The 107,657-nt window shown below is 45.5% G+C and overlaps 2 protein-coding genes across 7 annotated transcripts; one reads left to right on the top strand and one right to left on the bottom strand.

Moving 5' to 3' along the window:
• The first annotated feature begins 5,323 nt into the window (after positions 1 to 5,323).
• CAPN7 (calpain 7) lies at positions 5,324 to 85,508 on the top strand. Of its 6 annotated transcripts, none has more exons than XM_077916367.1 (21): positions 5,324 to 5,541; positions 8,002 to 8,110; positions 8,364 to 8,515; positions 9,202 to 9,269; positions 12,044 to 12,238; positions 14,244 to 14,330; positions 16,793 to 16,919; positions 18,356 to 18,441; positions 20,823 to 20,916; positions 22,178 to 22,324; positions 23,054 to 23,160; positions 29,389 to 29,509; positions 29,772 to 29,916; positions 34,304 to 34,403; positions 38,067 to 38,202; positions 38,613 to 38,688; positions 39,945 to 40,090; positions 42,550 to 42,612; positions 43,717 to 43,847; positions 44,752 to 44,835; positions 85,105 to 85,508. In XM_077916367.1, the coding sequence occupies exons 1-21, from the start codon at positions 5,440 to 5,442 to the stop codon at positions 85,331 to 85,333; spliced, it is 2,505 nt and encodes an 834-aa protein (XP_077772493.1). In that variant the 5' UTR covers positions 5,324 to 5,439; the 3' UTR covers positions 85,334 to 85,508. The 6 variants fall into 6 exon arrangements, 5 of the variants coding, with proteins under 5 accessions (XP_077772493.1, XP_077772497.1, XP_077772496.1 ...); XM_077916370.1 differs by lacking the exon at positions 85,105 to 85,508 and adding an exon at positions 61,566 to 61,687 and having other exon boundaries at positions 5,325 to 5,541; XM_077916369.1 differs by lacking the exon at positions 85,105 to 85,508 and adding an exon at positions 47,969 to 48,091 and having other exon boundaries at positions 5,325 to 5,541.
• SH3BP5 (SH3 domain binding protein 5) lies at positions 48,207 to 99,919 on the bottom strand. Its single transcript, XM_028751441.2, has 9 exons — positions 99,527 to 99,919; positions 93,474 to 93,536; positions 79,698 to 79,826; positions 60,468 to 60,632; positions 58,865 to 58,995; positions 56,138 to 56,180; positions 54,575 to 54,794; positions 52,761 to 53,018; positions 48,207 to 49,834 (listed from the first exon to the last, which is right to left on the bottom strand). The coding sequence occupies exons 1-9, from the start codon at positions 99,617 to 99,619 to the stop codon at positions 49,659 to 49,661; spliced, it is 1,278 nt and encodes a 425-aa protein (XP_028607274.2). The 5' UTR covers positions 99,620 to 99,919; the 3' UTR covers positions 48,207 to 49,658.
• Positions 99,920 to 107,657: the final 7,738 nt, after the last annotated feature.

Below are 107,657 nucleotides of genomic sequence, written 5' to 3'. Positions count from 1 at the left end.
CCCAGAGTCAGCCACGACTGGACCTAATGGTCAGGGATCCCTTTACCTTTACCTAAGTTGCTTTTGGGTTGCCCTGGGCAAAATAAAGCGACTGACAAATTTAATAAATATTAAACATTAAACAAATAAATAAACAGTTCTCTTTATGCAAGCAGCTTACCCAAGAACTGATGCCGAAGATACCCTTGTGCAAGGAAAAGAAATTTGCGCCCCATTGTATTCTGCACGCAGAACAGTTCATTATGCCTGCACTATTTGAATCCGCTTGCAGAACTTCATGAGCAGCATTTGATTTGATTTGATATCTAGTAGTCCCAGTCCTTTGGATACTGACCATGATATTTCAGAGTCAGCTTGAGATCCCAGTACGCATGTACCTGCTCAGCCTGCTGCCCAGGTGTCAACCGTTGTTGATGGGTAACTTCCAGGCCCCTCCTGCTCTCTCTCTTTCAGATTTTTTAAAATCTTTAAACCAGACTTCAACCAAAAAAACCCTCAAACAGAGGACTGGGTAACGCAGAGCATACTGCCGCACTAAAGAGAAGATTAACCATTTGGATTCCCATAGCTCATCTTCAATCTTTCATTATAATATACAATTCCCATCCTGTAGTAAGTGTAGAATGAGCTTGATTCACACATAAAATGGCACACACACCCCAGGGAAGAAGGGGTGAATGAAGATCTACATCAGGAACAAGAATGAGGGGAGAACAGTGATATAAGTAATAAATCTGCTCCTTTCCCCTTTTGGGGTACCCAAGAGCCCATATAGAGGCCTTTTGTAGGTTCCCTATCGGTAGGAGAAAACAACAGAGACCAACCAGAGAATATTGAGAAGCAAAGCAGCTAGTAAGCCTGATCTTTATTAACTGTTGCAACAGGCTGCTCCCCCACACGCAGGAGGGAGGAGGAGGAGGACCCAGAGCCTCATATAGTCATTTTAAATTGCCCGCCCTAGAGTCCAAGACCACCCCCAGAAACATCATACATTCATCACAGAAGGGGTGTAGCCCAAGACCACTACCCCAGATACATCATACCTACGTCACAGAAAAGGCAGTCTACAACAGAAATCTGAGTGCATTGTATTTCTCATGTCTGCCAGGATAATGGATCACTGATTGCATTACCTGGGCCATTTGGCCACTCTTTTGATGATAACTACTTTATTCCTGGAAGTGAGAGCTGGACCATAAAGAAGGCTGATCGCCGAAGAATTTATACTTTTGAATTATGGTGCTGGAGAGACTCTTGAGAGTCCCATGGACTGCAAGAAGATCAAACCTGTCCATTCTGAAGGAAATCAGCCCTGAGTGCTCACTGGAAGGACAGATCCTGAAGCTGAGACTCCAATACTTTGGCCACCTCATGAGAAGAGAAGACTCCCTGGAAAAGACCCTGATGTTGCGAAAGATGGAGGGCACAAGGAGAAGTGGACGACAGAGGACAAGATGGTTGGACAGTGTTCTCGAAGCTACCAGCATGAGTTTGAGTAAACTGCGGGAGGCAGTGGAAGACAGAAGTGCCTGGCGTGCTCTGGTCCATGGGGTCACGAAGAGTCGGACACGACTAAACGACTAAACAACAACAACTTTATTCCTGAATCCAGGTCACAGGCTCACCCTATTCATACACAGACACACCTGGATTTGTGAACGAAAAGACAATGGGGAGGCTTTTCCATTTTCCTTCGACCTTCCAGAGAAATAATTGAGGTCAATTTGGGAGGGACAAAATGGTTTCAGGACTTTTTCTGTGAGCTTCAGACATGTGGTTTCTATATGTGGGTGTGTTTGCTTGGTACATTTATGAACATTTATTTTATATATGTAGTACCTTAAAATTCTTATAACAACAGCATCTCCTATGTGCCAAGAGATCGCTAGAGAGGCAGCAAATTCAGCCTCCAAGGAACACGTCCAAGGGAGAGCTGTTTCTGCCACCGCTACAGCGGCAGCAGTGGGCAGTGTATTCATTGGAGGTCGAATCTGCTGCCCTTGTGGATCATGCCGCCCGAGGCAGTTGCTTCATCTTGTCTCATGAGTGAGCCGGCCCCAAGCAGATGGAGGAACTGAACAGCGATGCAACGATCCTAGCAGCCAAACTGGTGGGAGGATTTGCTGGGAGGGCTAAACCAGATTGTGATGGTGGAATGAACAGCTGCGACCTTCTGTCCCCACAGAAATTCCACCCATAGTGGAAAGACCCTTGTAGACACCGGTTGAAGAGAAATTCCAGCCGGGATCACAACAATTGTTGGTCCTTCTACCTACGGAAGATGCAATGGATACAATGAGGGGACCAAAACTAAAACCTGAGCTTTAGGGAAAACTCCAAGTGTGAACAATCTTCTTCCAAAGACTATCCCAAGTCTGGTTAAAACTGACCTACTCCATGTTCCTTAGCTATAAATTTAAGTACGTTTGAATAGTCCAGTGCCTCTAGCTTGGCAATAGCAGACATTTGGCTATCCTACATAAACAGTAGCTTTTCCAGAGAAGCTTGAAAAGACCAGCTTGCAGCTTTGCAACGTTTTCCTTCAGGATAAGCAATCTTTACCATCTTCCTCATTCTCCAGGAATGACACCGTGCTGGAACCAGTTCCTCAAACAGCTGCTCCTCTTTTCGGAGCCTTTGAGTAGTGGAAGCAATGACTGGGGTTCGAGGCTTCTCGTTTGATTTGCCAACTACCAGATCTCATAAAATCCAAACTGTTTATGGACATGCAGCACGTATTCAAAACACGCTCAAAAAGAACATGCACTAAAAGACTTTTTTATATATATAAAAAAGACACTCTCTGCTAAACAGAGTATCCCAATTTCCACTTCACTTCTATATAGGGTAATGGTGCTGTAGGGCTTTTTTTACTAAGTAGTGGAGAGAGTCCAATTGGCCAGTGGCCACAAGAGTAGCTAGATTGAAACTCGCCATTGTATAGCAAAAATAGAACAGATTCTGGCTTTCCCTGCTTGCTACAAACTCATATTTTCTGGTCTTTACATTTTAGAAAATAGCAGCTAAACCTCTATGGGAATCCTCAGTGAGTTGCCTTATGCAGGGGGTTGCAATATGTACTGTGGTCCCAATAACTGCACCTGTTGTTGTTGTTGTTTAGTCATTTAGTCATGTCCGACTCTTTGTGACCCCATGGACCAGAGCACTCCAGGCACCCCTGTCTTCCGTTGCCCCCTCAGTTTGGTCAAACTCATGCTGGTAGCTTCGAGAACACTGTCCAACCATCTCGTCCTCAGTCGTCCCCTTCTCCTTGTGCCCTCCATCTTTCCCAACATCAGGGTCTTTTCCAGGGAGTCTTCTCTTCTCATGAGGTGGCCAAAGTATTGGAGTCTCAGCTTCAGGATCTGTCTTTTCAGTGAGCACTCAGGGCTGATTTCCTTCAGAATAGATAGGTTTGATCTTCTTGCGGTCCATGGGACTCTCAAGAGTCTCCTCCAGCACCAGAATTCAAAAGCATCAATTCTTCAGCGATCAGCCTTCTTTATGGTCCAGCTCTCACTTCCATACATCACTACTGGGAAAACCATAGCTTTAACTATATGGACCTTTGTTGGCAAGGTGATGTCTTTGCTTTTTAAGATGCTGTCTAGGTTTGTCATTGCTCTTCTCCCAAGAAGCAGGCGTCTTTTAATTTTGTGGCTGCTGTCACCATCTGCAGTGATCATGGAGCCCAAGAAAGTAAAATCTCTCACTGCCTCAATTTCTTCCCCTTCTATTTGCCAGGAGGTGATGGAACCAGTAGCCATGATCTTCATTTTTTTGATGTTGAGCTTCAAACCATATTTTGTGCTCTCCTCTTTCACCCTCATTAAAAGGTTCTTTAATTCCTCCTCACTTTCTGAGTGAAGAGGATAGTGAACATAATAGACAGGATTTTAGCGGGACTGTGATTGGGTAGCAATTCCCCACAGAACCAAAGGAGTAACTGCGAAGGCAAGAATGTGCATGGGGTGGGGCGGGATTGCGGCATTGATAAGAGCAAGGCAGATGCATGCAAGTTTATCAATGGAAAAAGGACTTTTGCCTACAGTTGAGTTTGGGAAGCCTATTTGAATGATCTTCAACAGAAGAGGTGAATTGCATGAGTTGGCGCTGAAAATCTAAACCTGCCTCCTCGGCTCCTTCTCTAACCTGCAATATTGACAGCAGATCCTATTGAATGGCTGCAGTAAGCCACTCTTTCCAAGCCATGCTCCCCAATATGGGGATTACAGTATTGACATTTTATTATATTTATTATATTTTTACCAACAGTCAGGCAGACATAGGTTTTCACACAAAAGAAAACCAGAGTCAGAAACAGCACAAACTCTGAGGCTACATTGTGCTCACAGATGGTTGCCCTGCTACATAATAATAATAATAATAATAATAATAATAATAATAATAATAATAGTTGTTGTTGTTTTATTATTTATATCCTGCCCATCTGGCTGGGCTGCCCCAGCCACTCTGGACAGCTTCCAACGGATATGAAAACGTAGTAAGTTGATGGAATATGCGCAGCTCGAGGACGTAACATATAGAATAAGAGAACAAGAACATACCTTTAGAAAAGATTGTAAAATGTTTATTGAATATATGGGGGGGGGGAATTGTGTACACTTGAAAACATTGGCAGCATTAAGATAAATTCAACAGTGTAAATAAGTTTTGATGGATGTAATAATGGACTACTGAATGGTTTAGTTTACCGAAAATATGCAGGGATTTATGATATGCGAAAAGAACCGTGGAAAAAGAAGAAGGGAAGTCATTTTAAGGATGTTTAAGTGAGTATTCTAAATTGTAAAACAGAAAATTTAATTTTACTGTGTGTGTGTGTGTGTGTGTGTGTGTGTATACACACACACACACACACACACACACACACAGAGTAAAATTAAATTTTCTGTTTTTCTGTTTTTATTACATATATCTATGTAATAAAAAGTCAATCACAGGTACACTTTTTTAAAAAAAAGTCAAGAGCAACCTGGATTTCCCCATAGAATCTCAGAATCATTGGGTTGGGAGGTCAAATAGGAGAAAAAGGCACTTCAACTCGACCACACCTGACAGCTGCAACCAACAGATAACTCTCTTGAGCCTTTTTCCGCCCCAGATTCCCTTGAACTACAACTCCCATCGTCCCTGATCTCTGACCATTCCAGCAAAGGATGATGGGAGTTGTAGTCTAACAAGCACACCTGGGACCTAAGATTGAGCGCCTATCTCTCTCCAGCGAGAGGTGGAGGGGAGGGAGGAGCGTCCTCCCGCATTGCGCAGGCGCATCGCGACGTCGACTCCTCCCCCGCGGGGGCTGCCGGGAAGTCCCTTCCTGAGCGGGAGGCCATAGGTGGAGACGTCGGGGGGCTGCCGTGACGTCAGCGAATAAGGAAAGGAGCGCGCTGAGGCGTCTGCTGCCCGGACCCGGCCATGGAAGCGGCGGAGCTGGAGCAGGAGGCGGTGAAGTTCGCGCAGATGGCGGTGCAGCGGGACCAGCGGGGCCACTACCACGAAGCGGCCTTTTACTACAAGGTGCCAGGGGGAGCGGGGTCGCGGGGGAGGGGGGGAGGAGGAAATGGGGTGCCACCCATGGGCGTAGCCAAGGGGGGCAATAAAAATCAATTAAAATACAAACCACATGAGGTTCTGCCCCCCCCAAACTAAAGGCTTGCCCCCCTAGCAAAATGCCTGGCCCCCTAAAAAAAGGCCTGGCCCCCAGCAAAAGGCCTGCCCCACAACAAAGGCCTGCCCCCAACAAAAGGCTTGCACCCCTAGCAAAACGCCTGCCCCCTAACAAAAGGCTTGCCCCCCCCCAGCAAAACGCCTGCCCCCCAACAAAGGCCTTGCCCCACCACAAAAGGCCTGCCCCCAACAAAAGGCTTGCACCCCTAGCAAAATGCCTGCCCCCCCCCAACAAAAGACCTGCCCCACCTAACGAAAGCCTTGCCCCCCCAACAAAAGCCTTACCCCCCCAATAAAAGGCCTGCCAACCCCAACAAAAGGCCTCCCCCTCCCCAAACAAGAGGCCTGCCTATACCCATGTTGCCACCTGTCCTGTACAATACAGAAATTTTAGTGTAAAATGCTTCATCCTTTATTGATAAAGTTTTCTTCTGTATTTCAGGTTTCCTCTCTATCTCTGTGCCAAGTTAGGGATCCTCTCCAACTGGCTGTGTTTGAAAGGGTGTGTGAAAGGTTAAGGTCAATGTTAGAAACTGAGATATGAAAGCTAGCAGCTTTAATGGCACCATAAACCTTTATAAAATGTGCTAGCTGGAGTGACAAGAGTTATATCCTCTGGACTCTGATAATCTTTGGTAAGATGGCACCCCAAGCAAGGCCAAAATTGGGCGTCCCCGAATGGGTATTTTCAGGAATCTTCTCAACTTTGCACCCCCTCGGCTCCATTGCAACCAGAAGGCCACTCTGGAATTTTTCACGCACACACCTACCAGTGAATTTGAAAATTTGTTTGTGCTTTGCTACTCAGAGCTTAAATATATGACCTTTCACACAACCTGTACAGCAATACATGCAGTTCAGGGTAGTAGTAATGATGATAATAATAATAATAATAATAATAATAATAATAATAATAATAATAATAATGGGGCATATTCTGATGAGGGGACGAGCTTTGCTCCACATGTCAAATTTGGTTGTTCTTATATTGCAGGTATCAAATGCCACAAATATTTTGAAAATGCACCTGTCTTGCCGTCAAAACCATACCAAGGGTGTGGTTATAATTCTGCAAACTAATTCCAGTCATACTTGCTTTTACATTGACCGCAGTGTACAGTCGTTTCATAACCAATGATCTTCCACCTTTTTCCACGTGCCTAGATTTTTCTGTGACTAACTTTGATCATAAGCTAATTTCTTCCGTTCAATAAAAAAGACAAAAATTGTTTGTAGTGTCTGGATACTCTAGCTGTGCAGGAAAGGCCTGGTTGGCTTTGGCTGGAGCTAAAGTATTTCAGTCATACAAAGTGGAGATCTATAATTTTGGCCGCTCTCCAAGGTCTCTGTTAGAGTGATTTCCTAGTCCTCCTTCCTGAGATGCTGTGAATTGAATATGGGAGCTTCCAAGTGCAATATCTGGGCTCTACCACTCCTGCAAAATTTGAATTGTAGAGCTGGAACAGACCGCCCTGTGTTGCCCATTGTGGGGCTCAATTTAACCCACAACCCCGAGGTTAAGAGTCTCATGCTCTACTGACTGGGGCATAGTTAAAAGATATTTGTGAACGCTAGATGTTGTGGGTCAAAACGTTAGCATGAGTAACTCGGGTGCAAGCCTGTGATGACGAAAGGGCCTCTTGCATGCTTGCACTGGTGTTAAATATATGTAGAAATGGTGTTTGTTTACGGTGCCATCCACTTTTGGGAGGGGATCTTGTGGGAAAGAAAATATATAATTCCGTGAGCATGTTTAAGTATGGAGTGATTGTGAAGCTCTTGTGAAGTTAACCTAGTATGCTAGGGGAAATTTGGTAGGATGCTGTGCTCATAAAAGTACCTGAAAGAATGCTTTCTGTATAGACTTGCCCGTTCATGAAGATCTACCAGTTGGGGAGGTCCACTTGGGATACGGGTGGCACTGTGCTCTAAACCACTGAGCCTCTTGGGCTTGCCAATCAAAAGTTGGCGATTCAGATCCCCGCAACGGGGTAAGCTCCCGTTGCTCTGTCCAAGCTCCTACCAACCTAGCAGTTTGAAAGCACGCCAGTGCAAGTAGATAAATAGGTACTGAGAAGGCATTTGTGCAAATGAGGTTATGCTTTCCCTGGCTTTTGAAACCTGAAAGAAATACTTTAAAGATCCAACCTGTTCTCTTCATTGTAATTTGTTTTAATTTACTCTAATGTTGTCCTTTAATGTTGCTCTGGGGTCTTATGGTGAAGAAATCTAATAATAATATATTTGAGGGAGATAAGCTTTCTGGTTGCCTTAATTTTTAAACACTTGTGTTGTATTTTCTCTTCTCAGGAAGCTGCGCAGTCTTTGATTTATGCTGCAATGGCAGGATCCGTCTTGGAAAATATTCCAGAGAAAATAAGTGAATATTTGGAAAGAGTTCAAGCCCTGTACTCAGCAGGTTAGTAAAGACAAAACCTGAAAACTTTCTCTCTTCATTAGGAAATCAACAAGGCATGTTCTAGAAAAGATGTTACGCCCAGTGTTCTCATCCTGAGGTAAAGTTCTTAATCCGAGGTACTGCTTCCAGGTTAGCGGAGTCTGTAACCCAAGGTGTTTGTAACCCAAGGTGTTTGTAACCCGAGGTACCACTGTAACTATAATAATGGGTCAGGTTAAATAAGGGAAATGAATGGTTCTTCTTCCTACTCTAGTGCAAAGAGTCGACCCCTTGAAGTCAAAGCAGCAGCTGGACTTGGAGCGGGCCCGTTTCCTGGTTACGCAGGCTTTCGACGAAGACGAGAAAGGCAACAGCGAGGAAGCGATAGAGCTGTACACAGAAGCCGTGGAACTCTGCCTGAAAACGGTATGTTAAGCTACCAACTTAACTTGGTGGGATTATGTCATGGCAAGGAACTCTTCCGTTCCTGTAAACGATCGACACGCGATTGTGATTTTTGCCGCTGCCTGCTCTTGCAATTCACTCCCCCCCACATGAGGAAGGGGAGAGCTGAGGTGGCAAGAGTTAAAAGGGGCTGCAGGAATCGAGAGAAGCATTGGTTGGCTTCGCGGTTTTCCCCACATTGTGATTTTTGCATAACACCCACCCACCCACACCCATCCCATAATTCGCGATGTATAGCCAGGCCAAAAATTATGAAGCCGATATAACGATATGGACTTCAAACCGGTTTTTGACAATATATCAATATATTGGCCAGCCCTAGCAGAGTACTGAGGCTAAGAGGCAGTGGCTTAGCTTGAGTCTGTCTAATAGGTAGACTGAGCTCTTCTACCCAACAGGTCTTATTCTTTAAAGCTGTTGCTTCTCTAACTTCAGCTGTTTGGCTGCATCCAAGTTGCCTTCATTTTATTGAGTGTTTGAGACAAAATAGTCTTGCGGAGAGGTTTTTTGTCTGTTAGAAGGATTTGTGTCGTCATTCTGGATAGTATAAATGGAAGGAATTGACTTTTCCTACCCCCTGACCTCTTTGTCTTTCTGCATGTAGATTGCTGGTTAGGCTTCTTAAACCCCTTTTTTTCATATTAAAGGCCAATGAAACTTCAGAAACAGCTCTCCAGGCAAAACTGAAGCAGCTGGCTCGGCAGGCACTGGACAGGTGAGTTTCTTGAAGCTTTGTATGAGCGCATTGCATGAAAACCCTGTTTCCTAAGTAGTAGTAGTTGTTGTTATTTATTGAATTTATATACCGCCCTATACCCGCAGGTCTCTGTTGCATTTAAAAACAAACAAACAAACAGTTTTTCTGCCTGTCAGGTAGCTTTTAAAGGTATGGGAAGCCTTGCTGGAGCAAAAGCTTGCAACTTTATCGACACTGCGATAGCATTTCACTCCTTGAAATGTTCATTGCCTGCAGATGCTGTGTTTTGCATTCCTTTTCAAAAAAAAGTTTTTATTTATACTTTTCAAATTTATACATTTCATTAATTTTACAATCATTTTAACATTTCAAAGTTTGACTTCCTCCCCTCTTTCTGCGGTTCCTTAAATTCATTTTTTAATATCTTTTGCATATTCAAATTCATGTTTGCATTACTTGTTAATTTTAATAAAGAACTTAGTGCAAATCCATAAGAGTCTAAAGCAAAATCCACACAGCTACCTTCTGAAATGCCATTTGCTGTGCTGTTTGTATTTTTGTTTGAATATCGACAGTAAGTAGTGGTTTTTTCAATGTTTCCAAATAAAATGTTTGTTTATTAGATTTATTTCCTACCCTTCCACCCAAAGGGAGCCCAGGGCAGCAACCAACAAGCAACAAAGCAATAAAAACATATTTAAAACAATACAGATGCAAACAAAATAGTGGCTGACATCAGATAGAAAAGGGGTGAGCTGTGTCCAATATGAGTGCTGTATAAAGTCCCTTAATTCCATATGATAGATATATATAGATAGATAGATATATGAGAGAGCTATATTTTTATGAGTGTTTCTAATCGGATTTTGTTTTAATAATGTGGGCTTACATAAATGTGTTAATTGCATTCTAATCCAGAGGGCTGTCCAGCAAAGTTGAACTTGGAACAGACTTGTTGAAATGAATGAACCAACATTACTCGTGTCCATTAATTTAAGTGGGCCTGCTCTGAGGATGGCTAGCATTGGATACAACACAGTATATTTTGAAATTCCATATATCGGTCAGCTCTGCTGATATCAGCAACCATTTGTTTCTTTCATTTACGAATCGCTGCCCAGAAGGCCTCCCAAAGAGATTTACAATATAGCAATGTACAGTGGTACCTCTGGTTACATACGCTTCAGGTTACAGACTCTGCTAACCCAGAAATAGTACGTCGGGTTAAGAACTTTGCTTCAGGATGAGAACAGAAATCATGCTTCGGTGGTGTGGCGGCAGTGGGAGGCCCTATTAGCTAAAGTGGTGCTTCAGGTTAAGAACAATTTCAGGTTAAGAACAGACCTACGGAACGAATAAAGTTCTTAACCCAAGGTACTACTGTATATAAAATAGCTGCATATATTAAAACAGGTTTTAAAAGTAGATATGAGTATAAAAACAGTTTCTAAAAAACAACAGCACATACATAAAACATGTTTGTTCATATGTTTTATTAGTTATGCATCCTTCACTGTAACATCCCAGGACGGGTTGCAGCATTAAAAGCCATGTAAAACTTTATCCCAAGTGTGCTAAAGGTTTTAGAAGGTTTGTCGAAAGCGGAATATCTTTAGCAAGAAAGCTAAGGATGAGGAGGCACCTATCTGATATGCAGTGGGAGGGAGTTCCAAAGGTCAAATTCCAACATTGTTCAGAATAGACTTCCTGATAGGATGGCGTCCACAAGATGCCCTCTTTTGCAAAACACAATGATCAGTTGGATATTTAGAGAAACACAATGATCCGTTGGGTATTTAGAGTGTAGATACAGTTATTCTCTTTGGTCATCTACAGTGAATAGGAGCTGCTTCCAGGCAACTATTCAGTGATTTTTGTTTTACAAAAACCGGTTCTTCCCTCTTAGTTTAGGCCAGTGATGCCTTGCATAGATAATTGTGAGTGTGGATTTATTTGCATTGCACTAGGGTTGGTATAAGAGCTTGGACCATCAAGGATGACTGTTTAAATGAAGGAAATCCTGAAGCATATTCTGATTATCTGTGTACTGTATTTAGAATAATGGAATAGCTGTTTTCAGCTAAATTTCTGGTTGTACACAAATCTTTAGCAAGACAACACAACAAGAAGCTTGCTAATAAATTGTTGCATGATTCCTGTTAGTATGCACAAAACTTTCAGGTTTTCTTTTTAGTTGAAAGAACTGTCTTGAGTGGTTTCTATGTTAGATGGCATATGCTGTTCTTGCTGTACAGGAATCCTTGGGCTGTATGAAACGAAGGTTTTATGGACGTTTAACATGTAGAGTATATGAAAAGCCTAAGAATGCAAATACCGTATTTTTCGCTCTATAAGACGCACCAGACCATAAGACGCACCTAGTTTTTGGAGGAGGAAAACAAGAAAAAAAATATTCTGAATCTCAGAAGCCAGAACAGCAAGAGGGATCGCTGCGTAGTGAAAGCAGCAATCCCTCTTGCTGTTCTGGCTTCTGGGATAGCTGCGCAGCCTGCATTCGCTCCATAAGACGCACACACATTTCCCCTTACTTTTTAGGAGGGAAAAAGAAAGTCATAGAGCAAAAAATACGGTACGTAAGAATTATGCAGCCACTCTTGCCTTGTTTGTTTTTTAATCATTCGTTCTCACAAAAGCAATTAATATTTTTTGCATTTTTGCACAGCAAAATGAGTAGTATATGATTGGTGGCATTTATAGGAGGCGTCGCAATGTACCGCCACCAATGAAATAAAAACTCTTGATGCGTGTAAAATGCAAACACTCTATTTTAGAGCTGAAGCGCTGAAGGATTCAAAGCCGTCTCAGAAAGACAAGCCGGTCCCAGCGAAACCAAATCAGCAAGCCCGGACTTACTTTCCATTAGGGCCTGATTTTTCCTTGAACGATAAGCCACAGGCAGTCAGAGCTGTGCAGGCCAGTGAACCTCAAGGTCAGCGATACACCGCAGAGGAGATTGAGGTGCTCAGGTAAGGAAAGGGAAAGGCTTTCCAGGCTTATTGAAAGTGGGTTGCCTCATTTAGGCTGCAGTCGGGTGCACACTTAAACCGGGGAGCCCGTCCCACTGAACACAGTGAGGCTTACTTCTGAGCAAGCATGCATGGGATTGTTGAAAGCACCAAATTGTAGACCGATGTGATGATTCTGTTGGGATGCGTCTGGGGAGACGGGGGCATTTGGCAGGCCCCCAGCTGGCTCCAACCACCGGCCGGCAGCCGGGCAAACTCCATTTCTTGGAACAACATCAATCAGCGACCCAAGCCTTCAGAAGCACGCAAGCCAGCAGAGATAAGAACTCTTTGCAATAGAAGTGTCGGACAGAGACGTGTAAGCATTATTTACAGGGACGCTGGTGGCGCTGTGGGTTAAACCACAGAGCCTAGGACTTGCCGATCAGAAGGTCGGCAGTTCGAATCCCCGCAACGGGGTGAGCTTCCATTGCTCGGTCCCTGCTCCTGCCAACCTAGCAGTTCGAAAACACTTCAAAGTGCAAGTAAATAAATAGGTACCGCTCCGGCGGGAAGGTAAACGGCGTTTCCGTGCGCTTCTCTGGCTCGCCAGAAGCGGCTTAGTCATGCTGGCCACATGACCCGGAAGCTGTACGCCAGCTCCCTCGGCCATTAAAGCGAGATGAGCGCCGCAACCCCAGAGTCGGCCACGACTGGATCTAATGGTCAGGGTTCCCTTTACCTTTTTATTCAGCATAGTTCAGGAACAAAGGAAAAACATGTCTGCTTCCCTTCGTGTCCAAGCAAAACAGCAGCATAGCAATATGCAACGGACGTTCCCAGCAGACTGTGCTGGAAGTAAACAGACATGTGACTTACAACAACTCCACATATCTGTTCCTCTTAAGGCAGAATGGAACATCAGTATCCTAACAGATACAACAACAGCAAATGTTGCACGGCTCTTAAATATCAAGAAGGCGTGCCGACTTTATCGAGGAGTTTATGCCAATGATCAAGCAATGTGTAATTCTAATCCCATTTCCCTTTGGGATGCAAATGTGCTAAGGCTAACAGCAGGATATTTAGCTGATAAATGTATCCACATATTTGGGGGCGGAATAGTGGGACGCGGGTGGCGCTGTGGGTAAAACCTCAGTGCCTAAGACTTGCCGATCGTATGGTCGGTGGTTCGAATCCCCGTGGCGGGGTGAGCTCCCATCGTTCGGTCCCAGCTCCTGCCCACCTAGCAGTTCGAAAGCACCCCTAAGTGCAAGTAGATAAATAGGTACCGCTTTATAGCGGGAAGGTAAACGGCGTTTCCGTGTGTTGCACTGGTGCCGGCTCGCCAGCTGCAGCTTCGTCACGCTGGCCACGTGGCCCGGAAGTGTCTTCGGACGGCGCCGGCTCACGGCCTCTAGAGCGAGATGAGCACGCAACCTTAGAGTCGGACACGACTGGCCCGTACGGGCAGGGGTACCTTTACCTTTACCTTTAGCATTGCTGCTAGAGGAGATACAGGTTTGCCACGCTTGTTTGCCGCCGCCACCCCTGCTGCCCTTTTAAAACAAGCCAACACAAATAGGACTTTGTACAGCTTTGGAGGAAGTCAGGGGAAGGCTACAGTAGTAACTTCCTGCCTGGCAAGCAAGCTTCAAAGAGATGGAGCCCCCTGGTGGTCTGGGGAAGCAGTGTCTGTTTTAAGACGCTGTGTTTGCACCACACTGACCTCCCCACCTCTTTCTCTAACTCCACCAGCCATTTCTGCTCTGAACCCTTGGTGGCCAGAATATTCAGGGCAAATGACCGTGTGAACAAAGCTTTTAATGCAAAACTGAAGGGGGAAATTTGCTGGCTCTTTAAAACGAGACCATCCACTGCATCTTGCTCCCTCCCTATACTAAAAATGCTGAAGGTATTAAGCAGGCAAGTATACCTCACCTCTTCATTTAGAGGCTGGCAGGGTGGGAAACAAATGCATTTGAATAGCACTGTGGTCCTGACATCTTGCATCCTGCTTTCATAGGAAGACGTCAAAGATCAATGGCATTGAGTACGTCCCTTTCATGAGCGTTGACCTCAGAGAGCGTTTCGCTTTTCCGGTACCTTTCTCGTAAGTGAATATAAGTTGCCTAGCTATGGACTCGCCGAAATGCTTTCTCATTCCTTATTATTCTTAAGAATTTTCCCTTGGGAACAATGTTCAGATGCTCCCTTGAAAGGGTGGTGTGATAAGTAAGCTGTTGTCGCCTGCTCATTGTGGGTGAATTCATTCAACTATAAGCACTATAGAAACATTCTTGACATCTGCAGTATCCCTGTTAAATTTTCGAACACTGCTACTGTTAGGAAAAATGCTTACAGGCCATTCACCTTCAGATTAAGGAAATCAATTAACGGGCTTCTTGAACCCTGACTGATCAGTGCAGTGGAAGCTGGAAGAATATTTTATATACCGTATTTTTCGCCCTATAGGACGCACTTTTCCCCCTCCAAAAATGAAGGGGAAATGTGTGTGCGTCCTATGGGGCGAATGCAGGCTTCAGGAAGCTATCCGCAAGCCTTGGGAGCCCGTGGGAGTTCCCGCTGGGCTCCCAAGGCTTGCGAACAGCAGCCTGCAGCCCGAAACCTGGGGAGCGCAGCGGAGCGCACCCCGGGCTTCGGGCAGCTCTCCGCAAGCCTGGGAGCCCGGTGCGACTTCCCGCCGGGCTCCCTAGGCTTGCGGATAGCAGCCTGCATCCCGAAGCCTGGGGCGCGCTATGCAACGCGCTCCGGGCTTCGGGCAGATATTCACAAGCCTGGGGAGAACGACGAAGGTCGCGCCGGTCTTTCCAGGCTTGCGGGTAGCAGCCTGCATCCCGAAGCCTGAGGCGCACTGCACAGCGTGCCCTGGGCTTCGGGCAGATATCCACAAGCCTGGGGAGACCGACGGGAAGTCGCGCCTGGGGGGGAAATAATTTTCTTTTTCTTTTTCCCCTCCCCCCAAAAAAACCTAAGTGCGCCCTATGGGGCGAAAAATACGGTATACCTATATTCTTTATTGAAATATAATAATAATAATAATAATAATAATAATAATAATAATAATAATAATAATTGATAATAATATAAATATTTTATTTGTACCCCGCCTTTCCCAGCTGGAGCTGGGCTCAGAGCGGCTAACTTATAAATAACACAGTAATTAATTGTAATTAATTAGACCATAACCTAATACGGCATTTATAAAAGGGAAGAAAGCTTTATTTTTAACTTGTAAGACTCCAGAGATCTACACCTTCCTGTTATTAGTATCTCCCAGAGTTTTATGTGTTTCACACTGACTTAGGACTGTAGAATCATGAATGAGTTAAATGGGCAACTTTTCCAAAGACTTTTTACAAAGTGTATAGAAGTTGTCTCACCTTTGTGTTCTCTGAAGTGCATCTCTTCTTACTCTCTTACTCTGCTTGAAGTAACTCATGAGCCCTACAGCCCTAACGCTAAGGAGGCTTGAGAGGTGTTAAGATTTTAAGAAAGCGTGACAGGGAAAACACGTACACATTTGAGTCTGGAAGTCAATCTCAAAAAGTAATTGCCGATGAATATTTGCTCCATATTAAAAAGATAAAATTGCATGATCACACATTACAATCCATAAAAGCCACAATCTAAGACTGTTATAACAATATTCTGACAGCAGCAGTTGAGTGATACTGGCAAAACAAAACAGTATAAAGATATAAAAAAAGCAGCAAAGAATGAAAAATTGAAAGCAGATTGTAAAGCAACTATTGCTAAAAAAAAGAGCTATTTTATATTGTGGCTTTTTGGAACCAAAGCGGAGTAGACTCGTTTGTAAAGAGCCTAGGAAATAAACTCAAATACAGATTGATAGCCGGGATCTGCATATATTACAAGGAGATTGCTTTGGTTGTTGGTCATGAGGCCTAAGTAGTCTTCACAGCGGTAAATATTGGGGCAAACAGGGTATAATTCAGTGGGTGGCACTGTGGTCTAAATCACTGAGCCTCTTGGGCTCACCGATCAGAAGGTCGGCGGTTTGAATCCCCCCGAAGGAGCTCCCATTGCTCTGTCCCAGCTCCTGCCAACCTAGCAGTTCGAAAGCACGTCAGTGCAAGTAGATAAATAGGTACCACTGTGGCAGGAAGGTAAACAGTGTTCAGTTGCGCCAAAAGCAGTTTAGTCCTGCTGGCCCCATGACCTGGAAAGTTGTCTGTGGACAAATGCTGGCTCCCCTCTACCTGAAAGCAAGATGAATGCCACAACCCCATAGTCACCTTTGACTGGACTTAACAGTCCAGGAGTCTTTTACCTTTCACCTTAATTCAGTGTAGGACTCCAAGCACCCTGTTGCGGGGATTCGAACCGCCGACCTTCTCATCGGCAAGTCCTAGGCTCTGTGGTTTAACCCACAGCACCACCCGTGTCCCTGTGGATCTGCATAGGTGGGCAGAAAACCTTTTGGGTATTGCTTCCTGATTTGCCCTGATAAAATTAATGCGTGATAAAGTGATTTTAGCAGCCCATGGATTTCATACTTTTGGTTTGGGGTGGGGATTGCTTTGATTGCAGAGATAGATGTGGCAAGCTGCCGTTGTCTCCCAAGCAGAAAGCAATGTTTTCCCGCTGGGTGCGTCCCGACGAGATAACAAACAGCCCCACCATGATCTACACAGTGTCGAGCTTCAGCATAAAACAGGTAAGGAGGATCGTTCTGATCTGACACAGTTGGGTGTCCTCAAATAAGAGAAACAAAGCAAGACGGCAGAAGTTGACACTTTCACAGTCTGCAAAGAGAGCTTTCGCTTTTGATTTTCTTTCATACACTGTTCCTGTGAGCAACGTTCAGAACCCCCACACAACCAGAAAGTATTAATTACGTTTCAGAGCCCTAATTTGGGAATAGGAAGGGCCATTTCATTTGCAGGCTGTAACTGCTACTGCAAACCTAGCAGTTCGAAAGCACGTCAAAGTGCAAGTAGATAAATAGGTACCGCTCCGGTGGGAAGGTAAACGGCGTTTCCATGTGCTGCTCTGGTTCACCAGAAGCGGCTTAGTCATGCTGGCCACATGACCCAGAAGCTGTACGCCGGCTCCCTCAGCCAGTAAAGCAAGATGAGCGCTGCAACCCCAGAGTTGGTCACGACTGGACCTAATGGTTAGGGCTCCCTTTACTTTTACCTTTACCTTTAACACGGGTAGTATTGACCTCCAACTCCCATTAGTCCTGAGCTGCTTAGCCAGTGGTCAGCCAGGTGGGAGTTCAAGTTCAGTCACATTGGAGGGCCGCAGGTTTCCTAGCCCTGCTCTGCTGCAGTTGGAGAAGTTGTGTTTAGAGAAATGCTTTAGAGGAAAACAGAATCAGTGGCTCTTTCTCATCTGTCAAAGTGAATGGAGAATATTTTCTTCAATGCCTTTGGATCTGACGAAGAATCCAGAGGTTTGGGTGCTTTGAGGTTAGAACTGGTATATCAGAAATGGGGGCTATGTGGCCTTGCAGATATTTCTGGGCTCCCAATTCCCATCATCCCTGGCAATATGGAGGGCCTCTGGCTCCCCATCCTGGTGTGGTTACCTGACCTTTGAGGAAACCGGTGTTTACAGTTTCAAGCGTATTTATTTGCCTTGAATTGGCTCAGTTCTTCCCCCAGATTTTCGATCAGTTGAGAAATCTAATTTATTGTTGGGTCCTCTCCGCTCCCCAAATCTTTACATTGGCCTGCTTGTCAGTGGCACTTCATTCTTTATGTATTTTATTTATGATTTTCAGTTTTATACATTTCAGTAATTTTACAATCATTTTAACGTTTCAAAACTTGACTTCCTTCCCCCTCTTTCCACGGTTCCTTAAATTTATTTTTAATATTTTCTGCATATCCGAATTAACTTAATTTGCTCATTTATTCATCTACTTTAAATATATACTCTTATAAAACTGCAGGTTATTACAATGATCCTGCCAATGTTTTTATCTGTTTGCAATTTATAAGTAAATATTCAACAAACCACTTCCATTTTTTAATAAAAAGTTTATCTTGATTTCTTATTTTCCTGGTAAGTGTCGCCATTTCTGCATATTCCATAAGTTACCAGGTACGCTGGCACTCCTTGACGCTTGACTCTTTCTGTCCTCAGACAATCGTGTCAGATTGTTCCTTCGTAGCTTCTCTTGCTATCAGTGCGGCATACGAAAGACGATACAACAAGAAGCTGATTACCAGGTACGCTCTGTTCTGGCAGATGATCTGCAAAGTTTTTGTTTCCAATTTTTTTTAATATAAAAAAATGTGCTGGAAAGAACTTGACAGCTTCACTATCTATGTGCTTTCTGGCCATTTTTAAATATATATATATTTATTTAGTTTTTCAAATTATAATTTTACAATCACATATCCAACATACAACATAAAAACAAGATTCTAAAGACTCTCCTGGACTTCCCTCCTTGTGGGTCCTATTATTAATCATTTCCTCCAGCATCTTTTATAATAATCCAAATCTTTTACATCTCCATTATATCCAAAATTCACCACTAAACTACAAGTGTTACTCCAATCCTACTAACAATTTTAGCTGTTTACAATGATTTTTAAGGTAAATTATAAATTTCCCCCGTTCCTTATTAAAAATTTTGGTCGTCCTGATTTCTGATTCTTCCGGTCATTTTGGCCATTTTAACATGCTCCGGAAACCTGCAGCCAGAGTCCTGACTGGTAACTTCAAATTGGTCAATGAAGCTCAACACCACCTTTTTGGCCCATGATACCCAGGCTAGATCTAGACACATAAAAGAAGCGTTTTGGTTAAGCACGTTGTAAACTTTCTATGAGAAATCAGGTTGGCGAAAATGGAACTCCACAGTGCCATCTGGTGTCTCAGAGTTATAAAGCACAAACAATGCGTATAAAGCGCTTTTTCTTTGCCAGTGTAGCTGAGTCCTCAGTTTCCCAAGCCCTCCTGTCTGCTTGCTTATTCCCTGTCTTCACAGAATGCCTCCCTCCCTCTTCTAGGCCTTTATGGTGCGTTTGAATCAAGATGGCTGGTTCAAGATGGTTGCTGCATCTTCCACCCCTGTTGTGTTCAGATATCTCCCACTTTCAGTCCATGTATTTATAGGCACTCTTGAAATCATAAATCCTCGATTGTGAGAGGCATGGGGAATGCATTTGGGGAGGGACCATAGCTCAGCTGTGGGTCACAGGTGGCACTGTGGTCTAAACCCACTGAGCCTTTTGGGCTTGCCGATCAGAAGGTCGGTGGTTCGAATCCCCGTGACGGAGTGAGCTCCCATTGCTCTGTCCCAGCTCCTGCCAACCTGGCAGTTTGAAAGCACGCCAGTGCAAGTAGATAAGTAGGTACCACTGCGGTGAGGTACCACATGCGCTCTAGTTTCCATCAGTGTTGTTTCTCGCTACCTCAAGGGGGACGATCCTGCCCGTGGGGTGGGGTCCTGGGCATCTGCTCCAAAGTCTGGCTGGGATGGCACTGCTGATGTCACAATACTCTTGTGATGTAGTTTAGTCTGCAACCAGGCAGGATGACAACAAATGCAAGGTTGCCGCTAGTAACAGGAGCCCAGTGCTTTGTGTCCATCCCTCCCAATATCTAGGGAAATAAGTGCATGACTATATCATTCGCCAGTTCCCCATTCACTCCACCCAAAGTTTTGCCTTGGCAAGGAAGGTGCTGTCTGCATGATTCACTGGGGATCCGGAAGCTCAGTTGTGTCAGTATGATAGGAATGACTGGGCTGTTCATGACATCTAAATACGCTGCACCACTGCATGGCATAAGTGGTGAGGTTATAAAAGTTATGTACTTTGTACTATTTATTTAATTTTATTTATTTATTTATTTATTTATTTGTTTGTTTATTTATTTATTTCGGACACGTGTGGCGCTATGGTCTAAACCACTGAGCCTCTTGGGCTTGCCGATCAGAAGGTTGGCGGTTCGAATCCCCACAACCGAGTGAGCTCCCATTGCTCTGTCCCAGCTCCTGTCAACCTAGCAGTTCGAAAGCACGCCAGTGCATGTAGATAAATAGGTACCACTGCAGCGGGAAGGTGAACAGCATTTCCGTGCGCTCTGGTTTCCGTCACAGTGTTCCTTTGCGCCAGAAACGGTTTAGTCCTGCTGACCACATGACCCGGAAAGCTGTCTGCAGACAAATGCTGGCTCCCTTGGCCTGAAAGCGAGATGAACGCCGCATCCCCATAGTCGCCTTTGACTGGAATTAACTGTCCAGGGGTCCTTTACCTTTTATCTATAGCTCAGCTCTAGAGCATCTTACATGCAAAAAGTTCCAGGTTCAAACCTCTGGCATCTCTACCCTAATAATTTGTGTTTTCTGCAATTTTATATGCCTAACTCCATTGTGGTCGCTGGTGTCCTTCACTGTGTGGGACTTTCGGTTCTCTGTATAACTGAGAACCTTCCCTCTCAAGTGTGAGTTTAACACCAAATAGCATACAATACCACTCTTTCTTAAGCTTTAAGTTGACAACACGGGATTGAAATAGACTTGGCATAGTCCACAACATGCACACAGAATATATTCTAATATTTCCCCCGGTCTCTTTCCTTCCCCCCTTCAACACAGCATTATTTATCCGCAGAATAAAAAAGGAGAGCCGGAATATAATCCGTGTGGAAAATACATGGTTAAGCTGCATATCAATGGGGTCCCTCGGAAGGTAAGGTCATGATTGTTTGCTTGTTAGGTTGATGGTTAGAATTTTATGTAATTATACCCTATTAAGGTGTTGACTGAACACATGGGGGTCTCCACAAGGATGAATATACCACAAAAACAAGACCTTACCCCCCCCCCCGACACATACAATTCACAGCTTTTGCAGAGGACAACAATATTGGCAGGTGTCTGTTAGCATTTGTATTGCATTTGCATTGTAAATGTATTTTTTAAAAAAAAAAATGGTATTGGGGAAAGGAGGTGACAGTTGGGAGTTGGCTGGTTATTCTGTTAGTTGTTTCTTTGACCGAGAATGTGAGTGTGTGCTGATTTCAGGCAGACGCTGTCTGGAGGCGTTTGTGAGGAGAAGCAAGCTGTGGATTAATACCTTAGGCACTGCTATGAAGTAGTTTTGAAAACAAAAAGGACTAAGCCCTCTCTTGGGCTCAAGGGAGATAAACACATTGTGTTCATTAATATACAGTATATAGTCGTATCTTGGAAGTTGAACAGAATCCTTTCTGGAAGTCCGTTCAACTTCCAAGAGCCAGTGTGGTGTAGTGGTTAAGAGCGGTAGTCTTGCAATCTGGGGAACCGGGTTCGCTTCCCCGCTCCTCTACATGCAGCTGCTGGGTGACCTTGGGCTAGTCACATTTCTCTGAAGTCTCTCAGCCCCACTCACCTCACAGAGTCTTTGTTGTGGGGGAGGAAGGGAAAGGAGAATGTTAGCCGCTTTGAGACTCCTTCGGGTAGCGATAAAGCGGGATATCAAATCCAAACTCCTCTTCTTCTTCTTCAAAATGTTTGGAAACAAAGTGTGGCTTCTGATTGGCTGCAGGAAGCTCCTGCAGCCAATCAGAAGTCCCGTCAGACATTCGGCTTCCAAAAGAAAGTTCAAAAATCAGAGCAGTCACTTCCGGGTTTCGATCATTCAGGGGCCAAGTTCCAGGGTGTTCAGGATCCAAGGTATGACTATATGAATAATACTTGTTGTTCAACTGTTGCCAACCTGACAAGCAAAAAATTATCTTCAAGTCTTGTGTAAGGTGTCTTTTTTATCACAAATAGCTAACAGTGCCCCCATGTCCCCTGTATCTCATGTTTTAATCAACACATTGTCAGAACGCTTGTCTAGAGCCAATGTATATTCTTCGTTCTATGAGCCTGACTGTTCTGCGTGACTTATTTAATTCCACTCGAAGCTGCCACAGCTGTCTTATTTAAGCTCTTGGTTTGATCTCTCTCTGTCCTGTTTTGCCCAGGTGATAATCGATGACTTCCTACCGGTGGATCACAGCGGAGAGCTTCTCTGCTCTTACTCCAACAACAAAAGCGAACTCTGGGTTTCCTTGATAGAGAAGGCTTACATGAAGGTCATGGGAGGTTATGATTTTCCAGGATCAAATTCTGTGAGTACCGATCTGTTCTTGGCAAGGAGTAAATGTCTGTTCAGGCAGATCTTCCCATTATGAAGAGCTCTTCCATTAATCCCAAGTAGAGAATGTAAAATAGACGGATGCCATCATAAACAAAATATGATCTCTGCTTTTTGTTCATTTGTAGCATGTGTGCTTTTTTCCCAGCACAGCAAATAATCTCTGCAGGAATAAGTTATATTTGAGTTGGCCTTGTTTGGGGAATGTTCTTGGCAAATGCAAGTTAGCACGACTGAAGTCTAGTATGGGGCTTTATGGATTAAATTCTAGGGGGGGGGGTGCATTTGGGTACCACAACTTGGTCTCCAGTTTCTGAGGATTTGGCCCTTACTGATATCACATTTTCAGCTTCATCTCTGTGATGATGGAGGGAAGAAACCATTATATTGTGGCCAAAGGTAAGGAGGAAAGTAGCTGTGTTAGCCAGTGCAGTTCTGTCTCCTCTGAATCTGAAAATTTCTGATGGCTGCTTCAAAATCCATGGCGTTTTCTGTGAATTAGCCTTCTGTTACCTCCTAAAAAGTTTCACGTAGGCCAGCACCAAAAGGAAATGAAAACTGGAAGTTTCAGAACTGGAACCATACCTTTTATTAAACTTCTTGCTTTTCAAAAATAGCAATTTCCCCCCCGCATGGATGGCTTTTTCACAGTCCTGGGTTATACTGCTGTTTTTGTTACCGAGGAAATCTGCTTTTATTTCAGAATATTGATCTCCATGCGTTGACTGGCTGGATACCTGAAAGGATTGCCATGCACTCAGGCAACCAATCGTTCGACAAAGACAGTTCCTTCAGGATGCTTTACCAAAGGTAACTTAGAGCTGATATATATATATATATATATATATATATTTGCTTTCGTAGATTTTCACGGGTACAGGAATGCAGGTTTTGGTGTCCTCGGGTGTCTTCCCGTGTAAAAGATGGGGTGTCTAGGCGACGTTTCGACGAGGTCTCACTCGTCATCTTCATCTACGAAAGCAAATATCTCACCTCTACGGGGAGGAAACCTTCCAGCTTGAAGATGACGAGTGAGACCTCGTCGAAACGTCGCCTAGACACCCCATCTTTTACACGGGAAGACACCCGAGGACACCAAAACCTGCATACATATATATATATATATATATATATATATATATATATATATATGCAGGTTTTGGTGTCCTCGGGTATCTTCCCGTGTAAAAGTTGGGGTGTCTAGGCGACGTTTCGACGAGGTCTCACTCGTCATCTTCAGGCTGGTGCTTTCGGCTTCTTGTTACTGGAACAGAGCAGGATCTCAGTGTTTGAGTTCCTATAAATACTGTAGAGGAGGTATGGTGTATAGCCTCCAATGTTCTGGGCAGAGAGGAAGTTCCCAGGCTAGTGTGCCTTTTCTTCTTTTGTTCCTTAATTGCTTGAGGGATATCTTGAGTGATTTCTTGAGTGATATCCTGAGTACCACTTAGGTGGGTCATTAGGTGTGGATTAGTTGCTAAAGCCTTTGTGTCTTGACCTCTTGAACTTTGTGAAGAGTTTTTCTGAGAAGATGGGTGTACTACATTTAGTTGTGCTCTGGCTTGGCTTCGTGTATAGGGGCGAGCTGTGGTTTTGTGGCCTGTGCCAGCCAGATCTGTGTAGGGATTGCAGGGGGGTGCAGCATCCGGAGGTGCCACCATGGTTTGGCTACTGGATGGTGTCTGTAATTTATCTGTGGAGAGGGTCTGGGTTTGGGTCTGGTGTGGTTGATTGGTGATGGCGTTCTGTGTGCCTCTGGATCTGGTGTCAGTTTTTGTGGGGAGGGCTAATTTCCAGATGTCTGGCAAGCGGGATGTGTCGTCACGCTTGTTCATGTTGTGAGGGTGTTTCTCTATCTCGATGGCTTCCATGATTATTCTCTTGTGGTGATGTTCCATGTTAGAGAGCAATTTGGAGTCTGCAAAATTAATTTCGTGTCCTGTTTCTTTCATGTGTTGGAAGAGAGAGGAAGTTTTTTCTTCTTTTTTGACGGCATTCTTGTGTTCTGCGATACGTGCATTTATTCGTCTGTTTGTTTGTCCAATGTACGTGGCTGGGCAGACTTTGCAGGGTATTTCATAGACCCCTTGGTTTTCCAACTGGATTTTATCCTTGGGGTTTCTGAGGATATTGGCTATTTTTTGGTTGGCGCAAAAGGCTGTTTTGATATTGTGTTTATGGAGGATTTTGCTAATTTTATCTGTAGTGCCCTTGATATAAGGAAGGAGGGCCATGCCATTGTTTTCTTCTGTGTCTTGGTTTTTGGGGGGTGTTTCTTTTTGGATTAGCTTCGTAACCCTGTTTTGCTGGTATCCATTGGCAATTAACACATTTGAGAGATTCTGTAACTCAGTTGTCAAGTGGTCTTTGTCAGCCAGGCGTTTGGTTCTGGAGATGAGAGTCTTGGCTACGGAGTTTATTTGTGCAGGGTGGTGGTGTGATTGTGCATGTAAGTAGCGGTTGGTGTGTGTTTTTTTCCGGTAGATAGTGTGTCCTAGGGAGCCATCAGGTTTTTTGTAGATTAGGACGTCAAGAAAGGGAAGTTGGTTGTTGGCTTCTATTTCCATAGTGAATTGTATTTTGGGGTGTAGGCTGTTGAGATGTGTGAGGAAGCTGTCCAGTTTTTCCTTCCCGTGTGGCCAAATTACAAAGGTGTCGTCAACATATCTGAGCCAAAGTTTGGGTTTGTGTTCTGACTTGTCTAAAGCATTGGTTTCAAAGTGTTCCATGTACAGGTTTGCGATGACCGGTGAGAGGGGTGATCCCATAGGTGCTCCTTCTATCTGTTTGTATCTTTGTCCATTGTGGATGAAGTACGTGTTGGTTAGGCAGTGGTTGGTCAGGTCCAAGATGTATTCGGGGGGATTGTATTTGTTTTGAATGGCTGTCAAGGCTTCATTAATGGGCACTTGTGTGAAGAGAGATACAACATCGAAGCTCACAAGTAGGTCATTGGGATGTAGGTTTTGCTTCTTTATTGTTTCTATGAACTGGAAGGAGTTTGGAACGTGTGAAGAGATGGATTCTGCATAGGGCTGGAGTTGCTTGGCGAGAAATTTAGCGAGATTTTGTAGAGGTGAGCCTATGGAGCTGACTATTGGTCTGAGTGGTGTTCCTTCTTTGTGTATCTTGGGGAGGCCGTAGAGTTTGGGGCATCTGGATGATTTTTCTCTGGGGATGATTCTTAGCTGGATTTCTTCACTGATAGGAGAGGCTTTTATTTTGGATTTGGTGGTTTTTTCCAGGTAGGTGGTGGGATCTGTTTTTATAGGTTGGTAGGTAGGGTCTTGGAGTAGATTTGATAGTTTTGCTTGGTAGTCCGATGTGTTCATCACAACAGTGGCATTACCTTTGTCTGCTGGGAGAATGATTATGTTGTTGTCTTTCCTCAGGTTGGTGAGTGCTTTCTGTTCTTCTTTGTGTAAATTGCTTCTGGGTGGTTTGCTGGAGCAGAGGATGTTGGTGACTTCAAGTCTGATTTTATTGGCTTCATCTGGGTTGATTTTGGTTAGGCTAGCTTCGACTCCGCATATGATGTTTTCCGTGGGGATGCGTCTCGGGGCGACTGCAAAGTTGAAACCTTTGGAGAGTACTTTGGTTTCAGTTGAGGTGAGGATCCTGTCTGATATGTTATGTACTGTTTTTTTCATGGGTTGTTGTGGAGGGTGGCTGGGCTTCTGGCGTTTCTTTAGTTTGTGGAGTTTGTTGGTATGTGTGTCTGTCTTATGTGAGGTCTCCGTTTCAGCTCTCCAGACGGCTAGTTGTTTGCATTTGTCCCAGAGTGCAGGGTGGATTTTGTTACAGAGTTTGAGGTGAAGAGTGAGCAGATCTTTGTTGGTTTGGTTTAGTAGGTATCTTTTCTTGTGTAGTTCGTTTCTGATTAGGGATAGTTCAGTTCGTTTCAGGATCCTTTCGGTAGCTGGGGTTTTAGAGTGGAATTTAAGTTGGAAGCTTGTGGGAATTAAGTTGTTGTCTCGGCAGTTGCGTAGGAACAAGAGATCACATAAGATGGTGGCTCTTCGGATTTCTAGTTTCTCGTAGGTTCTTGTCAGCTGGAAGGTTTCCTCCCCGTAGAGGTGAGATATTTGCTTTCGTAGATTTTCACGGGTACAGGAATGCAGGTTTTGGTGTCCTCGGGTATCTTCCCGTGTAAAAGTTGGGGTGTCTAGGCGACGTTTCGACGAGGTCTCACTCGTCATCTTCAGGCTGGTGCTTTCGGCTTCTTGTTACTGGAACAGAGCAGGATCTCAGTGTTTGAGTTCCTATAAATACTGTAGAGGAGGTATGGTGTATAGCCTCCAATGTTCTGGGCAGAGAGGAAGTTCCCAGGCTAGTGTGCCTTTTCTTCTTTTGTTCCTTAATTGCTTGAGGGATATCTTGAGTGATTTCTTGAGTGATATCCTGAGTACCACTTAGGTGGGTCATTAGGTGTGGATTAGTTGCTAAAGCCTTTGTGTCTTGACCTCTTGAACTTTGTGAAGAGTTTTTCTGAGAAGATGGGTGTACTACATTTAGTTGTGCTCTGGCTTGGCTTCGTGTATAGGGGCGAGCTGTGGTTTTGTGGCCTGTGCCAGCCAGATCTGTGTAGGGATTGCAGGGGGGTGCAGCATCCGGAGGTGCCACCATGGTTTGGCTACTGGATGGTGTCTGTAATTTATCTGTGGAGAGGGTCTGGGTTTGGGTCTGGTGTGGTTGATTGGTGATGGCGTTCTGTGTGCCTCTGGATCTGGTGTCAGTTTTTGTGGGGAGGGCTAATTTCCAGATGTCTGGCAAGCGGGATGTGTCGTCACGCTTGTTCATGTTGTGAGGGTGTTTCTCTATCTCGATGGCTTCCATGATTATTCTCTTGTGGTGATGTTCCATGTTAGAGAGCAATTTGGAGTCTGCAAAATTAATTTCGTGTCCTGTTTCTTTCATGTGTTGGAAGAGACCACTTGACAACTGAGTTACAGAATCTCTCAAATGTGTTAATTGCCAATGGATACCAGCAAAACAGGGTTACGAAGCTAATCCAAAAAGAAACACCCCCCAAAAACCAAGACACAGAAGAAAACAATGGCATGGCCCTCCTTCCTTATATCAAGGGCACTACAGATAAAATTAGCAAAATCCTCCATAAACACAATATCAAAACAGCCTTTTGCGCCAACCAAAAAATAGCCAATATCCTCAGAAACCCCAAGGATAAAATCCAGTTGGAAAACCAAGGGGTCTATGAAATACCCTGCAAAGTCTGCCCAGCCACGTACATTGGACAAACAAACAGACGAATAAATGCACGTATCGCAGAACACAAGAATGCCGTCAAAAAAGAAGAAAAAACTTCCTCTCTCTTCCAACACATGAAAGAAACAGGACACGAAATTAATTTTGCAGACTCCAAATTGCTCTCTAACATGGAACATCACCACAAGAGAATAATCATGGAAGCCATCGAGATAGAGAAACACCCTCACAACATGAACAAGCGTGACGACACATCCCGCTTGCCAGACATCTGGAAATTAGCCCTCCCCACAAAAACTGACACCAGATCCAGAGGCACACAGAACGCCATCACCAATCAACCACACCAGACCCAAACCCAGACCCTCTCCACAGATAAATTACAGACACCATCCAGTAGCCAAACCATGGTGGCACCTCCGGATGCTGCACCCCCCTGCAATCCCTACACAGATCTGGCTGGCACAGGCCACAAAACCACAGCTCGCCCCTATACACGAAGCCAAGCCAGAGCACAACTAAATGTAGTACACCCATCTTCTCAGAAAAACTCTTCACAAAGTTCAAGAGGTCAAGACACAAAGGCTTTAGCAACTAATCCACACCTAATGACCCACCTAAGTGGTACTCAGGATATCACTCAAGAAATCACTCAAGATATCCCTCAAGCAATTAAGGAACAAAAGAAGAAAAGGCACACTAGCCTGGGAACTTCCTCTCTGCCCAGAACATTGGAGGCTATACACCATACCTCCTCTACAGTATTTATAGGAACTCAAACACTGAGATCCTGCTCTGTTCCAGTAACAAGAAGCCGAAAGCACCAGCCTGAAGATGACGAGTGAGACCTCGTCGAAACGTCGCCTAGACACCCCAACTTTTACACGGGAAGATACCCGAGGACACCAAAACCTGCATTCCTGTACCCGTGAAAATCTACGAAAGCAAATATATATATATATATATATATATATATAAAAAACTTGCTAGTGTCATTGCTAAGCAAATACTGGTGAGCAATTGATGAAGGTATGGTCTTTATAGTGAGAGACTATAAAAATGGCACTTTGGTGGCAGTGAGTTTCAGTCCTCTGTTAAACTTTAAACCATGGACCAGAGGATGCCAGGCACTCCTGACTTCCACTGCCTCCCGCAGTTTGGTCAAACTCATGCTGGTAACTTCGAGAACACTGTCCAACCATCTGGTCCTCTGTCATCCCCTTCTTCTTGTGCCCTCCATCTTTCCCAACATCAGGGTCTTTTCCAGGGAGTCTTCTCTTCTCATGAGGTGGCCAAAGTATTGGAGCCTCAGCTTCAGGATCTGTCCTTCCAAGTGAGCACTCAGGGCTGATTTCCTTAAGAATGGATCGGTTTGTTCTTCTTGCAGTCCATGGGACTCTCAAGAGTCTCCTCCAGCACCAGAATTCAAAAGCATCAATTCTTCGGCGATCAGCCTTCTTTATGGTCCAGCTCTCACTTCCATACATCACTACTGGGGAAAACCATGGCTTTAACTATATGGACCTTTGTTGGCAAGGTGATGTCTCTGCTTTTTAAGATGCTGTCTAGGTTTGTCATTGCTTTCCTCCCAAGAAGCAGGCATCTTTTAATTTCATGGCTGCTGTCACCATCTGCAGTGATCATGGAGCCCAAGAAAGTAAAATCTCTCACTGCCTCCATTTCTTCCCCTTCTATTTGCCTATCTATCTATCTATTTCTATCTATTTCAAATGGATAAGGATAGACTAATAAGAAGCATCAGTGCTTCTGTTACTCCATCTGTAAGCAAACTTTCTTCTTCTTTGTGACCAGATTTCGCAAAGGGGACGTGCTCATTACAACGGCGACGGGAGTGATGACTGAGGAGGAAGGAGAAAGGTGGGGTTTAGTACCAACCCATGCCTACGCTGTTTTGGATATCAGAGAATACAAGGTACCCATGGGAATAAATGCTTCAGAGCTTTTGGCAATACCTCCTTTAAATTGGCAGGTTTTTATATTTTTAAAATCTTGCGTTCTCTTGTGCTGCTTAAAAGCTAAAGAATAGGAAACCATGGAACATCTTTTCCAAATCAGCTTTATCCTGATTGTTTTAAGACTTTCAGGTCATTTGATTTCCTGTATTCGTTGGGGGTGTGGGGTGGTACAACTAATGGAAAATGCCAGATATTCCTTATTTTCTTTTCTTCGTTTAGGGGCTTCGATTCCTCCAGCTGAAAAATCCCTGGAGCCACCTCCGCTGGAAGGGAAGATACAGTGAAAATGATATGAAGAACTGGACCCCGGAACTTCAGAAATACTTGAATTTTGATCCCAGAACGGCCCAGAAAATAGACAACGGTAAAGGAGCGAAACACTTGGAGGTTTGAGCAAGCAAGATTTTAAATGGCTCATTTGCCCCAGAATCTTCCCAGTGGAACTGGACTGGAGCTTGGGGGAGTAGGGAGGTGGCCTGATTTTCACAGCTCCTAGCAGGATCAGGTCCAAGGTCAAAGACCTTGGCAGGATCTTTTAGCTTTTACAGTCGTACCTTGGAAGTCAAACGCCTTGCCAGTTTTGACTCCCGCAGGTTGCAAATCCGGAAGTGAGTGTTTTGGTTTGCGAACTGTTTTTCAAAGCTGAACGTCCGACGGGGCTTCTGCAGCTTCCGATTTTTGGAAAAAGATTAGAGGAAGTGATCTAATCCTTCTCTTCCCTGCCACAGTCTCCCCACCATTTCTTGTCTGGCCAGCTTCGCCCATCTCTCTGGCTCCCCCCACTAGGGCTGGATGATATATTGATATATCATCCCAAACTGGTTTGAAGTCCACATTGTGATACTGGTTTCATGATTTTTGACCTGGCAATATATTGCGAATCACGATGTGTGTGTGCTATGTAAAAATCGCAATGGGGGGGGGGGGGACTGTGAAGCCAGCAGGTGCCTCTACATCAGGCATAGGCAAACTCGGCCCTCCAGATGTTTTGAGACTACAATTCCCATCATCCCTGACCACTGGTCCTGTTAGCTAGGGATGATGGGAGTTGTAGTCCCAAAACATCTGGAGGGCCGAGTTTGCCTATGCCTGCTCTACGTTCCGTATTTTTCACTCTATAAGACGCACGTTTCCCCTCCTAAAAAGTAAGGGGAAATGTTTCTGCGTCTTATGGAGGCTGCACAGCTATTGCTGAAGCCAGAAGAGCAAGAGGGATCGGTGCACACTGATCCCTCTTGCTCTCCTGACTTCAGGGATAGCCACGCAAAGCTTCTTGAGCGCAGCTGGAGCACCCCTGCCTCTTTGTTCAAGAGGCTTTACGTTGCTTTCTTGTTTTCCTCTAAAAACTAGGTGCGTCTTATGGTCGGGTGCGTCTTATAGAGCGAAAAATACGGTAGCTCCATCCTTATTTCAGACATCGTGATATATAAGTATATTGTGATGTTTATCTGGTGATATATCACAGTGTTGAAAACCAGGTATCGCCTTGCTTTACTCCCCCACCCCTCTGACTGTACCAGGTGGCTCTAGCAGTCCCTGAAACATCATCATCATCATTATTACTATTATTATTATTAGCTCCAGACAGTCATTTTACTTTCTCAGAGTGCTTCTGGAGGTAAGTGGAACCCAGAGACATTTTGGAGAATTAACAGTGGCTACTGTTTGGATCTTTACCCTATTACTGTAGCAGCCTGCCATATTGGCCCTATCATTTAGCGGGGCTCAGGGCCTGTGAGCCTACCGACCCTGTGATCCGGCCCTAACAGTGTCCCTATGTAGTCAAAACATACACCACATACACACACACACACACACACACACACACACACAGTGGTACCTCTGGTTACGTACTTAATTCGTCCTGGAGGTCCGTTCTTAACCTGAAACTGTTCTTAACCTGAAGCACCACTTTTGCTAATGGGGCCTCCTGCTGCTGCCGCACCGCCAGAGCACAATTTCTGTTCTCATCCTGAAGCAAAGTTCTTAACCTGAAACACTATTTCTGGGTTAGTGGAGTTCTGTAACCTGAAGCTTATGTAACCTGAGGTACTACTGTACTCATAAGGAAGGTATTAGTAGGCTGGGGGGAAACCCAAGATTTGCAGAAGTAGAAAAATAGATGGAGGAGCTCTAAAGGGGGGAGCCCAGAAACAGCCCCATGAAGGCTGTGTTCAGTGGGCACAGAATGCTGAATTTCTGTATGACAGTATGGAACGGCTCACAGTTTTGAAGAATATTCTTCCGCTTTGCATGGTCCATGTCACCATTAAGAAAAAGAATTTTCGTCTGCTGTTATAATTGTTCTCTGTGTGAAATGGATGTTTTATATTTATGAAAAAATAACATGGTTGTGACCAAGTTGCAACAATTAAGGCTGCACAGAAAAAAGCATTTTGGTTCCCGAAATTCATTCTGATTGTGCAGATAAAATATAACTGATTAGAATTCTACAGAACATGGTAACAGTGTGTGAAAACAGTCCAGTTCCCAGGCAGGCACCTCCAGATGATGGAGATGTCTGGCCCCATCCTGGCTCCCAGGCATCTTCACTTGGTTGCCAGTGGCCAATAGCTACGTGCAAAATGCGCCTGGCGCCTGGCTAATTTCTAACACTGCTAGAGGCACATATTAGATTTTGCTTATTGCTGCCTGTGCTTTTTTTCTTTAAAAATGTTTAGGGGTACTCTCATTTTGACTCCAGAAAATCACCATTTTATAGTTCAAATCAGGGAAAATTAAATACAGCAAATGGACAAAAGTACAAATATTCACCAAATGTTTTAGGGGTATGCGTCACCCCAGAAAAAAGCACTGATTGCTGATCTCATCCCCGTCTGCAACAACCCTAGTTACTCAATTCAGAGCTAACGCTGATCAGACGTTAACTGTTGGCTTTCCTTTCTCTGTGGGATTTAAATGCCAGTTTAAGGAGGGAGCTGGTGGCGACATATCAAGGTTAGCTCACTGCGTTGCTGCCTATTAATGGCACACCGGCTAACGGGGTTTATTCTTACACATGCTGAGTGTGTTGAGGGGCCTTTGAAACACCCCCCCCCCCAGGCAGAGCCTTTTGCTCTTGGACTGAGCTTCGGCGACTGAAACGCACAAAGCAGCTCCAGCAGCTGCTCCTCCAGCATCCAGGCTTGCCCTTGACTGAGTTGCCAAGGTCAGCGGAGGCGCTTCTTGCACACACGCTGCTTCTGCCACCCTGAAGCCATCTAGCTGTTTCCTAGCACCCGAAGCCACCATCATTCTGGTGCCGCTTGTGACTTCACAATCGGCTGTGTGCACATCTGCAGCTTGTCTGCAAAGGGAGAGAGGTCTGCTGTGGGCCTTTCTGGAAGCTCAGGGTTAGGATGAGCAAAGAAAGAAGAAGATAATAAACCACAAGATTATTACCAAGTGGAGAGAGAGAGAGAGAGAGAGAGAGAGAGAGAGAGAGAGAGAGAGAGGAAGCAGCAGCAGCAACAACAACAAAAACCTGGCTTTGCTTGCTCCCATTTTCTGATCAGAGGTTTGATATGTAGCAATTGCTTGGGTCCTTTTAGACTCTGGACTTGGTGGTCTTTCAGCCTGTGGTGTTTGGTGGTCAGCCGTTCTGCTGAGTAGGTCCCTAGATCTCTTCCTCCAAGTCCTGCCCTGATGGTGAGGCTGCCACTTCTCAGTGCAAGGAGCTAAGCAGAGACTGTTCCGCTTATTGCAGGGTGCGGGGAGAGGATGATTAAAGGGACAGAGACCGAGGTCAGCCCAGTTCAACAGCTGGCAATCAATCCTATTCAGTAACCACATAACACTGGTCCTGAAAGACCTACATTGGCTCCCAGTACGTTTCCGAGCAGAATTCAAAGTGTTGGTGCTGAACTGTAAAGCCCCAAATGGCCTCAGCCCAGTATAACTGAAGGAACATCTCCACTCTCATCGTTCTGCCCGGACACTGAGCTCCAGCACTGAGGGCCTTTTGGCAGTTCCCTCACTGCAAAAGGTTACAGGGAACCAGGCAGAGGGCCTTTTCAGTGGTGGCGCCTGTCCTGTGGAACACCCTCCCATCAGATGTCAAAGACATAAACAACTATTTGACTTTTAGAAGACATCTGAAGGCAGCCCTTCTTTGGGGAAGTTTTTAATCTTTGATATTTTATGACTTTTATTATTAATAATAATATTATATGGGAGCCACACAGAGTGGCTGAGGAAACACAGCCAGATGGGCAGGGTATTAATAATAATAATAATAATAATAATAATAATAATAATAATAATAATAATAATTTCCTACAGTCATGCCTTGGTTTTCAAACAGCTTAGTTCTCGAACGTTTTGGCTCCCGAATGCCGCAAACCTGGAAATGAGTGTTCTGGTTTGTGAACTATTTTTGGAAGCCAAATGTCTGACAGGCCTTCTGTGGCTTCCAATTGGCTGCAGGAGGTTCCAAGGTCAGCCCAGTTCAACAGCTGGCAATCAATCCTATTTAGTAACCACATAACACCGGTCCTGAAAGACCTACATTGGCTCCCAGTACATTTTCGAGCACAATTCAAAGTGTTGGTATTGAACTGTAAAGCCCCAAACAGCCAATCAGAAGCCTTTTTGGTTTCCGAACATTTTGGTCGTCAAACGGACTTCCGGAACTGATTCCATTCGACTTCCAAGTTACGACTGTATTATCGTTGACTCCTATGATTATGTTAAATGGCTTTTTAAGGAAAATATAGCATGTTTTTTGACCTAGATCTTTTCCTTTGTTTTAGGGATTTTCTGGATTGCCTGGGAAGATCTCTGCAAGTATTACGATGTCATATACTTGAGCTGGAACCCGAGTCTTTTTAAAGAATCAACATGCATTCACAGGTTTGTCCAACGGAAATGGTTGCAAGTTGCAAGTTTACTTCTTTACAGCTGTCCTGGACTAATCCCAGCCCCCAACTTCCCTTGTGAGGGAACAGTACGGTATTTGAGGCTTTCTAATTTAGAAAAACGGTAAGGGGGACATGGTGAAGATGCATAAAATTATGCCCTAGTATGGACGCGGGTGGCGCTGTGGTCTAAACCACTGAGCCTCTTGGGGTTGCCAATCAAAAGGTCAGTGGTTCGAATCCCCGTGACGGGGTGAGCTCCCGTTGCTCAGTCCCTGCTCCTGCCAACCTAGCAATTCGAAAGCACATCAAAGTGCAAGTAGATAAATAGGTACCGCTCCGGCGGGAAGGTAAACGGTGTTTCTGTGCGCTGCTCTGGTTCGCCAGAAGCGGCTTAGTCATGCTGGCCACATGACCCGGAAGCTGTATGCCGGCTCCCTCGGCCAATAAAGCGAGATGAGCACCGCAACCCCAGAGTCGGCCACTACTGGACCTAACGGTCAGGGGTCCCTTTACCTTTATGGAAAAAGTAGACAGGAGAAAAACTACTTCATGAAACTAGAATCCAGGGCCATCAAAGGAAGCTGCAAGATAGGAGAATCCAGAAGAAAGCATTTCCTCATAATTTTATTTTTTATTATGGCGGTACAACTTGGGCATTGTAACTTAAATGTTTGGGAGCATTCGGCATGCAGAATTTGAATATTCTGGCACACCACGCCGCATTTCCGCTTGAGCATTCGTAAGTTTCAGGCTTGCATTTCAACATTTCAACTGTTTGCTTTGTTCCTTGAAAGGATCGCAGCAAATAATATTTTGTACTTCCTGTTGAGATCACTGCTAGCATAAAAGGAGGGATAGCCAAAATATGTCCTCTTAAAGGGTAATCAAGTTTTGTATGAATGAATTGTAATTCCTTTAAACGAAACAGTGACGTGTTTGAGAGAGGAAGCTTGTGTTTATCTCTCATGTTTGGGATTTGTTTGTTTTTTGTTGCTTGATGCTCAAGTTATCTCATATATATATATATATATATATATATATATATATATATATATGCTTTCGTAGATTTTCACGGGTACAGGAATGCAGGTTTTGGTGTCCTCGGGTGTCTTCCCGTGTAAAAGATGGGGTGTCTAGGCGACGTTTCGACGAGGTCTCACTCGTCATCTTCAGGCTGGTGCTTTCGGCTTCTTGTTACTGGAACAGAGCAGGATCTCAGTGTTTGAGTTCCTATAAATACTGTTGAGGAGGTGTGTTGTATAGCCTCCAATGTTCTGGGCAGAGAGGAAGTTCCCAGGCTAGTGTGCCTTTTCTTCTTTTGTTCCTTAATTACTTGAGGGATATCTTGAGTGATTTCTTGAGTGATATCCTGAGTACCACTTAGGTGGGTCATTAGGTGTGGATTAGTTGCTAAGGCCTTTGTGTCTTGACCTCTTGAACTTTGTGAAGAGTTTTTCTGAGAAGATGGCTGTACTGAAATTAGTTGTGCTCTGGCTTGGCTTCGTGTATAGGGGCGAGCTGTGGTTTTGTGGCCTGTGCCAGCCAGATCTGTGTAGGGATTGCAGGGGGGTGCAGCATCCGGAGGTGCCACCATGGTTTGGCTACTGGATGGTGTCTGTAATTTATCTGTGGAGAGGGTCTGGGTTTGGATCTGGTGTGGTTGATTGGTGATGGCGTTCTGTGTGCCTCTGGCTCTGGTGTCAGTTTTTGTGGGGAGGGCTAATTTCCAGATGTCTGGCAAGCGGGATGTGTCGTCACGCTTGTTCATGTTGTGAGGGTGTTTTTCTATCTCGATGGCTTCCGTGATTATTCTCTTGTGGTGATGTTCCATGTTAAAGAGCAATTTGGAATCTGCAAAATTAATTTCGTGTCCTGTTTCTTTCATGTGTTGGAAAAGAGAGGAAGTTTTTTCTTCTTTTTTGACGGCATTCTTGTGTTCTGCAATACGTGCATTTATTCGTCTGTTTGTTTGTCCAATGTACGTGGCTGGGCAGACTTTGCAGGGTATTTCATAGACCCCTTGGTTTTCCAACTGGATTTTATCCTTGGGGTTTCTGAGGATATTGGCTATTTTTTGGTTGGTGCAAAAGGCTGTTTTGATATTGTGTTTATGGAGGATTTTGCTAATTTTATCTGTAGTGCCCTTGATATAAGGAAGGAGGGCCATGCCATTGTTTTCTTCTGTGTCTTGGTTTTTGGGGGGTGTTTCTTTTTGGATTAGCTTCATAACCCTGTTTTGCTGGTATCCATTGGCAATTAACACATTTGAGAGATTCTGTAACTCAGTTGTCAGGTGGTCTTTGTCAGCCAGGCGTTTGGTTCTGGAGATGAGAGTCTTGGCTACGGAGTTTATTTGTGCAGGGTGGTGGTGTGATTGTGCATGTAAGTAGCGGTTGGTGTGTGTTTTTTTCCGGTAGATAGTGTGTCCTAGGGAGCCATCAGGTTTTTTGTAGATTAGGACGTCAAGGAAGGGAAGTTGGTTGTTGGCTTCTATTTCCATAGTGAATTGTATTTTGGGGTGTAGGCTGTTGAGATGTGTGAGGAAGCTGTCCAGTTTTTCTTTCCCGTGTGGCCAAATTACAAAGGTGTCGTCAACATATCTGAGCCAAAGTTTGGGTTTGTGTTCTGACTTGTCTAAAGCATTGGTTTCAAAGTGTTCCATGTACAGGTTTCCCCTATACACGAAGCCAAGCCAGAGCACAACTAATTTCAGTACAGCCATCTTCTCAGAAAAACTCTTCACAAAGTTCAAGAGGTCAAGACACAAAGGCCTTAGCAACTAATCCACACCTAATGACCCACCTAAGTGGTACTCAGGATATCACTCAAGAAATCACTCAAGATATCCCTCAAGTAATTAAGGAACAAAAGAAGAAAAGGCACACTAGCCTGGGAACTTCCTCTCTGCCCAGAACATTGGAGGCTATACAACACACCTCCTCAACAGTATTTATAGGAACTCAAACACTGAGATCCTGCTCTGTTCCAGTAACAAGAAGCCGAAAGCACCAGCCTGAAGATGACGAGTGAGACCTCGTCGAAACGTCGCCTAGACACCCCATCTTTTACACGGGAAGACACCCGAGGACACCAAAACCTGCATATATATATATATATATATATATATATAAAATATGTTTTCTGTTTTACAATTTAGAATATTCATTTAGACAACCTTAAAATATCAATGACTTCTCTTCTTCTCTTTCCGTGGTTAATTTTGCATAATATAAATCCCTGCATTATTACTTCCATCAAAACATTTACACTGTTGAATATATCTTAATGCTGCCAACATTTTCAAGTGTACACAATTTCCCCTCATATATTCAGTAAATGTTTTCCACTCTTCTTTGAACATATGCTCTTCCTGTTCTCTTATTCTATATGTTAGGTCCGCAAGCTGCGCATATTCCATCAGTTTAAGTTGCCATTCTTCTTTAGTTGGGACTTTGCTTGTTTTCCATTTTTGGGCTAACAAAACACGGGCAGCAGTGGTGGCATACATAAATAACCTTTTTTGACACCAGGGAATTTCCATCTGAATTATCCCCAAGAAAAAGGACTCTGGTTTTTTGGGGGGGAAAGGTGCTTTTTAAACATTTTTTCCCCAATTCATTATAAATTATAATAAAATATTTTGTTTCTTTTTTAGTACCTGGGATGCAAAGCAGGGTCCTGTGAAAGATGCATACAGCCTAGCTAACAACCCACAGTACAAACTAGAAGTTCAGTGCCCACAAGGTGGGGCTGCAGTTTGGATCCTGCTCAGCAGGCACATTACAGACAAGGTACCCTTGGCATGGGGACGCGGGTGGCGCTGTGGTCTAAACCACAGAGCCTAGGGCTTGCTGAGCAGAAGGTTGGCAGTTCGAATCCCCGCAACGGGGTGAGCTGTTAACCGGCCTGAGATCTGCCAGGTGAAGGGTGGTATAGAAATGGAATAAACAGAAACAGAATGTAGGTGGGTGGGTGGGTGACTACGGCTAACCAACAAATAACAGATGAATAATAAGAATAATACATAAACGATGACCTAGTGAACAATGCACCTTATTATTGGGTTATTTTATTTTATATATTCTGATTTTTTTGTGTGAACCACCCTGAGACCTCTGGGTGTAGGGTGGTATATTAATAATAATAATAATAATAATAATAATAATAATAATAATAATAATTTTGGTCTTTGCTTTCGCAGGATGACTTTGCCCACAACCGGGAGTTCATCACGATGGTGGTATACAAAACAGATGGGGAAAAGGTTTACTATCCTGGTAGGTGTGTGAATAACCCTCCTCTTCCAGCTCCACCCTACAACCTATGAATACAAAGCTTCCAAAATAATATTAAAAGACTTCTTTTGTCAAGGGGGACATATGATTGAGAAGCTTGTTGTGGAAGCAGGATAGATACAACCATTTCTCTGACGTTTATTGACCGAAGTCTGTGGGGGTCTCATTTGACAGCCTGAGAAGGGTCCAACGCCTCTGCAGCTGACCACTAAATTAGTTCTTGTTGCTGTCCAGCTGTGCCTCTTCTTGTTTCTGACATCTGTTACTTTGCCATTAGCAATCCTCTAGAAATGCAAAATTCTACCTAAAGAATCTCCATCTTCTCCAAAGATGGGGAACCTGAGGCCCTCCAGATCTTTTATTTTTACTACATCTTACGTCCCCCCATGATGACCAAAGATGATGGGAGTCCATTCAGCCCGGACACTGAGGTCCAACTCCAAGGGCCTTCTGATAGTTCCCTTCCTTGCAAGAAGTGAGGTTGCATAGGGCCTTCTCGGTAGTGGCGCCCACCCTGTGGAACACCCTCCCATCAGATGTCAAGGAAATAAATAACTATCTAACTTTTTAGAAGACATCTGAAGGCAGCCCTGTTTAGGGAATTTTTATATGTTTTATGTTTTATTATTCTGTTGCGAGCTGCCCAGAGTGACTGGAGAAACCCAGCCAGATTGGCAGGTTATAAATAAATATATATTTTTTAAAAATACCTAGAGAGCCAAAAGAATTCCTGTCCCTTTCAAAAATGCATATATCAAACCTAAATCTTTCTTTTTTATGGGTGGCTTATACAGTATTTTTTTTAATAATAATAATGTATTCTTTTTCCATATTGAAAGTTACATTTGTTACTCAGCAGTTATATTCCAGTTCAACAAAACTAGTGACTTCCCGCTTACCCAACATCAATGCTTATAACCCAAATTACGATTGCATTTTAAGGTTATGTCTTACCAAATTTCATCCTCTCCAACATGTTTCTTAATCTATTTCTTACACTTCAAACCCTGCTGTGGTCTCCGCATATGGGAAATAACTTTTGAAATAGACTAGAAAGGTCTTCTTTAAAGGATTCTAAATTTGTGTCTCTTATCAGTGCCGTCACCTTCTCTGTCTCGGCATATTGCAAGATTTTCACCAGCCATTCTTCCTTGGAGGGTTTCCTCTCCTCTCCTTCCATTTCTGTGCATGGAGAATCCTCGCCACTGTCGTCACGGGCATAAATCTTTCCCTTTCAGCTGACCCTCCTCCGTATATCGACGGGATTCGAATCAACAGCCCTCACTATCTCACCAAGATCAAGCTGACCTCTCCGGGAACCCATACGTTTACTCTGGTGGTTTCTCAGTACGAAAAGCAGAACACGATTCACTACACGCTCAGGGTACGTGTTTATAGGCAGCCTTGCGAAAGAAGTATTTTAAGACGCTGGTCATCCCCACCATCAGATCTTTTCAGAGTCGGGCAGGGCAGCGGGACTCGGCTCCGAGGCAATTCTTTCTACAGGGGAGCAGGCAAGTGGTGATTTTTAGCCCCGCTTACGGGGATTATACACTAGAGCGGTTTTTGTTTCATTCAAAATTGCGGGAAACGCGACAAAGATGTTAAATAGCTTTAACAAAAAGGCGTCTCATTCCTTTTAATAATGGGGTCCTTTTAATGATGATCATTGGCAGGGGCACGGAGGAAATCTCATTGCTCTGATGACAGCTGCCAAATACAGTGGCATACGCTTCAGGTTACAGACTCCGCTAACCCAGAAATAGTGCTTCAGGTTAAGAACTTTGCTTCAGGTTGAGAACAGAAATCGTGCTCCGGCAGCACGGCAGCAGCAGGAGGGCCCAGTGGCTAAAGTGGTGCTTCAGGTTAAGAACAGTTTCAGGTTAAGTACGGACCTCCGGAACAAATTAAGTACTTAACCCAAGATACCACTGTACAGTCGTACCTCGGAAGTTGAACGCCTTGCGAATCAAATGTTTTGGCTCCCGAACGCCGCAAGCCCGGAAGTGAGTGTTCCGGTTTGCAAACGTTCTTTGGAACCCAAACGTCCTCCGCAGCTTCCGAACGTTTTGGAAGTCAAACGGACTTCCTGAACAGATTCCATTCGACTTTCGAGGTACAACTGTATAGTCACCATGTGATAACTTTTATGTGTGCAGTCACCAGCCTTCCTTAGAGCAGATTAGAGTGACCAGGGGTGCCAACTAGAAAAAAAATGGGGGGGGGGGATTCAGGTAAGCCCTGCCTCGCATAATCACTCACATGACACAGCACACACACACCATTTGAATGGCAGTGTCCGTCAACTTTTTTTTGGGGGGGAGGGGGAACAGATCACACAAATATTTTATGGGGGGAAGGTGGAGAGACCTTTGTCCCTAGGACAGCGGTTCTCAACCTGTGGGTCCCCAGATGTTGTTGGACTACAACTCCCATCATCCCTGCACTCTGGCCTTGCTCGCTAGGGGTGATGGGAGTTGTAGTTCAACAACATCTGGGGACCCACAGGTTGAGAAAGGCTGCCCTGGGAGTTGGTTCCTATGAGTGTGAGCACTGGGCTTCTGCCTAAAGCAAAACCCCAAGAGAATTTGCAGGTTCTCTCTTGGGTGTGAAGACAAAAGAATTTTGAGAGAAGCCAAAAGTGTCAAACAGGAGAATATTCCGATATATCGCATCCCTAGATTATGTGTGACCCTGGGAAACTTGTGGCACATTGTTGAGGGCTCTCATCCCAGACGCAGTTCCTTCCTGTAACTGGAGACGGCCAAGTCGAGTTGTGACGACGATTGATCAAACGTAGCCGATTCTTTTCTGGATATTCTCTCTCTTGAATGTTCTGGACCAGCCAGCTCAGTTTCTCGGGGAAACGGCAAGTCTTTCTTTTCCCTCCACCAATCTACCCTGAAGCAATAACAAAAATACTTTCTGCTCCTCGCATATTGGACAAGTTGTATAATTACATTTCCCTTACATTAGGGCTGGGCGATGTCTGGTTTTCAACATCAAGATAGATCACCAGCCAAACATCGTGATATATCACGATGTCTGAAATGAGGAGGGAGCTGTGCAGAGCCATTGGCTGGCTTCACGGTTGTTCCTGCAGTGTGATTTTTGCCGGCACCTGCTCTGGTGGTTCGCTGCCCCCTGCAAGAGGCGGGGGAGAGCTGAGCCAACAGAGTTTAACAGGAGCTGCAGGAATCAAGGGAAGCATTGGCTGGCTTCATGGTTCCTCCCACATTGTGATTTTTGCATCACACACACACATCATGATTTGTGATATCTCGGCAGGTCAAAAATTATAAAACTGGTACAGTGGTGCCCCGCAAGACGAATGCCTCGCAAGACGAAAAACTCGCTAGACGAAAGGGTTTTCCGTTTTTTGAGTCGTTCCGCAAGACGAATTTCCCTATGGGCTTGCTTCGCAAGACGAAACGTCTTGCGAGTTCTTGCGAGTTTGTTTCCTTTTTCTTAAAACCGCTAAGCCGTTAATAGCCGCTAATAGCCGTGCATCGCAAGACGAAAAAACCGCAAGACGAAGAGACTCGCCGAACGGATTAATTTCGTCTTGCGAGGCACCACTGTATCACAATATGGGATTCAAACCAGTTTTGGACGATATATCACCCAGCCCTACTTCACATCTTCCAAAAATCTGCATTTACATGTGTGGGTAAGAGAAAACCATTTAGGTTCTGCTAAGAACGTAAAGAGACATCGCTGGAACAGGAGCCCAAGAGCATCTTGGCCTTGTGCATTTCCCTAGCCATTGTCTTCTGCTTCTTTTTAATTTCACAACGTGTGGATCCTTCTGTGTGAATCTTTCCCATTTCTTTGTCAACCCAGGTGTATTCAGTGTGCAAGTTTAACTTCTGCAAGATCCCGACACCGTATACCATATCCAAACGGGTAAGAAAGAATTGCAATCTCTGTGGTCATCTGCTGGGTAGATCGAAATAAGATCTACAAGTTCCTCGCTATATTCTTGCTGGGTTTAACCCTTGGATTGTGTGACAGAAAAACCAAAATTGTGCTAAACGCTCATTGTAGTGAGCCTATTTAGTGATGTATTTACTTACTGTATTTTTCGCTCCATAAGGCGCACCGGACCATAAGGCACACCTAGTTTTTAGAGGGGAAAATCAAGGAAAAAAATATTACTTCCCCAGCCCCAAAGAGCAAAGAAGCCAAGACAGTGAGCAGGATCCATCCCGCTCGCTGTCTTGGCTTCCTCTTTAGCTGTGCGCAACCTCTCCGGCCGGGAGAGGCTGCGCGCGGCTATGGCAATTCTGCCACTTTCCGCAAAAGCCCACAGGAGGCGCGCACCCTTTAAGGAGCGCGCGGCTCCTGCGGGCTTTTCTACGAGGAGGGAGAAGGGACTGACTGGCCGCGTCAGTCCCTTCTCCCTACTGGGGAAAAGCCCGCAAGAGCCGCACGGAGCTTGTGTGCGGCTCCTGGGGGCTTTTCCTGCCTTCCTCCCCCCTGCATTCGCTCCGTAAGACGCACACACGTTTCCCCTTACTTTTTAGGAGGGAAAAGGTGCGTCTTATGGAGCGAAAAATACGGTAAATGCAGCTATAACCAAACCAACTCAAATGGCTCTAAGGCATAAGGCTCCTCTTTTTGAAACATATTAAATGTGTTCCCTGCCACCAAAATCTATTGATCCTGGGCAGCCCCCATCTTAAAAGAATACAAGCAGTTGAAGGCTTGGCAAGAAACGTGCCTAAAAGGCACTTGACACTTCAGTCTGAATCCTGCAACAAAGGACGACTTTAGCAGGACCATTTTCTCATTTTCCATAAAAGGACATAGCAATTAAGTCCAGGAGCCGATGTAAAACCTTTGCCTTGTTCCAGTGTAAGCTTGAGCGACTTTGAGATTGAAGTTCTAGTAAAGCGTTGGAAGTCAAACAGAAGGAAAGTTAAATTGGAACTAGGATTAATGAATCATTTCTTTTTGTTCTCAATAGTCTGTGCTGCTTAAGAACCTCTTGAACTTTCTTTTGCTTAGGTAAATGGGCAGTGGAAAGGCCAAAGCGCTGGCGGGTGCGGGAATTTCAGAGAGACCGCCAAGAACAATCCTATTTACCAGTTCCAGTTGGACAAGGCCGGCCCCCTCCTCATTGAGCTACGAGGACCAAGGTTTGTGCAGGTTTGAAGGAGTGGAGCCGCAAAGTTAGTGCGGTGCAACGCAAACATTGTTTGTTGGCCAAACTCAGTCATTTGTCTAGTGTTATAAACTCCATTTGTTTTTGTTCCTTTATGGGGAATCTAACCAGCAAATTGCTGCTATTAAAATAATAATAATAATAATAATAATAATAATAATAATAATAATAATAATAATAATATGTATACCACCCTTCATCCAAAGATCTTAGGGTGGTTCACAGCATGAAAATACAGAATAAAACCAGAGTACATAATCAATAACCCCCCTCCTCCAGACACATTTGTAAGGACATACATTTCAGAAAATTCCTTATTTTAATTACTTTTTCTAAGGATGCTGAGTTATGTGCTTAGTTCCAAATCCTATACAGTGGTACCTCGGGTTACATACGCTTCAGGTTACAGACGCTTCAGGTTACAGGCTCTGCTAACCCAGAAATAGTGCTTCCGGTTAAGAACTTTGCTTCAGGATGAGAACAGAAATCGTGCTCCGGCAGCACGGCAGCAGCAGGAGGGCCCATTAGCTAAAGTGGTGCTTCAGGTTAAGAACAGTTTCAGGTTAAGAACGGACCTCCGGAACAAATTAAGTGCTTAACCCGAGGTACCACTGTAATTTTGGCGTCCATAAATACCCTTGCCCAGTGCTTCCCCCCCTAAAAAATGGTTTAGGGGTACTTTTATTTTGACTCAAGAAAATCACCATTTTATAGTTCAAATCAGGAAAAATAAATACAGTAAATGGACAAAACTACAAAGATTCACAAAATGTTTAGGGGTATGCGTACCCCTGCATCTCCCCCAGAAAAAAGCACTGCTCTTGCCAAAGGTCACTGTGTCTAAAAGGCAATCACAACCTCCAATTTGGTTTTTGCAGGCAATACAGTGTTGGCTTTGAAGTGGTGACCGTCTCTACAGTGGGAGAGCAAGGCTTTCAGAAGAAAAACAGCGGCGATTACAGGTAATGACGCCTTGTCTGGCGACACATCTTTCTGGGTTTGCATTGTGCTAGATCTCGTCCTAAGTTTGCCCCTTTTTTCTCTTTTCTCCCTCCCAAGGTGCGGGTTTTGCTATCTGGAACTCGAATGTGTCCCTGCTGGCATATACAATATTATCCCAAGCACTTTCCTCCCTCAGCAGGAAGGACCTTTCTTTTTGGACTTTAATAGCGTTACCCCTCTTAAGACATCGCAGCTGCAATGAAGTCACCCATCTTCTATGACTCTCTTGCAATGGATGTGGCAGACCTTAAGACTCTTTAAACGCTGGAGGGCAATCGAAAGAACCTACCTGAGTGGGGGGAAATGTTTACATGGGCTGTGCAAAACAAATCTGGACTTCCTCAAAGGGAATTGCACCCTCAAGTTGGAGCAGGTAACCAATGCTGTGGATTGATTTTGGACACCTACAAGTTTCTACCACGTATGCACTTTTATAAGGACAGGTGGTCGTTGTCCATAGGGATCTCTTAAAGCAAGAGTGGAAACCAAGTTTCTTCTCTTAGCCTAGAAGTGGCCAGCTGGAGGGCAGGCCAAGGGAATTGCTTCTTTGTCTATAATGTCCTTGCTTTTTGCATGGCTTTGCTTCTGAGAATATTTTCATCACGTTTGGGCTTTAAAATGTCTGTCTCCCACCAACTCCCCTCCTTACAGCTTTGGTTTTTCCAAATACACCAGTGAACAAGCTCAGGTCGTATCTGTCTTGAATCAGAGATGGCTGTACATGTTGAAATACTTCCTTTGGTCTTTGCTGCAAGGGTGAGAACCTGTGGCCCTCCAGATCTTTTGGAACTAATAATTAATAATAATTAATAATTAATAATAATATCCTGCCATGAGGACTGGGAGAAACCCCTGCCTGAAATAGCTGTTGGTTTAGCTCAGGGTGGATAAAAATCAATATTTTTTTTTTAAAAAAATCAAACTTTTAAAATAAAATGCTTTTGGAGGAAAAATCTTTCTAAAGATAGTTTTCTATTTAAGTTACATTATAGTCCAAAGGCTATTCATCAGGAAATAAGGATTTAAGTTTTTCATGTGTGTTAAACTCAGTCTAAGTTTTCTTTTTTTTAAAAAAATGTTTAACCACATCAGTTAACAAATACGGATACACATGCTATAATGTTATTGTTTTAGTTAAATAAATTGTTAAGGAAATGATTATTTTTCTACTTCCAATAAAGTACAGCAGAAAAGTTGTCCAAATATAAACAATTACATTTCATAATTACCTGTCTTTGTATTTCTAATAGTCTAACCAAATCAGTATAATTTTTGATATAACTGTAAAAACTGCTCTGAAAATTTATTATTCCAAAAATGAAACCTTCAGCTGGTTGTGAATATTAAGATTATACCAGCAAGAATGAGTCTTTCTGTAAAAAAAATGATTTAAATCAGGTCTTACTGACTAGTGATTTAAATCGTGATTTAAATCAATTTGATTTAAATCAGATCCACCCTGCTTTAGCTGATTTCCCCCTTAAATGTAGGGCTTTGGAGAGGTACCTATTTCTCTTTGAAGCAGGGTTGGGAACTGTGCTTCTCTATAGTGCTGGGCACCCAACACCCATCAGCCCTAGTCACCCATGTCTAACCATGTGTATACACCACCCATCTGCAGGGCTGCAGGTTCTCCATCCCATCTACAGCACAGAGGACGAGGCTATCTTTTGTTATTGGTAAGTTCAATTTGTGAAAGACACTTGGTATCCCCAATGGAGAAATAGCAGCTTCAGCCCAAAGGAAGAAGGGGCTGGAGCAAGCCTTGTTTAAAGGTGAAGTAAAGGGACCCCTGACCATTAGGTCCAGTCGCAGATGACTCTGGGGTTGCGGCGCTCATCTCACTTTATTGGCCAAGGGACCCGGCGTACAGCTTCTGGGTCATGTGGCCAGCATGACTAAGCCGCTTCTGGCAAACCAGAGCAGTGCACGGAAATGCCATTTACCTTCCCGCCAGAGCGGTGCCTATTTATCTACTTGCACTTTGATGTGCTTTCGAACTGCTAGGTTGGCAGGAGCAGGGACCGAGCAATGGGAGCTCACCCCGTCGCGGGGATTCAAACCGCTGACCTTCTGATCAGCAAGCCCTAGGCTCAGTGGTTTAGACCACAGCGCCACCCCAATTTGCTACTTAAAAATCCATTTCCCTTGTCTGTTTTCAACCAAATCTGCCTGATTTTTATTTAGTTTTTAGTTTTGCTTTTCTCAAGAAAATGAATGCCCAAATACGCAAGGCAGCTCCTTCCCCGTTATCAAGCGACTCAACAGGATGACGTTGCTTTTGCTATTATCTCAACTGGTAGCTCCCTTTGAAAAGGAAATCAAAATCGGGTGCCTTGTAATTGCTGTTCTGTGAGCGACCAGCTAGGCTAGGGGGAATTGAAACACGCTGTGCACTTATCAGTAGCTCCGCTTAACTGCTTTGCAAGGCAATTAGTAAGATGAAAGTTACAGATGTAGCCCTGACTGCAAACAAGTCAGTAATAAAAAGACAGAAGGCAACAGATTTAATTGACTCTTTAGAGGACTACATGCAATAATATTCTATGTAAGTACCAAAAAATGGATTCTATATGGAGTTTGTCGTGTGTACATATAGGTACACATATTATGGGGATTTATATCCACAGATACTTAACAAGAATTCATCCTTTGTTTATGGCGATGCATGATTTTTTGTACATGTACTGCTAGTAAGCCAGGTATTTCCCATGTTACATTTGTGCCTCTGGTTTTTCCTCCCCAAGAGTAGAACCTGACATTTGTCCCTGTTGAAATTCATTTTGTTAGTTTGGACTCAGTTCTCCAACCTGTTAAGGTCATTTTGAATTCAGATTCTGTCTTCTGCATCATTAGCTACCCTTTCCAGTTTGGTGTCCTCTGCGAATTTGATGCACGTCTCCTCAATTCCTTCATCCAAGTCATTTTTTAAGACGATGAACAATGGACGGGCCCAGGACAGAATCCTACAGCATCGCACTTGTCACTTTTTTCCATTGACAGCATTTGTGTGATGAAGCATTTGTGACTGAGCTTGTTTTTTATTTCCTCCCTCCTAACCGCTTTTCCTTTTGTGTCATCTCTTTAACATAGTGAGCCTGAGGCCAGGGAGGAAATATATTTAAATGGCTGAAATGCTTTTTAATTCTGCAATTTGGGTGCTCAAGGGAAGAGTCTACGGCGCACACAATAATATTAAATCCAGAGCTTTTGGTGGTGTTCTTTTTACTATTTATCACTGTGCCACAAATGGGACGAACAATTGTACCCCTTCGCTCTGACTTCCAAGCTTGAATCTTGCCATGTATCAGAGAAAAAAAGAAAACACGACAACTGTTTAGTTTTCGCTTTATTATTGACCGTTCCATTTGGCACTTGCAGAGTTCATTTCCTCAGTCGAAACATAAGCCAAACGCACAAATGGAAGTTGTCTGTATATTGAGGGGAACAAATTTGTAAAGGCTTCCCTAAAAGAATTTTAAGCACTTTCAACAGAACCATACTGCATATGAAAACAAAACTGAAGAGTGAAAGGAACATTCACTGTAGTGCGAAGGGTATATATATATATATTGTACATTTGTTTTCAGAATAGCTACACGAAACTGTAGTTGGGGACAAAAAAACACAACAGAACTAAGCTAAGGAACAGAAAATCTGAGGACGGGGCAGCCAAGGAAACGAGTAAGTTTTATTAGCAATGGCATATGTCAGTTTCAGAAATGCTAACTACCAAAACAAAAGTCCTATGATTTTAACTACCTCTTATTAGCATAACTACCCGACATCTCTACTGCGTAACAGCTGTCGCTGAACATGCTTTGACACCCTTCCCAATCGTACTTGACTTCTTTTCCCTTGAGGGATGCTAAATTTATAAGTCCTTTATTTACTCTACAATCCCTATAACATGACAACCTACAGCGATATTTAGAAGTACTCACTCACCCCCTTAAACCCCTAACTGGCAAATAGACCATCTGTTCATGCAGGACAACTCCCTCTTCCAGCTTGGTAGGCCCAAGGTGTAAAAATATTTTCCTGCTCCTACCTAGCAACGGACACCAGCCATACCAGAGAAAGTCGTCTGTAACAGCTCCGATGTACATTTCATTTTTCTTACTGGATCCGTAATAATTGGGACATCTCCGAAACATGGTACACTAAGAAAGGGCATGTTCATCAATATTAACAACATATTTATGTTACCCTTGAGGTATACTTTTTACTCGAATATGAGGTCTAGAGACTCAGGGAAGGTTTCTAGACTCTGTCACATGCAACAGTATCCTTTTATAATCCAAAATATAAATATAGATGTTGAAAGTAGAAGGCTAGGCCACTGGTCTAAACAGCAGCCCGGCTCAAAAAACGGGCATTGCCTACAAAATGGACACTGGCTGCTCCTCCTAAACGTTTGGTTCGGTCTTCCATTTCCCGACTGGCACAGAACTCCATATGCGGAACGCAACTAGTTATTGCTTCTGCCAAAACTGCTACCAGAGTGTCTTGCAAAGGCTGCGAAGTCCGACAAGCGCAGCGGATGTTTTGTGACCGGTTTCCGTCACGGCGAAAGATTTTGCTTGCATTTCTAAAATAAAAATGCCGAAACACATACCTCAGCCCTCAACAGTGATGGAACTCTCAGTGCAGTTTTTCCTAAAGAGTAAATGCTTAAAAGATTTGGCATGTATTAAATAGTTATTGGCACAAGGTTCTTCTGGCGTGCAGAAGAGAAGTTTGTATAAATTAATCAATAGGTTCCTCCAAGGGGACTTCGACCTCAGCCGATTTGTACTACTTTTCTGTCTGCGCAGATCCCATCTTTGACTTTCAGGCATTGGAGGGACAGCTGCTTCATCCGGTTGTCCAACGTAGGGCCGCTGGAAGAGGAGTGGCTGTTCCGGTTCTTGTTTGCTTTGTCGAGGGCCTTGTTCTCTGCTCCTTCTGCTCTGTCCCCTGCGAAGACGAGATGGAAAGGTTCAGCAGCGTGAATCATGGAACGACATGGGTTTTACAGAACCTAGGAAGCTGCCTTGTATCAAGTCAGACCATTGATCCAGCTCCGTCTATGCTGATTGGCCATGGGTCTCCCACCCCTACCTCGAGATGCCGGGGAATAAGGGTTGTACCCAGCTATGTTCTACTCACGAGTCAATCCACTTAAATTAATGGTCTTAATTTAGTCATCTCCATTAATTTGAGTGGGTCTACTCAAAGGATAGGGGATACGGGTGGCACTTGCCAATCAGGTCTGCGGTTCGAATCCCTGCGACAGGGTGAGCTCCTATTGCTCGGTCCCTGCTCCTGCCAACCTAGCAGTTCGAAAGCACAAGTAGATAAATGGGTACCCCTCCGGCGGGAAGGTAAACGGCGTTTCCGTGTGCTGCTCTGGTTCGCCAGAAGCGGCTTAGTCATGCTGGCCACATGACCCGGAAGCTGTACGCTGGCTCCCTCAGCCAGTAAAGTGAGATGAGCGCCGCAACCCCAGAGTCAGTCACAACTGGACCTATTGGTCAGGGGTCCCTTTACCTTACACAAAGGATGACTAACATTGGAGACTATCCTGAATCCAGACAGATGCTCTACCACTGAGCTACAGCCCCTTCCCTGACAATTTTATTTTTATTATTATTTATTCAATTTATATACCGCCCTTCATCAAGAGATCCCAGGGCAGTTCACAGAATAAAATAAACTTACAAATTCAGTGGGGATCCCCCTTGCCCTATTCATCACCACCCATTCATCTCGGGAAATTTGGAACAAGCTGTAAAGCAAAAGGCACTGCATTCAAAGTATGATTGGATACAACTGGAATTGGGAGAGTTTCCCCAAGAAGTACGTTGACCATTCTGCCATTTTCAACCCCACTGAAGTTCCTCCTGAACTACCTAATCTCGGCACAAGTTTGTTCTTGGTTTTTCTTGCTCTGAAATAAAATTGTAATCCTGTGGTCATGCTGCAGTTTGCATGTCCTCCAACAGGTGGCCACAGCAACTCGAGAGTGGCGACAGACCAGCAGGCTTGTGAGCAAGCAAGGAGTATGGGTGGACTGGCAGCCCAGGTGAGCTGTTTAAAGGAGAGCGGGGGATACTACAGAAGAAGGGGTGGCCCTCAGGGCAAGCTGGGAGGGCAGGAGGAGGAAGTATAAAAGGAGCTCACCAAGTGCGGCAGAAGGGAGGCTGGCAAAGGAACTGGGGATGGCAGCCCCTAGTAAGTTTCAATTTTTGAACCCTCAGGAAGAAAAGCAGCCCAGTGTGTGCATGCGTGCATATCTTTGATTATAACATAAGCTATTATAACATAATACTGTTCAGGTTCTCTGAAAGCAACAGCATGTTCTCTATTTGTGTGTGTTTTTGTGTGTGTGTGTGTACACACACACACACACACACACACACACACACACAAAGGTAAAGGGATCCCTGACCATTAGGTCCAGTCATGGCCGACTCGAGTTGCGGTGCTCATCTCGCTTTATTGGCCAAGGGAGCCATGTGGCCAGCATGACTAAGCCATTTCTGGTGAACCAGAGCAGCAAACGGAAACGCCGTTTACCTTCCCGCCGGAGCGGTACCTATTTATCTACTTGCACTTTGACATGCTTTCGAACTGCTAGGTTGGCAGGAGCAGAGACTGAGCAACGAGAGCTCACACCGTCGCAGGGATTCGAACCGCCGGTCTTCTGATTGGCAATTCCTAGGCTCTGTGGTTTAACCCACAGCACCACCCACGTCCCTACATATATATGTGTGTGTGTGTGTGTGTGTGTGTGTGTAGCTACACAGCTGTACGATTGAGTCGTAATACCCACAGTCTCCTACGTCTCTCGCACTATTCTCCCCTAGCACTGGTAGCACACATTTTGTTTTCTGTTTTAAAAAAAACACATTGGTATTCCTTTCCATTTCTTCAAGCAACAATAAACCCGTCAACCATCACATCCCATGAGCTTTATTTACAGCTGTTAGCTTTGACTCTTTGCTGCCGATTTTTGGTGACTTGTTTTAAGATACCAGCACTATCGTTTTTGGGTGAAAAATGCTCTACGCTCATCAGAAGAAACCCCTCGCTGTGCAAGACTGGTCTGTCACCTTTGGAACTGGAAACTCTGGAATTTTCCTTCAGCCAGGCATTAACTTCCTGCTTCAGGAATCAGGAATCATTCGCAGAATGATTTCACACTTCAAGTACAGGGAGGGTGCAAGTTACAGATTAAACTTGTTCCTGGCTAAGCTTGACATACTTTGCCGCACGACAGCCAGAAAGCTGAAGGGTGAGAGCTTTGAGAATACCAGCCAGATGGGCAGGGTATAAATAATAAAAGTATTATTAGAGATTTAAAGGGCAGAGGAAGGCTGGGCTTTGGTCCCACCCTATTTATGTGGGTTAGAAGATGCTTAAAGGTAAAGGGACCCCTGACCATTAGGTCCAGTCGTGGCTGATTCTGGGGTTGCGGCGCTCATCTCGTTTTATTGGCTGAGGGAGCCAGCGTACAGTTTCCAGGTCATGTGGCCAGCACAGTGAACCAGCGCAGCACACGGAAACGCCGTTTACCTTCCCGCCAGAGTGGTACCTATTTATCTACTTGCACTTTGACATGCTTTCGAACTGCTAGGTTGGCAGGAGCAGGGACCGAGCAACGGGAGCTCACCCCATCATGGGGATTCGAACCGCTGACCTTCTGATTGGCAAGTCCTAGGCTCTGTGGTTCAACCCACAGCACCACCCGTGTCCCAGCTTAGAATGTCTCATACATATACTTGGTTACACATGTTCCATTTGCAGTGGGGAAAGATGGGGAGAAATATACAAACCCACCCCCCAGACCTTCAAGCCTGTTGATCCCTTTCCTAATAATCCCTAGCCTGGTCCAACTTACCCCTTTCAATTTCACATTCAGGAGAGGAAGCCCCGCTGCATTCACTGCGAGGTCCTAGTAGAGGAAAGATGCCAAATTCAGACAGCGAGATGGGGCTGGAGAGATCCAGGCTCCTAGGCCGTGCCACAGGGAGAAACTGAGATGGCGTCTCAAAAGGGCTTGTCGGGCCAGAGCTGAAACTGGATACGGACTGGGTCTCAGAGTCATCTTCAGACACTAGGCTGTTGCAGGTGTCGTCCTCAAATACTTCCGAAGCCACTGCAAAATCAGAGAGCAAGAAAAGTCAGCAAAATCTGATTAGAAGGAGGATTTCCCTTCCAAGTCCTCCATCTGCCTGCACCTCTTGTTTATGAACCCTGTCCTCTCAAGGGCAATAGATACAAACAAATACGGACACTGGTTTTCTGAAGTCTACCCAGTCAAGGCTGATCACCAAAGAATTGATGCCTCTGAATTATGGTGCTGGAGGAGACTCTTGAGAGTCCCATGGACTGCAAGAAGATCAAACCGATCCATTCTTAAGGAGATCAGCCCTGAGTGCTCACTGGAAGGACAGATCCTGAAGCTGAGGCTCCAGTACTTTGGCCACCTCGTGAGAAGACTCCCTGGAAAAGACCCTGGTGTTGGGAAAGATGGAGGGCACAAGGAGAAGGGGATGACAGAGGACGAGATGGTTGGACAGTGTTCTCGAAGCTACCAGCATGAGTTTGACCAAACTGTGGGAGGCAAGCCAGAGGCTTCACAATGGGGAATGTTATTTATTGATGATAAATAAATACGAGTTTGGGTGGGAACGATAGTTCTTATCCCGAGACAAGTCAGTGATTCATCTGGACACAGCAGGTTCAATCCCTTCCCAGTTGCCATTTCCATTATTTTAAAAGGGAAAGTGGCTGGCTTTAACAGATGTGGGTCCTTCAGGGTCAACACTGCAGAGCTTTCCGTGCTGTGTTTAGTTGCTGTGGCGACCTACAAGCAACACTGTTCTGCCACAAGAATGTGTTTTGTCTTGTAGTAACTCTCCAATACAAAACGTGTCAAGAGAAGGTGCTCTGAGGTCGCCCGGTCAGGGTGGATGAACCGCTGGCCTAAGCTCAAACTGTATTTCAGGCAAGGATTTTTAACTGCCTGATACGATATTTTTTTACATGGTTAAAGGGATAATGGAAATTCAGCGTAAGCAAGAATCGCAGCCAAAGTAGAGAAAAGCTAACACAAGTTAGTCTGCAAAAGAAGGTCATAGTTGAGTGGGGATTTGAACCCAGGTTTCCCTCATCCTGGTCTGACGCTCTAATCCCAACACCACACTAGCTCTCTACGGCCACATTTGTGTATTAGGCTAAACCATAATTTAGTTGCTGCTGCAGTACTCATACCTCCTGCTTCCCCTCTTCTCTGTCATGGTGGAATTCAGAAGCTTTTTCTTCCAGTTTCCACAAACCACATTTTAGTGTGTTACTGAAACTCTAAACTATGGTTAAGGTTAGCTGTGACTGGCTTAAACCCATGGTCTGAAGCTGGCTTGTTTCAAACAATCAATCACAATTTGTAGTGTTTGGACGACACAACAAGCTGCATTTAATCCAAGCTGGAAGGGGAAGCTCCCAAACTCCTTGCGGCCACACCAGAGAAGGAGGAAGCATGCAAACCTTAGTGTCACGGAAGCTTGTTCTTATCGTGCTAAACCATGGTTTACCCTGATATCCACACCAAGCCAGTGGATAGGAACCAAACTGCACAAAGCGCCACAAGGTCATTGTGGAATAGTGGTCTTTGACAGGGTGCAAACTCTACAACTGTTTCCTTCTACTTACTGGAGATATTATCCGGCTCTAATTTGCACACGGAAAGGTTTTCTGCCGACGCATTGCTGCCTTCAGCCCCCACGCCACACCCCCTAGGCCCCATGGATGAGGCTCGCCGCCTCTCGTGGATCTCATCGGAGATCATCTCCAAGTTTTTCAAAGCTGTCTTGTATTCGCCTTTGGCCAACGCCAACTTTGCTTGCAGATCATCTACGGTCTTCTTCAATTGCTAATGAAGCAAGTGGAAGAGACATGTTAAGTGCAGAAATATTGAAGCGATGATTCTTCAACATCAACTTCGTCGGACTGGTCATGTTCTTCAGATGCCTGATCATCATCTTCCAAAGCAACTACTCTATTCCGAACTTAAAAATGGAAAGCGTAATGCTGGTGGTCAACAAAAGAGGTTGAAAGACTCTCTCAAGGCAAATCTAAAAAAATGTAGTATAAACACCGACAAGTGGGAAACACTGGCCAGCGAGCGCTCCAATTGGAGAACAGCCTTTACCAAAGGTGTCGTGGACTTTGAAGACACTCAAACTTAGGACGAAAGGGAGAAACGTGCTAAGAGGAAGGCACGCTTGGCAAACCCTCACCGTGATCAACTCCTGCCCGGAAACCTATGTCCCCACTGTGGAAGGGCGTGGCAATCCAGACTTGGTCTCCGCAGTCACTTACGGACCCACTGTTAAAACTGTGCTTATGGAAGACAATCTTACTCGGCTACGAGTGATTGTCAAAGAAGAAGAAGGTTAAAGTCCAGCTAAAGAACTTCATCCACTCCAGCGATGGGGAACCTGTGGCCCTCCTGATGTGTGGACTCCAACTCCCATCAACCCCTCAACCCAGACCATGGCAGCTGATCCTGATGGGAATTGTATTCCAACACCATCACCCCGGCATATAGGAATGGAATTGTAGAACGCTCTTCTGCAACTGCCAGCGCGGAGATGTTTCAAATGTTTGCTGGTAAGCCACTTTGGGCGCATACAGTGGTACCTCGGTTTAAGAACAGTCCTGTTTACGAACAATTCGGTTTACGAACTCCACAAAACTGGAAGTAGTGTCCCGGTTTGCGAACTTTACCTCAGTTTAAGAACGGAATCTGAACAGTAGGAGGCACACCGGCAGCGGGAGGCCTCATTAGGGAAAGCGTGCCTCGGTTTAAAAACGGTTTCTGTTTAAGAACGGACTTCCGGAACGGATTAAGTTCGTAAACCGAGGTACCACTGTATAAGTAAAATCAATAAATCAGATGCTACAACTTCTCTCCCCTCCCCCCCCCCTATTTAGAGTTTTAAATTATACAAGGGTTTTGAATGCCTGAATAGGGCCCCTGTTTTTGCATGACGTTTCCCAACCATCATCTTTGTAGTTAAATCCAAACAAGATTATTATTGTTGTTATCATTATTATTATTATTAGTAGTAGTATTATTATTATCCCTACGATAGGACATGATTAAGGATACAGACAAGTTTTTTTCACTGAAACGCATCAACTGCAGTCGTGATTTGCAACAGGTCTGCTACAGATTGCCAGTCACTCCTGGAAGATGTATTTGATACGTACCTCTAATTGTACATAATACTTCGCCTTGAGTTCGAAGTAAGGCCTGTAAGGAGAACACAGAGAGGGAGGAGAGAATGGATTTTATCATTCGTGGTAGAACAATCCACAGAGAAGGATGGAGAAGATCTCTGCTCTTCTCTGCAAGGGGTGAGAAGGGGTGCTTTTTCCTGTAAGACCTACTGCAGTCGTTAAGAGTCGTCAACAGGCTCATCACAGCTATCTGCCAATCACCCATTCCCACCACCCTTCTGAGTAATACCCCTCCCCACCTTCTCACTATATAGAAGGATCTGGCAACTTCTGTTTCAGTGTATCTGAAGAAGTGTGCATGCACACGAAAGCTCATACCAAGAACTAACTTAGTTGGTCTTTAAGGTGCTACTGGAAGGAATTTTTTTTGTTTTGACTATGGCAGACCAACACGGCTACCTATCTGTAACTGGGAAAACTTATTCACTCGAGTATAAGCCTAGGGTGGGAAACGCAGCGGCTACTGGTAAATTAGGCAAGGGTTATGTAACAAGTTGTGCTGGTGAGGAGCTACACAGTCAAGTGAAAACAGGTTTAAAAACGGAAAAGCAAGGTCTGCAGTCTAAAACAACATCTGGTACAATTTCTACACAAAGAGAAGTTGCTGCCTTGTTTCTTCTGTGAATCCAGCCTCTTTTAAGGAAAAAAACCTTGGATTCTGTCTCATTCGCAAACAGTTTCAGCAACATTAAAAAAGAAGAGACATGCACACAGCCTGGTGCAGCAGTGAAAATGAGCTAATTATGACGTGCTCCGCAGCCCACGTAGAAGCCAGTCCCTAGACGGCTACTGCATTTTGTTTTCAATTAACTGCTGAGGGACCTGTTGCCTGATCCTTCCCAAATCCATTTTGCCTTTTTAAGAGGCATGGAAAATGAAACGCTTCCCTTCGAAGATCTGTGGAGGCTGTTCATGAGAAATACAGTGGTACCTCGGGTTAAGCACTTAATTCATTCTGGAGGTCCGTTCTTAATCTGAAACTGTTCTTAACCTGAAGCACCACTTTAGCTAATGGGGGCCTCCTGCTGCCGCCGCGCCGCCAGAGCCCGATTTCTGTTCTCATCCTGAAGCAAAGTTCTTAACCTAAGGTAATATTTCTGGGTTAGCGGAGTCTGTAACCTGAAGCGTATGTAACCTGAAGCGTATGTAACCCGAGGTACCACTGTAATTTGAAAGGACACCGCCGCTTCTGTCACTGCCCACCTCTGCCGCTTGCAAGAGCAGGCGTAGGAGCCGCGGTTGGGTGAAGCACAGCTCATCCCGCCGCCGCCGCCTGCCTCACTCGAGTATAAGCCAAGGGGGGCTTTTTCAGCATAAAAAATGTGCTGAAAAAGTCGGCTTATACTCGAGTATATACGGTACTCGCCATTAAGACACACTTGCTTCAAACCTGCATATCTTATTTGGCTGGGTCACATGGTCCTGCCTTGCGGTACAGATGTGTGTTGGACACTTGATAACTGAAATGCCCAATTGAGGGTTTGCAGATATGAAGAGAGCCTGGGGCGTTGCTAAGCTCAAGGCACAAACCCATGACACACATAAAATTTGCAGGTGCTTCTTTTTATACGTAGACATGCAAATTTTGGCCAGGTTTCAGAGGGAAAGAAAAAAAAATGTTTCAAAAGTGGGGAGATATTATTATAAATTAAGTTTGGAGATGGTATTTAGCACCAGTCAGATGAAATCAAATAAACGAGGAATATTTGGTGTTATGTTGGAGGGGATGTCAGGAAACCAGGAATTATGTTCACATGTGGTGGGGGTGTAAATATGTACAATTTGGGGGGGCAAAGGGTGTTTAAGGAGCTAACAGAAATCACAGGCTAGGAAGGACTTGCTCACAAATTTATGAGAGCTGCACAAATTATAGCTAGGAGGTGGAAGGGGCAAGCAGAATATAAAATGGAAGAATAGTATAAAGAGGTGTGGGATATAGCTATTAATGATAAATCAACAGGTGCCATTAAGGTAAGACAGGGAATTTGCAGGAGAAATGATTCTGAGGAGATTTGGAGGGTGTCTGTAGAATTTGTACAATTAAAACGGAAAGGGGTCAAACCATCACAAGAGGTGTTGAAATTTTGGGAGATTGGATAGTTACAATGGAACAGTCTCAGTGGTGGGTGCACATTTTTATTCTTATGTATGATTATTACTTTGTCAAAATATAAGAAGAAGGGGGGGAAGGGGGGAGAAGAGGTTGGAAATCTAGGGCCAAGTGCATGTTTGGGGTCTCTGTGGACCATGCCTAACACTCCTTTTTTCCCCTTTCTCCTCCTGTAATGAGGCTGCATTTTAATATTTTAATGTTGTATTTTAATCTTGTTTTTAAGTTGTATTCATTCAACTTGTTTTTATTATTGCTTGTTAGCTGCCCTGAGCCCGGCCTTGGCTGGGGAGGGCGGGGTATAAATAAATATTATTATTATTATTATTACTCTTGAAAAGAGCCGCCTTAGATACCTAGGAGTTTCACATCCCTCCTGAGAGCAGAGTTTCCCAAACTTGGGTCTCCAGCTGTTGCTGGACTACAACTCCAATGATCCCTAAGGAGGAGGACCAGTGATCAGGAAGGATGGGAATTGTAGTCCCAAAACAGCTGGAGACCCAAGTCCTAGAGCATGTGCAGACAAACATCAATCCATGCACGTGCAAAATTGGCCCAATGGACGCACTGCAAACATCTCCACGTACTTGGATTTATTTATGGTCCTTTTGAGCTTCTTCTCCAGCTGTTTCATCCTGCCCATAGCCGCGTTGTATTTGGCAGCCGTCTCCTTGTGCACCAGCTCACTTCGGGTTTTCGTCTGCTCTGCTTCCATGACCTTGACAGAGGGGGGAGAAACAGCAGTTTTGATCACAATACTATCAAATTTGACATACATGCAAGGGGAAAGCTATCCGTGAAATTCAGCACAGCCTCACTTAATTTCGAGTGTTAATGTGTCTCAAAAATAAATAAAAAGAACAGGGAAGGAAGCCATGTGTAACTTTCTGATCCCTCCAGCCTTGACTAACTTAGGCCCAACAGAGCTCATTTCGTATCATTTTACGTGACACCTTCAAAACAAAAAGGGCACTCAGAAAGAAGCAGTATTTTTGACTGCTCTGTTCTTCTGGAGTACTGCCTGAGCATCTGAAAGCCATGTTTCTCCAGGCGTCGGAGTTAGACTGACAGAGGTATTTGGGCTTTTAATGTATTCCAGTTTGATTGTGTTTTGGTGCCGCGAAAATTACTTGGCATTCCCGCAGATTAGGCTTGATAGTATTTCATTCTCAGCTATCATCCGATGGCCATGTTGGGCCATATCCTATATGGATGGCCATATCCCTCACTGGATAACTGCAGCATCACGTGATGACTTAAATGTGTGAAAGAACTCTCAGAGATCAAAACACATCTAAATCAGCCTAAAAAGCTGGCAGAGAAGGGCTTTATTTCAATGCTGGGCACTCTATTCCTCCTTCACCAGCAAATTTGTCTACACACAATTCGCATTGTGACTCCCAAGTTAGTGCAAAGCTAATCTAGAATTCGACACAAACTAGAGGCAGTTCATACATTCAGCTACACAACATTCTTTTTTAAAAATTTTTTTAATTTTTCCTGGAATTTTATTTACAACATAACATTAACCCCCACCCCAATACACAAATCCACCCTCATTAAATGTGAACATAACATACAATGAGCATAACATGCAACAATACAAACAACCAAATAAAAGACTTCCTTTATCCTGTATCTGGCCTCCTAATTTACTTCTAAAAAACTGTTTCCTTTAAGAATAATTATTAAGGTTTTTCTAATTATAACTTAAATATCCACAAAGTCTCCTGCAGACATTAATCGAAACAAGTCCAGGTATATATTTTAGGGCACTGTTTAGTGCAGTATTCTCTGCATTTCCCCCATGCTTTTTGAAACTCTTGTCTAGTGTGATCTCTAATTGCCTGTTAATCTAGCCAGTTCAATATACTCTAAGAGTTTGTCTTGCCATTCCTTTTTTGTTGGCACAGTTTCTTTAGCTACACAACGTTCTGACCTACACTCACAGCAAGACTCATCCCACTTCGTAGTAGAAGCTGGAAAATGCAACAGTGCAAATGATTTGCGTGTCTTCTTCCCTGCTTGTAAGAGCCAGCTGTAAAATGCACGCCACCCAACATACTGCACAACGATCAACTCCATCTGCCTGCCCAAAGTATCCAATAATTTTTAGCTCCCCGTTCTCCAAGGCAGCAGAGGCACAGGAAAGGAACAGCTTTTCCAAGGCATGCCAGCAACAGATCTTACCCTCTGAGTGGCGTGGTTGAGCATCTCCTGCCAGGCAGAATCAAACTGACGCTTGTCATCTTCCAGCAGCCTCTGCTCGGCAAGGGAAATGGTCTCTTTCGCAGCTCGGAGGACCTCCGTTGCTCTCTGAAAATCCTGGGTTGCTTTCTGAGCTTCCAACTGTGCCTAAAAGATGCGAGAGAGAGGCAGGGATTTAGCACAAACGGATTTCAACACGTACAAAAGAAGGGAAAATCAGACACAAAACGGTATCCTTTTATTGACTTTGTTAAGACATCACCTTGCCAACAAAAGTCCGTATAGTTAAAGCTATGGTTTTCCCAGTAGTGATGTATGGAAGTGAGAGCTGGACAATAAAGAAGGCTGATCGCTGAAGAATTGATGCTTTTGAATTATGGTGCTAGAGGAGACTCTTGAGAGTCCCATGGACTGCAAGAAGATCAAACCGATCCATTCTTAAGGAAATCAGCCCTGAATGCTCACTGGAAGGACAGATTATTAAGCTGAGGCTCCAAGACTTTGGCAACCTCATGAGAAGAGAAGACTCCTTGGAAAAGACCCTGATGTTGGGAAAGATGGAGGGCACAAGGAGAAGGGGACGACAGAGGACGAGATGGTTGGATAGTGTTCGCGAAGCTTCCATTGCGGGAGGCACTGGAAGACAGGAGTGCCTGGCGTGCTCTGGTCCATGGGGTCACGAAGAATCGGACACGACTAAACAACAACAAGACAATCGAATGTGGTTTTGACCCTCCACCGACGCATGGAACCTTATGGAGAGAAACATCCGTTTCTGGAGCTCTAGTAACCTGTGACCCTGAAATTTCAGGTGACCCCCAAAAAAACCTGATGCCAAAGTTTTGTGCAAGTTTTGAGCCATTTTATGCCACAAACCCGGTGTTTTGTGCTGCCTCCCAAACTGAGTAACTGACAAATCAAATCGGGGTGACGACTTAATGCCCCCCAAACCTAACCTTGCCCAATTGATTCCAAACCAGCGCCAAGGTTGTGTGCCGGTTTGTGTGGAGGGGGAAGGAAATGGATAATTGCCGGGTTTCAGTTTTGCCTAATGGTTCCCCATCTTGTTTTTGATTTCAGCTTGCCCTCCAATGAATGGTATCCTTAAATGCCATTAGTGGGCAACTTCTAATTTGATTTACCTGTCTGCAGACTGTTTTTCCAGGTCATGTAGCCAGCATGACTAAGCCACTTCTGGAACAATGGAGCACCAAAACCAGAGCAGTGCACGGAAACACCGTTTACCTTCCTGCCGGAGCGGTACCTATTTATCTACTTGCACTTTGACGTGCTTTCGAACTGGTAGGTTGGCAGGAGAAGGGACCGAGCAACGGGAACTCACCCCGTCGCCGGGATTCGAACCGCCGACCTTCTGATCGGCAAGCCTAAGAGGCTCAGTGGTTTAGCCCAAACCGCCACCTGCGTCCCTTCTTAGTATTTTAGGGCTGGGCAATATCTGGTTTTCAACCTTGCAGTATGTCACCCACTAAACATTGTGATAAACTGTTATATGCAATGTCTAAAATAAGGATGGACCTATGTAGAGGTATTGGCTGGCTTCACGGTTTTTCCTGCACCATGAATTTTGCATAGCACATACACATCATGATTTGCAATATATTGCCCGGCTAAAAAATTTTGAAACCAATATCATGATATGGACTTCCAACTGTTTTTTAACGATGTATCAATTTATCAGGGGACGCGGGTGGCGCTGTGGGTAAAACCTCAGTGCCTAGGACTTGCCGATCGCATGGTCGGCAGTTCGAATCCCTGCGGCGGGGTGAGCTCCCGTCGTTCAGTCCCAGCTCCTGCCCACCTAGCAGTTCGAAAGCACCCCTAAGTGCAAGTAGATAAATAGGTACCGCTTTATAGAGGGAAGGTAAACGGCGTTTCCGTGTGCTGCTCTGGTGCCGGTTCGCCAGAGCAGCTTCGTCACGCTGGCCACGTGACCCGGACAGCGCTGTCCTCCCGGCCTCTAGAGTGAGATGAGCGCACAACCCTAGAGTCTGTCAAGACTGGTCCGTACAGGCAGGGGTACCTTTACCTTTACCAATTTATCACTCAGCCCTAATCTGTACATGATGATGGAAAGGAATTTTTTCTTCTTCTCTCTTTATTTTAATTCCTTTTTCATTTTCCTCTTCTTCCTCCCCTTGTTAAAATTCACAAATACTTTTTCTAAACCTCTTTGCTGCATTCGGATGGCTTTCGGCGCTTCACCCTGAGATCGTTAAGCGCTGGCAGAAGTCGGAGGCATTAGAAGACATTTAGAAAAGCTGCGCATTATTTAGCAAATAAAATATCAGGCAGATTCACTGCTAAAGAGCTCCAGCTGAGCAGGCCAGCTTGCATCAGTTTAACGCGGCCTTGGCGTTCCTAAGCTTCCCTGCCAGCTGCTTGCTTGCAAGGAATAAATGTATGTTACGCATCCCAAATGCCTTTGGCTACATCACATATTTAAACAACCCACCAGCCCGGTCTGGAATGATTATCATTGTAGAATCCTTAAACAGCCATTGGTTATGCCACTTATGAGCTGGTTTGTCATAGGTGCTGGGGGTTGCCAATCTACCCAGTGTTGGTTATCCTACTTTACAAGTTATGGGGTTGCCAAAAGCCAAGCCATTTGAATTTACCATATTTTTCCGTGTATAAGACGCCCCCATGTGTAAGATGACCCCTATTCTTTTAACCCGAAATTAAGAAATTAAGTTGTTTAGCTGGGAGAGGTCACTTCCACCAATCGCTCACCCGCCAGCCTGCCCGCCACTGCCAGTCGCTTGCCACAGCCACTGCCAATCGCACAGCCGCCAATTATCTGCCCGCTCGCTGCCACCAAAAGCCTACCCACCCACTTGCCACAACCGCCCATCGCCTGCCCCATCGCCAGGAGAATTATGCTAAGATGAAGACACGCTTGGCAAACCCTCCCCGTGATCAACTCCCGCCCGGAAACCTATGTCCCCACTGTGGAAGGACGTGTGGATCCATAATTGGCCTCCGCAGTCACTTTTAAAACCCTGTTTATGGAAGACAATCTTAACTCGGCTACGAATGCTCGCCAAAGGAGGAGAAGCTGTCCAGGTACTGAAAAGTCCTGTTTTCAACCCTGTCTTTAAAATATATTACACAGCACAACCATTTAAAGTTGTCTTTTCTAAGTGCTTTTTCATGTTGTCGCTTGAGATGCTCCGGCTAAGCTCCCAGCGCACACAGCATGAACTATTTATTTCCTCCAGCATCAAGTTCTGCTGGCCTACTTTACGACAGGAGTTTTCTTCTTTTCGTGAAATCTCTCGAGAATGTTACTGTTCAAGGAACTAAGAGCGGCACAACCAGGGAGTGTGGTATAGTGGTTAGAGCGATGAATGAAGACTTGAGAAACCAGGATCTAAATCCCACACAGCTCACTGAATGAACTCAGGCTACTCAGGGGTCTCAGTCTAACATACCTGGTATGTTATAAGAGCAGGAGGTGGAGAATCAAGAATATAATCCTTGAGTTTCTTGGAGGAAAGGTGGGGAGGAAAAAATGCCTGATCTTTACCAAATATAGGGTCCAGCAATAAAACAGGAGTCTGACCCTGGGCTTGAAATTAGCAGGGCGCCAGGCGCATTTTGCGCCTAAGGATTCTCCATTTGCGAGCACCTCAAAAAGTTTGGGCGCCATTTTTCCCCGCCTGGCTGACACTCAAGGATTACTGAAATGTATGTGCTTTGAAGCCTTGAAGTATATGTGCAGGACAGACAATATGTTAAGAGTAAAGAGTAGAGCATTTTAATAATAATAATAATAAAATTTATTTATACCCCGCCCTCCCCAGTGAAGGCCGGGCTCAGGGCGGCTAACAAGCAATAATAAAAACAAGTTGAATGAATACAACTTAAAAACAAGATTAAAATGCAACATTAAAATATTGAAACATTAAAATGCAGCCTCATCACAGGAGGAGAAAGGAAAAAAGAAAGAGGGGGAGGGAATCAAATTGGCTCCAAGCCAAAGGCCAGGCGGAACAACTCTGTCTTACAGGACCTGCGAAAAGAAGTCAGTTCCTGCAGGGATCTGGTTGAGGCTAATCTAACTTCCTTAGGGCCTTGGACCTCTAGCGTGTTGCTATTTATGGACCTTAAGGTCCTCCGTGGGGCATACCGGGAGATGCGGTCCCATAGGTACAAGGGTCCTAGGGCGTGAAGGGCTTTAAAGGTCAAAACCAGCACCTTAAATCTGACCCTGTACTCCACCGGGACCCAGTGCAGCTGGAAAAGCATTGGGTGAATATGCTCCCATGGCAGAGACCCTGTGAGGAGCCTCACTGCAGCATTCTGCACCCGCTGGAGTTTCTGGGACAGCTTCAAGGGCAGCCCCGCGTAGAACAAATTACAGTAGTCAAGCCTGGAGGTGACTGTCACATGGATCACTGTGGCCAGGTCGGGGTGAGAAAGGTAAGGGACCAACTGCTTGATGCGGCGAAGGTAGAAAAATGTCGCCTTGGCTGTTGCTGTAACCTGCGCCTTGAAAACTGATGTACGGTACCGATATTTTTATTGAAGAAGAAGAAGAAGAGTTTGGATTTGATATCCCGCCTTTCACTCCCTTTAACGAGTCTCAAAGCGGCTAACATTCTCCTTTTCCTTCCTCTCCCACAACAAAGACTCTGTGAGGTGAGTGGGGCTGAGAGACTTCAGAGAAGTATGACTGGCCCAAGGTCACCCAGCAGCTGCATGTGGAGGAGCGGAGGCGCGAACCCGGTTCAGCAGATTACGAGACTACTGCTCTTAACCACTACACCACACTGGCTCTCTGTAAACGCCAAATTAAACGTAGTAACAATTTCTGCTAAAAATGTGATGTTAGCAATGTGTCGCTTACTTGAATTCCGTATTAATTCATGCTTATCAAAATAATAAATAAAAAGTGTTGCTGAACATCCTACCGGGGCGACTAGATATTCTATTTTGGCACCCACAACCCAAGTCCCAGAAACCATTTGGCTCCTAGCTTTTCCACCCGCGTTTCTGACGCTGGTCTGACCATGACTGGAACACACGCCAAAGGACTCATGAGTTCTACTGGATAACAGCGTAAAATGATTTCTGAAATCATTTTCATAAATTGAAAATGACCCCACAGCTTGTGCTTTGGCCCAGAACAATCAAGGTCATTTTCAAGTCTGTTAACAGCAGAACTGTACGGAAGACATTGAAGCCAATGCCATTCTAGTGTGGGCGGCCAACATGCGGAAACCCGCTTTCCTTTCTCCTGCGACCCTTTCCTCAAAGAAAAACAACTAGAAATGTGATCCTAAAACAGTTCCAGGAGGCGTGTGGGTGTCTGTGTGTGTGGAATCACTTGAGATCACAAAGAGAACTTCCATTATTCGCACAGACAAAGACCACAAGCAACAGCCCAACAAAGGACGACTTTATAAGAAGCCTTTCTCTCCCTCTCCCTATTATGGTTCAAGCAAGATACGGTTCATTCATTGTACCGGGATGCAAAACACAAGTCATGCCCCACACCCAAAAAAGTAGCAAGCGCGTTCCTTCCATCATCCTCAAAGCTGGCATCGAGGACTGTCAAACCAGCATCTTCCCAAGAAATCTTTGTGGCACTTCTGCAGAAACTATTTCAACCTCTAAGTGACAAAGGAAGACAAGAGAAGGAACCCCACCCTCCAGGCAGTAAATCAGAATTCAGAAAGCCTTAACCATATCTCTGTGGTATCAAATGTGTCACTGAACCAGAGTTCGAAATTAGCCAGGCGCCAGGCGCGTTTTGCGACTGGCGCGGGGTCCAATTGCAACCACATGGAGAGCTCTGGCTGCCAGGTTGGCAACTGACGTCTCCATCTGTCTGGCCCCTCCAGCTTCCTTAAACAGCTAAGCAGAAGAGCTGTATCTGGAAATCATCATCATCATCATCAACTTTTATTTGTATCCCGCCCTCCCCGGCCGAGACCAGGTTCAGGGCGGCTAACATCAAATATAAACATTGATACAAAATCAAACAATAATTAAATCACCTCTTAAAAACAAGTCAGGATAAAATCTTAATGTCGGGTGTATAATGTGTTCTTTATATTCTGTTGGAAGCCACCCAGAGTGACCGGGGCAACCCAGTCAGATGGGCAGGATGTTGTTGTTTAGTCGTTTAGTCGTGTCCGACTCTTCGTGACCCCATGGACCAGATAACGCCAGGCACTCCTGTCTTCCACTGCCTCCCGCAGTTTGGTCAAAAGGGCAGGATAGTGATGGTGATTATTGTTTTATAATGATGATCATGAGACCACAGCTTTATGTGGATCACCACAAAATAAACAGATAGGGGACAGGAGACCCTTACTTACTGTGCTCTAGAGCACTGTTTCCCAACTGGGGGCCCCCGGATATTCCAAGGGGGCCACAGGTGAAAATCGTGTAAATGAGGGAGCCACAGCACAAGGCTAGGGGGCCACAGAGGGAAGTGAGAAGTGAAGAAAAGAATCTTTAAAATGAAATAAAAATCCTGAGTGGCTGGCTCTCTGCTTGGCCAATCACAAGCGGGTAAGGGGGTTGCCCACCAGTGTTGGGAAACATGGCCATAGATGCTTTTGCAAGATCTTGCAGGGCCGTCAAGAGATCCCACAAGCTCTAAGATGGCCCTGATCTTACAAGATCTTGGATGTGGACGGTTCCAGGGATTGTTCTGACTGCCTTTATATAGTGGTACCTCTGGTTACGTACTTAATTCGTTCCGGAGGTCCGTTCTTAACCTGAAACTGCTCTTAACCTGAAGCACCACTTTAGCTAATGGGGCCTCCCGCTGCTGCCGCGCCGCCAGAGCACAATTTCTGTTCTCATCCTGAAGCAAAGTTCCTAGAATTCAACACGGTGCATAAATCCAATTAAACCCAGTCACCCAAACAGTCTCCCCGGGCGGATATGGTTTCAAAAACAAGCCAAAGGGCCTGGTTTTGTCAGACGCCTCATGCCTGCATCAGTTCTGGCCTCCGAGTGACATCCAGCCTACACTTCCATGTAAAATCAATCTAGAACTTTATTAGCTGTGGCTCAGTGGTAAAGCGCATGCCTTCCATGCACAAGGTCCCAGGTTCAAGCCCCGGCCTCTCCAAGTTTGCTTTTAATCAGTGCTTTAGTCCATAGATCAATCAACTAGTTTTAGTTAACTGATTAGCAGAAACCAACTTAAAATCAGCAGGGGAAAATTTTAACTGGATTTGTGAAGCTCAGAGTTAAGCACAAAGCTTTTTCTAGACTATTTTGATTCAGGTTAAATAACCTTTGTTTAGACAATATTGAGCTAAATGGACTAATAATAATACCCCGCCCATCTGACTGGGTTGCCCCAGCTCCAAATTCTCTCATATTCTCATCCTGAAGCAAAGTTCTTAACCCGGGGTACTATTTCTGGGTTAGCGGAGTCTGTAACCTGAAGCGTATGTAACCCGAGGTACCACTGTATGCAACCACTGAAAATGCAACTGTCACATAAATTGCAATCTCCCTTTACATGAAAAGTATCCCTAAAAGCCCCAGAAGCAACGGGTCTTTTGGAAAATGCATTATATTATTATTCATCTCAAAACACTTAAAGCGCTTCAAAAAAAATTTGGAAAAATTTAAAGCCACTTAAAGCGCTGCCACTCTGTCACAACAGAATAGCGGAAGCCTAACTTGTCCAAACCGAACAGCCACACCAGAGCAGCATTGAAGCTGAAATTGCCCAAGACAGCCTTTCCCACAAACAAGAGTTCATAGGTTACTTATGCAAGCCTTATCACAACTGACAGCAGGCAAAGGCTATCCGCTTTAAAGCCACAGGCCGGGAAGGAATATTTTAAGTTCCAGCAGACAACACAGCGCACATTAATCATTTCTGTGGCAAAAACTCTGCCTTATCAACATGACCCCATCTGCAGAAATAGGCATTTGGACTCTCCCTCGCGCACAAAAAAGAAATATTTGTGTTAAATTATCTTTTACTCTCTCAACACACACACTGCAAAAAAGCAGGAATATGTTATGTGCTTAGCATTACTGGCAGATGCACAGAGACTGTGTCAGGCTTAAAGGTCCACCCAGTGCTATTTTTCTAGAAAAAGAGGTGTCGGAAGTCACCAGGAATGCCTCCCTTGTTCTATTCACATTTGGGAATCCTATCACAAGCATGAGGAAAAAGCAGGTTCTTCAAAGATGAATGAGGGATATGGGAAACAGGATTCAGAGCCCAGGAATCAGACCGTTATATAACTGGATTCTTGGACTATGGCTGGGCGATGTAGCGTTCAAAACCGGCTTCAAGTCCATCTTGTGATATTGGTTTCATAGTTTTTGACCTGGCAATATACTGCGAATCATGATGTGTGTGTGCGTGCACACTATGCAAAATTCACAATGCAGGAAAAACCTAGCAATGTTTAGCTGGTGATGCATCACAAAATTGAAAACCAACTCCATCCTTATTTCAAATCACCCAGCCCTACCGTTCACCTCTACATAGCTCCATCTTTATTTCAGACATCGTGATAAATCAGTGTATCTCAATGTTTAGCTGATGATATATCGTGATGTTGAAAACCAGGTAATTGCCCAGCCCTATCTTGGACACAGTGAGGGATGCGGGTGGCGCTGTGGGTTAAACCACAGAGCCTAGGACTTGCCAATCAGAAGGTTGGCGGTTCGAATCCCCGCGACGGGGTGAGCTCCCGTTGCTCGGTCCCTGCTCCTGCCAACCTAGCAGTTCGAAAGCACGTCAAAGTGCAAGTAGATAAATAGGTACCGCTCCGACGGAAAGGTAAACGGCGTTTCCATGCGCTGCTCTGGTTCGCCAGAAGCGGCTTAGTCATGCTGGCTCCCTCGGCCAATAAAGCGAGATGAGCGCCGCAACCCCAGAGTCGTCTGTGACTGGATCTAATGGTCAGGGGTCCCTTTACCTTTTTATCTTGGACACAGAGTCAAAATGAAAGTTATCCTGGGGACCAGAACTTAAAAAAAAGAGGTTTCCTATGTTGCCCAGATCCATTCTGAATGTCTGCCAGCCCACATTCTTATGCACAAGTTGTCCCATGAAGCCATTTCCATTACACATGGCTGCAATCCTAGGTTATAGAAATGGATGAAAGAATCCCAAACTTATCTTCATACACTAGGAGGGCAGGTAGGCAACCCTACAGCTGTTGAATTAGATGCAGTTTGTGGTCATTTGAAAAATGTTCTGAAGGAGTCTACTTATTTCCAATCCCCTTGGTTGCTACATTTGTAAGCACAACTTTTTTTTTCTTTTTTACAGAAATGCTCAAAGGTGAATACAACAACAAATTTAAAAAAAAAAAGATTTTTGTTAAAAGAAACCAACTGCTGCACTTTTTATTGGGATAATTTTGCTTGGCTGAATAATGGCAGAAAGAGAAGCCGAATGCCCAGAGTTGATAGATGGCAGGTCAATAATCAAAACCTTCCTTAGCCATTCAGCCCAACCTGCTACTCATTATTGAATGTCTATTTGCCAGATGCCCTGTGTTTTCAATGGATAACCCATTTTTCATCCCCAACATAGCATTCTAATTCCAAAACATTTATTACTTTTGTTAACACGCCAATATTATTGAACTTTAGGTCAATAAGAACCCCAGTTGACAAGAACAGTAATACATTTATATTCAAATGCGATGCATTTGGGATTCTATCTTCAGTTAGTTTTTCAACGGTCACCATCAATGTCATTTACAGTTAAATCTAGCATTGACACAGCATTACAGAGCATTTTACTAAGATAATGCTCTCAGTAATCTTTACAACAGGGACGCGGGTGGCGCTGTGGGTAAAAGCCTCAGTGCCTAGGGCTTGCCGATCGAAAGGTCGGCGGTTCGAATCCCCGCGGCGGGGTGCGCTTCCGTTGCTCGGTCCCAGCGCCTGCCAACCTAGCAGTTCGAAAGCACCCCCGGGTGCAAGTAGATAAATAGGGACCGCTTACTGGCGGGAAGGTAAACGGCGTTTCCGTGTGCTGCGCTGGCTCGCCAGATGCAGCTTCGTCACGCTGGCCACATGACCCGGAAGTGTCTCCGGACAGCGCTGGCCCCCGGCCTCTTGAGTGAGATGGGCGCACAACCCTAGAGTCTGTCAAGACTGGCCCGTATGGGCAGGGGTACCTTTACCTTTTTAATCTTTACAACAGCCCTGTAAAATAGCCTGTATTGCCATCACCATATTGCAGAAGGAGAGCAGTGAGGCAGGGTAAATGAAGCTTGGGGTAAAAGTAAAATTTGAGCCATGGATTTGCTCCTTCACAGTTCAGCAGCTCTCCTAAATGTATGTTTTTGGAAGTAAATTCCACTGAAATACACAGGACGCAGGTAAATTTGCACAGGCAGGTAGATGTCATTTATACACCCAAGTCAATTTCTTGATAACATTTGGCATTCAAGAATTGTCCTTTAGCACAAGAGATGTAAACAACATCTTCAGATGCAGCACCAATGCCATTCACCAAAAAGCAACCCAATGGTTGGGGTCCAGAGTAATCCAGGGTCCATATTATTTTGCATTTATTTCCTTGTTCCCCAAATAGCTCAGAAAGGGGTTTGGTGAAAATCTTATTTACATCAAGAAAACGTGATTGATATCCAAGGGAATGAGAGTTGTTTAGCAGATGCAAAAATGTCACATCAATTAACCAGATTTACAAAAAGAAAAACAGGCATCAGTAAATAAATTTCCCTCGCTTTATTGGCCGAGGGAGCTGGCGTACAGCTTCCGGGTCATGTGGCCAGCATGACTAAGCTGCTTCTGGCAAACAAGAGCAGCACACGGAAACGCCGTTTACCTTCCCGCTGGAGTGGTACCTATTTATCTACTTGCACTTTGATGTGCTTTCGAACTGCTAGGTTGGCAGGAGCAGGGACCAAGCAACGGGAGCTCACCCCGTCATGGGGATTCGAACCGCCAACCTTCTAATCGGCAAGTCCTAGGCTCTGTAGGTGGACCCACAGTGCCACCCACGTCCCTTAACCTGTTTAGGGCTGGGCAAAAGCCTGTTTAGGGTTATGTGGTTTCTTTAACAGCCAGAGAGCAACAGTGTGATCATTTTCATCCCTAGCAGCGAGTGGCTTATGCGGAACAGCTCACAGCCCACGATAGCAAACCTGTCAGAGGATGAAATAAAAAAAATTAAAAATCCTAACTGGCTGCTCTGGGGGAAACCTAATGAGCGAATTCGTGCTTTGGCAACTCTACAAATCACTCCGGTGGCTGGTGTGAAATATTTCCTTTACCAAACCCAGACAACATCCTGCCTTAGAAAAGCAACACCACTTCTCTGGTTGCTAAATTCCAGAGTTTGGGGGACAGGAAATCATTTCGCTTCCTCCAGCAGCTTTTTAAAAGCAGGTCATGCTTCCATTCTTCCTAGAATTCAACACAGTGCATAAATCCAATTAAACCCAGTCACCCAAACAGTCTCCCCGGGCGGATATGGTTTCAAAAACAAGCCAAAGGGCCTGGTTTTGTCAGACGTCTCATGCCTGCATCAGTTCTGGCCTCCGAGTGACATCCAGCCTACACTTCCATGTAAAATCAATCTAGAACTTTATTAGCTGTGGCTCAGTGGTAAAGCGCATGCCTTCCATGCGCAAGGTCCCAGGTTCAAGCCCCGGCCTCTCCAAGTTTGCTTTTAATCAGTGCTTTAGTCCATAGATCAATCAACTAGTTTTAGTTAACTGATTAGCAAAAACCAACTTAAAATCAGCAGGGGGAAATTTTAACTGGATTTGTGAAGCTCAGAGTTAAGCACAAAGCTTTTTCTAGACTATTTTGATTCAGGTCAAATAAAGGTTGATAAATGGCCCTTCTAACACTCAGTAGCCTTTGTTTAGACAATACTGAGCTAAATGGACTAATAATAATAATAATAATAATAATAATACCCCACCCATCTGACTGGGTTGCCACAGCTCCAAATTCTCTCATATTCTCTCTCATTCATATGTGTGTGTGTGTGTGTGTGTGTGTGTGTGTGTGTGTACATATATGGGACGCAGGTGGCGCTGTGGGTTAAACCACAGAGCCTAGGACTTTCCGATCAGGAGGTTGGCGGTTCGAATCCCCGCGACGGGGTGAGCTCCCGTTGCTCGGTCCCTGCTCCTGCCAACCTAACAGTTCAAAAGCACGTCAAAGTGCAAGTAGATAAATAGGTACCACTCTGGTGGGAAGGAAATGGCGTTTCTGTGCGCTGCTCTGGTTCACCAGAAGCGGCTTAGTCATGCTGGCCACATGACCCGGAAGCTGTACACCGGCTCCCTCGGCCAGTAAAGCGAGGTGAGCGCCGCAACCCCAGAGTCAGTCACGACTGGACCTAATGGTCAGGGGTCCCTTTACACACACACACACACACACACACACACACACACACACATATATATATATATTATTTTTCAGTGTTACATTTTTCAAAACCACATTCACATTAAAATAAACACTTCCTCATTCATATCTTTCTTTAAAATAATCAATCATTCCCGACTTCCCTTCTTTCTCTTCCCTGGTTCCTTCCCTCCCATCCCACATACATATATACATATATCCATTTAACTCCCTTATTCCTTTATTATTCCTTTGTTATGTGTCATACTGTTGAATTTACCTCAACCCTACTAACATTTTCACATGTTTACAGTTGATTTCCAAATACTCCACACACAAAAATCCATTCCTATTTATATACTCGATCTTCTTTTATTTTACTCGTTAGACCCGCTAACTCTGCATATTCTGTCATTTTTCATTGCCAATCCTCCTCGTTTTTGGGAAGTTCCAAATTCAATGCATTCGCTCAGAACAGTCACTTGGATCATAAGCAATCACACATGTCCGTACAACATCAAGCAACGTGAGCCGAAATTTTTCCAACTAATCAAACTAACACGCTTGCTCCTAACTTTCTGTTCCTTTTTCATTATATATACCAGTAAGTATATATTACTGAATCATCACAATGTCCCGTTGGAGCAGATACCCAGTATCAAAGCAAGCTCTCTTGTGCAAGCTTGATGTCACGCTCCCGCAGTTTACTCAAGATGGTGAAAGCAGGAGGGCACCCAAGATTTAATGATGTTTCTCAACGAAAATGAAGTGATCTCGGAGGTGAAAGGCCGCAAAGAAGTGCAGGCCCTCAGGGGCTAATAAATCACACGGGGTCATGGGAGCGAAAGGGTCAAGGCGGAGGCACTGCAAGCTTCCAGGGGGCTCTGCATCACAACCGACGACGTTAGAATCAGCAGCAGCAGGAGACTGAAGAAACAAGCCTCTCACATTGGCAAGAGCTGCAGAGACACCTCCCTAACTTAATATATTTTTCCATGTATAAGGCGATGCTTTTTCCTAAAAAAAAATTAGGCAAAAATTGGGTGTCGTCCTATACACCGATAGTGAATGCGGGGGGGTGGGACGTGCAATTAATGGCAGAACAAGCAGGAGATTGGCAGCGGCGACTGGGCGGGTGATTGGTGGCTGCAGCAAGGGCTGCTGGCGACTGGGCAGGCGATTGGCAGCTGTGGCAAGGCGGGCAGGTGATTGGCGGCTGCGGCAAGTGGGCGGGCGGGCTGGTGGTGGCGGCTGCGGCGAGGTGTGCGATTGGCAGTAGCTGTGGCAAGCGGTCGGCAGTGGCGGGCAGGCAGGTGAGCGATTGGTGGAAGTGACCTCCCCCACTCTCCAAAAAAGCTAAACAACTTAATTCCTTAATTTAGGGTTAAAAAAAATAGGGGTCGCCTTATACATGGAGGCATCTTATACACGGAAAAATATGGTGTGGGTGGGTGGGTGTATGTGTAAAGGTAAAGGTACCCCTGCCCATACGGGCCAGTCTTGACAGACTCTAGGATTGTGCGCTCATCTCACTCAAGAGGCCGGGGGCCAGCGCTGTCCGGAGACACTTCCGGGTCACGTGGCCAGCGTGACAAGCTGCATCTGGCGAGCCAGCGCAGCACACAGAACGCCGTTTATCTTCCCGCTAGTCAGCGGTCCCTATTTATCTACTTGCACCCGGGGTGCTTTTGAACTGCTAGGTTGGCAGGCGCTGGGACCGAACAACGGGAGCGCACCCCGCCGCGGGGATTCAAACCGCCGACCTTTCGATCAGCAAGCCCTAGGCGCTGAGGCTTTTACCCACAGCGCCACCCGCATCCGTGTGTGTGTGTGTGTGTGTGTGTATATGTATATATATATATATATATATATATATATATATATATATATATATATATGCAACAATGCGAGAAGCTGCGTTTATAGTGTCTTGCCTCAGTAATGGACTGGATGAGAGCCAACAAACTGAAGCTCAATCCAGGTAAGAATGAGGCTCTGTTAGTGGGTGGTTCCCTAGACGGGATGGGTAAGAGATTGCCTGCTCTTGATGGGGCTACACTTCCTCTGAAGGAGCAGGTTCGTAGCTTGGGGGTCTTCCTGGATCCTTTGCTGTCACTCAAGGCTCAGGTGGCCTCAATGGCCCCGAGTGCCTTCCATCAGCTTCAGCTGGTGGCCCAGCTACGCCCCTATCTGGACAGGGATAGCCTAACTACTGTTGTCTATGCTCTGGTAACCTCAAGGTTAGATTACTGCAATGCGTTATATTCAGGGCTGCCTCTGAAGACGGTTCGGAAACTTCAGCTAGTGCAGAATTCAGCAGCTAGGTTGCTCACCGGAGCAAGACGGTTTGAGCATGTTACACCAATCCTGGTCTGACTGCACTGGCTACCAATGAATTTCGAGGCCCAATTCAAAGTGCTGGTTTTGAAGTATAAAGCCTTAAACGGCTCAGGACCGCAATACCTCAAGGACCGCCTCTTTCCATATGAACCTACCCAGACCCTGAGATCATCTTCTGAGGTCCTCCTTCATGTGCCCCCTCCTCAAAAGGTGCAGAGGGTGGCAACACAAGAATGGGCCTTCTCTGCAGTGGCCCCCTGTCTGTGGAATGCTCTCCCCAGGGAAGTTCGCCTGGTGCCTGCATTACACACCTTTAGGCGCCAGGCAAAAACGTTCCTTTTAAACCAGACCTTTGGTTGATTTGGTTGACATCCTATGTCCTTTTAAAATGTGGCTCTTTTCAGGGGGGGGGGTGTTATTGGGTTGTTGTTTTTATCCTGATTATATATGTTGTGATCTTTTCTATGAACTGCCCTGAGATCTCCGGGTATAGGGAGGTATATAAACTCAATAAAATAATAATAATAATAATAGAACATTTTCAACAATTATATGCACTTCACAGCAGAGCCGCTTTGCTACGCCACCTTCCAGTGGATTTTGATCTTCCTATAGAAACACAGAAATATTTTCAGTCTCTAAGGTTCTCTCTTCTGGACAAAGAAAGAAACTTCCTCGAGCTACCGACGATTACCAAGCACGACTGCGTCAGCAGAAGAGGTCAGCCAGTTATTGTGCTGAACTACGCCAGCTCTTTCGCTTGTCACCGACTCCGTGGCGGCCAGCCAAACATGAATCCAACTCTGCCCCATTTTCACAGACATAGGATTTTTGTTCTCAGAACTCATCCTTCCTCGCAGCTCTTGCCAAGAAGCGTTTTTGCAAGACGGGGCAAATCTGTACAGTCGCGTAGTTTACCGCAAGTTCCAAAACAGCAAAAAGTGAAATTTTAATGACTCTGAAGATGGCACTGGTTATTCAAACGATCGACTAACTTAGGACACATTCACACCATATGTTTAAAGCGAATTACTTCCTCCAAAGGAATCCTGGCAACTGTAGTTTATCCCTTGCAAACCTACAATTCCCAGCACTCTTAACACACTACAGTTCCCAGGATTGTTTGGAGGGACCCGCCTGCTTAAAGTGCATGGTGTGGATGTAACTTTAGACCGGATCTGCTTTTAACATATGGATTTTTTTTGTTGAGAATAGTTTTTAAAATCAGAGCTGGAATCACTTTTGAATGCAATCAGAATTTCTGGTTTTTCAGGACACCCAACAGATGTTCTGTTGTGTTCAGTTATATATGAGTGGGGGCTTATTATGGACACATGAATGTTGGATGTAGAATCATGGAACAATTTCAATTTCTACACTTAGAATCATAGAATTGCCCAAGGACCATATACAGTGGTACCTTGGGTTAAGAACTTAATTCGTTCTGGAGGTCCGTTCTTAACCTGAAACTGTCTTTACCTGAGGTACCACTTTAGCTAATGGGGCCTCCCACTGCCGCCCCCGAGCGATTTCTGTTCTCATCCTGAAACAAAGTTCTTAACCCAAGGTACTATTTCTGGGTTAGCGGAGTCTGTAACCTGAAGCGTCTGTAACCTGAAGCATCTGTACAGGTACCACTGTAGTCCAATCCCCTGGAATGCAGGAATCGCAGCTAAAGCATCCATGACAGATAGTCATCCAAACTCTGCTTAGAAACCTTAAAGCAAGAGAACCCACAACCTCCCAAGGGAGACCGTTCCACCGTCACTGTCAGAAAGTTCTTCCTGATGTCTAGTCAGAATTGCCTTTCTTGTAACTTGTGTGCAATTCCGCTCCACACCCTTCTCCACACAGTCACACAACATCCAAAAAGTGCAACGAAGTCAAAGAGCAGCTCCGGAATTAGCAAAGGGATAGCCAACACAGGCTGGGTTTACTACGTTTGTGTGTGGGTGGGTGGCAGGAACAATGTGCTGTGCTCTAAACCACTGAGGCTCTTGCGCTTGCCAATCGGAAGGTCGCCTGTTCGAATCCCCGCGACAGAGTGAGCTGCCATTGCTCTGTCCCAGCTCCTGCCAACCTAGCAGTTTGAAAGCACGCCAGTGCAAGTAGATAAATAGGTCCCGCTGTGGCATGAAGGTAAACAGTGTTTCCATGCGCTCTGGCTTCTGTCACGGTGTTCTGTTGCGCCAGAAGCAGTTTTGTCCTGCTGGCCACATAACCCAGAAAGAAGTCTGTGAACAAATGCCGGCTCCCTCGGCCTGAAAGCAAGATGAGCGCTGCAACCCCATAGTCGCCTTTGACTGGACTTAACCGTCTAGGGTCCTTTACCTTTAACTTTTTTTGCAGCAGCTCATTATTCTACCTTAGCCACACAACACTTTTTCATAAAATTGTAGAGTTGGAAGGGACCCCCAAAGGACATCTAGTCTCACCCTCCTTTTTTTTTGTTTTTGCAAGCTGCATCCTGCACAAACAGTGCTCCAGTGTAAGCTACAAACATGATCGGAGCAAAAGAATTGCTGACAAGTATGTTTGGGTTGTCAAGGAGCCTAATCACTTTCCTTCAAACTAGGACCACAAACTAGCATGAAAAGCAATTTATAAGCCGGTAAGAAGATGACTTTGAGGAGCTCCCACCCAATTCAGCTTTGTCAAGCCAGCTGACGGTTTATAGAAAGAGCCACCTGTCTCGGACTACAAGCCCAGATCCCAGCTCACCTTCCCATTAGTAATAACCAAGGCTTAGATTCCATTGTGACACAGCCACCCGACTGCTTCATCGCTCACTGCTCCTAAGAGAAATGAGCACACACTGCAAATAATTCCAGAATGTGGGGTCGTGAGAGCTGGCCCCAGGTCTCACAAAAGTGAAAGGCCTGAGGATGGAGTGCTTTTTTCCGAATCATTACAGGAGAACGAACCGAGGGCATTAACTACAATTGCACCATTGAATATCATTGTTCCATTCAATGCACCATTGAGTCTAGCCATACTGTCTGCTGGTCATAAAATCAAAACTGGATCAAGAGGGGTAGGGTAAGAAAAGAAAGCCATCTCAGTCACTATTATGAGATTTAAAAACAGTCAGCGTGTCACAATATGATGATCACAAAGCAGCCACACAGCCATGTCCAGTCACAATTATTTTCACACCCTAAGCCACAAACAGTCACTTTTAAGCAATGCCACCAGAATTATCTGTTCTCCTTTTCGGTTCAAAACCACAGAAAGAGAAGGTGCAAGAGAGAAACTCCTCCATATTTTAACTTGCCACCAGTTTCCATAACAACCCCAAAAGCCCGTGAGTAAGCAACGTCCAAACGTCTTCAAATTACAACGCACCCACATGCTTTTTAAAATTGATTTGCAATTCGGGCTTCTGAGCATCCGGGATTTTAAAAATCAGAACAAAGAGATGGAAATCCCGAGACCAATAATTAGTTGTGCTGTGACGCAATTTGCTGGGAAGCACAGGAACGCAGATAGGTTTTTGGAAGGATCTGACAGAACGTTATTATTAGCGGGGACGGGGAAAGAGAACAGAGCAAGTCCTTTCAGAGTTTAGTTGCGCGTGGGTGATATTTAGAAGCAGCCGGAGAGGGTACAGAGGGAGAAAAACGGTGTCATCAGTCCCGCGACCATTACGCACAGTTGAAACATCCACAATGACATTTGTCTAATGCTTACACATCGCACAATATAAACAGCATCTTTGTGCAGTGGTACCTTGGTTCTCGAACTTAATCTGTTCCGGGAGTCTGTTCCGACTCCCAAAACCGTTCAAAAACCATACCCCTAAACATTTTTGTGAATCTTTGTACTTTTGTCCATTTACTGTATTTATTTTTCCCGATTTGAACTATAAAATTGTGATTTTCTTGAGTCAAAATGGGAGTATCCCTAAACATTTTTTTAAAGGAAAAAAAGGTCTGGTTTTATCTCAGTACAGTGGTACTTTGGCTGTCAAACCTAATCCATTCCAGGAGTCTGTTCGACTCCCAAAACCATTTAAAAATGAAAGCGCGGCTTCCAATTGGCTGCAGGGGCTTCCTGCACTCAAACAGAAGCCATGTCAGACGTTTGGCTTCCAGAAAACGTTCGCAAACCGGAACACTTCTGGGTTTGCGGCGTTCGGGAGCCAAGCCATTTGAGAACCAAGGTACCACTGTACTCTTGGTGGGCAGATGTGGATGATCATTCACTGTGGTTTATAAAGCTAGGAACGAGCATTGGGGCCAAGCCTTCAACTTTGGCTCGAAGTTCCTGGCTTGTATGCAACCCGTTCTTTGTTCTGTCCAAACCGGGGAATTCTGGCTCCGCAAACCGAGAGAATAAGCCAAGATCACACCCTGAATACAAGCCAGGACCAAAGGCAGCGCAGAACAATTGCAGTATATGAACAATCGTAGTATATGAAGCCGCCAACCATGCTCCAAAGGAGGCTAAAGTGTACTCTGTGTGGCTAGAGTCACACCCTCCCGGCTTAATAGCGAAGGCTTTTCGGCTTACCTGCCTAGCAACCCTCCGAGCTTCCCAGTAGGGTTTCGAGTCTTCGACAGCTTTCCCAATCTTCTTCACTAGCTCATCAAGTTTTATTGTAGCCTCAACCAGGACGGAGCGGAATTTCTGGCGCGCATCCTGCAACAGCAAAGGGAAGCAAAAAAAGGTGTCAGGAGACGATTCTCGTAGTTGTAATTCACTAAGCCTGCCCATCCTGAACAACAGGGAGGAACCTTGAGGATCACGGCTGTTGGAGTAAATAAGAAAACGTGTGCCGCTCAACCTTCTGGAGAGTAAATAAAGATCATTGCGACAGTGAAAGCCTTAGATAAATGTCCAATATGTGCATATAATATCTACCAACTTTTGCTGGCAATGGCAACTAGATTTGAACAGAGGTCAAACCCTCTCATGTTAAAAAAAAAAATCGGACATGAATTTCTGTATTCCTCAAAAGAAACAAATGCTTTTTGCAGGGTGATTTTTTTTTCAACTTTTAGAAATTTCGGAGCGATTCTGGGGCCCTTTTCCCCCTTAGCACTAACTGATAATGTCCTTTCAGCTGTGACTGTATTTGTAATATTTGTTTGGGGACTATTAGTTTTGTAATGAAAAAGAAGACATTTAAAAAACCGTGACACACTCTCTCTCTCTCTACATATATATATCTCCATTGTAACTTGATTGTGTCACCTTCCCTGGAATGCAATCTAGGCTTATTTGTATATAATTTTTAAATTAAATTTTATGAATTACATTTCAAAATATTCATTTAAGCAACCTTAAATCAATGCCTTCCCTTCTTCTCTTTCGGTGGTTCATTTTGCTTACCTGACATCCCTGCATATTTTACATAAACTAAACCATTCAGTAATCCATTGTTACATCCATCAAAGCACATTTACACAGTTGAATTTACATTAATGGTACCAGCGTTTTTAAACGAACAGCAATCTAGGTTTAAAGTGTGTCGCCTCGGTGCAATGTTTCCTAAACACAAGACAGACTGGGCTGCAACAACCTGCTGTTCCTATATGCCTATTTAGTGATATTTTATACCATTACAAGTGAATACGTGATTGCTGGCCTTGCCCCATATCTCACTAGCTGCCACACCAACTCAGCTGCCAAGCAGAATGTTGTTTGTAGCCTTCTCACCACCTCAAGGGGGACGATCCTGCCCGTGGGGTGGGGTCCTGGCCATCTGCTCCAAAGTCTGGCTGGGATGGCAGCGCTGACGTCACAATACTCTTGTGATGTAGTTTAGTCTGCTACCAGGCAGAATGACAACAAATGCAAGGTTGCCACTAGAAACAGGAGCCCAGTGCTTTGTGTCTATCCCTCCCAATATCTAGGGAAATAAGTGCATGACTATATCATTCGCCAGTTCCCCATTCACTCCACCCAAAGTTTTGCCTTGGCAAGGAAGGTGCTGGCTGCATGATTCACTAGGGAGCAGGAAGCTCAGTTGTGTCAGTATGGTAAGAATGACTGGGCTGTTCATGACATGATCTAAATACGCTGCACCACTGCATGGCATAAGTGGCGAGGTTATAATAGTTATATACTTTGTACTTACTATCTAGCTATTTATCTAATTAGGATGTGGGTGGTGCTGTGGCCTAAACCACTGAGCCTCTTGGGCTTGCCGATCAGAAGGTCAGCGGTTCGAATCCCTGCTATGAGGTGAGCTCCCGTTGCTCTGTCCCAGCTCCTGTCAACCTAGCAGTTCGAAAGCACACCTGTGCAAGTAGATAAATAGGTACCACTGTGGCGGGAAGGTAAACGGCGTTTCTGTGTGCTCTGGCTTCCGTCACGGTGTCCCGTTGCACCGGAAGCAGTTTAGCCATGCTGGCCACATGACCCAGAAAGCTGTCTGTGGACAAACGTCGGCCTGAAAGTGATGTGAGCGCCACAACCCCACAGTTGCCTTAGACTGGACTTAACCATCCGGGGGTCCTTTACCTTTACCTATGTATTTGTTAGCAACATCTTTCCATTATCTGTGCTATAAATCCCAGAAAAGAAGTTCCGACTGACACAGGTGGCAAAGTAGGGGACCCCAGAAATCTCTCTCCAATGGCATCGTCCACTAAGCGGCGTGGTCTATCTAACTCCAGCTTTGAAGAGCAACCATTTCTTCTGAGGGATAGCTCAGTCGACAGAGCATGTAGACTCTTGATCTCAGGGTTGTGGGTTTGAGCCCTACACTGGGCATAAGATTCCTGCATTGCAGGGGGTTGGAATAGATTCTCCTTGTGGTCCCTTCCAATTCTACGATTCCTTGCAAGGATTCACACACACACACACACACACACACACACACACACACACAGCCTAACATCCCAACAGCAAGCCAGAAAAGGATGATAATTAGCAACACAAGGTTTCAATTACCGGTGAAGCAAACGTTTTAATTATAACCGACGTCTCTAAAAGCTTATTTCTGACTCTCTTTAAGAACTACGTGCTAGGATGACATCAGCTTTTATAATTGAGCAGCTGCAAAAATAGGACAGGAAAACAAGACAGGAGGACCATAATATGTACTTTCTGGAGCGTTGGTGGCTGGGCATAACCCTACTGTGAGCAGCTTAATCCTATTAAATAAGATGGGGCTTTCTGTGAAATTAAAGACTTGGGTGTATTACAACCACTTTCGTTTTTCCAATAATTTCAAGTACTAGCCTGTATTTAATATGCAACAATAGACAAGGACAAACAAAACCTGCTCTTGGGGAAGAAAAGGATTTTTGAGCAGCAAAAACCGGCTGATAATTCCGTCCCCAGTATACCAGAATGACTTCCTTTCATTATGGATGTAACATGCTGTCTCAAGAAAGAAAAACCAGACAGATTTCAAGGCCCTTTTAAACCATGTTGTTTTTGTTGTTTAGTCGTGTCCGACTCTTCGTGACCCCATGGACCAGAGCACACCAGGCACTCCTGTCTTCCACTGCCTCCCGCAGTTTGGTCAACTCATGCTGGTAGCTTCGAGAACACTGTCCAACCATCTCGTCCTCTGTCGTCCCCTTCTCCTTGTGCCCTCCATCTTTCCCAACATCAGGGTCTTTTCCAGGGAGTCTTCTCTTCTCATGAGGTGGCCAAAGTATTGGAGTCTCAGCTTCAGGATCTGTCCTTCCAGTGAGCACTCAGGGCTGATTTCCTTCAGAATGGATAGGCTTGATCTTCTTGCAGTCCATGGGACTCTCAAGAGTCTCCTCCAGCACCATAATTCAAAAGCATTAATTCTTCGGCGATCAGCCTTCTTTATGGTCCAGCTCTCACTTCCATACATCACTACAGGGAAAACCATGACTTTAACTATACGGATCTTTTAAACCATACAGTGATTTAAAGCAGCAGCAACAAAGCAAATGCTACACCCATCCACACACCCCTCCAGATATCCCAAATTTTGAATTCCAGGCCTGAAAGTCAGACAAAGATGATTCTACTGCCCTTGACAGGATGACAGGTTTTCAGATACACAGCGCTCAATTCTCAGCTCTATGGCAGGCAAGCATGGGAGTGAAATTTATTCTCTTCCCGGGGTTCATATAGCGGAGAAGCTCCATTATCCTCTTGACAACCCACAAGGCAGGGATTGGGATTCTGTTGACAGCCCATTACCCCAGTAGAAAGGAATAAATTGTTGACTGTAATATAAGCCGGCTTTGAAGCTGTGTAGGCTCTAGCTTGCAATTGGCTTTATTAATCCAGCACTAAATGTTTAAATCGGGACACGGGTGGCGCTGTGGGTTAAACCACAGAGCCTAGGACTTGCCAATCAGAAGGTCGGCGGTTCGAATCCCCACAACGGGGTGAGCTCCCGTTGCTCGGTCCCTGCTCCTGCCAACCTAGCAGTTTGAAAGCACGAAGTGCAAGTAGATAAATAGGTACCGCTCCGGCAGGAAGGTAAACGGCGTTTCCGTGCGCTGCTCTGGTTTGCCAGAAGCGGCTTAGTCATGCTGGCCACATGACCCGGAAGCTGTACGCCGGCTCCATCGGCCAATAAAGCAAGATGAGCGCCGCAACCCCAGAGTCGGCCACGACTGGACCTAATGGTCAGGGGTTCCTTTACCTTTACTTTAAATGCTTCAAAAGTCAGAGTGAGGCCAATATTCCTGTTTCAAGATGTCAGGCTTTGGGTCTCCCAAAAAACCACATTAGGAGCCATTCACACAGCCCCTTTCCCAACTGTGCAACTGCATAGGGTAACTTATTCCCAATGTAAGATGAACTGGCAAAGCTCTGCTGACTGGGGCTGATGGGAGTTGTAGTCCAAAACATCTGGAAGGCCCCAGATGTGTACATGGAAACCTTTAAGAAGGATAATGGCTTTCTGCAGCCACGCCCTAATCTATGTTGAGCTTAGAAATGATCACATCAAGTCTGCAAATAAATTCCAACTTCTCATTGGAGTCTCCCTTTGGAATTTTGAGCATCTTCATGTTAGAGACTCTTCAGAGAGTCTGAAAATGGTCTCCCAGGGGCTTTCTCAGAATTACCACTGAGAAATTTGAAATGCCACTGTCTGATATAGATTCTCCAGTGGCCTAGTCAGGGGGCACAGGGGCGATTGCCCCAGGCACAAAATTGTTAGGGGTGCAATATTTCAACACCCAGTACTACTGCTGCCTCAATACAGCTCAGTGTGCCTCTGTCACTGGGCTCCATTGAAAACGGCTGCTGCATGCAAACCAGGAAGTGACCTCTCCAGGCAACGGAATGACTCTTCTTTTCTTATCTCTGCGGCTGCCATCTCCTGGGTGACACCGACACCGTTAGGCAGCTGAATGTGCATTCATACTCTGTCTTTTCCTCTGCATGGCCCCGGGCACTGGTAACCCATGGTACGCCACTGGCAAGAGCAGAGAGAACGGGTGGGCTGTGAGCATCTCCTGGGAAGGACACTGCCTCAAACCATGCTGCCAGCCAGTGTGAACAATATTGAACTAGATGGATTCTGCCTAAGGCAGCTCCCTATGTTGCTAACGTTTGTGACGCATTCACACGATTCTCAACTTCTCCAGTGATTTTTCAACAACTTCCCCAATCACAGTGGCAGCTGTTCTAAACCGCGCAAGGGAAGGTCTCAAATTCTGCCTTGCGCTACGCTGCCAAGAACATGAACCGCGGAGGGGTGGTTGTTAGGCTACATCTGCCCCACAATTGGAAGAGCTTTGACATACTCTGGCCAAAGCGCCTTATTCATCGGCTCAAAGCTCCAGAGTCATTCTGCCGTCGCTCCCAGCTGCTCGGCTGCAGGCCTCCCGGCGCTTGACCAGCTGTCCCACCTCAATGGGCCATTAAATATTTCCTTCCTTCCTTCATCGCCATTGTGTGCAGCATTCTGTTTTCTTAAAAGTAGAACAAATCATCTAATTCCGTCCCCCTTTCCTTTTGTTTCCAGGCTGGCCCACCTCGCAGCAAATTCCGGTGCAAACTACAAGGTCACGTACGGCGGGACAAGTGAGTGGATCAGCCCAATCGAAAAAAATCGAAAAAAGGGGGGATATGTGGTCCTCAGTCAGTTTCGTTTACTGCAGTCAGCTTTAAAAGGATTCCATTATAACTGGTGTGTTGATATGTTAAGAACAGTGAATGGGTGTCGTTGCATTGTGAATGGCAAACGAAGTTGATTGACTATGCCGAAATGGCAAAATTAACTGGAAAGCTCAGAAATCAAGAAGACAAGAACTTAAATAAGGAATGGGGAAAGTTTATAATTTATTTACAAGTCCACTGTTAGCAGGATTTTAACCACACTTGTAAAGCAATGGAAAGTAGGGAAAATTTAGGATGAAAAATTTGGAGAAGTATTGATACGCAGTTGTAAATAGTAATCCCGTTAGGACCCAGGGAAGGGATGGAGGGAAGTCAGGAGATTCAGAGTAATCTCGATATTTGGATTCGGAACGATTTTATGTTGCATGTTTATACTTTTTAAAATCAAATGTTAAAAAATTATATGGGGGAGAGAGTCTTGCATTGCAAGGGTTTGGACCAGAATCCTTCCCACTCAATGATTCTAACCCTGAAGAGGATAATAAAACCTTGGGAGGTCAAACGCATGATACATAGCGTCAACTGAATTGCAGATTACTAAGATATTTATGTGTAAATGCACAATGTGACCCTTCCTATTCCCAATTCAGTATGCATGCATGAGCAAGAATCATTTCCTGCTCTCCACGCCAAACACACACAGCTTCATTACTAAGTCTTAGTTCTCGGAGATCAGCATTTACAGCCAGTGCCCGTGAACTTTATGTTCTCAAGTACAGCAAAGGGATACGTAAATATGGGCCACAGCTCACGTTCAAAGCATCATTAAACGCTAGCCACAAATGAGAACCCTGCGTTGGGTCTGAGCCAGCATCAGGGTGGAGTGCGGGCAAGTTAACCCTTTCCCCTCTTTGTGGTCCCAGTGACCCTCCCCGAAATAAATTCTTGGAAGGGAAAACTTGCACTGGTGCCAATGGAAGTTCGACCTCCCGGGGCTATGGGGTTAGGTTGAGTTCCCAGCCCTGCTTCCCCTTCCAAGCTATGCAAATGTTTAACCACCCGCATCAACTGCTTATGCACAATTCATGTCATGCTATGGAAGTGAGAGCTGGACCATAAAGAAGGCTGGTCGCCGAAGAATTGATGCTTTTGAATTCTGGTGCTGGAGGAGACTATTGAGAGTCCCGTGGACTGCAAGAAGATCAAACCTCTCCATTCTTAAGGAAATCAGCCCTGAGTGCTCACTGGAAGGACAGATCGTGAAGCTGAGGCTCCAATACTTTGACCACCTCATGAGAAGAGAAGACTCCCTGGAAAAGACCCTGATGTTGGGAAAGATGGAGGGCACAAGGAGAAGGGGGCGACAGAGATGGTTGGACAGTGTTCTCAAAGCTACCAGCATGAGTTTGATCAAACCGCGGGAGGCAGTGGAAGACAAGAGTGCCTGGCGTGCTCTGGTCCATGGGGTCACGAAGAGTCGGACACGACTAAACGACAACAACAAATGAGAACCCTGCATTCGGTCTAAGCCACCATCAGGATGGAGTGCGGGCAAGTTAACCCTTTCCCCTCTTCGTGGTCCCAATGACCCTCCCCAAAATAAATTCTTGAAAGGGAAAACTTGCACTGGCGCCAATGGAAGTTCGACCTCCCGGGGCTAAGGGGTTGGGTTGAGTTCCCAGCCCTGCTTCCCCTCTCCCAAGCTATGGAAAATGTTTAACCACCAGCATCAACTGCTTATGCACAATTCATGTCCTGCTAAGCTTTGCCCTCCATTTCAAGCTTTGCAAATAAGCACTCAAGTTACTACCCTGCTGTTTCATTTATTTATTTATTTTTACCAGCCTGCCGGGGCCTGGCTAATAAGGGGTGGAGAGACCCCCCCTACCCCATTTCCAACAGGGCTGACTATCAGAGGAGAGATCTTTCATATCAAAAAGCCATCGTGTCCACACACACCAAGCCACAGCACTGCTGATGTGGCAAAGCAGCGCTCGCCGGTCTTAAAACAGCATTAGCGAAGAGTTCACTTCACAAAGGCTTCAATCACGAGCAGGAACACCAGACAAAGCCGCGCATTAAAAACCCCTCGGAGGACCTCCATAATCCTTGGCTGCAGCATTAGCGCTCGGCTCTGCACTTTGTGCCAACGGAGTTATGGATTTTAACCAAGCCCAATCAAAGGCTCATTAAGAAGCAATAGATTAATTTATACAAAACCATCAATAGCCCAGTGCCTTTCAATCCATTTGCTCTCTACCTTGCTGAGACCACCACAGCAGGCTTCCAAGTCATCGGAGGAGCAGCGAGCGCTCCAGGGGGCCATAAACAATTGGGCAAAGAGGATACAGGATGCTATTTATCGTCTTGCAGAACCGAGGCTGCCAAAGTTATTGACTTTGCAGGCTGCTAGCCAAGCCTTTGTGTTTTTTTTAACAGGAGAACATACATGCATCTGTCACCAATTCTTGGATTTACTTGTCACTGAAATCATTTCCAGCATGTAAATTATTGCCATTATTTATGAAATTTGTATACTGCCCTTAATCCGTAGATCTCAGGGCTATTCACAGCACTGAAATACCAAAACACAAAATATGTAAGAAAAACAAGCAAACCAGTAACTATACTGCCGGCAACTGTCGGTTCTGCACAGCCAATGATTTTGATACAGGATCTCAAATCATCCTCAATGTGCAAGCGAGCCATAGCGCACCAAAAGTGGCGTCCAGCACATAGCGGCAGAAGCTCACAACAAGTTCACATGCTCTGGGAAGTACTGGAAGTTGCCACAGAGTAGCTTATCACAGGCATTGAGGGATGCAGAAATGAGGAAGGGCTGCACAACTCGCAATTCCCCAGACCTAACAGGACTTCTCAATCTTGTACTGTGGTCTCCCAAATGCAGGACTGATTTATTACATTTATATATTCCACCTTCAGGGACGCGGGTGGCGCTGTGGGTTAAACCACAAAGCCTAGGACTTGCCGATCAAAAGTTCGGCGGTTTGAATCCCCGTGACGGGGTGAGCTCCCGTTGCTCGGTCCCTGCTCCTGCCAACCTAGCAGTTCGAAAGCACACCAGTGCAAGTATATAAATAGGTACCGCTCTGTCGGGAAGGTAAACGACGTTTCCGTGCGCTGCTCTGGTTCGCCAGAAGCAGCTTAGTTATGCTGGCCACATGACCCGGAAGCTGTACACCGGCTCCCTCGGCCAATAAAGCAAGATGAGCGTCGCAATCCCAGAGTCGGCCACGACTGCACCTAATGGTCAGGGGTCCCTTTAACTTTACCTATATTCCACCTTACTTTGAAGGACCTCATAATGGCACTCGTGGTTCTCCTACCCTAGCAACGTTTTATCCTCGCGACCAGCGCTCAAAATTCGCCAGGCGCGTTCTGCAGCTGGCTATCACCCACTTGCAACCAAGTGAAGATGCCAGGATGGTGCCAGATGTCTCCCACCATCTGGAGACGCATTCCTGGGGATCCTCAAAAACGTTCGACTGTTTTCACACTAACCAGCAACACATCCTGTGGAATCCTATCCATTATATTTTATCTGCACAATCAGAATCAATTTCAGGAACCAAAAAGTCGTATTGGGGGAAAATGTGACTTTCGAGCCACCTGTCCCAAAAACTGCAATAAGTTGTTCTGATTTGGTGACTGCAACCCTGGCTTAAGGAGCTGTGTAGCACCTGGATTATATACCTGAGTTTCTAACACCCCTCGTGACAATCCTTGGAGGTAGGTTAGGCTGAGAGAGAGTGCAACTGTTCAAAGAGCACCCTGAATTTCATGGCTGAGTGGGGATTCGAACCAGTCTCCCTAGCCCAGAACTCTTAACCAGTAGTTGCAGATGTCAAAGCCAGATTTATCAAGCATGCAGCCTGATGGATCACAATTTGTGCAGACCTAGAATAAAGATAAGTGACGTGGGTGGCGCTGTGGGTTAACCACAGAGCCTAGGGCTTGCCGGTCAGAAGGTCGGCGGTTCGAATCCCCGCGACGGGGTGAGCTCCCGTTGCTCGGTCCCTGCTCCTGCCAACCTAGCAGTTCGAAAGCACGTCAAAATGCAAGTAGATAAATAGGTACCGCTCTGGCGGGAAGGTAAATGGCGTTTCCGTGCACTGCTCTGGTTCGCCAGAAGAGGCTTAGTCATGCTGGCCACATGACCCGGAAGCTGTACGCCGGCTCCCTCGGCCAATAAAGCGAGATGAGAGCCGCAACCCCAGAGTCGGCCACGACTGGACCTAACGGTCAGGGGTCCCTTTACCTTTACCTTAGAATAACGATGGCTCTGCAAAGATCAGGACGTGGAGAGATCGGTCCACCTCTTCCGTATCTCTCATGCCACAGAAAAGGATGCAAAGGAATGCCTAGCTAAACAAGGTGGTACCTGTGGGTGGCATGGCACCCTTGAGATCTTCCCCTGGCACACACAAGGCCTCAGAACCACCATCACATAGACCCCAAAGACAAGGTGGAGACAGCGGTTACCATGTTCTCCCTTGGAAAGTACGTGGAGCTGAAAGAGGAAGCTGGAAAAGTGCCACTGCTTCCCACTTCCTTTTTCAGCTGAATGTGCTTTTTAAAGCTCAGAGTAATTCTACGGAATCCAACTTTTACCTTGGAAAAAGGGTGAATACTCTGCCTCTTTCAGCCTCTGGGAGAAGGGCTGGTTTGAGGGAGGGAGGAGGGAGGTTTCCCATTGCACCCGCGAAAAAAACCCAGCTACGTCCTGGGGCTAAGAAATGTTGGTAACCTGGATATAAACAGCAGCAAAGCAGTAAAGACATACCTTGTAAGTCGAACGGAATCCGTTCCGGAATTCTGTTCGACTTCCAAGGCGTGGCTTCCAATTGGCTGCAGGAGCGTCACTTCTGCAAGCGTCACAATCACTTCTGGTTTTCGATCGTTCCGGAGCCAAAACATTTGAGGCATTGGGCTTCCGAGGTTCCACTGTACAAAGGATGCATCCTCTAGCTATTCTGCCTTCCCACAAGGGCGCTACTGACCAAATTACTGGCATACATTAAAGGTAAAGGTAAAGGGACCCCTGAGCATTAGGTCCAGTCATGACCGACTCTGGGGTTGCGGCGCTCATCTCGCTTTATTGGCCGAGGGAGCCGGCGTACAGCTTGACTAAGCCGCTTCTGGTGAACAAGAGCAGCGCACGGAAACGCCGTTTACCTTCCCGCCGGAGCGGTACCTATTTATCTACTTGCACTTTGATGTGCTTTCGAACTGCTAGGTTGACAGGAGCAGGGACCGAGCAACGGGAGCTCACCCCGTTGCGGGGATTCAAACCGCCGACCTTCTGATCGGCAAGTCCTAGGCTCCATGGTTTAACCCACAGCGCCACCCGTGTCCGACACTGGCATACATTAGAGAGGGGCAAATTAGTGCTTTCGTGCAATTCTCATCTGGGACCCACCGCCTCAGAAAAATCCCCCAACATTCATAAATTACAAACAGCCGTGTCCTCAATTGCCCTTTTGTTTGCGGAGATCAGTGCCCAGAGGACTTATTAAGAGACCTCTTCTCCGAACTGGCGACATCTGCCCAGAATAGCCTCTTCTCCTTTGCCAGGTCGCTGACTGACAATATTGGTTACCATCGGCTGGAGGTAGAGAGCTAAAGTTTAAAAGGCCAGGCGACAGGAAAGGAGCATTTAAGTAAGCGCTGTTTCTTTCAAAATGGCCTAGGGAACAAGTAATGCAACATACCGGACAAACGGGAGCACAGAACAAAAGGGGAAAAGAAAAAAAAATCTACATGATTGCTGCCTCTCTCTACCCCCCGACAAAACAAAATGCTATTACCTGCTTTCAGTCAGCATGCATTTTATTATGTTTTTACTATGTTTTTATCACTGGTGTTCTGTAATGTGTTTTTAATGTTGTACACTGCCCTGGGATCTTCTGATAATGGGTGGTATGTAAATTGATATTGTTATTGTTGTTTCATATGCAGCACGTTACTGAGCAGCTTGTGAACATTTACTTCTAAACAGCAGCTGAAGCAAGAAAAATCATTTAAGGCACAGGATGCGGATCCTTTGGTCTTCCAGTTGTTGTTGGACAATACCTCATAGAGTCATAGAATTGCAGAGTAGGAAAGACCACGTGGGTCATCGAGTCCAAAGATCCTACAATGCAGGAATCTTTTTGCCCAACGTGGGGCTCAAACCCACGACCCTGAGATTAAGAGCCCCACGCTCTACCCCTCAGCCAAAGTCAGCAAGGCCAATAACAGGGGATGGTGGAAGTTGCGAACATCTGGAGAGCTCGAAGCTCCCCAGCCCTGCCTTAAGATTCACTTCATACCAATCCTAGCAGAAAGATGCATGAATTTAACCCGGGCATGGGGAGCTGCACTTTGCCGACGGGGGCTGATGGGAGCTGTAGTTTGCCAACATCTGGAGAGCCACATCTGGATTCCAAAAAACGGAAAGCGTAGCTTGCAGGAATGAGATCAGCCAGACTGAAGTAGGTTAGAGCTTCAATTCTCAGACATTTTGCTACCCGAGGCTGAGCAGCAAATGTCACACAGCCCTTTCCCTCAAATCGAGGCACAGAGTACTCAAGGCCGACCAACATATTTTGGCACCCGAGGCAGAAAAATCCCACAAGCTTCCCCTTTCCCTGGCAGTAACGGTCAAGTCCCGTAATTAACAACTTGCTGCCCTCTCATGACACTCACTCTGTCTAATGGTAGGGCTGGCCCCGTCCATTTTGCATGCAGAACAGTGCAAGGATTGCTAAAGGGCACTAAGGGTGATGACCAATACTCCTTCAGTTCTGTCAAATGCGTGGCTCATCCTCTCCCGATCTGTAAAATGGTAGCAGAGGAGAAATATTCCCACAGTCCAACATTCTGGTCCACTCTGTGGCTTGTTCTATGCTCGGCTGCCACAAGGAGAGAGACAAATGCCCCCTTTTCAAACCTTTCTGAGGGTACTTAACGTATACTACTACATTTTCGGCTTTCTATCTGTTGCGGCAACCTTTCCTCATTTTGACAGTCAATGAGCAAAGCTGCGAGGCGCAAGCATATCCATTTTGAGAATATGTGCTTGCGGAACTGGGATTTTTACAAGTGTGCGTTCTGCTTTTGTGAGAAATCCACCTTTTGGTGTGGCTGCACCCATAAATCTTAGGCAGGCACTTCCGTCCTTTTTCCGATACCTTCTTTAAAGAAAAGAAAATCAAGCAAGCCTACCCAGATGCAAAATTGTATCTGGCCTATCTGTATTTTAAAACTATCCATTTTAACTATCGTTTTGATATTTTCATTTTGCCTTCCTGTTTTTAAATCCCGTTGACTTCTTTGGCATTTTCTTAGGACTCTTCCAGGTTGTTTTCGATTAAAAAAGGTAAAGGGACCCCTGACCATTAGGTCCGGTCATGACCAACACTGGGGTTGCAGCGCTCATCTCTCTTGATTGGCCAAGGGAGCCGGCATACAGCTTCCGGGTCATGTGGCCAGCATGACTAAGCCGCTTCTGGCAAACCAGAGCAGCGCACGGAAATGCCGTTTACCTTCCCACCGGAGTGGTACCTATTTATCTACTTGCGCTGGCATGCTTTCGAACTGCTAGGTAGGCAGGAGCAGGGACTGAGCAACGGGAGCTCACCCCGTTGCGGGGGTTCGAACCGCCAACCTTCTGATTGGCAAGCCCTAGGCTCTGTGGTTTAACCCACAGCACCACCCACGTCCCTGTTTTTGATTAAGCTGTATATAAATCTGGCAGAAATAATAAGTCTTTCTTTCATTTTGAAGCAGCATCTCAGGATCCTGCAAACGTTGGCGGAAGCGCTACAGGAGGGAGAGAGAGAGAAGGAGGGAGCGCTACTAAATTCAAAAGCACTGTTTGCATACCTACATGTAGGATTAATTACCACTTTGATTGCTACACTCCTTATCCCTTGGTGCAGGATATCACAGGACTAATGAAATTCAAAGCATTGTACAAAGTAATGTCATTCAATTTCAGTGTCTGAGCAGGAGAAGTGTGACCTACTTTCTCTTTGTCTGCTGGCTTAGTCCATGCAGATATTTTATTTTTATTTTGCCGTTTCTCTGGTGTGTGTGTGTGTGTGTGTGTGTTTTGGGTTTTTTTAAGCAGCCAAGACAAAAAATCCAAACAAATACCATTCTCTTTAAAAAAAAACCACACAATAATAACAACCTTAAAAATGTATACACAAGATCTCCGAGAAGAATGTGTGTTCATACAAAGCAGTAAAGCATTTAAAAAAATGGTACCTCAAGTTCTGTTTCTCTCCGATTGATAGCATCTGTGGATTGATTCAACTTTTCTAGTTCCCCCTGGAAGAAAGCCAAAAAAACAGCACATGTTGAGAAATACGACACCGACAGAGCTGGGATGGACTCGGGTTATTAAGTGTCATCTGGCATTCCGGGGAGAGGGGCCTCAGCTGGAATGTGAAATGGAAACGGAAGGGTGGAAGGTAGTTTAACTGCGAGGCCGAAATTTATGGCACCGGGGCCTCTGTGGTGAGGCGGATTTGGGGACAGGGAAGAGGGAGAGACTTCGGACACCTTTTGAAGACTGCAACCGAGGGTTACGTTTTTAAAGAGTTATTCTAGTTCAACTCCAAAGCTGTTCCTCTTTATGACTTGCAAGTCATGAGTGCAAATCGGGAACCGAACTCCTCCCAGAAGGGCGAGAAAGTGCATCTAAGGAAGAACAAACAGTGCTTAGGAAAAGAGGCCTAAACCATCGCTTAGCGACAGGCAAGATCCAAATTCGAGAGAATGAAATGGGTTTTCTTCCCCCATGTTTAAGATTCCAGGTATCCATTCCTCACCACCTTTTCCTTTCTTATAACCCTGCTAAAATTAAGAACTAAAGTATTTAATTAAAGTCATACCTTGGGTTACAGACGCTTCAGGTTGCGCGTTTTCAGGTTGCACACCACTTCCGGGTTTCGGTGCGTGTGCATGTGCAGAAGCACTAAATCGTGCTTTGCGCATGCGCAGAAATGCCAAATCGTTACCTGCGCATGCGCAGAAACGCCAAATCGTGACCTGCGCGTGCGCAGACAGGCGCTACGGGTTGCGAACGTGCCTCCCGCACGGATCACGTTCGCAACCCGAGCATCCACTGTTCATGTTTATCCCACTCCTTCTCCACAGACCTCAGAGTGGCATACATGATTCTCCCTCCCCCCCCCCCAAAAAAAATATCATTTTATTATCCTTACAACAACCCTGTGAGGTTGCTAAGACTTCAGAGTGCATGCCTGGCCCAAGGTTCACGGCTGCGTGGAGATTTGAACCCGGGTCTCTCCAGTAGGTCCAATATTTCAACTCAGGAATACTCAGTATTTATATGGACTCTTACAACAGTCCCCTGCTTCACATACATTTGAGACAGTAGTCCTGCCAGATAAGACAGCAGTCTTTTTGTTTCTTTCGGAAGATTTTCAAGGATAACAATGGTACATAATAAATATAATGTCTGTGCTTTCAATTCGTACAGGTAGGAGACACCGCTGTCAAAGGCCTTGTGGGGAGAGATGGGGGGAAGGAAGAGGGGATAATCAGTGGTAGAAACTAGGATAGAAAAGGTTATGTGCAGTCCTACTTTGGAGTCGGGCAGGGAGACATTTCCCCCCCTGTGCTCTCAGCGCCAGCCATTTTATTGTTGAATCTCAGACGCCATACATGGCGACAAGCAGGGTGGATAAAAATCAATTATTATTATTTTTTAAAAATTAAAAAATCAGATTTTATAAATATAATTTTGGTTTTTTTTAATTTAATTTTTTTAAATTTAAATTGGATTTTTAAAATAAAATGCTTTTGGAGGAAAAATATTTCTAAAGATAGTTTTCTGTTTAAGTTACATTATAGTCCAAAGGCTATTATCAGGAAATAATGATTTGTTTAAGTTTTTCATTGGTGCTAAAACTCAGTCTAAGGTTGTTGTTGTTTTTTAAAAAACAAACTTGTTGAACCACATCAGTTAACAAACACAAATACACATGCTATGTTATTGTTTCAGTTAAATAAATTGTTATTAAGGAAATGATTGTTTTTCTCCTTCCAATAAAGTACAGCAGAAAAGCTGTCCAAATATAAACAGTTAAACTATTAAACAGCATAATTATCGGTCTACAGTGGTGCCTCGCAAGACGAAATTAATTCGTTTCGCAAGTTTTTTCTTATTGCGAGTTTTTCGTCTTGCGATGCACGGTTTCCCATAGGAATGCATTGAAAATCAATTAATGCGTTCCTAGGGAAACCGCCTTCAGACCAGGTCCGGGGACAGACTGTCCCCGGACCTCTTCTGAAGGCTGGGGGGGGGGGGGGGGGACAAGGGCTTTTCTTCCCACCCCCAGCATTTTAAAAAACCCTGGGACAGCGGAGGACTTCTCCGCTGTCCGGGGCGATTTAAAAGCCCCTGGGAAGGCAGGCAGGGGGGACAAAGACTTTCGCCCCCCGCCCGCCTTCAGAAGGTGTTCCCGCCCCCCCCCCCCGCCCGGCTTCGCAGCAGCGCTACGAAGCCCGGCGGCTGGGGCAGGTGTTCCCGCCCCCCCCCCCCCGCTTCGGAGCAGCGTTCCGAAGCGGGGTGGCTGGGGCAGGTGTTCCCGCCCCCCGCCCGGCTTCGCAGCAGCGCTACGAAGCCCGGCGGCTGGGGCAGGTGTTCCCGCCCCCCCCGCTTCGGAGCAGCGTTCCGAAGCGGGGTGGCTGGGGCAGGTGTTCCCCCCCCCCCCCGCTTCGGAGCAGCGTTCCGAAGCGGGGTGGCTGGGGCAGGTGTTCCCGCCCCCCCCCGCCCGGCTTCGCAGCAGCGCTACGAAGCCCGGCGGCTGGGGCAGGTGTTCCCGCCCCCCCACCCCACTTCGGAGCACCGGGAGAAGCGATCTCCCCGCAGCCCCTTGCTTCAAAAGAGGTCCGGGGGCAGACCTCTTTTGAAGCAAGGGGCGGTGGGGAGAAGCGATCTCCCCGCCGCCCCTTGCTTCAAAAGAGAAGACCCGCTGTCCCTGGGGCAAGCTTCGTTTTGCGAAGCAAGCCCATAGGGAAATTCGTCTTGCGAGGCAACTCGAAAACGAAAAAACCTTTCGTTTTGCGAGATTTTTTCTTCTCGCGAGGCGTTCGTCTTGCGGGGTACCACTGTATATGTATTTCTAATAATACTACCCAATCAGTAGTTTTTGATATAACTGTAAAAACTACTCTGGAAATTTATTATTCCAAAAATTAAACCTTCATCTGCTTGTAAATATTAAGATTATGCCAGCAAGAATAAGTCTTTTTGCAAATAAAAATAAAAATGATTTAAATCAAGTCTTACTAACTAGCGATTTAAATCGTGATTTAAATCGATTTGATTTAAATCAAATCCATCCTGGCGACAAGACTTCTCAAAGCACATTCTCTCAATCCCCAGTCACGAAATGCGCCTAGCGCCTGGCTAATTTCAAACGCTGGGGATAAGGGTCTTTCATTCTTTTGCATACCGTATGTGCAGAGTTTGTGTGATATGTTCTTTATGTGTTTGTTTCTGTTGGCGGCAGAAGAGCCCAGAGCATGTTTGGTCCTCATTTTGCAGACAGCTCACCTCCTGACATTTGAGCTGGGAGACATCTGAGCCAGGGACTTTCTGCCTCACGTATCAGCTTAACAACATGACATTTCAAACATCTGGCAGCATCTCTCTGATTGTCGGTATGCATGCATGGGAAAGGCACAAAGGCCATTTTAAACACGCTTCGATCGGGTTTTGAGCTCAACTGGTGGCTATGTAGGAATGAAGACGGACAGCTGCTCATGTTACCTATTTAGCTAAAAACCCTTTCTGGTTCTCCACCCATCATTTTGCCCCCCAACTGATTTGTTGAGACGGAGGAATTTTTAGAACTTTTTCATGTATAAAAAATGGATGGAAATATCTCTTTGGTCCCTGCTGGCAGAGACGATGCTGCTCAGCTACTCTTCTCTCCTGATGGGACATCTACAGAACCTGTCACAGGAGAGGGAAGCAAAGAAAACAGTTTCTCTGCTGGGATAGCTCAGTTGGTAGCGCACAAGACTCAGGGTCGTGGGTTCAAACCCCACCTTGGATTAAAAACTCCTGCATTGCACGGGCTAAGACTAGACGACCTGTGTGGTCCCTTTCCAACTCTATAATTTTATGATGCTATGACCCCATTCACCCCTGCGAAAACAACCGACAAGAGGAAGGAATTGTCGTTTTCGTGGGCATAGGATTTTTTCTTGTCTCTACCGACAAAACACCAAAACAGTACACATAGTAGTACAGCGGTACCTCTGGTCACGCACTTAATTCGTTCCGGAGGTCCGTTCTTAACCTGAAACTGTTCTTAACCTGAAGCACCACTTTAGCTAATGGGGCCTCCTGCTGCCGCCTCCAAAGCACGATTTCTGTTCTCATCCTGAAACAAAGTTCTTAACCCGAGGTACTATTTCTGGGTTAGCAGAGTCTGTATCCTGAAGCATATGTAACCTGAAGTGTATGTAATCTGAGGTACCACTGTATCTTAATTTGGAGAAGAAGAAAACCTAAACTGAAATTAAAAGGGATGTTATATAGTTATAATTTTAGCCATAGGCCACTTTCGCACCTGAAGCCTTTCAAAGCAGCTTGCTTGTTGGGTGAGATGGGGCAAGGAACTGTCTTTTCCTGTACTGCAGGTGTGGGGGACATTTATAGCAGGGGACGCTATTTGTGAACCGGCAGAGCGGAGAGGGGCAGTAACTGAAACTGAGAGCAGGATCTTCGTCAAAGCACTAATGCACTTCTGGTTGTAACCAGTTATCTCAGCGTCTAACGCTTAGCTGAAGCTAGTGTCCAAGCAGGATTGCATTGACCCTGGTAAAACAGAGACCACTGGAGCTCGTGGTTTGCGAACAAGGTTGCAGTTGGTCAATTCTGTTGCTAATATCGGCCAGGAATGTGGTCAATGGTTTTAAAGCTATAGGGAGCCAGTGTGGTGTGATGGTTATAGAGGGTTGGACCAGGACCTGAGAGAGTGGGGCTCAAATCTGTACACAGCCATGAAGCTCTTTGCCTGGCCTACCTCACAGGGCTGCTGTGTGGATGAAATGGGGAGGAGGAGAACCATGTACATCACCTTGAGATCCTTGGGAGATAAAGGTGGTACATAAACAAACAACAAACCACCTCCATCGTTCGGCCCAGACACTGAGGTCCAGCAGCGAGGGCCTTCTGGCAGTTCCCTCACTACGAGAAGCCAAGTTACAGGGAACCAGGCAGAGGGTCTTCTCGGTGGTGGCACCCGCCCTGTGGAACGCTCTCCCATCAGATGTCAAGAAGAACAACAACTACCAAACAACTACTCAGCCAGATGGGCGGGGTATAAATAATAAATTATTATTATTATAACAACAACATGGAGGGGCGCGAGGCTTAGTTCAGCGGCACAGCATCCGCTTGGCATTCAGAAGGCTCCAGGTTCGAAATCTGGCATCTCCCCGTGGGGCTTAACCCCGGACAGTGGCTGCCAGACAGTGTAGGAATACTGAGCCAGTCTGAGGTAGCGCTCTCTTCTCCCCCGCCTTTCTCTCTTGCAAGACGCCACCGCGACCTTCAAAAGCGCTCTAGCGCAACCTGCTCCGGCCTGTGGTATCCCTGGGCGAGAGCCCCTCTCCACCCTCATCCCTTCCTCTCCAGCGCTCGCCCGGAGCAAGATCCCTTGCCTTTGGCACGGCATCCTAAAAAAACAAACCCAAAACCCAAGGAGCCTGACCCTCTGACAACGACCGAAGCCAGAGAGAGAGAGAGAGAGCCACCAGAACAGGGTGTGGGTTTTTCTCGCCGCTTGCACGTCGCCGCCGCTGCTTTTTAGAAAGGGAGAAGAGGGAAGGCGGCGAGGAGAGGCGGCTCCTCTTTCCCCAAAAGCACCCTTTGCACAATTGCGAAGGAGAGATCGGGGGACCCCCCTTGGCTTTGCCGCCTGCAGAAGGACCTTGGCAGAAACCTAATGAAGCACCCAAGGGTGGGGGGAGCGCATGGCGGCAGACAACGCCCCCTCCCCCTTTTTCAGGAATTTACACGCGGCTTTTGGGGGTGGGGGGGGAGAGGGGAGAGGAGAATCGGCCGGAGAGGCGCAAGCGAGCGCCACGCACGCACACTTTCCCAATAAAAGGCGCCCGGCCCTGCAACCTCCCCAAAATGCGCACGCCGATTTCCCCCCGTCGATGCGCCCACCATGTGCGCTCCCCGCGAAGGGGCGTGAGTGAGCCGTGGGGGGGGGGGAGAGCTAAATCGGATCCCCAAGAAAGCGATCCCGAACCTGCGCCTCTGTTACCTGGATCCTGGGATCCACTTCTTCCTCTTCTTCCGGCTGCTGCGGGAGCTGCTCGGCGTCCTCCGCCTTGGTCCTCCGGGTTGCAGGATCCATGTTTTTGGCGGCGACGTGGGGGGGGGGGAGAGCCTTCTGTGCCCAAGGAGGGAGGATCTGGCTGATCCTTCTGAGCTGCAGCTGTTGTGGCTTTCTTTTTCCTTCGCTGCCGAGGGTCTTCGGTATCCTCCGGGGGAAGGAGAAGGGGAGTTTGCAGCAGCAGCAGCCCCCCTCGCCGCCTGCGCTTTGCGCGCCTCGCTCGTCGCCAGCCGCCGCTCCGTTAGGCGAGGACGAAAGGAAACGCGCCTCGCCCCCTGGCTTGCAGCATCAGCGGCTGCCGTCGCCAAGCGGCGCTCGCTGACACCCAGGCATGGTCCGCCTCCTTCCGACGCTGCTAAATCAGAGGCCCTGCTTTTTTAAAAAAGAAATCCATCACCCACTTTGCAGTCTCCCTCCTAGCTCAGCAGTTCCTCCCCTTCTGTTATATTAAAAGGAAATAGGAACAGGTGAGGTGGTGGGGTTTGAAAATAGGTCAAGCTTCACGGTCTTTGCTGCTTTTAATGTTCCTGGGATATTGTGTGTGTGTGTGATGTAATTTGCAGCAATCTACTAAGGAGATAAAGGCACGCACCTTAAACACCCGGTTATGGTGGATTTATTTCCAGGGAGAAGCATATCCACGACAATGGGGATGCAACGTAAGTGGGAGACTTCTTGCAAGTGTTGCTTGCGCCCCAACACCTAGCTGTTGCAAATTTCCCCGTGAATGTCACCTTCGTTTCCCAATGCTCTTGCGCCGCGCGCTGAAAAGTGTCACCAGGAATTTGCACAACGTCGTGTTGCCAAGGGACGCCCGCATTCTGTTAACACCCTGCCATAAGGGCTGGATCCATCATTCTGTTCTCACGGAGGCCGACTAGATGTTTCTGGGATGCCCGAAAGCAGGACCGCAGGGCCACAACCTTCACCGTCCTGAGGTTCCCAGCGACTCCAAGACAGTATCACTCCCTATGGTGGAAATACCACAGAGCCATTACGTTTAGGAGCCGTTGATAGCCTCACCCTTCCTGAATTTATCTAATCCATTTTTTAAAGCTATACACATTCGTGGATCCCAGTCACTAAGGAACTATTTTCATGTTTTCCCCCCTCAATAAAAAACAACGAAGAGCCTTAGAGCCTTGTGGCACCTTGAAGCCTATTTTTTTAATGGTGTATAAGCTTTAGTGACCTCAGATATGCAGATGACACAACCTTGATGGCAAAAAGTGAGGAGGAATTAAAGAACCTTTTAATGATGGTGAAAGAGAAGAGCACAAAATATGGTCTGAAGCTCAACATCAAAAAAACAAAGATCATGGCCATGGGGCCCATCACCTCCTGGCAAATAGAAGGGGAAGAAATGGAGGCAGTGAGGGATTTTACTTTCTTGGGCTCCATGATCACTGCAGATGGTGACAGCAGTCACGAAATTAAAAGACTGCATCTTGGGAGAAAAGCTATGACAAACCTAGACAGCATCTTAAAAAGCAGAGACATCACTTTGCCAACAAAGGTCCGCATAGTTAAAGCTATGGTTTTCCCAGTAGTGATGTATGGAAGTGAGAGCTGGACCATAAAGAAGGCTGATTGCCGAATAATTGATGCTTTTGAATTATGGTGTTGGAGGAGACTCTTGAGAGTCCCATGGACTGCAAGAAGATCAAACCTATCCATTCTGAAGGAAATCAGCCCTGAGTGCTCACTGGAAGGACAGATCCTGAAGCTGAGGCACTCAACCAAGTTTGTGAAGGTTGTGCTTTTGCTAATAAAGCGTTAACTCTGAACTGTGCGATTACCGACCAGCACACTTCTGTGACACAGCACCGCCCAGGCGGGCAATTGTCAAGGATGTTGGGGTTGTGGTCCAGCAATGTCTGGGAAGGCCACAGGTTCCCCCTGCCTGTACCAGAGAAATAAGCTGCGGGTTAAATCAATGGTGCTTCTTCTTAAACGCAAGCAGCGATTCAATGCAAGCGACTAAATGCCAGAAGTTTGGATTCACCTTTCAGTGCATGACTGCTGGGAAGTTTTGAATGAAGAGTGGGAACATCGTGACCAGTTCAGAGCGTGTTGAATCAGTGACTTCAAGGTCAGGCCAACGTACTGCCAAACCGCCTATTTGGCTTACTCAGGGACACAGGTGTCTTCCCTGCCTTAGACAAACCTATCTTCAGTTCAAGCTGGCTGGGCAGGATACATTGCAGGAAATTTCACTGTGTTTCCATCCTCTGGGCACAGCAGCTGACAGGATGCCTTCTAAACACCTCACCATCATCATACATTTAAAGCACACAGCTTTTTGTCAAAGAATCCCGGGAACTGTCCTTCGTTAAGGGGGCTGGGAATAGTAGCTCCGTGCAGGGCAAACTACAGCTCCCGGCATTCTTTTTAGGAAAGTGGTGTGCTTTTGCTGCATATACAGGCGTACCTTGGAAGTCGAACGGAATCCGTTTGACTTTCAAAACGTTCAAAAACCAAATCACGACTTCTGATTGGCTGCAAAATTCCTTCCAGTAGCACCTAAAAGACCAACTAAGTTAGTTCTTGGTATGAGCTTTCGTGTGCATGCACACTTCTTCAGATACACTGAATTTTTTTGTTTTGACTATGGCAGACCAACACGGCTACCTATCTGTAACTGGAACTCATTTCCAGGTTTGCGGTGTTCGGGAGACAAAGCGTTCGAGAACTAAGCTGTTTGAAAACCGAGGTATGACTGTAGGAAATTATTATTATTATTATTATTAATAATACCCCGCCCATCTGGCTGGGTTTCCTCAGCCACTCTGTGTGGCTCCCATATAATATTATTAATAATGATGATAAAAGTGATAAAATATCAAACATTAAAAACTTCCCCAAAGAAGGGCTGCCTTCAGATGTCTTCTAAAAGTCAAATAGTTGTTTATGTCTTTGACATCTGATGGGAGGGCATTCCACAGGGCAGGCGTCACTACTGAGAAGGCCCTCTGCCTGGTTCCCTGTAAATTCACCTTTTCAGTGAGGGAACTGCCAAAAGGCCCTCAGTGCTGGAGCTCAGTGTCCAGGCAGAACGATGCGAGTGGAGATGTTCCTTCAGGTATACTGGGCTGAGGCCTTTTAGGGCTTTACAGTTCAGCACCAACACTGCTCGGAATTCTGCTCGGAAACATACTGGGAGCCAATGTAGGTCTTTCAGGACTGGTGTTATGTGGTTACTGAATAGGATTGATTGCCAGCTGTTGAACTGGGCTGACCTCGGTCTCTGTCCCTTTAATCATCCTCTCCCTGCACCATGCAATAAGCGGAACAGTTTCTGCTTAGCTCCTTGCACTGAGAAGTGGCAGCCTCACCATCAGGGCAGGACTTGGAGGAAGAGATCTAGGGACCTACTCAGCAGAACGGCTGACAGCCAAACACCACAGGCTGAAAGACCACCAAGTCCAGAGTCTAAAAGGACCCAAGCAATTTCTACATATCAAACCTCTGATCAGAAAATGGGAGCAAGCAAAGCCAGGCTTTTCTTGCTGCTGCTGCTGCTGCTGCTGCTGCTGCTGCTGCTGCTGCTGCTGCTGCTGCTTCCTCTCTCTCTCTCTCCACTTGGTAATAATCTTGTGGTTTATTATCTTCCTCTTTCTTTGCTCATCCTAACCCTGAGCTTCCAGAAAGACCCACAGCAGACCTCTCTCCCTTTGCAGGCAAGCTGCAGATGTGCACACAGCCGATTGTGAAGTCACAAGCTGCCCCAGAATGATGGTGGCTTCGGTGCTAGGAAACAGCTGGATGGCTTTAGGGTGGCAGAAGCAGCGTGTGTGCAAGAAGCGCCTCCACTGACCTTGGCAACTCAGTCAAGGGCAAGCCTGGATGCTGGAGGAGCAGCTGCTGGAGCTGCTTTGTGCGTTTCAGTCACCGCAGCTCAGTCCAAGAGCAAAAGGCTCTGCCTGGGTGGTGGTGGTTTTCAAAGGCCCCTCAACACACTCAGCATGTGTAAGAATAAACCCCGTTAGCCGGTGTGCCATTAATAGGCAGCAACGCAGTGAGCTAACCTTGATATGTCGCCACCGGCTCCCTCCTTAAACTGGCATTTCAATCCTACAGAGAAAGGAAAGCCAACAGTTAACGTCTGATCAGCGTTAGCTCTGAATTGAGTAATTAGGGTTGTTGCAGACGGGGATGATAGCAGCAATCAGTGCTTTTTTCTGGGGGGGCGCATACCCCTAAACATTTGGTGAATATTTGTACTTTTGTCCATTTGCTGTATTTATTTTCCCTGATTTGAACTATAAAATGGTGATTTTCTGGAGTCAAAATGAGAGTTACCCCTAAACGTTTTTAAAGAAAAAAAGCACAGGCAGCAATAATCAAAATCTAATATGTGCCTCTAGCAGTGTTCGAAATTAGCCAGGAGCCAGGCGCATTTTGCACCTGGCTATTGGCCACTTGCAACCAAGTGAAGATGCCTGGGAGCCAGAATGGGGCCAGACATCTCCACCATCTGGAGGTGCCTGCCTGGGAGCTGGACTGTTTTCACGCACTATTACCATGCCCTGTAGAATTCGATCAGTTATATTTTATCTGCACAATCAGAATGAATTTCGGGAACCAAAATGCTTTTTTCTGTGCAGCCTTAATTGTTGCAACTTGGCCACAATCATGTTATTTTTTAATAAATATAAAACATCCATTTCATAAAGAGAACAATTATAACAGCAGACGAAAATTCTTTTTCTTAATGGTGACATGGACCATGCAAAGCGGAAGAATATTCTTCAAAACTGTGAGCCGTTCCATCCTGTCATACAGAAATTCAGCATTCTGTGCCTACTGAACACAGCCTTCATGGGGCTGTTTCTGGGTTCCCCCCTTTAGAGCTCCTCCATCTATTTCTGTACTTCTGCAAATCTTGGGTTTCCCCCCAGCCTACTAATACCTTCCTCGTGCGTACGCATGTATATGTGGTGCTGTTTTGACTACATAGGGACACTGTTAGGGCCGGATCACAGGGCACAGGTTGGTGGGCTCACAGGCCCTGAGCCCCGCTAAATGACAGGGCCAATATGCCTGGCAATGCCCACAAGAGCAGTGCTGCCATAGGAGCAGTGTGAAGATCCAAACAGTAAGGTAAAGGTAAAGGGAGCCCTGACCATTACGTCCAGTCGTGGCTGACTCTGGGGTTGCGGCGCTCATCTCGCTTTATTGGCCGAGGGAGCCGGTGTGCAGCTTCCGGGTCATGTGGCCAGCATGACTAAGCCGCTTCTGGCGAACCAAAGCAGCACACGGAAATGCTGTTTACCTTCCCGCCGGAGCGGTACCTATTTATCTACTTGCACTTTGACGTGCTTTTGAACTGCTAGGTTGGCAGGAGCAGGGACCGAGCAACGGGAGCTCACCCCATCACGGGGATTCAAACCACCGACCTTCTGTTCGGCAAGTCCTAGGCTCTGTGGTTTAACCCACAGCGCCACCTGCGTCCCTGCTTTTCCTTAGGACGTCCCTATTTTCATCGGAGAAAGCTTGGAGGGTGTGGAAATGTTTGCGAGCAGTGTGTAAGCAGGCTTCCAGCTTTGCTTAACATCGCATGACACCAGAAGCACGCTGAAAACTGCTGCATCCAGTGTTTAACTTCTTCAGCACATTCCAAAACAATGTCACTGTAGCTTATCTTTGCCCAGTAAGCCATTGACAGGCAGAACCGAAAACAAGGGATCATATACACTATCCTCCCCGCCCCCCGCCCCGATAACAGGCTTCCCCGATAAAGCAGCTAAAGATTGCAAACAATGGAGACCGGTGGAAAAGTAAACAAGCCTGCAGCCTTTGGGACAAAATGCCGCTGAACTAGGTGGTGGAGTTTAGTTCCAAATACAAACCTAAAAAGCAGAGGTTGCCAACACACTGCTATATATTGTTGGACTCCAACATCCATCATCCCAACCACTGGCCATATTGGTTGGCGCAGATGGAAACTGTACTCCCAGTAACATTTGTAGCCATTACACCAGCTACTCTTAACCTACTGGACTGGGAGGTCTTTTCTCCATAGTCCAATGTAAGCAAACTGTAGAAAATAGCTGTTCCATTTGACTTGGTTTGGGCAGTACAGTCGTACCTCGGAAGTCAAACACCTTGCGATTCAAACGTTTCAGCTCCTGGATGCCACCAACCCCAAAGTTTGCAAACGTTCTTTGGAACCCGAACGTCTGACGGGGCTTCTGCGGCTTCCAATTGGCTGCAGGAGCTTCCTGCAGCCAATCGGAAGCTTCGCCTTGGAAGCCAATCAGAAGTCTTGCCTTGGTTTCCAAACCTTTTGGAAGTTGAACGGACTTCTGGAACAGATTCCATTTGACTTCCGAGGTACCACTGTAATCAGAAATAAGGAAAAGTTGTACTAGGGACAGATTTGCCTGCAGTGTTGGGGTGAGGACCTGCGGTTGTGTGTGGCCCTCGTCCCAATTTTATGCGGCCCTCAATGTCATCTGGCTCTCAGCACATAGTGGACCACACTTGAGTTCTGGACTGACCCTCTGAGAATTGCTTCCTTGTTCACTATGTGTTTGCACGCACATGTGAGAGAATGGGTGGCATGGCACAGACTGCAAATTCTGCTCACTGTTAGCTGCACTAAACAAACCTTTTATAGGGAAAAAATCCCTAACCCTTACTGGGAGATACAGGTGACAGCTTCATGGGCAGGAAAAAGGGGAGGGGGTTGTTGGCATGCAGAAACCAAACTGGTAATGTACATCGGTCAAAGGCAAGAATAGGCAAACTCAGCCCTCCAGATGTTTTGGGACTACAACTCCCATCATCCCTAGCTAACAGGACCATTGGTCAGGGATGCTGGGAATTGTAGTCTCAAAACATCTGGAGGGCCGAGTTTGCCTATGCCTGGTCAAAGGCATCTCCATTCCACCCCTCTGGTGTGAACAGTATCCTGCAAATGGCGACTCAAAACACAGTGGGAGGGAATGATCTCATTGTGTTTTAAGCAGCTAACGTGCACATCGTTGAAATTGACACGCGTGTTCATTTCATGTTTCCAACGAGTAGGATGGGAATGACTTCAGGGCCAGGCATCTGAGCCAGATCAGAAAAACTACTGGAGATGCTGGAAATGTAAAGAAAAAGAAGGTACCTTCTACCATATGTGGTGGATGTGTAAGGTAATAAAAGCCTCCTAGGAAATGATATATAATGAATTGGAAAAAAATGTTTAAAATAACTTTTGTTAAAAAAACAGAAGCCTTTTTATTAGGAATTATAGGTACTGATATTCCAAAGGATCAGAGAAGACTTTTTACGTATGCGACAGCAGCCGCACAGATGCTACTAGCCCAGAGATGGAAAGAAGACAAAGTCCCTACCAGAGAGGAATGGCAAACTAAGCTGTTGGAGTACACTGAAATGCCAAAACTGACCAGAAAGTTCAGGAACCAAGAAGACCAAAACTTCAATAAAGAATTGGGGGGGGGGGCAATATAATTTATTTAGGAGACTACTGTAAACAGATGAAAACATTGGCAGGATTGCAATAGCACTTGCAAGGTAGCAAATATTATGGACAAAATGGAGAGATATAAAATATGGGCTATGAAATAATATGCAGTTGAAAAGGATAACAATAGGACCCATGGAAGGAAGTCCAGAGATTCAGAGAAATGTCTAAATATGGATATGTAATTGGTATTGTTATAATTCTATATCTGTAAAATCAATTAAGAATTATTATTTTTTTAAAATAAAGAAATACTACTGTGAGGAGGGGGGAAAAGGTGTCAACCTCTCTGCTTTTTTCCCATGAGACAGCACTTTCCGTAGCAGAAAAACAAAACATATAAAGCAATTCTGATTCCAAGGTTTGTTTCCCTCTGACATTCAGCTGCCAGGAACTATTCCGGTGTTTGTTAAAGATAAGCGAATAGGGAACCTTCCTTGTTTAATTTTGTTTAAACGTTAATGGCCTGTTTAAAAATGCTGTGTAGCTGAGAGTTACACATTCCCCTTCTCCAACACTTCAGTCAATTTTTAAAAAATAGTTCTTAGATCTCTCTAACAGAAACCTGAAGTGCTTGCAGTG

Source organism: Podarcis muralis, chromosome 12 (assembly GCF_964188315.1).
Source record: "Podarcis muralis chromosome 12, rPodMur119.hap1.1, whole genome shotgun sequence".
Lineage (NCBI taxonomy): Eukaryota > Metazoa > Chordata > Lepidosauria > Squamata > Lacertidae > Podarcis > Podarcis muralis.
Note: the sequence above shows the minus strand (reverse complement) of the source record. Positions and strands in the feature narration are given on the sequence as shown.

Bases quoted from the DNA above. Each gene is read 5' to 3' on its own strand.
- SH3BP5 (XM_028751441.2), bottom strand. From the start codon at position 99,619: ATGGATCCTGCAACCCGGAGGACCAAGGCGGAGGACGCCGAGCAGCTC. The intron at 56,181-58,864 runs GTACGTGGAGAT...TTCTCCTTACAG, and splicing joins AGGACCATAAATAAATCCAA to GCCTTACTTCGAACTCAAGG. The intron at 49,835-52,760 runs GTAAGTTGGACC...TCGTCTTCGCAG, and splicing joins TGAATGTGAAATTGAAAGGG to GGGACAGAGCAGAAGGAGCA.
- CAPN7 (XM_077916367.1), top strand. From the start codon at position 5,440: ATGGAAGCGGCGGAGCTGGAGCAGGAGGCGGTGAAGTTCGCGCAGATG. The intron at 8,111-8,363 runs GTTAGTAAAGAC...TTCCTACTCTAG, and splicing joins TCAAGCCCTGTACTCAGCAG to TGCAAAGAGTCGACCCCTTG. The intron at 38,203-38,612 runs GTACCCTTGGCA...TTGCTTTCGCAG, and splicing joins GCAGGCACATTACAGACAAG to GATGACTTTGCCCACAACCG.